This window comes from Alligator mississippiensis, chromosome 12 (assembly GCF_030867095.1).
Source record: "Alligator mississippiensis isolate rAllMis1 chromosome 12, rAllMis1, whole genome shotgun sequence".
Taxonomy (NCBI): domain Eukaryota; kingdom Metazoa; phylum Chordata; order Crocodylia; family Alligatoridae; genus Alligator; species Alligator mississippiensis.
The window spans coordinates 17,382,951-17,527,129 of NC_081835.1; the positions used below are offsets into that span (position 1 = coordinate 17,382,951).

At 47.2% G+C, this 144,179-nt stretch overlaps 2 protein-coding genes across 4 annotated transcripts; one reads left to right on the forward strand and one right to left on the reverse strand.

The window, feature by feature from the left end:
- The first annotated feature begins 5,154 nt into the window (after positions 1–5,154).
- On the forward strand, positions 5,155–41,925 carry SLC41A3 (solute carrier family 41 member 3). Of its 3 annotated transcripts, none has more exons than XM_014605692.3 (11): positions 5,155–5,298; positions 6,253–6,570; positions 19,246–19,353; positions 21,232–21,303; positions 24,070–24,214; positions 27,580–27,726; positions 30,897–31,041; positions 32,017–32,096; positions 36,019–36,153; positions 36,942–37,090; positions 38,904–41,925. In XM_014605692.3, exons 2-11 carry the CDS (start codon positions 6,280–6,282, stop codon positions 39,087–39,089), a joined length of 1,458 nt encoding a protein of 485 aa, XP_014461178.1. In that variant the 5' UTR covers positions 5,155–5,298; positions 6,253–6,279; the 3' UTR covers positions 39,090–41,925. The 3 variants fall into 3 exon arrangements, with proteins under 3 accessions (XP_014461178.1, XP_006268796.1, XP_019355322.1); XM_006268734.4 differs by lacking the exon at positions 5,155–5,298 and adding an exon at positions 5,376–5,465; XM_019499777.2 differs by lacking the exon at positions 5,155–5,298 and adding an exon at positions 10,215–11,118 and having other exon boundaries at positions 6,480–6,570.
- Positions 41,926–60,074: 18,149 nt separating this feature from the next.
- CHST13 (carbohydrate sulfotransferase 13) lies at positions 60,075–114,626 on the reverse strand. Its single transcript, XM_019499795.2, has 3 exons — positions 114,446–114,626; positions 70,725–70,807; positions 60,075–62,529 (listed from the first exon to the last, which is right to left on the reverse strand). The coding sequence occupies exons 1-3, from the start codon at positions 114,537–114,539 to the stop codon at positions 61,684–61,686; spliced, it is 1,023 nt and encodes a 340-aa protein (XP_019355340.1). The 5' UTR covers positions 114,540–114,626; the 3' UTR covers positions 60,075–61,683.
- Positions 114,627–144,179: the final 29,553 nt, after the last annotated feature.

Consider the following 144,179-nt stretch of genomic DNA (forward strand, 5'->3'; position numbering starts at 1 on the left):
GAGTCTGGCATGCTGGGCAATTACTGGTAAGTCCGCCACATTCCCATCGAACAAGACCTTCATCCAGTCCCTGTAGACCTGATGAAGGATGCATTGCCTTCAAGAGCATGTCTAACTTTATCCCAACCATGCTGTTGGTCCAGTAAAAGATATCACCTAAACCAAAAAAGAATTCTTCCCTCTTGTATGATTCCTGGATCATTATGGCTACAACATCACTCCAATGCTACCATCAAACAAAAGACATTAATTTTCCCTGGACAATAAAACAGGTGGACATGACACTAAAATCAGATGTTGTAATAGAGTGGGAATGCTGTTGTAGCCATGATGGTCCAGGGAATATGTGAGGAGCAAGGGGGTGAGGGTTGAACCAACTGTATGACGTTAGACAAGCTTTTGGAAACCTGGACATCTCTCCCAACCATACAACTGGTCTAAGTAAAGGTAATACTATAAATACCCTTGCTTCTCACTAAAATCATGTGCATTTGTGATAGATGTTTGGTTGGGTGATGGCAGATCTTTCATAGCTTATGCCACTAGTAAAAAAATCACATTTTGCAGAGAATTTCTAACTATCATGGATTGATTTTTATCACCTTGCCCAGGGCCTGTGCTACATTAAATTAATTTAAAAACCACCTTAATCAGAAATGAGACGTGTAAAGCAGTAGCAATGTATCTATGTGCTAAAAATAATCTTTAAAGTGCTTTGATCTTCATTGTTTATTTAATTTTCTGCATTTTCTTTGATAATAATTGTTAACGGGAGCAGTAGCAAAATGAGACATCTCTATTTGGGCAACTCGTCAGCTCTATTCAATCTCAAATATACAGTAAGCAGCTGTGTAAATGCTGCCTTACTCCAAGGAGAGTTTATATGAATGATCCATGATTATCCTTTCCTTGGTTTTTGACTATACTAGACACTGAGGCACAAAAACTCAGTTTACACTTTCTCCCCTCTTTCTTGGCTGTTGTTAGGGCTTCCCTATTGGATTGTCTCTGTTCCCATTTTAAGTTCCTTCTGTTCCTGACAGGAGGCCTAACCCTTTTTTTATATTTTGGGTGGAGTTCACATGATCCACCCCCTAGTCACAATTTCGTGGCACTTCCACTACAGTTTTTTGTAGAACTCAAACACCTGGTGATAGGAGGCTTCAAGAGATGTCCTCTGCATCTCTGTGCAGGATCCTAGTCTTCTACAATATATTAAACAAGTCACTGCTGGCTCTTTCTGTAATAGACTGTGATCACCTGAGCAGCACACAAAGATCCAGACTAGGTTATCCAGATAAAAGATTCCTTTTCAGCTCTTCCAACCTCTGAGGTATGGATTTCCAGACTGCAGAGGGACAGAGCTCTTCTGTTTTGATGAAAGAAAAATGTCCCATTTTTCATTCTGTTGAAATTCAGATGGAAACCTGCACATGGGCACCTGCCTGGGCTCTTAACCATTCACTCACTTATCTCACAAGGTTTCTGGGTTCCTCAACAACCCACCATTTAGGCTGATGGAGTCCTCCACCCTTACAGAAGATGGCTGGCTGACGTGCCAAGCAAGTAGTCCAAAGGGCTAACTGCTATGTAAGTGTGAAAGTTGGCTGCTCCCAGGAGGGGGAAAGCCTGGGAAACCAGCTGCCCCAGGAGTTGTGGAGTGGGCTAGAATTTAATATTTGCATTATTATAGTTTTTAAATTGTTAAACTGAATTTTCAGACATCTTCTTTCCTTCAGAATTGCAACACAATTGTATTTGAAACTTTGGAATTCCTATTCCATGAGCTATTCTGGGTTTCCACCAGTATGAAATTTTAGAGGAATCAATGAACACCAGGGAGTGGGCAAAATGATGGCTAATGAAATGCATTACTGGTCAATGTGAGAGAATGTGCACTGCAAGGAATAATGTCAGCTGCTCGCATTCTAGGGTTCTAAATTTAGTGCAAATGCTCAGGAAAAAGCTGGGAGTGTCATTGCAGAAAACTTTGTGGAAACCTGTGAACAGCATGCAGTGGTAAGGAAAAAAATGAAAGAAAAAGTTTAGATGCCTGTGGAACAAGGTGGAAATAACACAGATACTGCAGTGTATTGTATTGATCGATGTTGTGCCTTCACCTGTTTCAGTTCTGGTGCTGGTTTATGAACAAGGATAAAGCAGAAGTGGCAGGGGTTCTGGAGATGGCAGGGAGGAGGATTTAAAGTGTTGAAAGAGGGAAAAGACCAGGACTGTAGGATTTGGTCCTACATTATAAAATGTGCTTAAAGTCTTCATCCCTTGAGCTATGCTCAAGTTTCATCAGATTGAACCCAAGATGTACCTGCTCCATAATTATCAGTGCCTTCACTTTCCACTGCAGCCCAAAGGCATTATTGCTTCTTAGTAACCTATAGAGATCAGCACAATACTATTGTCTGCTCCTAGGAGAATGGACTGATTGTGGCAGTGACTTTACAAGGGGAATCAGGAAAAGGTGGACTGTTGCAAGACCAAACAGACTGATGTGCAGAGCCTTTCTGAAATGGACTATTTTTCTAGTGCTAGGCAGTGTCCACATGCTACCTCCACATAGCAAACTGCATCTGTTATCACTCAGTCCTCTTTGCTATCACCACTGCAGTCTGGTAATTTTAGGCAAGTCACATTGTCTCTGTGCCTCATTGCTTATCTGCAAAATAGGGGAAATGATTCAGCCTTCCCTTTATAAAGCGATTTGAGATCTAATGACGAAAACTCTGGCTGCATCTGCATGTGCAATTAATTTGAAGTAATAAACTCTGAAGCAGTTTGAGCTGGAGTAAACTACTCCCAGGTGCAGTGTCTACATGTGTGCCCAGAACAGCAGTAGTTTGAGCTGGGGCAGAGCAGTATGTGCCAGGGCCATTCCTGCCCTTCTTGGCCTGGGCTGGCAGGGGACACCAGAGGTCAACACTGGACTCTGGGTGGTGGCATCGGGCAGTAGAGGGGCTGGCTGGGGCATGAGGGTGCTGGAAGTGTGGAGTTGTGTGGCTAGGCAGCAGGCAGGAGTCTGGTCCCCTGCTGCCTGGGCTGACAGTGCAATTTACACCCGCAGTCAACATCTACATGTGTGTTTAATTGCAGTTAATTACCTCACTGTAAGAAAGCACTGTCCCTGGCAGTACTAACTTATGTCAACGTTAATTAATTTACCAAAGCCTAATAGCATCACACATGTAGATGGTGCCACTTTATTCTGCAGCTAATTAGTCTTCTCCACAGTTAAGCCCACATGCAGACACAGCCTCTGTGTAGGAGTTACATACTACTATAAGTAAAAGTAATACTATAATAGTACTAAGCCTTGCAGGGCATTGATGTTTCCTGAGGATAATGGGAAAATCTATTTGCTTTGGGATCTATTACTTGCCTTTTATACTCTTAGCCGCTCTGTTGCTGATCTGTGCGTGGAAGACCTTGTGGGGTAAGTATTGCAGCTCTATATTAGCTCTGCCCATTCTTCTCAGATTCAGAGATTTATGATTGGCAACCACTTGCACTACTCCAACCCCCCTCCACGTACAGTCCCACAGGGGTCAGTCTGGCTCTCTCCCCTTTTCAAAACACATATACATATGAAACTCCTTGGAGAGGAATGAAGACACCCTAGGCTTCAGCAGTAGACTGGTACCCTCACACCCCATCTTACCCAGGCATCTTCAAATTTCAAAGCCCCATATCAAATGGTATATGCTTTATTCTTGGGCCCAGAATCCAGAGCCCGCACACTATTCCCTTCGGTCACAGAATAATATAGTGTCCTACAGCAGTGATCTAAAACATCGTTGTAGCATTTCTGGATGCTGTAGCAGCTTGCATAATTATTGTAGAATATGACTGTATTTATTTAATCTAGACATTTAAGTCGCTGCTGTTGTTCTACATCAGCAAAACTTCTCAAGAGCCTTCCTGCTTCGTCTGTAGATTCTTGAAACTCAGCTGTAAATTGATAGCATAACAAAAGTTGCAAGTCTAAAAATGTCTTGGTGATCCCACTATTTTTAACAGGCACCTCATCCCCCCCTGCCTTGTGGACCCAGTGACTTCCCCAGAGGAAAATTTTCTTCTTAGTGCTCTGAGAACCAGCATTTGCAACGAAGCTAAGACCCACAATAACACCAGGTTTGCTGAAATTCAAGCCTGGTCACTTTAGGTATGACGTTCAGGAGCAGCGCATGGCCCCAGGACGCAGCAGCTGCAGAGTTTTATTACTGTCACTTGCAAATGCTTACAGCTCTCTAAGTCTGCCCTGTTTGAGGCACAGGACTCGCAGGCCAGGAGACATTTGCCTAAACTTGCCTTGAGGATAGTCCTCATCGGGATATATTATTTTTGCATTGAGGTAATCCTGAACTAATTCTGAAAACTTGTGCTGTGTGGGTCGGTGGGTTTGTGTGTGTGTGATGATTCAGACGTTTAATGGGATCCGTGTGCTTACGTGACGCGCCTGTTATAAACCTCCCTCTGGCGCCGTTGGCTCCCCTGGAACTGAAACAAATGGCTGGGTGTAAAACCTTGGCCTCACGGAAGTCAACAGGAGCTTTTTTCCATTGATTGTGTTGGAGTCGGGATTTCACACAGGAAGCTTAAAAGCCTCTGATGTACTAAATGCTAAAAAAGAAATAATTGGGGATGGATCATGGGTGGAAAGGGAGGGGCTGGCAGGACTGTTGCTTCAGGCTGCTGCAGCCCCTTCTCCACAACTTTTTGGCCTTTTTTAGGAATATTCCCAGGGCCAGAGGGGGCAAGAGAAGCCAGGTGTTCTGGCTCCTTGCTGCACATCTGGGAGGCAGTGCCAGGGGACAAGGGGACACAGGTGGCCTGGCTCTGCTGCACATCTGGGAGGCAGTGCCAGGGGACAAAGGGACACAGGTGGCCTGGCTCTGCTGCACATCTGGGAGGCAGTGATAGGGGGCAGGAGGACCCAGGTGCCCTGGATGCTTGCTGCACATCTGGGAGGCAGTGCCAGGGGACAAGGGGATCCAGGTGTCCTAGCTCCTTGCTGCACATCTGGGAGGCAGTGCCAGGGGACAGGGGGACCCAGGTGGCCTGGCTCCTTGCTGCACATCTGGGAGGCGCTGGCGCACCCGCGGGCGGGCGGGCAGCACCGCCCATCCCGGCCTCGCCGCTTCCTTTTCCGCTCCCCGCCGCGGAGCCGCCGCCGCTCCAGATGTGCGCCCCACGCCTCCCTCATTTGCATGCGCTCCAGATGCAGGCCACGCCCCCGCAGGGCCCCGGGGGGCGCTAGAGCCCCACGAGGAAGGACAAAGGAGCTGGGTGAGTGCCCGCAGCTGGGGGTGGGCAGTGCTTGGCTTGGGGCTAGCTGCTGTGCTTCCTCCACAGCTGTATGCCCCTCCCCCAGCTGTGCCCTTGCTCCCCAGATGTGTGCCAGGTGCAGAGGAGAGCGAATCAGCTTGTATCTGAGTGCTTCCCTGCTGCACTGGGTCAGTCCTGGTAGGGCTGGGGGAACTGGGGGCTTTGATGAGCCTGCCAGCACAGAGGGTGGGTGGTGCTGCGGGGACGTGGAGCCTGGGCTCGGGGGACCCGTCATTGGTTTCACTGCTGGCCATTCGCACTGCATCGTGATTTACCCCTAATGGAGCATCACAGGCAGGCACGGGTGGTGGGCGGGAATCATAGGGTTCCTGTTTTTGTGTGTATTAGGAAAGGTGCCCAAGAGAGAGACCATCTAAATTGTACATATTAGATAGATAGATGATCGATCAATCGAGCTGGATATATATCTATATCTACATTATATATATTATATCTATATTTTAATAGATATAATATCTGAGAATATAATATCTGATTATCAGCTGATGCTTGCCCATTGGTACTGCCCTGGTGAGTGCAGCCTGCCAGACTCCTCAGCCAGTCCCATGGGCTGATTCTGCAGCATGCCGGATGCCTCTGGGTTCCCTTCTCAAAGCCACTGGGAATAAGGTGCACCCCTTGTTTAGGCTGCCGGCAGCATGCAGCTGGGATAGATGACAGAAGTGCAGCCCCGTGTCAGGTGGGGTCATGGAGAGGGAAATCAGTGGCCTGAAACAGGAGGCTGAGTGAAAGCTGATGAACAAACATTCAGGTCCTCTAGTAATCTGTGTCTCCCCTTAGAGAAGCAGGTGGCATTTTGCCTTTAAGTTAATGGGACAGAGGGAAACCCTTGGGACTTTTTCAAATCCGTAGGTTGCTGCCTCTCATGATACCTCACATTGTTGTGTTCTCCAGAAAGTCCCTGGATTTGGGAGAGTCACGATGAAAGGGGAGGAAGCTCGGCAGAGGAGAAAGGAGGGCAGGACGAAAAATGGAGAGCGGTCCAGGCACAAAGCAAAGAACAAGGGTAAACACAGAGACAGCCGACTTGGCAGCCAGGAGGCAGAGGATGTCCCTTTGGTCTCGCAGCAAAAACAGCCAGCCGAAGAGAAAGTGGCTATGGCAAGACTACACGAAGAATCAGCTGTTGCCGTTTGTCTGCAGGTGCTCCTGCCCTACATGTTAGCAGGCCTCGGCATGGTCTTGGCCGGGATGGTTTTGGATTACGTTCAGGTAAGGGAGACAGTCTCTTTCTCAGTGGGTGTTGTGGATTATCCTCAGGGTTCAGAGCATAGGCCTTGCCAAGGGAAGGAGGATTTACCAGGGATTGGATGGATGTGGGAGAGTCTTCCCCATTTTTGGATATCACCTTCTCAGTTCTAGACCATTATCACCCAGCTGCTGCTAAAACACTCTCACAAGGCAGGACCTCTCGAATGTCTTGCCCTTCACCTCTTTTGAAGACTCAGGGTCTGGACAAAAGGGGGTGAGGGTTTGCTATATATCAGAAGCTTTAGGGTAACAGCCTGTTGACATGCTCTTGCCCTGTGGTAAGCACAGGTTAAACTAGGATAGCTTATTCTTCTTCAGTGAAGCAAGGCTAAGCTGCCCTGGATCAGCTTTACTTCCCTCAGGGTCGGAGCAGGCACCCAGTTACATGCAGAGCAGGTGATGTACAGTAAGTCCCTGCCCATTTCCAGCTCATTGTAATGTGTTCCAACTCAGGAGTTGCGTCTACACAAGCAGAAGAGTGTGCAGTTGTTACTGCGCAGTCATTTAGTACTTGTGTAACCAAGTACTTGTGTATTTGCATAACCAAGTACTAAGTGACTGGCATTACTGCAAAGTAGTGTCCTTGCATGGGTTTTTTCTGATGCTACTGTGCAGTGAGGCCAGGGTGTCACAAGCATCACAGAGGTATTTCCAAGTCCTTTGGACAAAATAAGGAGCTGGAATTGCCCAGCACTCTTGTTAGTGCTGTGTCTACCTTGATACACATCGTGTTCATCTTCATATTCCTTTTTAAGGACTTCTAATGTTGGCATTATGGGTCTCTGTCCCACAGGGGAAATACATTTTGTGTGATGGTCTTAATCAAAGCTTGCCTTTGCAGTGCAAAATTACTTAGCAGCTAAGAACTGCCTTTAGACAACATATGCTTACTGTTTATTTCCATAGGACTCTCAAATGTATTATTGTTAAGAGGTGACTCTCTTTCAGTTATGCATTGCTTTTTCCCTCCCTTGTGTATTTGATTAACAAGCTATGGGGTCATGTTGCCCCTTCGTTATCTGATATGATGACACTGAAAGCCCTGTGTCTACACTGACAGTTTTTGCTGGACTGAAACTTTTTCCCTTCATCATTAGCCCTTAATTGACCTCCTTAAGCTGTAAGAGCAGTAAAGCCTGTAAACGCAGAGGCCATGACCAATTAAGATGGTCACAGTGTCCTCAGCTCATCTTAATGTGGTATGAACTGCAGCTCACGCTATCCACTCTTACGTGAACAGGAACAAGGGCGCTGTGCTATAATACCAAGGATCAAACTTTTTTTTGTCACCTTTAGCAGCAATCTAACAGACAGAAGGTTTGGTTTCATTTTTAATTTCTGTCCATGAATAGCTAACGCTGGATATAAATGGCATGTTTATCTAGCCATCCCAAAGTGCACAATGGCTTTACAGAGCAGATAGGTAGGTTTGGGCAAAGCATGTTTAAAAATGCAGCCCTCTGCTGAGTTGTTGAGCAGTCCACAGCACCACGGCCCCAGTGGTTCAGGCAGGAATGCAGCAAACCCTGTACCTAGCTGATGTTACAAATGACTAGTTTCTTTTATGTGTAAATAGCAATCCATCATATCCTTCCTCCTTGTGCCTAGTCCCTCAGCAGTTAGGGAAGAAATCTGCCCCTTTGTGGAAAGACAAGCACATCAGCTGCTGGTGCAGTGAAACCTTGTGAGTGAACATGCCCTGATTGGGTGTACTGTTTCTCTGATAGCTTCACTGCTGTTTGGAGTCTTCCTCCCTTTTGTGTCACATGCCAACCAGGTCTCTTTCTGCTTCTGCTGAGTGAAAAGGGAAGTTCACAGCTTCCTCGGTGCCCCAGCATGGCTTCCTTCCCTATGTGCTTGTGGTCCGCGTGGCCCAAGGTAGCACTGAACCAGAAACAGTCTTAAACATGGACCCCTTCAATGGCTCAAAGAGGAAGCCACAAAATGAAGAGAACTTAGTGCCATTATCATGGTGCATTGCAAGGGCAGCCTGGCAGCATAGACATGCCTGCTCTGCAGCAAAGAGAAGTCATGTGTAAACAAAAAGGGGTTTTGAAAGCTGGTTCTTTGGCATTTTCTGTCCGTCTTTGTGTTCCTGTTAGTGCTGCCAGTCATCTTATTCCTTAGACATTTCTTTGTATCATGGTAGTGGATATAGGACCCAGTCAGAGATCAGGGCTCTGTTGTACACTGTCCACACATGCAATGAAAAGACAGTAAAGTCTGAACAATTTGGACATCACCTGGTTGAACCTCTTGTGTTTGATGAAGTAAGGCTGTGGATCTGTGACGTTGTGTCAGAGGTACCTTAAGTGTATAATAAAAACACAGTGTGCACGCACATCAGCTGATTTCATTACCTTCTTTGCGTGCTGATTTGCCAGTTGGAGGCATTTTATGGTGCTTGGTTAGTTATAGAGAGAGATAAGAGCATGATAAACTCATTCACCCCAGCCTGCCAGGGCTTTAGGAAAAGCCGTACTAGCTGCTCTTTCTTTTTATGGCAGTTGGGTCTTTCAAGTAGTCTGACACTTTCCTCCTAGCAAGGCTTTCATCTGGGAGCAAGCAAGCAGTTTGTAATATGCATTGATACTTTATGACTCTGTCGACAGATTATTGAACCCCTAAAATCCTGAAATGGCTGACAAGACAACTCGGAGTCCCTAGGGCTTTAGCTGAGAGCTTCTCCCTCTTACCTTGAAGCTTTAGGTGAGAAGAAGCCGATCGTGGCGTGGGGCGGTGGGTAGTAAGAGCTTCTCTGGTTGGACTCCACATCCTACTCATCCTTATGTCTCCTTGCTAAGACTCTCCAGGACCAGTAATTGCCAAGTATATTGGTGAGGAGTGTTTTTTAATCTTGACTTTGAATGCTAGGATCTGGACAGACTTCTCACACTAGCCACTGAACAGCTGTAGGTGTCTGTTGCTACTGACTGGCTTTGAACCAGCAGCTGCCTAGTGAAAGTACCTTATCTTCCAGTCCCTTGTGTCATCTGGGCCCTCCTTCACTGGAAATAACCTTTAGACCCAGAGGTGCTAATGTGCTGTCCAAATTATTACACAAGAGCCCCAACAGATACCAGCCCTCCTCCCCTCTGATTTTACGTAAGTTTTCATTTGGGTTTGTAGTCCAGGTGGACAAGCTTGTGCCAGCGCATCTAGCCACTTCACTTTCAAATAGGAGATGAAACCACCTCTGGCATGGAATAGAATGGCCATTCTGCCCTGTGCAGGGATGCTGCTTTACCATGGAGGACAGGAAGGGAAAGAGCATGCAGTAACCGCTGGAAATATTCCCTTTTGTTCTCCTGTGGTCTGGCGAGATTAGAGAACTACCTTAAATAAGCTCCTGCAGTAACTCTTATCTTGGCCTTTGCAAAGTAGCTGAAAGTTGAAGTGATGATAGGAGATAAGAGCGTTTGCCTGTGAAGCTCATTGGCTGGTCCTGTGGAATTTTTTTTTTTTTGAAAGTCAGTCATTCAGAGATAGAGCCAGCATAAACTGATCATTATGCCCTGAGCGTATACACACAGATGAGAAAGGAGAAGAGAAGGGGCTGGGAGCAGCAAACTTTCACACCAGGTATAACTTTGCTGCCTTTCCAGATGGGACCTGAATAATGCTGGTGGCCGTAACAAGTGTGGACACGTTCTTGGTGACCTTTCTTTACCTTGAAGGAGACTGAAGTAAAACCTGCGTGTTAACTCCCTATTGCCCGGGCCTTGGACCGGTGAGAAAAGATCAACACAGCACGTGGTGGGACTGAAAGAACTAGGACTAGTTCAGCATGGGCTTATATATTAAACCATCCTGTCAAAGGCATGCTGCTTCTGGACAAGGAGTATAAGCTGAGGAGAAAAGACACCAGCCTCGTGGAGTATGCTGAGGGATTCCTGCGTGACCTGTGGCTCATCGAATGCCATAGTCTGAACAGGTCTGTCTGGTTCTCGCTGAAGAGCTGGTAGTGGAAGGAGGTGTAGACTTATGACTGTTTATCCCCAAACATCTCTGCAATCCTTCTTTTCCCACTTTTGAACTTCCCTTGAGATAACACAGAGAAATATCTTCCTTGAAGGCTGCAGCAGCCTAAGCTCAATCAAGTTGAACTGATTATAGAAGATAACGTTGTCCCAGTGCTCTGGAAAGCCCTTCTGCAGGGTGAAGGAGGTGAAGCTAAAGGCGCTTAGCAGTGTTGGTGTGGGTTAGAGGAACTGTGTCTTTGAACTCTGGAGAAAGTAGCTGTGAGCCTGCCTGGATGAATCCTTGCTTTTCCTGCTGATCAGCCTGTTGAGAATGGGTTAACAGCATTTGACCATGGTGGTCACCCAGCTGGAGTTGGAGCTGTGCTTCCATGGGAAGAAACTGAGAGGTTTTACCTGTCAGCTGACCAGGTCAGCCAGTGGATTTCTTCCAGAGACCTCCTTCTCCATCGCCTCACAGATTTTCATACCATTCCTCTTGGCTGGTTTGGGCATGGTGGCTGCTGGCCTGTTGATGGACATTGTTCAAGTATGTATGTGTGACCAAGCAGCTTTGTAGCAGGGGTAGAGAGCTGGTTTGCTTTGGTGACCTTGAAAACCCATTTGATGACCTTGCGTGGTGGGCCATGCAGTCCAATAAGCATCATAGTCCTTGAGGCCTGAAGAGTATCCTCTTTGTGGCGGTACATAGGAAGGGCTGTCCTAAACACAATACGTAGCTTCATATTCAGGAATGGGCTGCTGGACAGACTGTATCCTAGGTACATATTGCATCCAGGCAGAATAAGGGGAGCAGCGTGAGTAAAACTGCGCTAGTCCCTAGCACTGGAATCAAGTGGATGCTACAGCGCATTCGTTTCTTGTAAGATAGTTGTCACCAATATGCAGTTCCAAGTCGTGGTGGTGGCAGATTGTACTTCACATTTTGAAGCAAGTTAGTTCTCTGAGAGCAACCTCTTGTATCCATGGCAGTTGTTAAAGTAAGGAGGAACGTGGATTATCCTGACGATACCCGCAGAGCAGTAACTTAAAAGACTAGGATGCACCAGACTCTAATTCTAAGGGATGCCAGGGCAGGTTCTGACCTCGTGGCATGGATGTAAATTTAGAGTCCCCCGTGTTGACCTCAATGGAGTCAGGCTGGACTTACACCATAGTGTCTGAGGTCAAAATCCGGTGAGCAGCACAAATAGAAACTCACAATTTGATCTTGTTTGGGTGTCTAATGTGGGTAGATCTGCAGATCAGATTGCTGGTGTGGCCTCACAAGCATAGTTGTAGCGCTTGAAGCAAGTGGGAGCACATTGGCTTTTCTGGCATTTGCACCCCAGCAGGACTCATGCAAGGGCACCTACGTGTTTGGGAAAGCAGCATCTTGCTGTTTCACTTGAACAAGGGAAAGCAAAGAGTGGAAAGAACAAACTGGATCAAAGGGAATGTGAGGAGTGGCAAAGAAAGGAGGTTAACTTGATAATATGCTCTTCAGTTAGCGTGTACTGTATAGGATACACCGTGCACTCCTTATCTGCGTTCACCAACACGTGCTCTGAGCCTCAGCACAAACCTGCCTTGTAGCATTACAAGAGTTCCCTGGCTTTTCCATCCTCCCTCCTTCCCCCCATGCAATATAATAACACGTAGCAGTTACCTGCAGCCTTAGAGGTCAGAGCTGGAAAGAGGCACTGCACTAATCCTGCCCTGACCTGGTAATATAGACTTGTGTCCATTGCACTTGTCAGAAATCAGGCCCTGCTCTAGCATGCTGCTGTAGCTTTGTATCGGTCTGGATGGAAAACATATATTGCGGGTTGGATGCATGTACATCGCATGGGTTGTATAAATACTAGAGTCCAGGCTATTCTTGTCTACTTTATCTATTACACTCTTGAGAATTTGACTAGGATAGGACTATGCTTGCAGCAAAACAATAGGATAAGATTTTTATAACGCTGTTTCCAAGTTCTTAGGAAGAGGAAAAATTGGGCAATGAAACTGAAGGCAAAGTGAAGACACTGCTAATCAGTATGAGAGAAAGCTTTGAGGAGGGATTACTTGGGCAGACTCCAGCATTTCCAGTGCCAGACAGTCAGCCATCATGAGTCAGATCCCAAAATATCATCAGAAGCAAGACAGGCAATGACATCATGAGGAGTTGTCATGGGACAATGACATCATGAGGCAATGACATCTCTACACTGAGCCTCACTGAGTTCAGAGGCATTTACTAGCCCTTGTCACCTGTGTGTGCTGCTCCATTGCAGGAGACAGTCTGATACTTTTGCAGAAGATGCTCTGACATTTAGGAGTCTTGTAATGGATTTTCAATTGCTATAACAAAGTGTCCTCTAAAATCCCCTCCTATTCCTTTATTAGGGAGATGTGAACATGATCCAACAAGCAGTGCCTTCATAGTTGAATTGAGAGTACATGAGTACATGCCTATCCATGTACATGTAAAAGCCTATCCATTTTTTCCCCTCACCTGTTCAGCACTTTCTATGTTGTGACTCTGCATTGTAAAGACTGACCCTGTAATTTTGGGGGCCTGAGTGATGAAAACTGGGTGGGAAAGGTGTTTCCTGGCCTGCAGAACTCTTCAGGATTTAAAAAGGTTTCATATTCTGCATTGGGATGAAGCTGAGATCAGGTTTGTGGTGGATGGATCTCCCTTGGCTGTCCTTCACCCTAGAAAAGCAAACAGCCTGACTCAGACTTGGGGCTTGAATCTAGCTTTCCTATGTTCCAGGCAAGTGCCCAGGTGAGTACCAACCTAGGTATACCTAAAACCCATATGTTTCAGTTTTGACCCATATGTTGACCCATATGTTTCAGTTTTGACACTTTTCAGTGAAAACCCGCTTCGCTGAAGGATTCTTAAGCAGATCTGCTAGAGAAGGTGCCTCTTCCTCTTGTCCAGTTGCTGGATGACTGGGAAAAATGCTAGTCTGAATCCCCCCCACCCTTGACCTCTCACCAGATCGTCAGGCGTTTTAGGCCTCTGAATTTGCACAGAGTCCAGGCATTGCCCTGTCTTGGGGCCTGTATACATACTCGGGATGTTCAGGCCCTCAATCTAGCCCCCCTGCAGTGAGCTGGAACCCATAACTTGATACCTCTTGCAGATTCCCCTCCCATAACAGCACACTCTTTTCCAGAATCCCACTGGATGTTTAGAGCGTAACCCTTCAGGAGCCTTCTGTAGGCACAAGCAGGCAGACGCAGATAGGCTTTCCATAGTGTTCCTGAAGACAACATTGCTTTTAATATAAAAGATAAAGCACAAGAAAATTAGGAAACAGCAAACTTCCTAGAAACCTGCCTTTTCATTTAGCTTCTCCTTTCCTTTGGACCTGTAGTAGGCTTGAAGTGTTGCCTTTGGAGTCTGACTGTCTTCAGGCCAGCAGGCTATTCATAATGGGCATGTTGACATGAGATGCTTTACTGCACAGTAAAGCGTCACCGTCTACACGTGCATGGCAATTAGGGTACAGTAGACTAATTTACTGTGCTGTTGGATAGTCCCATTAGATACAAGCAGTATCCAACAGCACAGTACATTACTGCACTTAAATGCATGTGTAAACGGTAACGTCGGGATTAGTATTTGAGCTGGAGTACATTCAGTCACATTAATTGCATATGTGGATGCGCCCAATGTTTTTTCCTTAACCTAAATTATTCCCACAGTAATACCAAGGACACCCTTGCTGTAAAAGCCTATCCATTTTTTCCCCTCACCTGCTCAGCACTTTCTATACATCTCTTACAGTCTTTCCCTTATGAGTCCTATTTAAAGTGCTCCATTATCACCCCTATCTCTTTCTCTTGCTCCTAGTAATTTTCCACTCTCTATACTTCCTACTGAGAAATGGGAAGATACTGGCTTTTCCACTCTCAGCCACATCCTTAGCATACCATTGTTCGTTGAAACACAGTTGTTAAAGTTAAGTGTTCTCTCTCCCTACCCATATGGATCAAAGTTGGAGGCTTGTCAGCAAAGTGCATAGGCCAGGGGTCAGCAATGTTTTTGGGCAGAGTGCCAAAAGTACCCACAACCTTGACAGGTAAGGTGCTGGTGTGCCGGGGCAGACAGTGGAGGAGCCACGAGGGGCCCAATCCTTATTATAGCAGGGCCCTTCCCTGCCGTCTGCCCCAAGGCATGTGTGCCAAGCAAAATGTGGGTGCCACACTGGCACCCATGCCGGGGGTTGCCTACCCCTGGTGTAGATATTGGTAGAAGCATTCACGATAGCAGTTTGAACAGAAATAATAACTTAATAATAGCAGCGTGAATTCTTGCGTTGAACAAACGCCCCAGATCCTCATGTGATGCGAGTCATCTCCTACTCCACTTAGATAAATGGAGTCAGCCAATGGGTTACATATCCACATGGGGCTCTCAAAAGCCCATAACCCCCAGCAGTGAGGAGCTTAATATTATTTCTACTACAAGATCGTTTCAGGCTGGACATAAGGAAGAATTTCTTTACTGTCCGAGCCCTCAGGGTCTGGAACAGCCTGCCACAGGAGGTTGTTCAAGCGCCTACATTGAATACCTTCAAGATGAAACTGGATGCTTATCTTGCTGGGATCCTATGACCCCAGCTGACTTCCTGCCCTTTGGGCGGGGGGCTGGACTCGATCTTCCGAGGTCCCTTCCAGCCCTAATGTCTATGAAATCTATGAAATTTCTGCTGGAGGCCAGGAAGTTTTAGCCCTGTTGAAGTCAACAGGAGTTTTGTCACTGATTTCAAAGGAGTCAAGACTGTCCATGAGTTATTTTAGCAACTATGAGCCAAACGGGGTGGGGAGGAGTAGGAGGCAGGAGAGGAGAAAGATGGGAAGGTATGTGCCTCTGCCCCTGGAGGCTTCTAGTTTGGGATACTATTAATAACAACTTTGCTTCCACCTGTGAGTGTAGTCATTTGGAGACGCTATGCAGTTTCCCGTAATCATCAGCTGAGTGGTGATGATAAGAGTTTGGGGAGAGAAAGCTTTCACATGCATTCCAGGGCCCTTTTAAAACTAAGCAGCAACAGAAGCATTTAGAGGAGCAGCGTCCAAATTGGGGCTTATTCCAGTTCCAGATGGATGTGGTAGAAGCAACTGCATCTGTAGCTGCATCCTATATGCTCTGCCAGTTACATGCTAAATAGCAGCAATGGGTTAGAGCAAGGCTGCCCAACTTCTACACCCCTAAAGGTCATACCATGGGGCTTGCACCAGGTGAGGCACAGGCCACCAAGCTGCATGCCTCACAGATGCTCTGTCCACCTCCTGCTTTGCTGGGTGCCCATGTGGGCTGCACTGGGCGTCTGCCCCACTGTTGAACTGCGTATCCCTTTCACTTCACCATGAGTTTGATTTTTCCCCCTCCCTATGCAGCTTGCTGCACTGCCCCACTCCCTGGGCTCCTTGTGGGCTGCCATTTGGACAGCCCTAAGCAAGAGAGATTCAAATGTGGAGGAAATGAAGAAATGAAATGTGTCTTGTGTCAACCATGAGACCAGGTGGCAAATCAGTAGGTCTCATTACTGCACTGTAAATGTCCTTGCATTTTTTCCTTTGCCTATTTCAAGGCTGAATTTGGCACAGCGAGCAGCTTTGCATTTTAGATTATTGTAAAGACAGAGGGCTGTATGCAGATTAATCTGTTAATATTGAATGCCATTATTACATATCTAAATTAGAGGGATGAGTCTTCAGCTTGAGAGGTGGGGGTGGGAATAAAGGTATAAATCACCTTTCTGTATTGGGATTGAACAGAGAAGAGTTCAGACCTGGGACAATTTAAGAGCAGCCTCAAGGCTGCTCTAAGTTGCATTGACTGGTAGCAGCTCCTCAGGGTCTGTTGTATCCTCTGAAGAGCACTGGAGTGCTTCAGCATCCTGGCCACGCCACTTTTACCTGTTTGTGCCTGAGGCACCGGGGTGTTGAGCGTATCTCGATGCCACTTCTGACGCGATAGGAATTTCCAGTCTGCTGGTTGTGTTGACCTCCAAGCTGCCTGACGGGTGCCAGAGAGACACAGACCTTGCAGGACCTTGTGGCTCTGCCCATTATGTTACGGTAACATTTAAGTCAGGGGGATTGTATTTCAAGTGACTGCATGCAGGAATAAAGCTTCTCTTTCATCCCCAGTGGGACACTGTCCAGGGTAAAGGCACATACCTAAATTACCTCTACCCTTGATTGCCCAAAGCTCAAGGGATGAGTGGAGGTGGAAGAGAGGTTTAGCTGCTTTTCTCTATTTATTCTGGACTTTTGCTGCTGACTGACAGTCCTTCCTTCTTGCGTTTTTGTTGCGACAAGGTACTTAGCAGAATTTGCAGATTCATTGGAGCACTTCTGCTGTGGCCTCAAATTTATGACCTTGAGGCTGTCAGCTGTGCCCCTTAGTACCTGCACCACCCCAGCCCTCACTGATTGACAGTGAAACAAGGGAATCAGGTCTCCTTTCTGATCCCCTGAGTTTTGGGCTCTGAGTTTGTTGCTCACGGTGGGTTTGCAGTGTTGAAGGGGGTGTTTCCTTTTCTCCACAGTTGGTTTTCCCTTCAATCTGAGGAGGAGGATTATGAAGATGTTACTATTCCAAGCCTGGCTCTGTTGTCTTTATGCAGGTGCCCCTTGTGTCTCTGTGCACACAGCACTGCCTAGCACATGGCTGCTTGGACTGGACCTCAACACCATAGAAAAGGGGGCCTGGCCTGCTTTGGTTCTGTTATGCTTCCATAACATCACAAAACTGAGCTGGAGGATTGTCCCTGAGGTACTGCAGATTGTCTCTGTATAATCATGTCAGCTTTGTTCCTTTTGCCAGGCAATTTGGATTGTAAGGTCTTTGGAGCAGGGACCTTCTCTTTGTCCTGCATTTGTATAGCACCCAGCACAGTGTGGTCCTATGCCATGGCTGGGGTTCTGGGTGTTAGGTACAGTAAAATAAACCTTTTGACCCCTGGCAAGTTACCAATGAGATTTTCTAGTGAAAATAACAATTTACCTGTTCATAAAACCCACCAGATTCATACAGGACCATTAAAAATGCAAGGTCATGCTGATCTAACAGAGCTGTGTTCTGCATAGGAGATTTAAAGACATGGGAGTTGTATCACTTGTTTAGCTTCTTTTTATCTGTAAAATGTGCAAGACTGTATGTGTGTGTGATTTTTCTTTTAAGGCTCATTTTTCACAAGGTTTTCAAGGTTTATCTTTTTCCAGTTTTTTCTGTAAGATAGAACAGGCATCATAGCCCTTAATTAAGGAGATGGGACACTTGCATCTTTAACTGAGTGTTTTTTGGGTGGTAAAGTGTTTCTGAAGTGTTTCCTATGCCTGAAGAAGGGTGATTGCTCCTGAAAAGCTTGCTAAGAACTTTCTTCCAGCTATCACATTTACTCAAAGAACCTTATCTGAAAGACCTCCACTTTTGTTTGATCTCTGTCAGCCTGACTTGTGCTCCTCTCCTTTCTCTTTTTATTTTATTTTTTTACTGTCAATAGCTCTTAACATCCTTTAACACATCTTTTCCAGGTCATCACTGCAGGATGATGAGTCCTCCTGTGGCAGCAGAATTCATACTTTGCCCATCAGCCATGTCACTGATAAGGGGTGTTTTGCAATTTTTTTTTATTATGTTTGTTTGGTGCTCTGTGGGCTAATTTTTCAGATGGTGAGGGACACCTGCAACTCCTTATGGCATCAGCAGGGTTAGCAGCTGTTCAGCCCTTTGGAGATGTCAGACCACTTACCTCTGCAAAACATTGTCAGGGTTAATTGCATCTGCTTCATTCAGCTTTGATGTGTTCCTAAGTGGCTGTGTGTGGTAAGAGTGTCCTCTGAGTACAAGTGACATGAGGAGGGACTTTGACAGCTCTACTCACAGTTTATCAGATCATCAGATCTCCCCACACCCCATCAGTGACAAGTGTTTCTGGCTGCAGTGCTTGGAGCAAGGTCACAACGACTTGGCAGACCTCAGAACCTTATGATAAGCTGGTCTGCTCTGCCATTCGATCCTGATGTCCTCCTCGGCTACAGTGTGATTTGGTTAACCTCCTACCATAGTTCAGCACAGGGAAATAAATGATCTGCCGAAGTACTGAGTGATATATTGCAGTAAGGTGCACAATGCGCCTATGTGAGTCAGAGAAGTTGCTTGAGATTTCACATCATGCTTGAGATTTCACATCATTTTCACGTCGCTTCTCGGCCTCTTGAAGGCTCAGATCAAGTGCAGTTCTGATTGAAATGACAGCTAGATGCAAGTGTTCCCCCAGGTAATGATGGGAATATAGGGGTTGTCCTACTGGATCCAACTCATGAGTCACCCTGTTTCCAACTGTGCTCAATGCCAGACTCAGAGGGGGTGCAGAAAAACTTCACAGCAAGAAAAGGTGAGATGATCTCTGCATGATGATAGTTTCAGTTATAGTCATCAATATAATGGTGTTATATTGTCTTTCTGCCCAAGAGAGCAGAAAGCTTTTACCCACCGCAAAATGCAGCTGGCTCTGGGGTGGACCATGCCACCCTTTCGCAGTGCATTTCTTGCCTGAAGAATAGGAAGTGAAGGGGGAATCATACACATTTGAAACACAAGATACAGAGAGAATGCCATTAAAGGAGACTGATGTTCTTCCTGTTTTCTTCCTTCCAGCATTGGGATGTGTTTCGGACAATTACAGAAGTTTTCATCCTGGTTCCTGCCTTGGTTGGCCTGAAGGGTAACCTTGAAATGACGCTGGCATCCAGACTGTCTACTGCTGTGAGTGTAAAATTTGGCAGAGAGGACGCGGAGGAGGGTTCCTTTGGTCCGCTGGAGTCTTAAGTTTGATAATGTCATGCATGCTTGTGTGTACGGGTATGTATGTGACTCCTCTGCTAAACAGAAATAAGTTATTTCTGGGGATGTGTGTGTGTCAATAAGGTTCATACCCTGTTTTCAGATGGCCCATGGGCTGGATCCAGCCCACCAACTGATTGGATCTGGCCTATGGACAGGCACCCACCAATTGATTGGATCCAGCCCACAGCTGCCCCCGCAGCACCCCACATAGGGCTGGCACTGCGCTCCCTCCCACATCTGCTGGCCCCAGCCCCAGCCCCGGTCCCAACCCCGACCAGCACACACAGCTTTCTGGCATGGGAATGTACAGATGTAGCTGCCCAGGTACTGCTTGGCTCCCTGCACCTCCAGTACCTCCTCCTTCTCCTCCTCCTGCACTGTTCCAGGCTGGGGGAAGCTGTAGCCAGAGGGCTTCTGCCCCAGCATGCAGGGCTCCAGCTCCAGCCACATTCCCTCCTCTTGGCCGTCTGCAGCTGGCTGCTTATTGCGCTGGGTGGGCAGCACGGATGGAAGGCAAATGGGAGCTAGAGCTGGAGCCCCGTGCACTGGGGTAGGAGCTGTCCAGCTGCAGCTCCCCCTCCCTGGAGTGGTGCAGTAGGAAGAGGAGCCGTTGGAGGCAGGGGAAGCCATGCAATACCTGGACAGCTGCTGCCACACCAGGAGCAGGCATGCTGGGCAGCTGTGCATGCTGGCTGGGGCTGGGGCTGGGGCCCTCCCTCCCCCCTCACAATATATAAGAGTAAGACTTTATCTTGAGCTATTATGCAATTGACTTTATATATATAACTCAAGAGAGCAAATCAGGACAAAAATATTTTTTGAAATAAAATGTAAATGTTATAGTAGGTGTTTGATTTCTGGCATATGATACCTTTAGTAAGATTTTATCTATGTGGCCCTTGACAGCTCACCAAAACTTGTTAAGTGGCTCTCTCGCCAAAATAATTGCCCACCCCTGCCCCAGGGATTAACTGCCCTTTAGAAGTTCCTGTAGCAGTTTTGTTGCTTTGGGATGCTCCTATTGCAAATCTGTTGTTGAGGCATGCTAGGGCTGGGAAAACCCCCAACAACTTATAAGGAATAATTAGGTGGAAATGGCTTTATTGGCCTTCATGTGAGATGACAGGGTATCTATGAGCCTGAGATGATTGAGATGGAATCTCATCAGCCTGATACGTTTGGCCCCTTGATGCTGTTCCTTCTACAAATCTTACTCTGAAAGAGTTTCTCTTTCTCTCTTGGGGTCAAGAGGGGGTTATTTTATCATGTCCTCTCTTAGTGAGCACAGCATCATCAGCTCAGTAGTTTCTATCATGAGTCTGAGAGGGAATGGTCTCAAGCTGCTGGAGGTTCGGTCCAAAGCCACTCATGACCTGTGGTGAAGTGGAGAGGCCTTGTCTTCCCATGCTACCCCCAAGATCCTGGCACCACACATCAGGTTTTCAAAGGCAGGTGCTGTGCCAGAGCAGCAAGGATGAAGTTTTTGGGACCCTGTAGACCCTGCCTTAGGGAGGTAGTAATATTTGGACTTGCCCTGCAGGCTAGGTGTACACAAATACAGCCCAGAATGTCTTCTGATGTCCTCCCCACCTCCTAGTGACAGGACCTGAACTCTGGTTCAGAGGTGAGGGCAGGTTTGGGGAATTCTCAGTAATGAGAAAAGAGGGAGAAGCGGGAAGACTGAAGATGCTGGCTGCCTTTTTGGCTTTAGCTTGCCCTTTCCCACGGGGTACAAGTGAAGCCTTGCTTAATTTGGTGACTTTCAGTGCCTTATGCTTACTCTCTGTTCGCTTTCAGGCTAACACTGGTCAGATGGATGATACCCAGGAACAGTGGAAGATGGCCACCTGCAATTTAGCGCTGATTCAGGTGAGCTGGAACTGTGAAGAATACCCTCTCCTTTCTTTGAACAGTGTTTTCTAGGGCAGCGCTCTCTTGGGGATTTGCGCTGAGGTGGATTGTGGAGCCAATGCTTCCTGCCATCTCTGTTAGATTTAGGGCTTGTCTACACAGGGCAGTTTATTCTAGAAGAATAGATTCATAGATTCATAGATGTTAGGGTCGGAAGGGACCTCAATAGATCATCGAGTCCGACCCCCTGCATAGGCAGGAAAGAGTGCTGGGTCTAGATGACCTCAGCTAGATGCCTATCTAACCTCCTCTTGAAGACCCCCAGGGTAGGGGAGAGCACCACCTCCCTTGGGAGCCCGTTCCAGACCTTGGCCACTCGAACTGTGAAGAAGTTCTTCCTAATGTCCAATCTAAATCTGCTCTCTGCTAGCTTGTGGCCATTGTTTCTTGTAACCCCCGGGGGCGCATTGGTGAATAAATACTCACCAATTCCCTTCTGTGCCCCTGTGATGAACTTATAGGCAGCCACAAGGTCGCCTCTCAACCTTCTCTTGCGGAGGCTGAAAAGGTCCAGTTTCTCTAGTCTCTCCTCGTAGGGCTTGGTCTGCAGGCCCTTGACCATACGAGTGGCCCTTCTCTGGACCCTCTCCAGGTTATCCGCATCCATCTTGAAGTGCAGCGCCCAGAATTGCACGCAGTACTCCAACTGCGGTCTGATCAGCGCCCGATAGAGGGGAAGTATCACCTCCTTGGACCTATTCGTCATGCATCTGCTGATGCACGATAAAGTGCCATTGGCTTTTTTGATGGCTTCATCACACTGCCTACTCACGTTCATCTTGGAGTCATGATTCCCTACCTAGGCTGTAGGGAATGACCTGCTAGGTGGCACAGAGGTGGAAAGGGATCTTGGAGTCCTAGTGGACTCCAAGATGAACATGAGTCGGCAGCGTGACGAAGCCATCAAAAAAGCCAATGGCACTTTATCGTGCATCAGCAGATGCATGACGAATAGGTCCAAGAAGTTTGGTGTGACTAAAGCACAAGCAGTGCTCTGCAGTAACTCCACTTTGGATACACCTTGTGGGTTCAGCTAAGCTCCAGAAAGGCATTCTTGTCTTTGTATGCAATAAAAGTGTCCACGTGGGGAGTTTATTACCAAAAACCTATTTCACAATAGCAATTCCAGTCTGTTTTCCCGTGTGAACAAGCTTTGATTTATTACAGGTGGCAGGGTGTCTGCCCTTATGAGAAACCAGTTGACTCTAGGAACTCTCTGTACTGTAACATGCACCCAGCAACCCAGGTGTTGCACATTGTTGGACTGTGGGATGTTCACAGTGTGCCTCTGCATCCTTCCTTATCTCCACTCACAAAGATCAGCTTTCTAAGATGCTTTGGTGGACAGGACTTCCATTTTGTGTGGCGTGAGGGATGTCCCACCACTGAAGTGTGAACACTCTCTGGGATACAGTTATCTGTACTTTTCAGACCTCTAGGACTTTTGCCTGCTTGCTTGGGATTTTTGGCATGAAGCCTTTACGTGAAGGTCTCTCGATTTTTGTACCAAATCTGTGACCACCTTCACACCTGTTCACAGACTCACAGCCACTTAACACCCTTGGGGATAGAATGTCGTTCTCCCATTTTTAAAGCATAGGCTGATTTTACTTAGTCAAATGGGAAATCTTCATCAAGTGTTAGCTGTAGAGAGCAAATGGTCCACAGACCCATTGTGATCCTATTCAGTAGAAAGCAGCAGTGCACATACATTGTCATCAGCTTACTACAGTCAGTAGTGAGTAGGGCTGTGCAAAATGTCTCTGGCTGTTTCGATTCAACACTGTTTTGACTCATTTTGATCTCGAAACAGTGAAATCAAATCGAAACAAAGGGCTTCGAAACAGCCTTGAAACAGAAAGAGGCTCTTTGAAAGGTTTTAAAAGTTTCAAATCATTTTGAGTTTGAAGCAGCCAGCAGCGAGGTGGTGGGAGACGGGAGAACCAGGGCTGTGCTCCCAGCAGCAGCCGGCATCCCTGGCTCTCCCCGTCTCCCACCGCCCGGCTGTGGGCAGCTGATCACAGCGCAGGCAAAGGGACCTGAGCCTGGGCTCAGTTCCCCTCCAAGCACTGCAATTGGGCTGAGGAAAGGAACTGAGCCCAATTGCTCAGTTCCCCTCCTCAGCCCTACGATCGAGCTGGGGATGGGAAGTCAGTCCAGTGGGGCTGAGTTCCCATCCTCAGCACTGGGAAGAAGAACTGAGCAATTGGGCTCAGTTCCCTTCCCCAGTCCCAGGCAGCAGCACTAGCTTCCCTCCCTCATCTGGCAGGCAGATCGGGGCCCACAGCCTCAATCTGCCTGCCAGATGAGAGAGGCTGTTTCGAGCTTCCCTATTATAGCTAATGGATGAAACATCAAACAGTGTCGAAACAGCCTCACTGTTTCAACGAAGCAAAATGGAGCAGCTGTTTCGAATCGAACTGAAATTTGAAACGAAATGCTGTTCTGTCGAAAGCTCAAAACTCAAGTCAAAACGGAACGGCACCGTTTCGCACAGCCCCAGTACTGAGTGCTTGAATGGATTTTCCTCTAAAGGTGCATGGCTAGTTTGACCGCTGGGGTCAGTTTCTAGAGCTTGAGGAGGAATTACCCCACATCTTATTTCTGTTAGCATGGTGCTGGTGATGGGAGTTAGGTGTCAGGGAGTTCAGTCTCTTGTGTATCCTTTCATAGCCCCTGATGTGTCATGGAAGATGGCCTACCAGTGCTTTTTATGCCCAACAGGTACAGGCTACTGTGGTGGGGCTTCTGGCTGCTGTAGCTGCTGTCATCCTGGGAGCAATCTCCAAGGGGTATGTGGAGCTGAATCAGGCAGCGGTTCTGTGTGCCAGCAGCGTGACTACAGCGTTCATAGCCGCGCTTTCACTCGGTGAGTTTCATTAACCACCTTCTGCAGCTCACCCAGCAAGATCCTCATTGCCACTTGTTGCAGATTTGCTTATCTGTCCTCCACAAACCTCTGTTCCTTCCCTGTCTGCAGAGTGCTTGGTAATGGATATGAAGCGATTTGGGGAGTCTCAGTTGTGTTCTCAACCACCAGAAACCCATGTTATCGAAATGTGACTGATATTGTTTGAATTGCTACCTCTTGCTGGTCCCTTTTCAGTCTGTCCCTTTGGAGTGGCCAGGTTTGGAACATGGAGACCAAGCCCCCTTCTCCCCACTAGGCTAGGGGTTGAAGCACACAGGTGCATGAGGGAACTTGACTCTGATGCTATCGAGGTCATACTTGTTCAGCCTCCAGAGGAAGTCCTGAAACTTCCTCCTCGTGCACCTCTCAGTATTGGCAAAGATGGCTCCAGGAGGAAGAAGCTGCCTGGGGCAGGTGTTCCTGCCTCTTGTCCACTCACCCAGCAGTGCATAGATGCCCTGGGCAGCATCCAGAGACTGTATAGGACAGCAAGTGTTGTCCAGGGTTCCCATCTGAATCCTTGTTTGGACCCTAGGATCTGCATCCCCATCCCTTTTGCCTCCATGCTCTGTTGATTTCTGGGCTCTCTGATCCCCAAGGTTGGGCCTCTCTTGGCTTTAGTGGGCTGTGCCTCCCAGTCTCTGTGATCAGTCAAGAATACATTTTTATTCAGCTCTGAACTTTGTCAAATGCTTGTGTGTGAAAGAAAGAACAGAACTGCGGCTGTCCTCGGTGCTCTGAAAGTTTGGAAACTCAGCATCCGGTCTGGTAGGGTTGAGATTTACCATGAGAGAAGAACTGCTGTCACAAAGAGGTGTCATCCTTCAGATGATTTCCTTCCTCTGTCTTCTTGGAGGTCAGCTGAACTGTCCCAGGGCAGATCTCTGAGCGGCTCTGAACCCAGCGTACCATCTAACACACATAACAATGTCCATCCAAACGTGTGTCTCGGTGTTCTCTCCCATGGTAGAGCAGGATATGACATTCAGCGTTGAGCGGGAGCTACATCTAAGTGTAGAGATGATCTTGCAATGACTGCACTGTGAGTGTGTGGGGCAGCTTAGTACTGTCCTATCCACAATGCCTCAGGTTGTCTGAAATATAACAGGTACTAAATGCACACAGGCACACACATTTCCATCTCTCTTATAACATGTAGATCTAAGAAAACACGGTAGGTGTTTGGGGGAGGTGGGCCATGACTGCCCCAGCTGTCCCTCTTTGGATAGAAAGTTAGTGAGGCTGCATTGTATAAAGCAGCACCTGTGACTTCCCTCCCTGCGTCTCACTCACTGTTTGATCTTGGATAAGCTACTTGGATTCTCCAAGCATCTCTATTTATAAAATCCAGTAATAAGGACATTTCCATGGGCTGCTTTACAGTAGTGCCATTTTGGGGCATCTGTTGGTCAAAGATAAGAGTAGAGGTTCACAGATGTGCCACAAGAGGGCACCAGGAGATTCCCTAACAGTGAGGAGTTAGGGACATGTTATGGACTGGAAACACTACATATAAGCACTGAGAGAGTGTGGATGCAGGGAGGCCAGGGAGCGAGGGCTCTGCCTATGCTGAGCAGCACAAGACATTTTAGACATCTTAAAAACTTTGCAGGCTTTATTAACCCTCACTTCCCTCTGCCGTCCAAGTACCTTTTTGGGTATAAAAATGAAGGATTTGACTGATGTGTGTCTTAGTCCTTCAGCTCACGTTAGGGTTGTTGTAGAAATGGTCACAAATTGCTAGCATATCGATGTGCATCTGTGCGTGCACCGAGGGCAGTGAATTCAATCGGTGTGTCTAGAAGGGAACAAGACAATATGCGTTATGTTGTGGTGCATGTACATTTTGGAAGAAGACAGTGGGGGCATGTTATTGTCTCTGATGGGAGCTTTTATCTACGGGGCTTCATTTGTGGTGTGTGGGAAGAGAGAGCGTACTCCAAAAGGCACTGGCGGGCTTTCTTGAGCAGCTGTGTGGCTTCTGAGCCAGAGTCGTTCTCCTTTTCCAGCCTGTGTTTTCAGCTCCATCCCCACAGTGGTTAGCAAGGTGCCTGAGGGCATCAGAGTATGACACAGTGCCATGAGGAAATTTCATCTGGGCTTGCGCTGGGGTCTTGGAGACTGCCCAAGTTAGTCATGAAACAATGGGGTCAGACTGGGACGTGTGATCTTCAGATCCTTTTTCCAGAACCGGACAAGAGTTCTGTATGCCAAGAGATTCTCACCTGCTGAGCCTGGGGCTCTCTAGCTTATGTTAACAAACTAGACTTCCAAGAGCACCAGAGCCTAAGGTCCTGACCTGTGGGCCAGTTTTCCTTGGCATAGCTCAGGCTGGGGCACATCTGGATCCCAGAACTGTTACAGAATAATAGGGTTGAAAGAGGACTTCAGGGGTCATCTAGTCCAACCCCTTACATGGATACAAGATATGCTATTCCTACTGCATCCTCAGTGTATATTAGAACAGCCACAAGGGCTGTGTGCTCCAGTGGGTCATTCATATTGCATAGGGATGCATCAGCCTGTTAAGCCTGAAGCCACAGAGCTGGCTAAGGATCTGCTTATGGCAGCGCAGAGCTACCTGACTAGTTGAAAACTGAGTACAAAATCAATACAATGTAATTGAATAATACTCTGGAAAATAGCTTTGTGCCATTGAATCTAGATCAGAGAAAGCCACCCGCCTTGTACAGCCTGCTGCTGCCTGCTCACTTTGGGCAAGGCATGCTCGGGGGTGGGGGTGAAGGCGTTGTAATTAGAGTGGCTCTCAGGAGCTGATCTAATTAAAATGTTGCAGCGTCTCATGTATTCAGTGTCCCATGTTTCAAAGTGGCAGAGGAGGCACTTTCACTAAAGCGGGATTAAAGGAGTCTTCTCCAACATGTTCTAATCAGAAGGCATTGGAGCATGTGTATAGGCGCCCTTTGTGTTTATCTGTGAATTCATCAAGCTAATCTTTACTGGCTTCAAGATTAGTTAATCAAGCTAATCTTGAAGCCAGTAGAGATTAGCTTGATGAATGTAGAAGTACCTATATTTGAGTTGTTCACTGATAGCTGCATTGAGCCTTGGAGTTTGTTTTGGTGGGTGTCTCCTTTGGAGCATTGGTGGAGTTAACTGTGGGGGAGACACATCATCTCTACTGGGCCCACGTGGTGTGACCAACCTTCACTGGGCGCAGCATCCAAGCATGTGGAGAGCTGATCTCTTCTCCCCCTCCTCCCCATCCTTGTGCCAAACCAGACCCAGTTCAGGCCATGGTACAGTGTAAAGCAGGCTGCATCCTCCCTCATGTCTGATTTCTGATCTGGTGTCTTCCCTAGGTCTGGTGATGATTGGAGTAATCATTGGTGCCAGGAAAGTGGGGATAAACCCGGACAACGTCGCCACCCCCATAGCAGCAAGCCTTGGAGACTTAATAACCCTTTCTCTTCTGGCAGGAATCAGCAGCACCCTCTTCAAATACATAGGTATGGTACAGCTCAGGTATCAAGAGAAGCCTGAATGAGTTCTGTTCAGCCATGGAAAGGATATGTCCCCCTTCCCAGGCATGTTCAAAGTTAGGTTGGGCAAAGTATTCCAGATGCTGCGGTGCCCTTAGGGCTGCAAATAACCTTAAAGGCCTCTTGTATGAGCCTGTCTTTTCCTGGATGGTGGGAACCCAAAGGAGGTTCTTGCGATCTTTGGTAGAACGGTGATAATGCTCGTCATGGTTAGAGCAGAAGCCTGGGATTCAGGACTCCTGGGTTCCCCTCCTGAACCTCTCATTAACTAAGTGTAATGCTAACTTAATCTCTTGTTGTGTCTTGACCCCTGCACCCCCACCTGTAAAATACAGGTAATAGCTTTGCAAGGAAGAGTACACTGTTTCAGGGCTTCAGTATCATTAACTTCTCTTAGATCCGCTGGGAAATGGTGCTGTGGAAACACAAAGCAGTGAGATCAGCTGGGAACAAGGGAAGGAAAATAGCATAGACTCACAGGGTGTTTTTACTCATGTTGCAGAGGGGTGGGGAGACACTTTAATTAGAGCAGTTCTGACTGCCAGCAGCATCTTCTGTGTCAGCGTCCCTGTGCTTCAAAATGGTGGGAAGGGTGCTTTAACTAAAGCTCACTGAATAAGCTTTAGTTAAAACACCCCCTGCTGCATGGGGACGCTGATACACAAGGCACAGAGGCTGCTGGAGTGCAGTAATTATCTCAATTAATCAAGTCTGCTCTAACGCGCAGGAGCTATAGTGCATCAGAACAGCCTCCCAACATATGTACAGGCCCTTACACACAGAGAGCCCACTTTTACCCAGCAGTTGTAGCCACTGGCTTAACTGGGCACCCGAACTGCTCCCCCACTATAAGCCAGAAAAATATAGTGGTGTCTGCTGGGACAAGGAGAATAAATTTTATTTTTGCTTTAATTGTCTGAAAACTTCTAGGCCAATTACCATGGGCCTGGCCTAGAAAAGGAACAGAAAAGCCTTAGGGTTGGATCGGTGGTGGGTTTTTTTTAATCAGCTGAGGATGTGTTAAAAAATAAAAGCTTGTACAGTTACAAACCAAACTGTTACTTAAAATTGAGAGCAGAAAATGGGAGAGAGGCAGCTGCTTCTGATGTACAGTAACTTATTCCACATGCTTGTATATAGGAGAACAACTGAATCCACAACCGAAGGGAAAGAACCAGGATAAGGTCTAAGGCTCATTTCACTCTAGTTCCCCTACCCCTCAGAAAGAAAGTCCCTTAACATGCAGTTTCCTGTGGTGCTCTTGCATCTGCCCATATACAACTGGCTTGTCTTTCATGACGCCAACTCAAGTAATATCCACTCAAGACAGATAATATGTCATACTGGTGAAGGAGAGCGGTATGGTAAGGATACCAATGCAACTGGAAAGGACCTACATTCTGACGCGGTTTCCTTCACAAATGCTCCATCAGGGGATTGGTTGTTTTGAATCATTCATTAGCACTGTATCGCCCGATTGGGCTTTCATATTTCCTAGATTTCCAAACAAATGGTTTCTGCTGTGGCAGGGGGGAGAATGGGATGGGGTGCGGGTTCCTGCAGTTCCTGTGTCCTGAGCTGTCAAATTCTTGACCACCGAGAATTAAGCTCCTTTCAGGATGCTGGTGAGGTCCAGACTGTAACATGCCTCTTAAGGTCTCATGCTCCCAGAAGTACAACAGCCTTCTTCTAACGTGGTGTTTTAATCTCTTAACATCAACACTGTTTCCTTGCGGTTCTACATAACAAAGGGGCTGGCTCTGCCCTCCCTTGCTAGCATGGAGAAATACTTTACTCAACAAACAGGAAGCCAGTGACAGTGCTTGCTTTGTAAGGAGCTATTTGTGAGAATGGGTGGTCAAATTTAGGGCCCAGAGACTGGGTCTTGAGACTTGATCCAAAGCCAGTTCCTTCTAATCAGAGTCTTTCTTTGGGCTTCAGTGAGCATTGGATTCTAGGTGATGGATGTACATGACTTGCTCACCTATGGTTTAAAAGTGAGCAGACTGCCCCAAACAGCAAGGCTGGGGGGAGGTTCAATGTTTAACCCTATTAGACATCCCTCCAACTTGTTTGCTTCTTTTCCTCACTGGCAAGAGGTGACACTGCATGGTTAAGTAGCTGCCATTCATACCCCTAAAGAGGCTGTGGTTTGGTGGTGTGGTAGATGAATTGCAATATGAATGTGTTTCTTAGTTAAAGAGGTGTTGACACAGGTAAGATACTGTTTCAGTAAAGTGAGTGCTGTTTTAACTCTGTAGCTTAAGGCTCTGAACATCTTTTGGGGAAAAAAAAGCACATTTCAAGCTTGCTTTGTATGTCTCATTACCTGCAAAAATAACTGCATTGCAACTGGCCCAGATTTGGATCCAGTACAGAAAACAGATGGAGAGCCTGGTAGGAAAGGCATTAGCATATCAAAAAGGCCTGGCAGGATCCCCATTGCTTGAAGGTGTTTCTAGCGCTTCCTTGTGGTTCTGAGTCATGTTTATTTTCTCGTAGTGTAGCAAATCTTTTTTTCTTCTAAGCCCTGTTCACTTCTAAAGGTCATTTCAAGGTTATGCTGCTGCTGGAATGGGAAAAAAAAGCTCAGAGAAAAGCCTGTAAGCTAGCAAGAGATAATCCTGCAACCCAGCTGGCTAACATATGGAGCATAAGGAGAGAACAATTTTCATTTTCCATCAGATCAATTGTCCATCTAGTCTACTAGCCTGTCGTCAAGAGTAGCTCTTGCCAGATGCTTCAGAGGAATGGATGGGATGCCTCCGACTGTCCATTTATGGTATACCTTGCCCTTAAGAGTAGCTGCCACTGAGCTCTGAGCATTAGTAGTTGATTTGTACCATGATGTAAATGTCCCTTGTACACTTTTATCCTGTTTCATAAAATTGTACATGTTTCCTTTAAGTATAGATTTTGCACTTGGTGCCAGGAAAATCCTGTGGCAGTGAGTTTCACAAGGTGATTATGGACGTGAGAAAACGTTTCCAGGATCATGTGATTCCTGTCTTGTACCACAAAGACTTGAGTCCTGTTCACTGCTTCCTTCCTGTCCGAGTGCGGTCAGATTGTGCGCAGCCTTTTGGAGCCAGCGACCTGCAGGTTGCATCTAACCTACAATTTCTTTTCCTCTCCAGATGTGAAATACCTGTCACCTCTCATCTGCGTAGGCTTCATTGTCATGATCCCTCTTTGGGTGGCCATTGCCAAGCAGAGCCCTTCTCTTGCCACTGTCCTGAAATCTGGATGGCAGCCGGTCATTGTTGCAATGAGCATCAGCAGGTAAAAACAGGAGAAACCATCCCCTCAAGTCTGTGTGCATGCTTATACACCCCCCACCACTACATATAGAGGCACAGGATTAGTTTTCTGTTTCAGGAAATAACAGTCTGGAACAAAGTCAACAATTCTGCTTGTTGGAGATGCTGGTGACAATGTATAGTTCCATATCTTTTAACTGCTGCAGTCTCAGGGAAAGAGATATTTTGATGGTGCATTAAAAGCCCTTTGAGGACCAATATGCTTTTTGCAATGCTGTTCCAGGACAGGGGAACAGAACAAATACAAATGTGAGCTCTGCCTTTGCAGGTCTGTAAAATCAGTGCATCTTTGCTTGCTCCAGTGTGTGGCCTTGGTCAGGATGTGGGAATAGTCCAGTAAGGGGAAATATGGCCTCCTGTAAACCAAACATATCTGTTTCATGCTGAGGTACTTCTTATTTGTGCAGCAGTATTGAGGTAGCTCCTGGGAGCCCCAGTCCTGGATTACAATTTCACTGTGCTTGGCGCTGTACAAACCCAGAACAAAAAGACTCCATTTGTACAGCCTCAAATCACTTGAACTCTTTTTCTATACCACAAAATAGGAATATGTGCTGCCAGACGTGGACAGTCAGATGTGATATGAAATGTAAGCTCTTCCTCCAGTTTCCTCTACCATGTCATTGCAGTGCAGTGGTGTGACACACAGTTTAGCTGTGTTGTTGTCACCAAAACAACACCTGATCATTCACAATCCCTGTATAGTTATCTCCTGATACCACTGTCAACAGCTCCAAGAATATCTTTTGGTAAAAAAATTAACCATAAAAGAAGCCTATTTTAAAACAGTCCTGCTCTGGGCCAAGAAGTGGCCTATTACAGTCACGGATTTTCATCTGTATTTTTTCTGAGCTCAAGGTTTTGGTGTTTATATACTCTGCCCCACATGGAAGAGGAACAAGTAGATAATACTCTTTCTTTGTGTCTTTTGTAACAGCATTGGTGGGCTGATCTTGGACAAAACTGTAAGCGACCCAAAGTTCGAGGGCATGGCAGTGTTTACACCCGTGATTAATGGTAGGTTGGGGGTATGTGTATATTTGTTAGGGGTTAGTGTGTGTGTGTGTGTGTGTGTGTGTGTGTGACAGCAACTTGGACGAGGGGGTAAAGAGCACCCTGTTCAAATTCGCAGATGACACTAAGATGTGGGGAGAAGTGGGCATGCTAGGAGGGAGGAATAGGCTGCAATTGGACCTAGACAGGTTACAGGGGTGGGCAGATGAGAACAGGATGGGTTTCAACACTGACAAGTGCAAGGTGCTGCACCTGGGGAGGAAGAACCAGCAGCATACCTACAGGCTGGGGAACTCCCTTCTCGTCAGTGCAGAGGCAGAAAAGGATCTTGGAGTCATTATTGATGCCAAAATGAACATGGGCCAGCAGTGTGGGGACGCGGTCAGGAAGGCCAACTGTACCTTGTCATGCATCCACAGATGCATCTCGAGCAGGGCCAAGGAGGTGATCCTCCCCCTCTATGCAGCACTGGTCAGGCTGCAGTTGGAGTACTGTGTCCAGTTCTGGGCGCCGCACTTCAGGAGGGATGTGGTCAGCATCGAGAGGGTCCAGAGGAGGGCCACTCGCATGATCAGGGGTCAGCAGGGCAGGTCCTACGAGGAGAGGCTAAGGGACCTGAACCTGTTCAGCCTCCACAAGAGAAGGCTGAGGGAGGATCTAGTGGCCTGTTACAAACTAGTCAGAGGGGACCAGCAGGCATTGGGGGAGTCCCTGTTCCCCGAGCACTACCAGGAGTGACTAGAAATAATGGTCACAGGCTGGCAGAGGGTAGATTCAGGCTAGACATCAGGAGGCGCTACTTCACAGTCAGGGCCGCTAGGATCTGGAACCAACTTCCAAGCGAAGTGGTGCTGGCTCCTACCCTGGGGGTCTTTAAGAGGAGGCTGGATGAACATCTTGCCAGGGTCGTTTGAACCCAGTACTCCTTCCTACCATGGCAGGGGGTCAGACTGGATGATCTGCTCAGGTCCCTTCTGACCTACCAACTATGAAACTATAAAACTATGAGAGAGAAAGAGAGAGAAAATGGAATATGGGTTTATCAGAGAGAAAGCGACTTGGACGTGGGAGTGAAATGTACTCTTCATCAGCGACTTGGACATGGGAGTGAAATGTACTCTGTCCAAGTTTGCAGATGACACAAAGCTATGGGGAGAAGTGGACATGCCGGAGGGCAGGGAACAGCTGCAGGCAGACCTGGATAGGCTGGACAAGTGGGCAGAAAACAACAGGATGCAGTTCAACAAGGAGAAATGCAAAGTGCTGCACCTAGGGAGGAAAAATGTCCAGCACACCTACAGCCTAGGGAATGACCTGCTGGGTGGCACAGAGGTGGAAAGGGATCTTGGAGTCCTAGTGGACTCCAAGTTGAACATGAGCCGGCAGTGTGACGAAGCCATCAGAAAAGCCAATGGCACTTTATCGTGCATCAGCAGATGCATGACAAATAGGTCCAGGGAGGTGATACTTCCCCTCTATAGGGCGTTGGTCAGACCGCAGTTGGAGTACTGCGTGCAATTCTGGGCGCCACACTTCAAGAAGGATGCGGATAACCTGGAGAGGGTACAGAGAAGGGCCACTCGTATGGTCAAGGGCCTGCAGACCAAGCCCTACGAGGAGAGACTAGAGAAACTGGACCTTTTCAGCCTCCGCAAGAGAAGGTTGAGAGGCGACGTTGTGGCTGACTATAAGTTCATCATGGGGGCACAGAAGGGAATTGGTGAGTATTTATTCACCAAGGCGCCCCCGGGGGTTACAAGAAACAATGGCCACAAGCTAGCAGAGAGCAGATTTAGACTGGACATTAGGAAGAACTTCTTCACAGTTCGAGTGGCCAAGGTCTGGAACGGGCTCCCAAGGGAGGTGGTGCTCTCCCCTACCCTGGGGGTCTTCAAGAGGAGGTTAGACGAGTATCTAGCTGGGGTCATCTAGACCCAGCACTCTTTCCTGCTTATGCAGGGGGTCGGACTTGATGATCTATTGAGGTCCCTTCCGACCCTAACATCTGTGAATCTATGAAAGAGATCTTTCCTTCACTCCCAGAGATCTGGGTTTGCTTTCAGAAAGGAAGGGAGTCCAGTGGTCTTCTCTGGGTCCCTGGTTCTCCATATCATGCCTTGCAGGACAGCTGTTAGTCTCAGAGAAGTAAGAGATCTGTGGTCTTGCAGGCTGAAGTAGGGTGCAGCAGATCAGGCCTGGGATGTGTTGATAAAGCTGAGGAAGGATGGCTATGTAGCCCCTGCCCATTGCAGTGGAGGCTGTGGTTGCTTCCTCCCTTTCATGAGCATTACCTCTCCTCTGAAGTATCATAATTAAAGCTTGTCTTGCCTTTCCCATCTTAATGCCCAAGCTTTGCTCTCTGCCAAGCTTTCAGCACACCTTGTCAATCAGAATTACCTACACTGTCCCAGGGGAAATGATGGCAGTGCCATGGAGAGATACCCAAATTAGCTTTAAACTGGCAGGATCAGGTGCAGGTAGCAGTGCCGCTGTGGCAACCTGGAGCTCAGCATGGGCTGGTTCATCCCGAGTACTCCGAGTGTAGGGACAGCATGTGCTTTTGGGTTGGTCTCTTCTGATAGTGCTTCATGGAGGCTGGAGAAAGCCATATTCATAAAGAAAGTACAGGCTCTGCCAGCTCTTGAGAGAGGTCTGCTGACCACGTGTGACAAGAGCTTTCTTTACCACACGCCTCTTCTAGTGCAGTTCACAGAAGAGCCATGCTGGGAAATCAAAGCAGAGCTCTTCATTAGAGCAGAATTGGACATGGGCACTCAAAAATCAGAGAGAGGAGACACATTGGGACAAAACCCATCCTTAGACTGAAGTGGGGCCCATCTTGGTGCCCAGTTTTCATGGGCAAAGGTGCTTCAAGCTGAGGGCACTGTGTCAAGAAGTCTATTTGAAAGCTTCCTCCTTCAGACCCTGTTCTTATTGGCCCAAGTCTTGGTTCCTCCGTTTGTCTTTTACTCTGGCTGATCTCATTGTCAGTGAATGCCTGAGGCTGGGAACTGAATGTGTGAGGGCTGCAGGATCTGGCTCATTATTATGTTATCCAATGCCCCCCAATCTCTCCACCCCACACCCCCGCCCCTACATGCAGGGTTGTTCTCTATAATACAGTGATCAGCGTAATGGAAAACATGGCCATCATTTCATGTTTGCTAGAAATAATCAATTTGGAAGGAATTAATTGCCTTTTAATTACCCAACATAGTTAGGGCTGATTCATTCTCATATGATTCTTTCGTACTTAATAAGTGTGTCAGGTGCCCCCAAATGAACAAGATAATTGCTCTCCATCTTTCTGTGACTGAAACAATGATGTCTCTCTCCAGCTGAGGAGAGCCAAGGAGCACCACAAAGAGCAGCAGCTGCCTTTCCCTGAGCTATTTACTTTAGGCGCTTCCTACAGAACCGCTTGTCAGGTGCATTTGCATCATCTTTGGAGACCTTATGTCATTTATAGCTAGTGTCAGGAAGCAGGAGATCCAGAGGAGAGTGTTTTCCATTAAACAGAAAGACGAAGGAGGTGGTGCTGTCCCCTACCCTGGGGGTCTTCAAGAGGAGGTTAGACGAGTATCTAGCTGGGGTCATCTAGACCCAGCACTCTTTCCTGCTTATGCAGGGGGTCGGACTTGATGATCTATTGAGGTCCCTTCTGACCCTAACATCTATGAATCTATGAATCTAACATCTATGAAGGTGGCCTGAATCTTCTTCCAGTGATTTCTTTTTTTTTATGGGCCGTTCCCAGCATGTGAAGACTTTACCAGGACACGGGACAGGGTTTAGCTTTCCTTAGCTGCTGAGTAGATGCAGGTCCGCCACCCTTCTTCTAAGTCCCTCAATCAATGCATTGTACACATTTCTTGTTGCCACTTGGATAGAGGCTGAAAGGATTGTTGCATTTTTGTGTTCGTAGGTGTTGGTGGGAATCTGGTTGCCATCCAGGCCAGCCGCATCTCCACATTTCTGCACTCCTGGAGTTCGCCTGGAGTCCTGCCCCACAAGATGAGACAGAGCTGGCCCAACCCATTCACCACCTTCTTCACATCAGGTAGTGCTCAAGCCCCACATGCCCACCTCAGAGCCCATCGTCCCAGGGAGCACCTTTGTCAGCCTGATCAGCTAAGAACAGAGCAGGTCTTGGAGACTGAACTCTCTCATGCTTAGACCAAAACCCCAGGCCAGGGTTGAGTTACCTTGGCAAGGGCCACCTTGAAGAAAGCTTTCTTTCAATGAGCAGCTCAGTACATGATTGAGAGACTTTAGCCTTCAGAGAATCTCCAACCAGTAATAAATTTGCTGAAGAAAAAATCATATAGTGTGACTGCTTCTGATCTTGCTCATGCCATTAAAAACTCTAGGAGTAGCTCGCTTCAAGGCAGGGATGTTACACTAGCATGAGGAAAATTGGAACTGGGTTTGTTATTTTTAGATCAGAGGCTCCTATTGATTTCCAGTGACAAGCCGTAGACTGGCAACAGGGCAGATTTAGAGCAAAGAAAGTGGGTCACAGTGAGGCCTAGTAGGAGCAGAGGGAGGGGATATCCAAGAGGGAGTAGTTATGGAGGAGCTCAGCAAGAGGATCTGGACAGCACTGAGTTACCAGCACCAAGTACCTACATCTGAGTACCCACATACAACATGGCTCTACTGCAAAATCAGTGCCAGGAGAAGCAGACAGAGGCCATCCCACAAATACTGTCCTGTGACAAAAAAGGCATCACTTCATATGTTTAGCATCTGCAAGTACGTGTAGAGTCACTGCATGATAAATAGCTGCATGCTTCCTTCCCCCTCAAGGTGGAGCGCTCGGGTCATTGTATTTTATGTGCTCTGCAGGGGTGAATTCCAAGTCGGCCCGTGTCCTGTTCCTGCTGGTTATCCCAGGGCACCTGGTGTTCCTTTACACCATTCACCTCTTGCAGGGAGGCCACATGTCCATAACCGTCACATTCGTGATGTTTTACCTAACGGCTGCCTTGATGCAGGTAAGAATGGAAAACCTGCTGAGCTGAGGGTGAAGCCATGAAATGCTCCTAGACTATGAAAATGTTAGTGCCCCCAGTATTTGCAGTGAAAGACCCAGGAACTGTCCACTTGTCCCAGTCACCTCCCTCCTCCAGCCTCATCCAGTCTGTCGCCTCCCAAGCTTCCAATAATTCGATGTGGCAGAAGCATCCCTGTCCCAAGTTTTGGATGCTTTATGGAGAACTGCCTGGTTCTGTTTGCCTACTTCAGGAGTCATTATTTAATGGGCGGATAGTTATCACTGGCCACGTCTACACATGCAGTGGGCTGTGCAGTACCATCGCCACACAGGTTTTTCTTGACACTACTGTGCAGTAGCAATAAGCTACTCTGCAGCTGCTCATTATTACTGTGCAGTATCGTCACTGCACAGCTAGTGCCCGGCACTGCTACTGTGCAGTAACAACGAGCTACACATAGCATGTCGTGTAGACGTGCCCACTACGTGTGTTTGGGATTTTCCCCTTCCCTTTTTATTAGTCATCACAACAAAAGGCAGGGGAGCAGGTTTTGTGCCTGAGCTGGTAAACTTGTATGAGAATTTTGCACAATTAATGTGCTGGAGGGGAAACCTGGGCACCTCTTTTAGGCTGAACTGTAGGTCAGAGCTGTGTTCTGTGATGGGGAGACCCAGCCCTGAATGACTTTTGAGACAGATCCCACCATCAGAAGAAAAGCTACATCTAAGCCTAAGACAGCCAATGCCATCTGTCTCGCTCTAGCCTTTCACTGTACCTCTTGCCATACAAGCCTCATCTTTCCACTTGGAAACAAATGTAGCTGTCACTTGAAGCTCTTGACTCGGTCCTCAATTTAAATCAATCAGTCGTGATCTTGCAGGGTAAAAGATTGAACTCTGCCTGTGAGTTCCCTGCCTACATAAACAACTGGCCTTGCTCAACCTTTCCTATCTGTTCCCTCAACCCCCATCACCGCAGCAACGGTTGTAAAAAAACTCATTTATTGCTCCCCTCAGAGTAAGTTACAGAGGAGTTACCAGAATTATAGCAACGTTGCTAACAATGAAAGATAAGCCCAGCTGAGGAAAAAATCATGAGGCATGAGCTTTTCTTATTTTTTTTTTTATTTTGTTGCATTATGGTCTGTGAAGAAGGCCAGAAAAGGGTGAGAGGATTGGCAGATCCTTTTGGTTTCATTTGCCTGAAAAAAATATTTTGTTTTGTTTTTTTCCCCCTTAATGCCCCATCCATGTTGTGTTGACATATCCCCCATCCCTCCAGAGCTGGAGTTAGGACTCTTTCTCTGTATTTGAGTGGACTGTGTCTCAGTACTTGGTAGTCTGTAATCTGTAGTAGAAGTAATTCCTCTGCCAGTTGATGGGATGTTGAGTTAAATAAAAATATAAAAGTAACAAAGATTTTTAAACTGAATGAGATAAAATACATTTATTTTTTCAGTGCACCAGAATTCACTTGCTTGGTATCCCTGATGTTATGAAAGCCTGCTAATTTTCTAGCTGTCCATAGAGACTGGCAGGAAAGTAAAGGTGGACAGTGTCCAAAGACAGAAGAGCAAAATACATCTGGCTTCAAAATTAACCTCAGGGACTACCTGATTTCTGTTCTCCTACCCTAAGGCTCAGTCAGCAGCAAACCAGATTGGGCCTAAAAAATGAAGGGGTCGTTTCTCTTTATTGGTGGCAGAGTCTCCTTTCCGCAGCATGACGACAGTCCATTTCAGCAAGAGGCGCTGCATTTCTGCCTTGCGCCAGGCCCTCGCAAACAGCTGAATCTGTTCTTTTTCTCTCTGCAGGTGGGAATCTTGCTCTATATGGCTGACCTAATTGTACGACTCATGTGGAAGAAGGCACTGGATCCAGATAACTTCTCCATCCCCTACCTCACTGCCCTGGGAGATCTCCTGGGCACTGGATTCCTGGCACTTTGCTTCCGCTTGGTTTGGCTCATCTATGGTGCAGATACGAGCCTGGGAAACTAACAGGATCTGTGTTGCAGCATTGTGCCATCGCTGCTCTGCAAAGCCAGTCGGTCAATACGGTGCTTTAATACGGTCCAACAGGGTATTTAGAAATACCAACCAAGTCACTAAGCTGGAATGAGTATTGCATCTCTTCCCACCCTCCTGTTTGCCACTTCAGTGCCTTGCAGCTGTGTAATTCAAGTCCAAAGAATCGGCACCCATGTGGGCTTCTGCGGCGTTAAAGTGACCAAGCCATCTTAACACACTGCATTCTGTGTGTGCCTGTTCCCAGCAAAGGAGGGGTTACGAGACTCTCGGGTCCTATCATGGTTTAGCAATATATTCCTATAGCAGCCTGGTAAGTCCAAGACTCATACAGAGCCTGATGAAGTCAGTGGGAGACTTTGGATCAGATCCTAGAAGAGGCTGTTTCAATCGGGCTCTGACTGTCAATTAAAAAATATTTGCTGCCCCTCTTCTTTCCTACCCCAGCAGGGGAAAAATTCAGTAAAGCCCTTAACATTTCTCTCTCCATAATTCAGACACTCAGGGTCTGACGCGGCCTGTTCCTCATTGCATTACAGCCCATAGAAGGGTTGTTAAGAGCAGGGGCCTAACTAAATCAACCTGTCACTGTCTGATGAGAGGGATTTTTTTGTGGTGGTTGTTTTCCAGTTTAAGAAATACCCGTTCAGTAGTTTTATGGTTTATAGAAACACACAAAAAAATAAAATGCAAAAAGTGCAGTGGTTTGGGGATTGTTTATTGCCATGATTTTGGCCGGTTAGAACTGGAATTTGGCAGGCCAGGCTATTTTGATTAATTTTTCATTGGGTTTTGTGGCAGGGATGAGAGTAAACTAAACCAAGACATTGTAATGGGCAGAGCACTTAGTTAGGATCCCTAACTCCTAGACATGCACAGCATGGCATCTGGCAGCCTGGGCTGTATTTCAGTTAGGTTATAGAGTCCATTGCCTCATTCACACGCAGTGTGAGCATTGCATTCCTGAGCCATGGTGATGCCTCTATAAATCCTTGTCATTTGTAGGGGTTTTGTACTCCCTTTTCCCAATGCAGGACAGGCTAAGACATCTGCTTAGAATGTGAGTGTGGGGTTCAGTTTCTTGCACCAGCACAGATGCCCTATGTGACTTTGGCTGGGCTAGTCATATAGGACCATAGGTTATAGGCACCTATTTCCCATAGAAATCATGGGTTAGTGTGCATCCCCCCAAGAGGGTGTGGGTGTCTATGCCTGTCTAGCTCCAAGTACAAATTCTAGGCCCTCAAAATCCCTGCTCAGCTACCATCTGCCCCTGGAGGCATCTACAGTTCTAGGCACTTGTAAGCCCCTCAGGGTACATAAGGATCTACTTGAGAGCGAGCACCTAAATCCTGGCAGTGCTGAACAGCTGGGCACCTGACACCATGCCTAGACCTGCGACCTTACTAGGTCTGGCATCAGTGCCCTTCACTGCTCTATGCATGCTAACTTTGCAACCAGACAGAGCTGCATCCATGCTACTGAGTGACAGTGCTGATTAGCCCTCCTCCAGCACAGTGTCGGTATGGCTGTGCCACTTTGTGGTGGGAAACTAATGTCTACAGAGCAGTGTGGCATCCTTGAGGGTGCCACTCCCATGTAGGACAAGTTTATGAGCTAGATGTGGCCTGTGGCCAGTCGGGATCCACAAACCAGTCATTTCTCGGCAGGGTATAAGCCAATGGGTATTTACATATCACACCTGCACAAAACCCAGCTAGAGAACAGGCTGGTCCCTCCTCACCCTCCTGCCTGCTTCCTCGGCAGTGGTATTTCACCAGTTGCTGCACACTGTTGTCTAATCATGGTCCTTTGTGCTATTCCTAAACATCTGCTGCCACTGCAGAGTCTGCGCAATTAATTTCCCAACTGTGACAGACCATGAGCGGACATGCGTGGTGACTGCAGCAGCAACAGCAGGATGAAAGGTCCTTGCACTAAACTGAAGCATGATTACCATGAACGATTCCAGATGGGCAGGAAAGGGAGGGGAAGTCATTATAAAAGTCTGCTTATGTGCTTGAAATCTGCATATTTTTAAAGGGAACTTGACACTGGCTTGAGAGTCTCTGATGAGCTGTGGGCCCCATGGCTGGGGCAAGTATCTCTTGTTCCTCTAGCCGCATTGCCTTTCTAAGAACATCTTCCTCTCTGGTATTTTCCGAGTTGCGTGAGGCATATATCTAAGCTAGGCATGTCCTTGCCTAGGTATAATATACCCCACAGGGCTTCTGCCACTTTAAGTGTGGTGGCATGCTGTAGCAGCCAAGCTGTTTGTTGTAGACACTGCTCTTTTGTATAGAGGCATTTCTTTCTGCCACCAAAACTGCACCTGCTCCTCACAAACAGCAGAAGCTCTGCCAGGAGAAGCCATCTTTTGCCAGCAGAGCTGTGTCCATGGGTTTTTGGGGGTTTTATTTATTTATTGGGGGGGGGGGGGGCAGTTGCTGACATAGTGATGCTGGCATAGCTTTATAATGTAAAATACATCCACACAGTGTAGCAGGGCAAAGAGACTCCTCAGATTACCTTCTAAAATGAAGGAAAAGACGTAGCTAAGTGGATGTTTTCATGGTCCCAGCTATGTATCTTCCTAGTGGAGAAAACCTAATTTTATACCAATACACCTAACTTTAAGGCCATACCTGCTGTTAGCTCTCTGGCATAAGTGAATTTCTCCCCCTAGCATTCTCCTGCCTTAAGCTTCTCAGGACCTGGGGAAACAATAAAAAGTCTCCCTTACTACTTGCATTTCAAAAACAATAATTGGCACTTCTGTTTTATTTCAATAAACCATTTAGACAACTGCCATCTTTTTCTGGTTGTAAATATTGACGGCATACTCTGGCTGGAACACGTAATCAAGCCCAGCTGTGTCCTATTTACATGATCCTCAGGCACATATTCTATCTTGTGTATTATGTCACTTCTAGCAAGGGGGTTTGGCAATTCCAGATGTGTCCCTTTGTCCAAGGCCAGTATGGCTAGGCTACAAGTGACACTGATGGAGATGATGTTTGGGAAGGTACAGGGCCAAGCACTGCTTACACTCCTGCTGTATTGGCCAAACAGGAAATGGTTCCTTTTCCATATTGTTGGGAACACATTTGGGACTTCAAATCCAGAAAGATGACACAACAAGAAGAAATGGTTTCAATAAAAGGAGATTTTAAAGTGCATATAACGGCAGGTTTATCTGCCACTAAATCTGTTTATTCTCTATTGAAGTGTATTTCACTAAAGCCTCCACAACAATTTAGCATTAAGGCAGCATCAAAGCAGGTTGTTAATGTCTGTAACCAAATTTGAACACGGACCTCAAAGAAGGTGTGGGGGGAGGTGGGTGGGAGGAAATACCTTTATGCTATCCACAGACCTGATCACAGTGCTGAACTGTTCAGTCATTCCTGGGTGCATGCATATTTGGATCACCTCAACCACAGTACATCATTCCCACTGCCTTAAAGAAAGGATCTCTGTAAATGTAAGGATCTTGCAGCTTTCACTGGCTGATTTAGTTTCCCATTGCAGCGGCCTATGCTACTCTGCTTGCTAAGAGGAGAGTAGCTTGTGTATGGCCCAGGGAATGCAAGATCTGATCAACTCAAAGGTGGAAGAAGACCTGAATGGCAATATTGCCTAGTTCACACTGGAGAAATCCCAGTAGCTGATTGCATTGAGCTCCAGTGCACCGACCAGAGTGGTAGATGAGGACCAAGGACCCAGTACTTTCTGCAGCGTGGTGTTACTGTTATGCACCCATGTCCAGTGCCCTAAAGATATTCCGTTGTAGCTGTGTTGGTCTAAGGACATAGGCAGGCAAGGCTCTTTGGGTGGATGTGATAGCTTTTATTAGACCAACTGAGTAGTTGGAAAAAAGTTCTTGGCAAGCTTTTGGGCGCAGTTACCCTTCTTCAGGCATAGGGAGTCTCTGCTGGTCTGAGACTCCAAGAAATGAGAGAAGTTAAAAGTGTGGCAGGATGTCAGTGAAAATGTAAATAGGTAGAAATTAAAAAGACAAAGGGCGAAGCAGAGAGGTAAAGCAGAATGGGGAGAGGGAAGAAGAAGAGAGCAGGGGAAAAGAAAAAAAAGGCTCAAAGGAGACATCAAAGGAGACATCAAAACATTGTTTTCTATCACTGTAATGTTTCCTTTCAGTCTTTTCTTTTCTTTTCCTCTGCTCTCTTCCCCTTTCCCCTCCCCCCTCTGCTTTACCTCTCTGCTTCACCCTTTGTCTTTCTAATTTCTACCTATTTACATTTTCACTGACATCCTGCCACACTTTTAGTTTCTCTCAATCCTTGGAGTCTCAGACTCCCTATGCCTGAAGAAGGGTGACTGCACCCGAAAGCTCGCCAAGAACTTTTTTCCAACTACTCAGTTGGTCTAATAAAAGACATCACATCTACCCAAAGATCCTTGCCTGTCAAAGGTATTTATGCACCTACTTCACAATAAAATCAATGCTTTAGGTGCTCTAGCTCTTGAAAAGCTTTGGGAAATCACAGACATGGTAAGAAAATATAGTGACTTTGAATTGCCCAGTGATCTTGCCTTCATAGTTGACATTCCCCTTCTCCATGACACCACTGCATTGACAGAACTCTGTGTAGGAAGATTTCAAGGCATGCCTGCATTTTGCTTCCCTTTTATTTCTCCTACGAGGCATCTCACCAGTGGCAGAGGGCCTGAGTCCCCACTGCTTTCTCTCGGTGTATTGACATGTGCATCTATGCAAAGTGAAGGTTGGCCCTTGTGGGATTTGTCACTTGTTTTGCACAGGTGTAAGCAGTGACACAAAGCAAGAGGCAGAGGGAAGTTAGGCCTTTTGGCATTGATGAAATGCTTCAGAGCACAATCTAGCAAACAGTCCAGCTGCAGAAATCCCAATGTCTGCTGTGGAGTCTCTGCTTGAAGTGCTGGCGCCCTAGGAACCTCCCGAATAAATAACTGCAGTAAAAGCACAGAGATCCTGTATTTAGTCCAGTCTAATCTTCAAAGAAGAACAATCCACTTTCCTCCCCATTTTTCAGCCTTTTTTTTGCTACTGGCCATATACAGTAGTCTTTCAGCTACTGATCTCATTGTATACCACAGATAACTGAGACACTCTGTGTAGAGGCAGTGGCTCTGGATTTAGTTGTATCTCATTCTACTTGTTGGAAAAAACATGGCTTGCTGGAAGGGCAAGATGAGCCATTTCTGATTAAAACAGAAAGCACTAGGCTACAGCTCCTCTAGTGCCTTTAGATACTTCCATTCATCTCCTGTCCCAATATCAGTGGATTGTAAAAAACAAAAACCTCTGCCCCCCAAACACCCCCAAAAACCAAAGCAGATCCCAACACCTAAATTGAGAGAGAACATATTCAGCCGTGCAAGTGTAACGTCTCAGGCTGGGGAATATGATGGTGCACAGAGCGGTGGTGCACACCCTTTTAGAGTGGTGGGCCTGGACCTGGGACCTTCTTACCCTCCAGTAGGGTAAGAAGGGAGGGGTGGGGGCTGGCAACCTATGTGAGGAGGAGGGGGATGGAGAGTTGACCTTCAATAAACAGCCTAAGGGAGGTAGACAGTAACTGGGGCCTGTTAGAGGGGAGAGGAGAGGGAGAGAAGCAGGGAAGCCTGAGGAGGGACAGTGCAGGCAGGGCAGGGGATGTGCTGGGTCCAGCTGCTTGTTGCTGAATCCCTTGTGCCCTGGGGCTGGATCCAGTCACTGCAGGGGCTGAACCCGACCCGTGGCTATGTGAGGTAGAGTGAGAAAGCAGAAGCAAGAGGGAAAACTGAGAGAGGGAAATGAAGAAAAAGAGAATGTGAAGAACAAGAGCACAGCATCTCCTAGGTTGTTGCAAAGGTTACAGTGCATGTGCGGCAGCATAGTGTTGCTCTTTGATTATGCCTAACGTATAACCATAAATTTTGCAGCTGCCTCAGATAGCGGTCTGAGCACTGCTTTGCAGGAGGTGGATGATATTACCACCTCTTCCTGTTTTTAAGCAATAGTGGTTGAAGCTGCTGTGTTTTGTACTGCACTCAGTGCTGCTGCCAGGAGTTCGAGGTGCTCTGAGAGCGCCTTATGGACGGGGCAGGTAACACTTACCTTCAGACCAAGGTGAAAGGGGTTTCATCATCCCAGTACATCAGGGGTGTTCATCAGGACCTGGGAGAACATCTGTTCACCAGGGCTCCCCCTGGGAAGACAAGGTCCAATGGTCACAAACAGCTGGAAGACCATTTTAGACTAGACGTAAGGAAGAACATCTTTACTGTATGATTATGCAGAGTCTGGAATAGATTCCCCCACAAGTGGGGCAAGCACCTGCTCTGGACACATTTGAGATGTGCTTGGACGATTATCTTGCTGGGGTCCTCTAACCCCAGCTGATTTCTTGCCCTTGGGCAGAGGGGTGGACCAGATGATCTCACAAGGTCCCTTCCAGCCCTAATGTCTATAAAATCTATGAAACCCTCACAGAGGGCAAAGGGGCTTGATTCTTCAGAGGAAGGGGGAAGATGCAGCATTCCCCATCAGCCGTAGTCACCTTACCAGCCACCTCTCCCAGCAGAGGTTACATCAGAAACCAGTATTTTTCCAGAGACAATATTTTGGTAGAGATGCAGCTTTTACACTGGGGACAAGAAAAGCGCCTTCAAGTAAACACAAGCAAATTTGAAAAGCCTCCTTTAAGTGCAACACCGAGGCCAAGACGCACTTAGAAACACTTACTTATATATTTTTTTCCCTTCAGTGGAACCCTATTTCTTCCTCCAGCCCGTAAACAACCCAACCTGTGTCACACGGCAAGCCCTGAAAGGAAACCTTGGTATCGCTGAATCTCAGTTTTGTTTTGTTAGCAGAAGAAACTCAATGTCTCTAAATAAACCACAGGGGCTGGGGCCATGTTTATGTAGTATGTAATACCAGGCGGTCCAGGAAATACTGCCTATGTGCTGAAGAATGAAGCGAGCAGTGTTGTTTGCACTCCTCATAGTGCGGCTCTGTCTTTCCGTAAGACACCGGGCCAAGTTGACTTCTGTAAAGCAGGGTGTTCAAGCCAGCGTTTGTGCCCTCATCTCGTTATGGTTTGTACTGTGCTTATGATGAGTTCTTTGTATTGCAAGAGCACCGAGACCCTGAATACGATCAGTACTAAGTGTTGTATAAACACAAAGGCTAGGTACAGACACTCAAAAAGCCCGAGGCAGAATCAAGCTAAGTGATGTGGTTTTCTGTAACTGGTGTAGCCGAGATCAGTAATGAACAGAACGCATGTTCACCCTTTGGCTGGTGGGTGGGTCTAGCTATGCATGCCAAATTTCTGTTCTGTTACAGGTATAGACCAGTTTCCAATCACTTGTACTGGCATGGGTGACTGGTGCCTCCTGAGTTGGGGGGGGGGGGCACTTGCCCCCCCCCCCCCCCAGCAGCCAGTCAGCGACCGGGGGGGGGTCTCCCCATGGCCAATTGCGCCGACTGGGGGGGGTCCCCACAGCTGATTGTGCTGATGTGGAAGTGCCAGTGGCATGCCGCTGGCACTTCCAGGCACACCACTGGCACTTCTGGGCAAGTGTGATAGGCTACGGGAACCCTTTCTCCAGGTGGCATGATCAGCCATGGGGGGACCACAGGGATCACTTTTCCTGGAGCCCCGACTCTCTAGCTGGTGCTCTGAGGGGAGGCACCAGCACTCTCATCTGCCCCTGCCATCCGTCTCCTAAGCGGGGAATGCTGCTGTCAGGGGGTGCGCCAGCGCTCTCAGGGGGTGCATGTGCACCTGCTATGCATCACCACTCTATACTGGTAAAAGTGTAATGTCTGCACCTAACCAAAGGAGACCTGGCCCATGCCTTACAGGAAACTGGCCATCTGTAGCTCTGCACCAGATGGGACATGCATCACCCCTGGGGAAATGGAGCGGGTAGAGGGATTAAAGCCTGAACTATCAAAAGCACCTTCTAATTTTGGTTACTCCACTTCGGAGAGATTAACAGAACAAGTGGCTTCAGCTGCAGGTGAAGTCAGTGGAGGCTGCAGAGGCACAATACCTCTGAAAAACTCAGGCCCCAAGCACTGCAAACAAAATGGCAGTGAGCAAACTTAGGGGCCACTTTTGACAACGCACACCTTTGCAGAGTGACACGGCAAGTCAGTGGCATGGAAGCCAGGTTTTCTGACTTTACTCACTGGTAACTTGTTGTGGCTGGGAGGCAGTGGTGAGCGGCAGCTCTTTTTTTAACCTGCCTTCCGCGTTTATACAGCACTTTGTATATAGGATGCTGCAGCCGTTTTAAAATAGCCACAAGGCTCAGTACTGCCAAGGTACTACTTTTTACAAACAAGGTGCAATGACCTGCCTGAGGTCACATAAAGCATCAGTTTGAGGACTGAAACAGGGGTCTCCTGTCTCCTGGTCACCGGGTCTAATTCCTAGACACAGCCCCCCCGACTTCACAAGGACTTGGTGCCCTTGAGAGAGGATCGAGCTTTATCTTTGTCTACATCCTCCAGTTCATGTGCATGACTCAAGCTCTGCGTGCGACGAAGAATACTTGCGAGTTATCAGCTCGTGTACGAGCGCACGAAAAGCAATGAGGAAGGGCTGATTTTTAAATAAATGCCTGATGAGGGCTGCTGCTGCTACTGTGGCTTTTGTTTATTTTTTGGGGTTTTTTCAAAGCAGGATTTGCAAGTTTATTCCTTGCCTCTGGCTGAGCTGCGCACAATTATTTTATCTTACTTGGATCTGCCATGTGTTTTTCCTCGCTGACACCGCCTGGCCTAGAGGTAGCGTTCCAGCCTCACCAGTGATTTTCCTTCGTGCACAGCCAAGGTATATTGCACTCAGCCGAATTAGCGCCTGCTGGCGTCACTCAGCCAAAGCAGAGCTTGCACATACAATCTGCCCTGGGGATGCTTGGATTTGCTGTCCATTAGAGGGGCACTGCAATCCAAACCCAAACTCTGCCAATGTTCTGGCTGTAATTTGCGCCTATACAAAAAAACGTAGATGAAATGTCAAAGGGGTAATTTCATTTTACTGTATTTAAGTGGTTTCTAACATTCAGGTTGCCGTAGACTGTGGACCATCTGCTTTCAGCCAATAGGCAGGAGGGTGGAGCACAAGCCTGTGTCTAAGGCAGAAGACAAATGCTCGAGCTTAAGAGTTTGCCTAGAGCCAGCACAAGATGCAAAGCAGAGCCTCAGGATACAGTTAAGGATGCCAGCCAGCAATCTCCATGTACTGTACAATGGAAGACGGCGAGAGCTGAAAAGGCTCAGAAGCACGTAGGAGTGATTTGTGTGGCTAGAAGCTAGGGCTGTGCAAAATTTCGCGCCAGTTTTGTTTCAACGCTGTTTCAACTCGTTTCGAGGTTGAAACAGCAAAATTGAAACAAAACAGATATTGCCGAAACAGCCTCGAAACAACATGAGGCAAGTTGAAACATTTTGCCCTTTCAATGCTGTTTCAACGTTTTACCCATAAGCTATGGTGGGGAAGGTTGAAACAGCCTATAACTTTGTCATTTCTGGCCTGATTTGAATGAAACTTTCAGGAATGGTAGTCCCTTCTGAGGGCATGAAGTCTGTCAAGTATCAAGGAGATAGGTGCAGGGGGTTCAGGGAAACTGCACCCAAAAATGTTGAAAGCAAAACTTGTGTCATGTGTACTTGTTAAGCCATGGTGAGGTCAAAGCTGCAGGCCTGCTAGCCCCTGCTGAGGCCACGAAGCCTGCCAGCTGTGGAGGAGATCGGTGCAGGGGGAGTCAGGCTCAATATTGGGAAAAACTTCTTCACAACTAGGGTGTCCAGACTGTGGAATAAGGTCCCTACAGAGGTGGTGCAATCACCTACCCTGGAAATCTTCAAGAGGAGACTAGACAGTCACCTCGCTGGGGGTCACCTGACCCCCACTTGTCTTTCCTGCTTGGTGCATGGGGCTGGTTTGGCTGGTTTTGCTGGAGATGCATCAATTGATGCATGCCAGCATATTGTTGGCTCTGCTGGCTACAGCATCGCACTTCCAGCTCATGTTCATACTGTGGTCAATTATTACCCCCCAGGTCTGTGGTGACAAGTGATGGGGGATCCTCAGTCCCGCTGCTTGATGAGAGGCAGCAGTTGCACAAGCACCCATGTCATGAGTTTTGCCTGTGAGCAGCTAGGGGTGCAGGGCCCCAGAGCCCCACTGCACCTATCTCCTTAACAGCTGGCAGGCTTCGTGGCCTCAGCAGGGGCTACCATCCCTGCAGCTTTCACACTGCTGCGCCTTAACACACACAGTGTCACCCATGTCACGAGTTTTGCTAGTCTGCAGCTTGAGGTACAGTTTCCCCAAAACCCTGCACTTATCTCCTTGAAACTTGGCAGGCTTTGAGGCCTCAGCAGGGGCTATCATGCCTGCAATTTTGACCTCACTATGGCTTAACACATACAGGTGACACGTTTTCCTTTCATAAATTTGCGGTAAGTGTCCCCGAACTCCCTGCACCTATCTCCTTGAAACTTGGCAGGCTTCAAGCCCTCAGAAGGGGCTACCATACCTGCAAGTTTCATCCAAATCAGGCCAGAAATGACAAAGTTATAGGCTGTTTCAATCTTCCCCATTATATCCTATGCGCAAAACATTGAAAAAGGGTCGAAGCGGTGAAACTATTTTGACGGACTGGAACAGCTGTTTCAAATAGAAACAAAATTTGATACAAAACACTGTTCTGTTGAAACATCAAAACTCTGGTTGAAACCAAATGCTGCCATTTTGCACAGCCCTACTAGAAGCCATGGCTAATAACTGACAGAAGTTGGCACACAAGTGCCTCATATCCAACCCTGTGGTACACAGGATTTCCCGATTTCATTCAGGGCCTTGGTGCTCTTGCAATATAAAGGGCTCATGATAAGAACAGCGTAAACCATGAGAAGCTGAGCACACAAATGCTGGCTCAAATCTCTGCTTTATACAAGTCAGTTTGGCCCAGAGTCTCATGGAAAGACAGAGTTTATTATGTGCAGTGCAAATGGCATTTGTGGTCACCCCTACGGCATCTGGGCACCTGCCATGGCATTCTCATAGAGGACTGTGGTTAGGAAGCACAACTGCTGTAAAACAAAAAACTGTGGTGGCCCCTCTGGAAGTTGAATCTGAGCAGCTCAGCCCAGATTCCAGTGGACAAACATCCGTTTCTTGAAATGCTCTTGGGCTATTGTGAAGCAATTGCCTACAAGGAGCCCAAAGACTGGTTGAAACCAGGTAGCGCCTCCAGGGTTGGGTGGGGACGTCTGAGAAAAATGAATGCTTGAGCAGAGGCTTTGTGTTTCCAGGGTTGTAGCTCTAGCACCTTCCCACACTGTGAAATGACCAGCAAAATGCCCGTCATGAATGACTGGGGGGGTGGGGAAGGGGATGGAGACCGATGTCTGTCCCCCTGCCACTCTGGGTCCAGCCCTGCTCCATCCCGCCTCCCCACTCCATCCCCCCTCCCTGCTGCTGTGTGTGTGGAGGGGTATGGCGCATGGGGGTGGGTGGTGTGCGGCTGCTGGGAGCGGCAATGGCATGGGGAGTGCTTACTGGCTGTGTGGTATGGGGAGAGGCCCTGGGGTGTGGTGCAGAGCATGGGGGGGATGGTGCATGCTGTGGCATGGGGAGCGACCATGGCAGAGGGAGCACCCACTAGCTGTGGCCATGTGGCGTGGGGAGCAGTCCTTGGGTGTGGTGCAGGGCAAATGGGGGTGTGTGGCACACGACCATGGGGCATGGCACAGGGAGCGGCCATGGTGTGGGGGTGTGGGGAATGCCTGCTGGCTGTGGCCACATGGTGTGGGCAGCAGCCCCGGAGTGTGGTGTGGGTTGCGCGGCCATGGCGCATGGTGTAGGGGGTGGCCAGAGGCTGCACCCGCATGGCATGAGGAGTGGCCCTGGGGTGTGGCATTGGGTGTGAGGGGGCCTGGTACATGGCGGCGCAGGGTGGGGGGTGGTGTGCAACTGCAGGGCATGGCACAGGAAGTGGCCATGGCGCGGGGGCGTGGGGAATGCCTGCTGGCCGCGGCCATGTAGGGTGGGCAGCAGCCCTGGGGTCTGGTACAGGGTGCACAGTGGCCTTTGGTGCATGGCCATGGAGAGGCCATGACACGGGTAGCACTCACAGGCTGCACCCGGGTGGCACAGGGAGCAGCCCCAGGGTGTGGTGCAGGGAGCCTAGTGCATGGGGGTGTGTGCCATGTGGGTGTGCGGAGGGTGGCGTGTGGCCGCAGGGCGTAGTCCAGGGAGAGGTTCCAGACTGTGGAATGGAGCATGCAGGGGAGCACTGTGCAAGGGGGGCATGACATGGTGTGTGGGGGGGGGCTGCGATGCGGGTATGCAGAGTGGGTGGCGTGCAGCTGCAGGGGGTGGTGCAGGGAGCAGCCACAGTGCAGGGAGCACCTGCTGGCTGCAGCCATGTGTCATGGGAAGTGGCCCTGGGGTTTGGCATGGAGCGAGTGGGGGGAGGGATGGCTGCATGCTGCTGACGGGCGTGTCATGGGGAGCGGCCATGGTGGGGGGAACACCCACTGGCTGCATAACATGGTCTGTGCGGAGGGGGCATGGCACGCAGCCGCGGGGTGCCGCACGGGGAGCAGATGTGAGGGGCATGCCCTGCCCTACAGCCGTGTTCTGGAGCTGGCTGGCAATCCCACGGCCCCTGCACTGGCTTCCGCATTACACCCTGCGGCCGCGCACCATGCCCCCCTCTCCAGCATGCCCCATGGCCATGTGCTGCAGCCAGCAGGTGCTGCCTGTGCACCCCCATGCTGGCTCCCCACATGACTGTGTGCTCCACTCCCTCCCTGCACCCTGTGTGGCCCATGGCCACAGCCAATGGGTGCTCCTCGCGTGGTGGGGTGTGGTTTGTGGGCATGCAAGTGGCAGGCTCTGCCTACGTGCTGCACACCCGCTCCCTGCGTGGCACCCTGTGGCTGTATGCCACACCCTCCTGTGCCACGTGCCGCACTCCCACGTGGCCTGCGCCATGCCCCCGCAGGGCCGCAAGTCACACCCCAGCTTCGCCTCTCTTCCCTCCGGTGTGGCAAAGCACATCCCGGCCCTCACCGCCTTTGCCTGTGTGTCTATCTGTCAGTAAGGCTCTGGGCCGTGCATGCGCAGTTGGCCTGGAGCGTTACGGGTAGACATACAGCCGGAAGTGCCACAGCTTTTATTAGATCCAAATTTTTTTAAAGGGTGATCTAATGATGACATACAATGCTCCACAAGCTCATTTCAAGTGAGCTGATTTTGCTGGCTTCCTGATACTAGAATGAGTTAAAAACTAATTGACTGATGGCACAGCTATGCCATGGGGGCAGAGGGCTGGTGCTATCTACTGCATCAGGAGTTTACTTATTATGGTAAAGTGTTGATGCAGGTTCGTTCACTGTAAAGGTGCTTGTACACGTGACTGCTGTCATGATGTACACATGACACAAATGTAATTTGTGTGGCTTAGTGGCGTCACACATTACACGTGTGCCAGTTTTGAGGGTTTTAAATGACTTTGAATCATTACAAATTAAACTACGTCTGGATATAGTTTAGTTTGCAATGTTGCAAATAGCAATGATGCAGCTGTCACCTTGCACCCCCTGGTCCTGGGAGAGGTGGGCAGGCTCTGAAAAAAAAGAAAAGGATCAGGCCCCTCAATGCTTCTGCCTTCAGCAGGCATCAGGGGAAGGCAAAAGCAGAGAGGGGCCCAATCCTTTTCTTTTTTGGTGGAGCCTGCCCGCCTCTCCTGTGACTAGGGGGCGAGCTGCTGATAGGCCAAGTGGACCCTGAGCTGCGGGGGGCCTCGGTCCTTCCCTCCACAGTTGTGCCCCCCCAAGGCCTCCTGGGCAGGCTGCTAGTGGGTCGGTGCATACCCCAGCTCAGAGGCAGCATCCAGCCCAATCCAGCTCTTCTGCAAGCCCACCTGCTGGAAGCCTGCGGGTACTGCTCCGCTTGTTGCCTCCAAGTTGGGGCAGCACCCAGATCACTAGCAGCCTGCCCAGGTGGCCCTGGGGGGCACCACTGCCGTAGAGGGAAGGACCTGGGGCTCCCAGCCCACTGGCAGCTCACCCTCTGGCTGTAGGCAAGCTCCAGCTGCAGCAGAAGAAAAAGGATCAGGCCCCTTGCTGTAATGTGACAGAAAAATTGAAACGGAGTGTTTCAATTAAAAAGCCACTGATTCAATTTATGGGGCATGAAATAAAACTTTGGGGATTAAACCCCCATCACATGTACGAGCGCCCTAAAAGCTGAGCAGGCTCCCCCCTCCCCTCACAGCAGCCTAGATGAAGTCCTACCATCCTCATTTCACAGCTGGGGACCCAGGGCACAGCTCTTTGAAGGTATTCAGGTAACGTAATCAGTGGGAGTTGGGCACCAAAACACATTTATGGCTGTAGGCCCGAGTGATCTGTCAGAGGACATATCAGATGTGTACGAGAGCCTGAGGCATGGCAGCCAGCTTCTCCGAACCCAGACTACTATTCTTAGCCCTGGATCATCCTATTGTTGTACGGGGCTGTACCTGTGTGATCAAAGGTGTGACACTCAAGTGACTGAGCAAAGCTGCAAAAAAGCTGGCACAGGTGCTTTCACTGTGGTTGAAACCACATTATTTTCATTTAGATTAAGGGCCTGTATGAATGGATGGGTTAACCCAGGGCAGGAAAAGTTGCTCCAATTAAAAAAATACAACTACAATACATGATACAAGCCTTAAAGGCAACTCAGGCCTACCCCGGCAGTGGCTAACCTATTCTGCTTTCAAATGCATGGCCTGCTTTTTTGGACATAGCACTAGGATGTGATTTGCTCTAGGCCCATGCCTCACACTTCAGCCCCTTTCAAGTGTCTTTGGCCAGTCAACTGGGAACACGTTTAAACTGAACTCAGTCTCCTATAGGCGTTGGACAAACAAGTTCAAACAGCAGAGACCTGCTGGGCATCAGCTGCTTTGCTGTTTGCTGGCTCTTATACCATGGTGCATAGAACCTAAATCAGGGCAGTGCAGCCATCAATGAAATGAAGGTAAACTACCATGCTTTAATTGTCATTTACCATGGGGTTCAGTATGGACACATGGACTGCTACCACAAAGCAACTGATGACAGGGTAAGACCTCACCCCTTCAACTGCTCCTCTGTCTGTACCCTTTGGGGTAGGTTGGCAGACCTGATGGCAGTGTGGTGGCAAGATACCTAAACCTACCCTTAACTAGCTATTGGGTTCTGGCAACAATCTGATTGTGGAAGCACTGAGCTAAGCATGGACTTATTTTGCCTGCATCTCATATAGGTTTGGTCACCTACACTGAACCCTGTGCTGCCTGGCTCAATGGCTACCTATGCCTATAACAGCCCATTTCATGCTAAGGAAGGTATCTCACCGTGTTGCTGCAAACACCGTGACATACCCTTAAAGCAAAGTAAGTGTCCACACCTGGTCTGAAACCAGTGTAAGTTTGTACAGACAAGCCTGAAGCTGCCAGCCTTTCGATGGAGAGGAGAAATCTATCCAGCTCTATGCTTTGTGCAATTAGCTCCACTTTTGAAGTTTAACAGGGGTGAGGGCTGAGGGGAGGGAAGATACTCAGCAGAAATCCTGGGCTCTGTATTTCAATGGAATGATTAAAGCTCCATTCCCGGAGCCTTGGGGAGAGCATTGTGTTCTCCAGCCCAGGACAAGAGTGAAAGGCTGGCCATTTGGCAGCAGTCTGTTGATTAGCACAGAGAAAAAGGGAATGCATTATATCTGCTTATGCAACCTGCTATAACCTAACAGAGCTTGAAACCACATGAAGTGCCCTAGATGTCACACCACAAGGAGATGAGACGATTTGCAGCAGCTGCTCCACAGAGGAGCAGGAATGACCTAGTGCTGTTTCACACACCAGGCAGGGCAGAGAACAGGATCCTCTCATCTCCAGGCACCCAGACAGGAGCATAACAATGGGCACAAGTGACCAGGTAAAAAATGGCTCCTAATTAGCCCTGAATATCAAGCCTGATGAGTCTTCAAGTCACAGCAACTGAATGTCTTTGAGAAACAGACTTTCCTGCCATTAGCCTCCATGGCTATGGGACAGCTGAGAGGATGCTCTCCTGCTTCGCACTGCAGTAACTCAGCCCTGGCCATTGCTGCTCAGAATCCGTAACAGCGGTGACTCTGTGATGGGCACAAGGAAGCAGGAAAGCTCAGCTGCATCATGTTCCTGCAAACATGGGTCTACCTTAGGAGAGGAGGCACTGGCAGAACAGAAGACAGAGGAGGGGAGAGGGTCTCTGGTTATACAGGGAGAAGACCTAGGCTCCAGTTCTGGCTCTGGCACTGTTTTCTGGTAAGTGGCTCAGCCTCTCTGTGCCTGTTTTCACGTGCAGGACAGGAATGATACGTATATCGCTATATATCTATTCCAGAGGCAGATTAAGGTGTACTGGGGCCCTGGACAAATACAAAATTGGAGGCCCCCTGCTCACACTGGAGCTGGCCCCTTCCCTTCCTGGTGCTGGGGGGGAGGGGCACATGCCTCTTCTTCCTGCTACCTGCCTTCCCCTCCCCAAATATAGCCAAGCATGCGCGTGCACGCGCACACACACACACACACACACACACACACACACATAAGCGTGCACAGAGGCACACACTCTACTCCCACTCATTCTCTGTACATGGACACACAGACACAAATACACTCCATGAACACAGACACATGCACATGCATGCACAGATGCATGCGCAGACACCCACACACACCGACGTGTACACATGCAGATGCGCGCAATGTGCAGATGCACAGAACGATGCATACAAATGTGCACACACTCACACACAGACACACAGCTGCAGATGCACACAGGTGCATGCACACACGCACAGATGCAAGCACAAATGCAGAGGCACAGAGATGCATGCACACAGATGCACATGCAGATGCACAGATGCGGACACACACACAGACATGTGTACACATATACACACACAGATGCACACACACATGGAGACACGCAGACTCAGCCACACACTTCACAGGACCTCCCCTCTCCCACACTCTTGATCACTGAGGGACCCCCCGCTCCGCCTTCCCCATTTGTTGCACTGACCTGCAGGGAGTTGCTGTCTGGCTGTGTCCGTGTGGCTGCGCACATGCCCCAGGCCGGGCCAGATCAGGGCAGGAGCCCCACACCATGCTTCTACGGGTGGGTGGCGGCACTGGGAGGGGTGGCTACAAGGGTCTAAGGTGAATTTTGGAGGGCTATAGTACCCCAAGGCTCCCAATGTTGCCGCCTGCCAGCAGAAGCACAGAACTCCTGGGTGGCCCAGCCCCAGCCTGCCCCACCCGCCCCATTGGTGGAGCAGCCCCATACCCGGATGCAGGGAAACAAATGTGAAAGCCACGATTTTAAACTTGGTACCATTTTTGTCTCCCTAAAGGGAAATAGGCCCAAGTTTAAAACCCCGCTTTCACTTCCCTGCTGATGAGGACCCCATGGCCCTGAATTGGTACTGACCCGTCCGTTAATACACCTATGATCTATTCAGCAGGAGCTCAAGGGATGAGGTTTAATTAAATGTTGCAAAGCATGTGGTTGTGCCCTGATGGGTGTGGCTGGTAGTATTCAGACACCAGGGTGACAGGCATAAATACAAACATGTATAGCATCTTATAAGAAGCCCCAGCTCATGGGAGGCATGCGGTTGCAGCTGCAGCCCACCAGGCACGTGCGTCTTAGTGCCTTGAGAGCAGTGGATGGCCGAAGGCAGAATTTGGAAGATGCTCCTCCTCACCTGCAGAAAACAGCACTAGTTTTTTCTCCCTCCATGTACGCCTAACCAGCCACCCTGCCTATGGGGAAGGGAGAGCCGTATCCTACTTTCCATCTCAGCTCAGACCCATTCCATTCTTCTCTGTCTTCTGCTGCTAAAGAGAGAAAAAGAAAGAAATTTTGCTTCTTTCTTGTTAAGATGTTTCATATTTCACAGGAGGACTGGTGATGGAAAGGTTCTTCTGGGCAAGTAAGCAAAATTCAACATCCTGCTTGCCATCAGACACCTTTGAGGTAAATTGACTGCTCCAGCTTCTATTCGAGCCTAATCGGCATAAAATGAACTGTTCCACCCAGAAGAACTTACACCAACCTCCAGCTTTCCTGTACAATATGAAGTTTCATTTCTACCAGGGAGACATTTTACAATTTTTGCATTCTCCTTTGCCTGAGGAAGGGTGCATGAGCCCAAAAGCTTGCAAATGAAGACTTTTTTTTGCAACTATGTAGTTGGTCTAATAAAAGATATCGTCTCTACCACATTGACTGCTTTTGCTTTTAGACCAACACGACTATTTGCTATGACATAGCATCTGTTATGTCTGGCACTGATGCCTACCTGCTATGCCCTAAGAGATTTCTCTGGAAACAGCAAAAGCAACAGCACCTTTCTTCATGCTCTATTTGGGGGCGTCCAGCACGCCATACTTCTGAGGCATCCTCTTAGGTTTTGTGGGCATGCTGTCCATCAATAGCTACCATTTCTGGACCAGTAACCTAAGTGAAGGAAAACATTTTGTTTGAATTACCCCAGCAATCTGTGAGAAGCAGAAGGGGCTAGTGCTGTTTAGAGGACGGAGGACAGCATTCCACCCTCAATTCCCACTCACAAAACATGAAACACAATGGCATCCATTCAGTGTAAAATGCCTGCAATTTTATCAGTGGACCTCACGGTGTCCCCATAACTCCACTTGGAATAAATATAATCTGGGTTTATACACACTGAGTTCTGACATGGGCTAATCGGAGCGGGGCTACCTTGTAGCTGTGGTAAGTGAAAGCTCAGAGATGGAGCTATATGCCCTGCTGCTCCAGCCTGACACCAGCAAGTCTGTTCCTCTGTTAATGGAATGGACAGTTCCCACTTTTGATGGGGAGCCTGGGCTCATGGGCTCCTGGCCAAAAGCTGAATTTGTTGGTTTGGTTTGGCAAGTGCAAAGCATTTATAATGCATGGAAAACTCCAGTCTGACTTGGTTGCTTATGAAATATAAAGCAGCTATTTTTGATGACATGCAGATTCTGCTTCACATGAATGGGGACTGAAGAGCAGTATTTGAACGATCGAGATTTGAATCACCAGGAGTTTGACAGATGTACTGCAGCAAAATCATTCAAAGCAAGTGAGGGTTGGATTTTTAAGAGTGCACGCTTGCATGATCTAAAAGCACAAATCCCACTCACTCTCAATGAGCAGCTCTTTGTCATTGGAGAGAAGTGTTTTAAATGTCCTCCTTCCACTGCCCCTTCCTCTTGTCTTGGCTTGGCCTTGCGCTGGCAGAACCATGTCTAAGAGACAGCGGTAGTTCAATCCCTAGACTTTTTGTTCCCAGCTGAGATTCACCATTCAGACAGTCAGCTTGGATGCTGGCTTGCGAATGGAGATAACTGTTTCCTGGGAACTGGGCTGTGATCAAGCAGTCATCAAACTATATCCATTTGGAGTGAGTTAGGAACAGCAAGCTAGAGGTGAAAACCAGTGTATGCCATTCCTTGTCCCCTGAGCCAACCAGTTTCCACAGGCCAACACAAGTGCTCAATTGCTATGGATAGCGGCATGGTGAAAGGTGTGCAAAAATGTATAATGGCTGGAAAGTGCCCATTGCTGACTATTAACTATATCACTATTAATTTTGTTATTACTGAGCATTTCAGAAGAAATATCAGTTGACTCTTGGATTGGGTAGAGTTTTGAGTTGGAGGTGGGGGTTTATGAAAAGGATCAACCCTTTACCATCCTAAGTTGGACTTCCCCTATCTACAATCCATTTAAAAAAACATACGCAAACAATAGACTTTTCACCAGGCAATAGCCAAAATAAAGCAAGAACCAGGAGCAGCCAAACCTCCATGAAGAATTTGATCCAAACATCTTTGAGAGGTTCACAAATAAAGTGGCTACATCTTGCAATGCTTTATGTTTCTCTACTACTGGATTTTAGGGGTTAACTGATTGAAATTTTGGGGGCTGATATCAATAGCTGATTTTTAAGGAGGCATATCAGCGGATACAGATCTGATTTCCAATACCAGCCCAGCAGCTTGGAGAGTTGCATGTAGCTGGTAAGTCTGGTGTGGTGGAAGGGGAAGAGGGAGGGAAGGGGTGTGGGGGGGCATATCAAGGTGGTGAGGGAGGAGTGGGGTTGGGCCTGGGGCAAGCACTGCCCAGCTGGGGCGAGGCAGGCGTGGGATGGAGCTGTGGCTCATCTGGGGGTTATGGGGAGGGTGGGGGCAGCTCCTGCTGCTGTGCGTTGCTTCTCCGGGAGCTGCTGGCCCAGCGCTCACCTGCTCGTCTGCTGGTCCCTGCCGGTCCCTGCCGCTGCTCCCACTGCTCATCCAGGAGGGCATGAGGGTGGGGGGGCATGTGCCCCGGATCTGTGTGGGCCCCAGCCCCACTCCTCCCTCACCGTGGGGGCCTTGATCTGCCCCCCATGCCCCTTCCACCACACCAGACTTACCAGCTGCAGCAGCTCTCCAAGCTGTCAGGCTGTGCTCCTCGCTGCCTACGTGCTGCACTGCAGTTGCGCACAAGTACAGGCATTTATTGGCCATATTGGCCACATCAGGCCGATTTCCAATACAACCAATTTTCTTTATATCGGTGCAGATCCGATATCGGACCGATGTATCAATGCACCTCTACTGGATTTCACTCAAATCCAGCCTGCTGGAGTCAGTCAAACAGTCCAATGCTTTTCAGTGCTCATCTACACAAAACCTCCACATTATCTGGGATCTACCCAGAGCTGTATTTCACTTAGGCCTTACAGAGTACAGTGACCAAAGAAGGAATTTCAGCTCTTTAAGAACAATTTGGAAACTAAGAGCTGAAGGCACAGAGGCAAAAATGACAAAAGGAAAAGTAGAAACAGAATAAAAATATTTGTCTTTAGAACAGGCTGAGCACATAGGGGTTTTATAAAACCTTGCCACTGTATTGCACTAGTAAGTCAAGTGTTCACAACAGAATCAGCAGACACATCATAGGGTAATCCTATTATCAGCATGTTTACTTACAAGGGTGATGGTGCTCTATATGCAGAGCCAAAGCTGAATTTAAGAGAGTAAAGACTGAAATGCTTCTTTGTTTAAGCAAATCTATCTATTTGAACTGGCTGGAATGTAAAATTTTAACAGTTTGTCATTATTGTTTCTTTTCTTCAAGTAATGAATTGTCCAAAGCCAGCTAGCTAGTTGAGAAACTTCCACTGCAACTCTTAAGGTTTTTTTTCTCTTATTTTCTTTTACACACACATATATATATGCACACACATGCTTGTACACACACACACACCAACCAGCACCAACCTTTTCATAGCTATAATAGCTTCCGATTTCTGTAGCACTTCCCACCCCAAAATGCCCCACCCAAGGAAATACAGCCACCCCTGGGTTAAGAAGCAGCCATTGAGCACTGTACAACAACACTTTATGGCAGTAGGGGAAAGAATATATTCTGTAGGCCATATTTAAGCAGCCATATTGGAATCTGGCCAGAACTTCATGGTTATTCATAGGTAATATTTATAGTGCAGCAGTGTCCTAGAGGGTAACCAGATAGGGTCTTGTAATCAGCACTATGCAGACAGACAGAACATACAAGTCCACGTCTCAAAGAGCAGTTAACACCTGCTCTTATAATAAGCGGGTCACGTGGTCTTTAATTATCATACTGGACACACACACACACACACACACAGACACACACGCACACACACAAAATCTGGGCCATATCCATTGTTGGTGCAAACTGTCGTAGCTCCACAAAAATCCATGCAGTTTCTACCACGGACGAATGTGCCTCTCTGTCATCCAACACGGTATTTTGCATCCCAACACAAAGCAAGTGGAAGGTGACTAAAAACAGGCTTTGCCACAGAGGAATACTAGTTCACACTAAGACACAGATGGCTCACATTCCCTCCCCCTTTCCCAGTCAATGAGAAAGGGGGTAGCTTGAGGGGAGGTTAAAGGGGTCAGGAGGCACTTTTAAACAAACAAATAAAAATACACATTAAATTATTGCTTTTCTCATATTACACAAATCTCTGAGAGACCCCCTCTGCAACTTGTCCTCTGCCCAGCAAAGACTCCAGCATCTCCTGAACTCAGCTGCATACAGTACAGCTAGGGGGAGAAGGATCAGAAGGGAACCAGCCCTGAAAAAGGAGCCTTCTCCAGATTTAGATCTACAGAGAATTTTCTTAGCATCTAACCACAAAGGCTGAGCCTTTAAACAGCAGTGTCCTGTTCCAGTAAACAACCTCCTGTAGGTAGGATGGGGGCTACAGCCTCAAGTTTCAGTGTGTTAATCCAGGAAGCAACCTCATGCCATGTGGCCCATCCCAGCGTAACCCTGATACAAGGACGCAGTGTTCACTGGCCTGGAGTGGAACGAAGAGGAAGGTAAAGAGATGAACCACGTAGTGAGTTTCTGTGTGTGGGGGCGGTCTACATTAGCTAAAAAGGGGTGAATGACTTGTTTCTCCAGAGCCCCCTGATCCCACCCTCATTGAATGCGGAGGTATGAGGGGATGGAGTAGTTGAAGAGCAAGTAATCCATTTTGTATAAATTAAAGAGTCTCCTTTGGTAGAAAGGGCTGATGTCCTGGAAGAACTGGGCTGTCATGTCATCTGTGGTTCTTGTGGTCTTGGAGGAAGAGGGGAACTTGATGTTGATGTCAGCCCCCACCAGCTGCAGGATGTAGCTGGCATCCTCTGCCAGTGTCTCGTACTTGCCCACCACATCGTAGTGGACGATGCAGGGGTGACAGAGTGAGTGCACCCTCTCCCAATGCTCATTGAAGGGCTCCTCGCGCTGCGTCTGGGGATCCAACAAGTAGTAGACAAACTCGTCAAAGCGCACGTCGTTGCCGCGCTCCAAGGCCTCATCGCTGGGTTCCAGCCGGTGCCGCCGGATGATCTTGGTCCCGTAGCGTTTGTGGAAGGCTGTGTTGTAGCTGCGGGTGAACTTGTTGCGGTAGGCTGAGACCAGGCGCTCAAAGGGCTCCCGCACGAAGATGAACTTGAGGTAGTTGCGCAGGCGGTGGTTGATCTCGGAAATGCTGTACTCGGAAAGGGTGCGCAGGTTGGAGGAGACATGGGCCTCATTGGCCGGGATCTCCAGAGGGTCCTGGTACTTGCCTTGCCCTGTCAAGACCATCATGACTCGTTTCCAGTTGGTGCAGGCCACTTTGGGCACGTAGCAGTAGAGCAGCCCATGGACATCATCCACCACGAGGTGGCGCAGGTCATCGGGGGTGAGGAGACGCCGCTTGCGGGTGTAGCGGTTGCAGACACTGCTCAGCAGCTCCCGCCGTTGCTGGTGAATTGCCTGCAGGGACGACTGCTGAAACTGGGGAGACACAAGAAGGGGACACTGTCACTGCCTGCCTGCTGCCTGAGCTACCCTGGAGCCAGGCTCCAGGTGCCCCACAATTGCCTGTAGGGAAGGAGGGATGCTGGAGAGGGGGTTGGTTATGGTGATACTATGCAGTCACAGAATGGCCCCTCCATCATGTGCACCATCCTAAAGTCCTCCCCCCATTGCATCTCTGACACAGGTGGTGCCAGGGGAACACTGGTCCTTGCCTTGCAGTGCCATGTGGGGCAAAGGCACATCCATCCTGAAGGGCTCTAGTAATGCAAAGGGCAGTGAAGGAGAGTGGTGGGAATAGGGCAGGGAAAATTAGAGGCAACCATAACAGACAGACATGGCGCAGACCATGCACAGACCTTGCTGATAAAGCCATTATGCTGGGACGCCTGCTGAGAGGCCCCTTAAATTGGCAACCTCTGTTGCTCCCCTCCCCCTGCATGCATGGGGGGTTCAGACTTGCCTTGGCTACTTTTCTTCCCTCCTCTCACATTATCTAGTTCCCTTATGTCAGCAGATGAAGAGAACAGATGCCCCTTGAATCTTTAACACCTCCCTCCCCTCCCTCCTTTCCCATCAAGGCCAGCTCAGCACCTGCAGGCACTTGGGGCTGTTCCACAGGCAGTACGATGAGCTTGCAGACCTGTCTGGAGATGCCTCCAGGAGCCCAAACAACCCATTCCCCCACCTCCCCCTGCACCACATTCCTTTCTGCCTGAGCTGTCTGCAGAAGGCAGGAGAGACAGAGGCCAGCATGTGGCCTGAGGCTGTGGTGCACAGAACACATCCATTTGCTGACATCCCAGACTCATCTTCAGGGTCTTCCCTCACTCCCAATGCATCGAGCAGCTTCTATGCATGGCAAAGAGGCCCCTCTCTTCCTTCTGCTCTAATGCCACATTCCCTTCTGTAGCAGGTTTAGATTTCAACCCACAAGCTCTAAGGCTCCAGCTACACTTGTTTTCCTCCTCAACCTGCATGTGTTATGCTCCTTTCCTCCTTCCCCACCAGTTCCACTGGTCCTAGGGACAAATTCCCCACAACTCTGGATAACCAAACTTCACAGTCAGCACTGGGCTGGGATAGATGTATGGAGGGGAAATGACAGCAGAAAGGGGCGTTCTGGCTCTCCAGTTAGAAAGCATGGTGAGTGGAGTTGCTCATTCTCTTGAGACTTCTGCTGGGCTTTGCTGGTTGCTACACTGGTGCAAGTTTGGGGGGAGTGGGTTGGGCCTTCATCAGAAGCACTGAGTGTTGGCTACAGGCAAGGCTGGGGTATTTGACTGGGGTGGGGTGTTGATGCTCCTGCTGGGACTAAAACCCAGAGCTTCCTGGCTAAAGTCTTGCCCCTTGGATCATGTTTAGACCAGTCACCATATTTGGGATCAGGAAGGAATTTTAGTCCACAGTTTGGTGGCAGGGGGGGAGTTGCCTTCCTCTGTAGCAGAGGAGGGCATGCTTTTTGTCCTTGGATTGCTTGAGTGTACTTAAATGACCCTTGCAACACTGCTTTGCCTGTGGCAGGTTAGCATGTTCTTGGTAGCTTGGGGCAAGCTGCCTTGCAGTGATTCAATGGGGCTGTCTGTGTAGTTTTAAACATACAAGAACTTGCATGGGATGGTTTGGATACAGATGATCCTTTCTTGAGCAGTGGGTTGGATAAGGTTGTCTCCTGGGCTAGGAACAGACATTAGACATAAACCAGTTTAAGTGGTTAGAAGCTGGTTTAAGCCTGTAACAGAACAGACATTCAGTGCACATAAACCAGTTTGAAAATGGCTGAAACTAGTTTGAGATAAGCCTGATGCTACATTCAACCAGGTTTTAACTGAATTGGGTCAAACTAGTTTATGCAATGTCTGTCCCAGATTCCATCCTGGTTTAAGTTAAACCAGAGTCCTCCAGCATCCTAGATGCTTTGCAACCCTGGGCAAGGCTCTGCTCTCTGCTGTAGCCCAGCAGGGTTGGCCCCTCCCCTCTGTTCCCTAGCTGTTGCTCCAGCAGAGACTTGCAGGAACAGCAGGGTCTGTCTGGTTTCCCCTTGCCCAATCTCCTCCTCACCACTCCCTGCTGAAGCAGGGATCCCCCCTCCCCTCTGCCTTACACAGACACCTCTCAGCATTAGCTAGCATACCACATGCTGGCTACAGTCCGTGCTGTGGGAGATAGGACAAAGGCAGAGAGGACAGTGTCAGCTTAGGGATTTTGGGAGCTAATGAACAGGTAGCTGGTAATGTCCCTCTGTTCCTTCCTTGGAAAAAGTTGTTTAAGAAGAGCTTGCAGACTGTTGTTTTGTTTGATGGATTGATAAATGCTAACAACTCCCCGTGTAACTCCCTGCTGTGTAACTCAACGCTCTGTTATCAACAGCGAGGGGGGAGGGAACCCCTCCCTAATCAGAGCACCCTGCCCTGGCTCAGCATTATGGAAAGGAAGGGAGGGCTGCTCTAGCACCCCCTGGCTTCTACCCTGAGCCACTGCAGGCATGTGCCAGCATTTCTTCAGTCCAGAAGGGATATCTGAACGATTACAAACTGGTTTAGCCTAGCCAGGTTAGATTAACCTGCAAAGATTTAATCAGTTCAAGCTCAGGCTTTTTGAATGTCTGTCCCTAGCCCTAAGGTTTCTTGCAGCCCTGCTTTTCTATGAGTCTATGATCTTGCTCTATAAAATAAACTAAACAATCACAGACCACAGAGAGTCTGGGTCCATTTCCTGTTCTAGGAAATGTCACCAGAACATGCTGGAACAGTATGATTTTGAAGAGCAACTGATGCCAGAGACCTGAAACGAGACTTCCCCCTTCCCTCTTCCTGCCCCCACTCACTCAGCATGGCTAGAAGAGGCGCTAAACACAAACTGTGGTTTGTGGGTCTCACCTGGGCTAGCCCTATCCGAGAGGCGTGAAGGCTACCCCACTGTTAGCTACCCACAGGCCACAATGACAAATAGAAATTTGGCTCTGTGCAACTGTTGATTTAAGATGATGACTTCTGGGTGTCAAGCTGAGGGAAGCTTCCATTTTGGGCTCTGCTCCTCAAGACAGGCACTCAGCTGTGCCACTTGCTCAGGAAAACTACTGTTCACTGTCCTATTGTTGCAGCCTGGGATTTCTCTCCTTTTCCTTCATCCCATGCTCCTCTCCTCCTCCCCTGCAAATTTTGTCACCAGAACTACAGGTTATGAAGGACTAAGGTGAGTATCCCACAGAGCAGGGAGTTGAACTTCCACCCTTCCATACCCAATGGCTTGATGTTTGAGTTTGTCTTTCCCCTCAATTTCTAAATCAAGTTCAAATTTCTCATCCTTGTCTGCAAAGCTCTACACAGCTCCCACAATCAGCTCTAGGCCCTTCTCTGTGCCACCCCACACGTGGACTGTGCGCCCTAACCCAAGCATCCATGAGGTTGGACTGATTCACTCCTTCGGGTTCAGCAAACCACTTTGTGAGCTACCCAGCACTGGAACGGTGGAGCCAGTGCACTGGGATGGAGGGGGGGGCTTGGGCTTCAATTACAGGAGTGATTCAGGTGACCTGGGGGAGCTATGGCCTGATCCCTGAAAAAAGCTTGCCCAACAAACACCCATGATCCTGAACTTGCCCTTTTTCTCCAACTCTAAGTGTTTTTCCAATAGCCACAGACCTTTCACGACACACAGGCTGCGAAGGCCTCTGTGGAATAACCAGCAACACTAGGGTCATTAACTTGTCAGCATGGCTCAGAGAAAAATTCTTCCTCTGAGCAAGGTGCAACCAGGCCTTTGCATTCCTCACATTCTCAGTCCTGCAGAAGCCCAGCCCCTGTCAGCTGTTGTTACCTTGCACCCAAGAAGCCTGCTTGCTTGACCTAGGCTGCCTGCATGGAGTCCCACCCATTGGTATCAGTCTGTTCCTGAGAGGTTCATTGAGGTCTTTCATAGACTGGGCAGGCTGAGATGCAGAAACAGCACTTTGCAAACCAATGCTTCATAGGGTGGAGCATGGATAAGAGTATAAAAGCTTCCACCTGGTTGAGGCTTTGTATGAAGCATGCTATACCAACAGATTCATTAGCTGTTTATTGCATTGTATTTGACAGAGCGGGAAGCTTCTCCTGGAAAGAGTTAACCAATAACCTTTGTGAACAGTGATATGGATGCCATTTAGTCAAATGAAGCCACAGGTAATGTCCTGGTTTACAACTGTATTCTTCAGGGCCCCTCCTAATTGTCAATTTGGTTAGGACTAGGATACAGAATCCTCTCCCTGCATTCCCTCATTTTCTCTGCTAACAGGGAAATAACAAGCCAGCTCTTCCAAGGGGTAAAGTAAGGTCAATAGAGCTATGGCAATTCATACTAGCTAAGAATCTGCCCTGCTGTAGTTGCCTGGCTGCTTGCAAATTATGAGACTATCATCAAGCAGTGTGGCATTTTCAGTCTAAGCCACAGATTTTTGATGCCTGTAACTTTTTGAAAACCACTGCTGAGGCCCAGCGCAGATTTTGTCCAATTCTTCCGGATTTGAAACCATTTCTGTCAGTGGAGTGTCCTGTACAACCAGGTAATTATTTAGGTGCTTTTTTTTCTTTTCCTTGAATCCACAGGGACCAGCTAGACAGACAGCAGTCAGGCGCTGCAATAAATAAATGCAGCTGCATATCAGAAATTACCCACTGGAATAAGTGAGTGTTTTGCAGTTATTTCAGTGCTAAATTGCCCCTTCACTTCCCTCTTTTTGCAAGACAATAGCATTCAATTTTATTTTCAGAAACACAAACTAAATTCTTGAAGTGTTAGGATTTGTAAAGCCAACCCATTCTGCATCCACCGTTCCTCCAGAGCAAAATGCAATTCAGTCACATTACAGCATTAACCACCATTGCCATAGACAGCAAGCTCTTCCAGGTGCACAAGAGGGGCTCGTGATGGCTGTCATGGGAACAGTTAACGTGCTTTCCAGGAGATCTGTCCGAGTTAATTCTCAAGAGCAATGCTGCACGATACGGACAGGCCAAGGGGCAATTGGATTTCAGTGGGATGACATGTGCCTTATGCACATTTCACAGCTAAGCATTGTGAGGCTGGCACAGGTGTTTCATTAGAAGTCTCCCAGGCTTCCAGGCTCCTTTAGGCAGGAAGTTAGTCATGTAAAAATCTTTGAGGACCCTGGCCTTAGGTCTCCCATGCCTACACAGTCAGTTTTCAATACCAAGTGACTAAGAATAGGTTGAGGAGCCTGGAGCTCTGAGCCCAAAACAAGGTTGTGAGACTCAAGAGCCCCACAGTATAACATCTGGTCTCTGTGGTGTGATCTGCTGTCATCATATCATAACACAGAGTCACTCTGATGCCCCGTCACCACACAACTGGGGCACTATGATGGGTTCACTCACTAGACACAACAGACAACCATAAGTCTCCAAATGGGCATGGGGGAGCAAGAGCCAGGGATGATGACATCCAGGGCAAAGGAAATTCCCCCCATGAATCTCCACAGTCCTTCCCCTCTGCAGTCTGGGGAGTGAACCCCACTCTGCAAAGCTGTCCCAGAAGGTGACTGCAGCTAACAACAGCACCTCCAGTGCCGAGCGATGCCCCATCAACCAAAGCAGGGAGGCTGTTTGTCCAGCCCTTCTCAGTTCTGAGAAAATTGGGGGAATGGTTGTGTGGCAGATCCTATCAGATCCCTAGGACCCCAGTACCTAAGAGCTCTTCACCTGCCCCTCCTGCCTGCTCCTGTCTGGTACCCTCCCTCCATTTCAGTCAGCTGCCCAGATTTAGACTACCAACCACTAAAAATGTCTCAAAGGAACTAAATTTGTGTAAGGAAACTTCTGACCCTGAGGAGGGGCCTGGTGGTCCCCCCTGCTCTGCCCCCCAGCTGCCTGGCCCTGTGCTGGCTGCAGGAGCTGTCTGCTTGCCAGAAGACTTCCTGTGTCTTCTCTCTGCCTCCGCCAGCATCCAGGAAACCCCAGGCTCTGCTGTGAAAGGACTAAGCTCCATTCATTCTCCTCTGAGAACAGTCTGTAAAGTCAGCAGCATGCAGACAGGGACCCAAAAGAGAGGCATGTGCTGAATGCTGAGCTGGACTTTGGCAGCAGCTGCTCCTAACACACTCACCAGCCACTCAGTACATAGGGGATTGGGATCACATGGCTGTGAAGCTGATGGGCAGATATGCAGCGCTGGGGGTTAAGCTGCATGGTAAGGCCTAAGGTTCAGAGTGGTCTGGCGTTATCCAGAGCTGTTGGGCAGATGGATCCTGCCTCCTGATTAGTGGGACAATCAAGGGTCTAGAAATGGTATCTAATGTCTGTGCAACCTCCTGTCATGACACATGGGCCTGACTCAAGACACATGGTTAGAGGCAGCAGCACCATGGCAGGTGATTTAGTTTCCAGTGAAACTCCCACTACCTGCAGTGAAGGTCTGGTGGGATCTTCCTTATCAAAGATGTTCTAATAGCAACATAAGCAATTTTAAGAGAGATATGGCTGAGTTAGTTCAGCCCAATCTGAAGATCTCAAAGCACTTTACAAAAATGAACAAATATTACCTCACCAGCCACTCCCACCTTCTCTCGAGGCAGGAAATATCCTTATCCTCAAACAAGGAGCCTAGGTGAACACCTTGCTGGGGTCGTTTGACCCCAGTGCTCTTTCCTGCCAGGGCAGGGGGTCGGACTTGATCTGTCAAGGTCCCTTCCGACCCTACAAACTATGAAACTATAAGTGAGCACATGTCTGAGGAGCCAGGATGAGACCCTAGGACACCTGACTTCCAACCATTTGCCTTGAGTCCATGATGGTTGATCCTTCTGGGTGCAGCGCTAGTCTAGATCAGTGATCTCTCAAGGCCATGTTCCCTCACAGGACAAACTGGAGCTACTTTGCCCAGCTTGAAGTAGTGTTGCCAAGGGAAAAGCTCCCTATAGACAGTGAGCTGGCCTGGAAGCCTAGTTCAGTTGTTGGCATAATGAACCCTTCCTACACACCCAGCGCAATCTGCTGTGCTTTATAAGGTTCACTAGGCAGTGATGCTTATCAAGGGCCACAGCCCTGTTAAATGCAGATGTAGTTGTGTGACTGACTTTTTCTTTCTTGCTAAGAAGGCTCAGAGGATAGCAGTGGGCATTTATTCATCTGCACAGTCTCTCAAGGCAGGTACCATGAGGTTCTGTTCAGTTGCTTATTTGGTGCATACCGAATCATAAAGTCATAGAAAATGAGGGTTGGAAGGGATGTCAGAAGGTCACCTAGTCCAACCCCCTGCTCAGTGCAGGGCCATCCCCAACTAGAGCATCCCAGCCAAGGCTTTGTCTAGCCGGGTCTTAGAAACCTCCGGGAATGGAGATTCCACCTCTCTGGGTAACCTGTTCCAGTGTTTTACTACCCTCCTGGTAAGGAAGCTTTTCTTAATATCTAACCTAAACTTCCCTTGCTGCAAATTGAGACCATTGCTCCTTGTTCTGTCACCTGGCACCACTGAGAGCAGTCCAGCTCAATCCTATTTGCAAGCACACTTCAGGTAGTTGAAGACTGCTATTGCATCCCTCCTCAGTCTTCTCTTCTCCAGACTAAGAGAGAGGCTGTGAGGAAGAGGCTGAGGCTGCATGGGTGGCAGTGCCTCCATACATGGATTACACTTAGTTGCTTCTGTTGTAAAGACATGCTTTGGTATTGTTAATTGTCTTTTTTATCTGGTGTGTTACTGGGACTACAGCTTGGATAGAAGTGAGTTGCAAAGAAAGATGACTGAGATATATGTAAATATATCTCTTAATATATAAACTCTTCAGGGCAAGGGCTATTTTTCTGCTCAGTGTTTGTACAGTGAGCACCTGATCATGCATTACCTTGGAAAGTGTGTATGATAATGATTCTGTGCAGAGATGATTTTTCCTATTTTTTGTGACCCAGACTCCTAGCTGAATCCCAGTTTCTCTACCTCGGGTTTGCTGTGCTAGGCTAGACATTAATGAAGCAGCAGAATTGGTGATCACTTCTTACAGTGAATGACTGCCCAAAATGTTGTGACCTTTCGCTTTAAATGTAGTGGCTTCAATAAGGGATACCTTGATACCTTGAGGTTGGGTGCTATAACTTTACAGCACACAAAAAACATTAGTAAGATAATGGGACACTGTTCACTAAAGTACTGCTATCTCAGGTTTCATTTTCCTCTTCACCTACCTGGTCACTGTCATAAAGTGCCTGGAGCGGGCTTCGACCTGACTTTCCACGCCAGGTGGTCGCCAGAATTCTGTCTTCTGCATCTGGGAAGAGAAGTGGGGAAACCAAAATTAGAGCATTTTACTTTTCCCAGCATCAATCAGGGAGTCAGCATTTGAGGCAGGAACAGACTTAGGAGTCTGAGTTACTATTCAACACCCTACAGACATGGATCTCACTGCCATATATATACTACACACACACTTTTCTGAAGTCAGCAGTTTTCAAAATATAGAATTTCCTTATTTCTGTTCTTACTGTGTCAGTTATTGAAAGCTGAGACAATTTCTCAATTTTCGCTCAACTGACACTGTGTATTTATAGATAAGGTTCTTGGGTGAATCTGATATCTTTTATTAGACCAACTGAAATAGTTGGAAAAAATTTTTTAGCAAGCTTTCGGGTTTAAAAACTCTTCGTCAGGATGAATAGTAAAGAAAAGTAATGAATGAATGAGAAGTAAGTAGTAAAAAGGAATGAAAAATAAATAGTTTACTATTCATTAAATCCAAAAAGAGCACACACCAACTACAGAGACTTCCTCAGCCTGACGAAAAGTTTTTAAACCCGAAAATTTTTCTTCCAACTATTTCAGTTGGTCTAAAAAAAGATATCAGATTCACCCAAAGAACCTTGTCTGCCTACATCCTTAGACCGACATGGCTACAACCTACACCCATGTAACTGTGCATTTGTCTATGTTTTCTTCCCTTTTTTTTCCTTTCTGTATTTTCCTTGGCAATTTAATATTGTTCCTATTTTGCATGAGCAAAATAATACATTCATTTTTGCACTAGGAAAATGATCCACTTTCCTGACTGCAGACACTTCCTGGGCCACATTTAAATCCAAAGCAAAAGGCTTCTGCAACGAAACCTAAAATAACAATATATCTTTATAATACTTCTGGTAATATCAGAAAATCTCACTTTGCAAACAAAAATGACGTTCTGGGTCCAAATGACCTATTTGCAGCCTTCTAAAGTAATAAGTTGCTAATAAAAGACAACAGTTTTCTATACTTTCAGTCGCAGTTCCCAAGTTATTCAATCCTGATACACAAGAGAAATGACGCTGCTTGCTGGGATGCCTGGACAAGGGAATTACTCAATAGGGATGGGGTGGTCTTCAATAAAGTGCAACCATTACCCGACAAGAAGGTGAAACAGCACCAGCGCTAAGCAGAGATAAGGAGGCGATCTGACTTGGGCAATGCCATGCTGAGGCACTTTCCTGGCAGGCTGAGAGCTTGGATTTCCAGGATCTGTCACAAGCCGATCAACAGGGAAATTGTTAAGATTCCTACTGGTGATAAATCTGTTTAATACTGGCTTGCTATTTCTAAAAACCCCTTGAGTGCCTTTGAAGCTGCAGTTGTCCTCCCGACAAAGTTTATTTCCCTCTCTCCTGTGTGTGAACGGGTACTGGTGGAGACCTCATATAGGTGTCAGATACCAGGCTGGATCCTGTGCATTTGGTGGGTAACTCTGGTCACCAAGAGAATTTGAAATACCAAAGATTTAAGTTGCCATCTAAAATAATGAAGTTTGGAGAGCTGTGAGACCCTCAGGAAGAAAACCTGATGAATGTGTCTGCCTACACATCTGTTGACAGCCCAAAAAGACAGATTCAAGGGAAGTGTGAACTATCATCAGCTGAAATTAGGACTGGGGACTCATGACAACAATATACCTAGCCCCATTGTTGCAGTAACATCCAGCTCATGCATTTATCCATACCCAGGGGAAGCAGTGGCACCTAGGAGCCCTTTGCACCCCACTGATTTGCATTGCTATGCATGGTGGACTCCTACACTTCTCTCCCCATCCAGCCCTTCCCAAGCTGCTGCTGGGATGTACCCACTGCTCAGGGGATGAGGATTGCAAGTGGGAGGCAAGGAAAGCCTTCTTTTGCAGCTCCACTTTCTGGCCACCAGGGGTCAGAGCAGTGGTAACTCATTGCCCACTGGGGACTTCCAGCTGGGTTCAGGGAGGAAGGTGCAGACAGTGCCTAAGAAGAGGGGTAGCAGGACAGCACTGACGGGGGTTTGGAAGAGGTTATTTGCAACCCCTTCCACGCTCCAATCTGTAAAAGGGCAAAGGAGAGAGCAAAGGTAGAGGAGAATCCCGAGTGGCTGGGGAAGGACTAGGCGATCCATCCCACCCCACATTCAAGGCTCTGTTCTCCATGGGCAGAAAAAGCAAGAGAGGCTGAAAAAGATAAAGAAGAGATGGATGTAGCTGAAGGATGAAGCTCTCTGGGGTCCCGCATTACTGTATCCAGCCACTGAGGTTGAATGCTGCAGTTCACTCTCCTGAACAGGAGCAGATCCAGGCCTGGCAGAAGCCACCATAACCCCCTTAAGGGAGTGGCTCTGCTTGTGCCTTGGGCTGACTGTAGCCCTAAGGTGTTAACAACTGCTGGAGATGGATTGAAAGCTAAACCCCAATTCCAATTGTACCCTCGGAGTTTAGCAGGGGAGAGGAAGGGAGCAGAAGGATTCCCACCATCAGAAGACAGTTATGGGAGCTTGATGAAATATAATAAGATCAAGGGCAGGATGACACAATGTGCAGGTTCGTGACAGCAGGGGACTGGACCCCATGACACAAGAGACCCCTTGCAACTTCGTCTCTCATGTTCCTATACTGCAGGAACATCTTAAAAGTACAAAGAGAATGTATTTCATGGACATCAAAGCACATATCTATTAACACTTGACCTGTAAAGGCATGTGTATACATACATACATACAGACACACACCAAGCCTAATTAAGAAACATCTGAAAAATTTCTAACCCAACCCACATTGCTGACAGCTCTTTCCAAATAACTTGGCTCAGAAATGGAGACTCTGCTTTCACAGCTCAGTCCCAGCGACGGTTAAATCCACGTCCCTTTGGGGAATGACGTGTCCCATGGTGTTGGCCAACGGAAGAGTTACTCAACAGGAGTCAACCGCCAGTGGGGGTGCGTTCCTCAATCCAGACAACTGTTATCCCACAAGTGGGCAAAGCGGCATTTCTGCAAGACAGAGATAAGGGGCAGATCTAACGCAGACAGTGCTCTGCTGAGACACGTGCCCAGGCTGTCATTTGTAAATTAAAGAGAAATTCTCCCCTTCTTTTCAACAACATCGATCTGGAGAAATCTCTCTCCCTAGATGAAGGGGTCCAAACTGGAGCTGACAATGCTTTCTGATTGGCAAAGGCATTAGATGCCCAACTGCTGTAAACTGGGTGTAAAGGTCCTTGTGCCACTACATGAAGCAGACAGCTACAGTTTAAACCAAACACGTCTAAGTCTAAACTGAAGCTAGCAATGCTTTTCTGTTTAGCCTGTTTAGGCACAACCCTGAAGCACCGTGGTCAGGGTACTCGCCCTCGGTAGAGACAGTTCCAGGCTTTGATCTCACATCTATGAATATGCTGTACCTTTAACAGTCATGGCGTAAGGTGCATAAACACATTGGTGGTGACCCCAAGAGCTCCAACCTTCTCATGCATTTCAGTCCTATTTGGGGAAACCCCTCTGGCTGGCAGGGCAGATTTGCACGCCAGCTATTCTACACTCTTGCAGTGAACCACTGAAACCAGGGGTACAATTTAGAGCAGGGGCTGGGGGTCCTGCAACCCGCCTCTTCCCTGCCCTGGAACCAGAACATACCCTGTCCCTGGGCTCCTGCCACTGCCACCAGAACCTCAGGTTGGTTTGGCAACAGGGTAGTTGTGTGCCCTTGTAAAAGAAACCCAAAACTTTCCTGCTTGAAAGCCCTGGGAGCGCAGAGATGGCTACGGGCAGCATCCCAGTCCCAGCATTTCATAGATCTTGGAAGCTTTAACTTTCAGAAGTGATTACACCAACGCTGGATGAGCTCCGTGCCAAGCTTCTTTTGTTTATGGCTAGGCCCATGTCGGGTTTTACAAGCACACGTCCCAGGAAGCATCATACCCTTGAAAACTTCTGTTCCCTTCCAACTCCAGTTCGTACAGTGCAAAGTAAAAACAGGCTTCCTGCCTGGGACACGGATGCATCCAACTCTCCAGCTGCAGCAAATGACTTGGGCACAGTTTTAAAGAGCCCCAGTGAAGGGGACTGAAGCACTGATGGGGCCACTAGTGGCTCAGCCTCCCTGTAGTCCCCATCACAGCAGCTCTCTCAGCAGGACAGGAGCTTTGGGTGTTTATACATGTGCTCCAGGAGCTCCAAGAGCCACTCTAATTAAAGCACCTGGAGTCTTGTGTATCAGCATTTCTGCGCTTAAAAATGACAGCAGGGGTAAATTTGTTAAATTAACTTTAGATAAAACGCCCCTGCAGCCATTTTTAAGCGCAGGGATGCTGATACATGAGACGCCGGAGGGTGCTGGAGCGCAGTAACTACCATGCTCCAGCTGACTTGATTAATTCAGTCTGCTTCAATGCACTGTTATTACAGTGTGTTGGATCAGCCTCACTGCTCGTGTATAGGTGCCCACGAAGGGGGTCTGATTGCTGTGCAGCGAGGAAGCTGAGAGGGGTGACAAAGGGGACAGACTGAGACAGGATTGCGGGGACACAAGGACTTTGTGACTACTGCTGCTTAAAGTTGCAGTGACACAGGGCAACAAACAATGATGGACTGGATTGAAGCTATATAGGACAGTCATTCAGCCTCACTACAGAAGTCTGTTTGCTGCCAAGCCTGTTTGCTCTCTGTGGGCTGTACCATGTATCTGTTTAGGAAATAATGCAGATGCATAGCACCCCATGCTTCTCCCACCCTGGGTCTGCCCCCCAGCGTGCCTTGCTCCTGAGCTGCATGCAGCACCTCCAGCTACAGGAGCATAGGCCTGGAAGAGGCCTCCTGGGACATCAAATCTAGACCCTTGCATCCGCCAGCAAACATTTATCTGAGGAATCCCCAGCATTGCTGCTTTACACCCCACACACAGCCACAAGGCCATGCAACTCTGGGATCCAGCTCCCTACAGCATCTCTGCTAATGTGCTTCAATCCTGCCACAACACTACCTCAACCCGCCACTATTCCAGTTCAGGGTTTCCTACCCCGCAGCTCTGCTAATGCACCACAGTGCTGACCTCCAGGTCCCGGCAGTTCCTGCCCTGACCTGCCCTATACACAGACCGCAGAGACAGACATTGCAAGGGACTTCCCATTGCACACACTTGCTACACTACATAGACTGGGCCATGATCTGGAAATAAGGAGCCACTGGTATCCAGCAGAAGGGGAGAGGGCTTCTGTTCTCATTTGAAGCCTGTTTTTCCCATTATGCCTGGGATGAATGTTGGATCAAAAGAGGGAGTCAATGGGGAAAGATCATTCTGACCATTTCTTTTAACCTTTTTTCCCCACTCATTCTCAGTGAAGTAAAGCCAGACCCCACGGTGCTGTTGGGTTACTCACACTGGCCAAGTTCCCAGGCAGAAGACACTTATTGCTCTGGTGATCTAGAGAAGGCCAAGAGGTCATGGAGCAGCTAACAGGGAGAGAAGTCAGGTTAAATTAATAGACCATTCTTACTTTTGGGACCAGAGCCATAAGGACAGCAGGATCCTCCATCAGACAGGCTTTTTCAAGGTCTTAGCATCTTGGCTGTAGTTCTGGCTTTAAAGCCTGTTAGTGACTTTCCCAGATCCCATATCCAGCCTCCCCAAACACAATGGTAATCCTTGAAAGTTTGGCCCAGCCACTTTTATTTCCATAAGCAGGGCTGCTATTTAGATAATTCCTAGAGAGGAGAAACTCCATACTCCTGTGCTCCCCAATGCCCATGCACACACACACAATTTTTCTAAGAGCTTATAAATCTTTAAGAAGTCCTAGCAGCTGCGGTTTGACTGACTTAGAAAACTGGGATTCAGATCCAAGGATGTTACAGTTGTTTCAATCTTTCCTGTAACTTAGAATAATCCACAAAAACCACTCAACCAAATTCTAGTGATATTCCACTAAAAGGGGAAGCGTTTGCCCTGTACCCATTTGATGGCATGATACGACTAAGCAACTTGTCAGTGGTTTCCTTTCCCTCTCTTTTGAAAAGGGAAGGACATTTTTTTTAAGGTTAACTTATTAGTCAATTGTTTTAGGGGGCCAGATAATCTGCATCTTAAAAAAGACTGGCACTAGAAATGGCAGGTCAAGGAGCAAGGTTTTTTAATCAATTCAAAAGAGAACAGAAAATATAGCATCTATATTTAATGAGGGAGAAAGTAATCCAGGCAACTCCAAGCCTGGTAGTCTGACCTCAACGATAGGCATGGTTTTAGAGCAAATTTTGACATGAAGAATAATTAAGGATGTGGGGATAAATGGAAAATGGGACAAAATCCGTGAGGGCTTAGGCAAAGGTAGATCACAGCAGTCTAGCTTGGGACTGTTCTTTGGTACAAATGGTTTTCTAGACAAAGGACGTGAGGTTGAGCTTATTCAGATGGATGTCAGAAAAGTTCCTTATGGGAAATTACTGGAGAAGGTGTGAGGGAATGGGGAATCTCTGAGGTGTGTAAGGAACTAACTACTGGGGAGAGACCAACCAATTGTGCTGAAAGGGGAAATATTGGGCTGGAAGGAGGTTATTAGTGAAGCTCCTCAAAGAGTGGTCTTGGGGCTGATTTTATTTTAAATTTTAATGAATGATTTGGACACAAAAAAGCAAGAGTCAAGTTCCACAGGGATTCCTGGAAAGCCCACAAGTTATGAAGTCACTAAGGAAAGTTTTGAAACCACAGAGGAAAGAAGAGTGGGTGCATGGTGAAGGATGGGGAGCTGCATTGTATAAAGAGCATGAACTGTAAGCACTGTGCTGCAGTCTGGGGCTCAGCATCGAGCTGAAATACTGAAGTGGACCCAAATCTTGGAGAGTCCAGTGTCTGATCTCAGACAGGATCCCTATTGCTTAGGGCAGGCTGGGGATGCCCACAGAAACTACTGGACTACAGGCAAAAAGAGGAGCATCACTGTTCTTTCCCTGATGTCACCTGCATCACTCCTATCACTCCTCCAGACCATCAGCCTCTCCCTGCCCCGTAGGCCAGAGCAAGTCCACGTGCTCCAAGCAGAGGGATAAGGGTGGACAATTCGTCACTGCCCCAAGACAGGGTCATTTAGTGGCAGTGACAAATGACATCATATTCACCACCAGCATGGGGCTGTGTCTATGCAGTAATGCCCAGGTCTCTCTGCCAGTCAAACAAACAAACTTGAGGGCATTCGGGCTTCTAATATCCAGATGCCTCAGTTTCCCCATTGGTAAAATGAGTATGACTACCAGTCTCACACAACAGTTGTGCAGACAGATGAATGCCTCATGGTATTCAGAGCTAAGAACCAAGAGTTTCACCCCAAGAAGCTGGCAGTTGGAGGACTGCCGGACATGGCAATGTACAGAGGGATGTACATGTGCTCATACAAACAGTCTCCAGAGGGTTAATCCTTGCAGAAGCATTTTGTCTCCATGTTGTTGCCTCGCACACACTCCCCTTATCCTTTATTTCCTGTTGTGTCTGTGCAGGACCTAAAAAGAGAAAAAATAATAGCTCTGCCTGGAAGCCAGAAATGACGGCCTTGGGCGTTAATTACGGCCTATGATATTCCCGGAGGCGCAAAGTCTGAAAGGTGTCCGGAACGAAACCTTTGTATTGTAGAAAGACACCAATTTTACAGCAACTATTGAGTCATCCGTAATGGCACAGCCTCTCACTTAGAAAGAAAGACAAATAATAATAATAAAAAAAAGTGCATCCAGACTTTGCCTCTTTCCTTGGACTCTGAACTCAAATGTGGTTCGGGCCGCAAGCAAAGCGAGCTTCCTGCTCTGTGCCTGGCAGAAACAGTGACACCCGACAGTGACTGGAGGTGGCACAGGGCCAAAGCTGTGGTGTGTGGAGCCCGCGAGAGGAGCAGGAACACAACCGTTCCCGAAGAAGACCCCACATCTTGAGAAACAAAGCAGCATGTTTCATCCCTAGTCCTGCAAGTGCTTTGCAAAGGGGAATGAGTGAGCAATGGGGAAACTGAGGCACAAGGCTTAACAGCCAGGCGTGAATACAGATTGGGCGGCTTAAAGGAGGAGGGTAGGCAGAATGGAGAAACCTGAGTCTGAAGTTACAGTCCTGGAAACCCCCATTCAGCTGCTGTCTAATAGTGGAGATATCTAAGCTTTGTAAGGAGCTCTTTGTTTTGCTCAGGTTCACAGAATATCCCCTCTCTGCAGATGCCCCAAATGGCCCCAAAACCTGGAGATCTAGAGACGAGGCTTTTTTTTTCTGCCCACACTGCATGAAGGGCTTGACCTCATGGGCACTCTCAGAGCCAGTCAAACACATGCCGAGAGGGTTGGGGCCCACCACAAAATGCAGCAGCAGTCACCACTTCTTCTGAAAACACAGCAAAAGGTGGTGGAGGCACTGGCTTCTCCCGGCGTCCTGCTGGCTAGAGCCCTTATCTGGTTAAGCTGGAGACCCAGGTTCAACTCCTTCCTCTACCTCAGGGCAATTAAAACCCATTGCCCCCACCTCCCAGGATCTCCATCATACTGGCGTAAGGTGGCTTCCTGCTCGCCATACTGTCTGTTTTGGATCCCATTCTGAAGCAACCATGAATCATACAAAATTCTTTAGGTAATCTGATCTCCTTTATCAAACTAAAATTGTTGGAAAAATTCTTCTTTGCAAGCTTTCAGGTACAAACATCCTTTTTCAGGCAGGCAGAAGAAGGGTATTGGTACCCAAAAGCTTGCAATGAAGAATTTTTCCAACTATATGAGTTGGTTTAATAAAAGAGATCAGATTTACCCAATGAACCTTGACTGCCTATGTCCTTAGACCAAACGGCTACAGCCGATATCCATGAATCATACAAAACATCTTGGTTCCTCATTCACGGTTCTGGATTCCACGCCAGGAGCCTAACAATTAGTCACACGTCCCTTACAGGAACCCTAAACGACTTGCTCAAAATCATGGCGCCACTAGTTTCTTCAGATTCTTCTGCTTTTAACTCCTGCTTCCTGACAGCTCCGAAATGAAGCAATGAGTGGCTGGGTAACTTCCTGATAAAATCCACCAGTGATTGCAAGCTTGGACGGTCAGCCACATGGCTCCGCAATTTTGACACTCTCATGCCCCAGCGAGCCCCTCTGCCACCTGATGCGTGCCACCCCGAGCCCAGGGATGACCACCTAAGCCTACTGCCAGCTGAAAGCTGCTCTACCCCAGCTCAAATTGCTGCAGTCCTGGGCGCACGTGAAGACGTGGGAGCCTGGGAGCAGCTGACTCTGGCACTACTGAGCCAGAGTTTATTGAGCTGCATTAATAGCTCGTATAGGTGCACCCAGCGAGTCCAGAAGACCCCAAAGGCAAAGATGCAGTCACAGCTGGGGAGACTGGCCCACTTTCAATTACAGAGGAAGAAGAAACTGGGGTAGAAAACCTCTATGTCATCACAGATGGGTAATAGCAGGTCAGACTTCTCTCAGGATTATGCTGGAGGCTGCCTGCAGACTTGGCCATACTCCAATCCTTGGAAGCATACTGGTTGCTTGTACATGCTATGGGGGTTTACTTCAGTTTAATTCTCCCTAAATTGAATCGGGGGGGGGGTTTAAAACCCTCCTGCTTCAATTTAAACCCTCTGTGGCATGTATACAAGGGTGGGGCCCGATCCTTTGCCTCTGCGGGGTAGGGGAGCTTCCCTCTACAGTGGCGATGTGCCCCCTAAGCAGCACCTTCCCGGGTGGTCCCGGGGGGCACTGCACTGCAGCCGCAGAGGGAAGCACCAGCCCCCCGCTCCCCAGCTGCGGAGGGAAGCACCGGGCCCCTGCGCAGCTCAGCCAGGCAGGCAGGCTCCAGGGAGAGGGAAAAAAAATTATCAGGCTCGCCGCTTTTTTTTTTTTTCCTCCAGTGGAGCTTGCCTGCACAGCCCCTGAGCTGCACGGGGCCCAGCGCTTCCCTCTGCAGCTACTAAGGTAGCGAACTAAAACCCCTCAGACATGTTTTATTTTGCTACGTCCCAACATCATTTAATGGGCAATACACCGCCAACACTGTAAACAGCAGTGCCATTAATGCACAACAAGCAGCCGACAGTGTAAATAGCAATGCCACTAAAGCAGTGCAAAAGGGCGTTTAAGCCGCTTTAAAGGCCAATTTTGTGGTGTGCACAAAGGCCCCATGTCACGACAAGGGCTAGTGACCAGATTCTCTGCAGCTGTACCGAGTGAGCGATGGAGAAACCTTCAGCACATCTGGAGAAAGAAAATCACTCTGGTTTTTACTCTGAAATGAAACTTTAGGTCCTGTTACACGAGACAACAACCTTTTGAGAACCCATCCTGCTGGACAATCCCATCAGATTCTTGTTATTAACCCATTTTAGCTCCCTATTTAAAAACTCTTTAACACGTGCCAGCAATGTGAATGAAACATGTCTACTGAATAATAACTTTGAGAGATCCAGTGTGACCACAAGCTTGCTTTGATAAATATAAATATTCTCTGCAAACATTTTGCAAACTCAGACACAACCACTGTTTGCTGGTGCTGAGAAAAAGCAAGTGAAACCAAGAGGGAAGAGGAACTGAAACAAAGTGGGTTTTACTGGGCATTTCCTTTATGGTCCCCCCCCCCCCGAGGCTCACTATCCTCACCTGGAAAACACCTTCTATCCCAATAGGAAGGTGAAACGTCACCAATGGACAGGGGTTCATGTGTGACACTCAAGCTGGACGCCTCTCCTACTATACCTGTTTTCTGACCCAGATGCTCACTTTTCCAAACACTGGGATTTTCTGCTCTCCAGGTAAGGGAATGAGACACAAACAGACGTCTACAGACTCACTTTAAGCCCTCAACCCTTTGTGCACAGACCTATAGGGAGCTCTGGAGCCGAGTACAGTTTGGAAAGACCTCTTAAGTGTAGTTCATGGCCCAGGTTTCTCCCTCACAGCTGGGGCTCATCACCCAGATATACGAGTGCTGATGAAAGACTGTATGTTTTGTTTAACTTTAAACCATAACTGTTTAGCCCTTGCTGTCAGCTGGCTCAGTGTAATTATTGTAGCAGTATGACAGAGGTTCTTGAGAAGTGAGTCAAACACTGCAGCTGGATTTTATCTAGGGAGGAATCATTTTAAGACCAACCAGAACATCTGTACTTGCACAAGTTCTGGTAAAAGCAATAAATTCCCAGAACATAAGCTGACTACTACCGTCATTAAAATTGAACCTCATCCTCCACAGACAACCTTGTTACTGTAGTGGGGAGAGAGATCACTGGTACTGAGAGGACACCCAAATAGATGGCATCATGGTTCCATGGGCGGTGGCAATGTTGGTACGTGTGCAGATCCCTCACTAGATGGGCGTAGGATCAAACCATTCACCAAGGCATTCAATGCCTACTGCACTTCATGAGTATGATAGTGTAGGATAATCACTAGGCTACAAAGAGAGCTGTGAGTTGACTTTGTGCTCTTAAATGTCCTCCCCACAGCTGGGAAAAGGACCCAGTGCAGTAGCATCCTAATTTCCCCTCTCTCAGCATAAGCACAAAACTTCAGCATCCAAGTAACACTTCATGATAAAGCAAAGTCTGGACAAGACATTCCAGAACACCAGCTTTCTAGTTGGCCCCCATTCCAATCATAGACTAAGTCAGATCCAAAGCTCCCCCTCCCTGCCCCACCTCCAATTTTAGGTGAGTTCATATCAATGTGCAACGAGGCTTCATTCCACCTCTGATATTCACAACAGAGTCAGCTCTACGTTCTCCTTGAATAGCGTTGGCATTCCAGAAATGCCAGTGTTGTAATGGCTGGTGGATCTTCCCAGCCCTTCCTTGCAATACTTTCCCTCTGTTGTGTTTCCCCAAACTGAAGTTGGATCAATCCATGCCACAGGGGATAAGTACACTGGGTCACCAGAGCCCAGAGGCAAGTCTTGTGGACCTGTACCACCTCCTCCCAGTTTGGATGACATTAGTGAGATGGTGGGTGCTGTGCTGTGCCTGCATGGGAGGTGTGCTGGGAGGGGAAGTCATACTGACCTGCTGCAGCACTGAGCAGCAAGACGTGGCATATGCCAGGGAGACAACACTGGGAGAAAGGGCCTGCCAGTCTTTTGTGGTCACAGACAACTTCTCTGCAGTCAGCATCACATATTCCATCCGCCGGTGAATGAGCCGGCAGCATGTATTTTTTCCTACTTGTCCCTGAAAGGCTGCCCTTTGCTCTGCAAGCCAAGTGTTGTTAAAGGAAGGCTGGGTCTGCATGTCTGTCCCCTGAGGCATATGGAGAAGCACCGGCTGGCTTTGGAGACTTTTCCAGGTCTCCAATTCTTTGCAAGGGAAAGAGAACAACCCCCCATTAACTAACTATCCCTGACCTGCAACCCTGCAATGAATCCCGGCAGCAAAGCAGAGATGTGGAGCCAAAGTAGACCAGGTAGAAACAGAAGCGCCTCTCACTGGCCTCAATACGAATTGTTTCCATTTACTCCTGGGCACTGCCTGAACCATAGTTACCAGGTAAGCCTGCATGGAGCCTTCCAAAGGTCTGAAATACTACTCTAGGACACTGCATATTATAATAATACTTTCCCAACGGAGCAGGAGCTCACTGAGCTGAAATGCTACAGACGAGACACAGCACTGCAAAGAGCTGAACACAACCAACACTATGAAACCCAAAGATACAGGAAGCTCATCAGAACTTGGGTTTCATCCAATCTGTGGTTGCATGAGTCACCTGCACACAGAAAGGCACAGCTAAGGCTCAGATCAGTGCACACAAAGTTAAGAGGAAAGGCAACTGGATCACACAGAATATGAATCTGGATCTGAACCTGCGTTTTGTTGCAGGCCCTATATCTGTGATGGGCGATGCATATCCTTCTAGGCCAGTGGCTATCAATCAGGATGCTGCGAGATCCTCGTAAGGGTGCCACACAACATTAGCAGCCTCAGCTATGCAACCACTTACACATGCTTCACAAGATAAACTCAAGAGATTTCAAATATGAATCCAGAGGTTCAAAATCAATTCGACCTGTTGCGCTCTTTCTGAGTTCTTTGCAACAGCAGAATTGCTCTGATGTTTTTCCATTGTCAAAAAATGAATGAAAGCTAAGAGCTGGCATTTTCTGAGGGGGTCCCTTGAGTCTAAAAAGTTTAAGTATGACTGCTGCAGGCAAGCGCTTCCCAAACCACTTGTCTGACTTCAGTAATTCATTCCCCTCTCTGCCTTGCGACTGGGATACCCGAGGGTGCAAGTCTCGGTGACAGTCCACCTCCTTCGACTGTGATATTCTTTGAGAACCTGCCTCTCAAGCAAAGCAGAGGTGTGGAGCCAAGGGTGAGACTGCCTAACAATAGTGAAAACCTTTTGCCCACACACAAAATACAAGTGGTTGAAGACGCCCCTCAGTTGTGGGGTTTAAACACTTTAGAGATCGTTCACAAGATTTCCGATGCCGGAGGTTTCCCCCTACGTATCCTGTATCTCTCCGAAACGGCTTTCTAATAAACAGGGGTGCTGGTCACGACGTTTAGAGGCAAACTCCTGCAAGGGTCTGTTCAGGGTTTGGATCTGGAGGTTTGATGCAGAGCCTGCAGGAAGGGAGAAGTCATTTGCAGCATGCTATTTCTCTTTGTAAAGCCCTGTTTGGTTGGGGCCTGAGGAGCCAGCAGGTCTCCAGCTTCTGCTGCAGAAAACAGAGGAAATAGAGCAGCTCCTCAGCCAACCAGGTCCTGACCTAGATCACCCTTGAATAACATCTTTCTTCTTCATCTCTCCTCTGCCTTTCCTCCAGATGCATTTCTCTCCCTCCACCACTGGCTGTTTTCTTTTCTGAGCTAACGAACGAGACGGACCTGCGTGTTTGTGGTCTGACAAAGTACGGAACAGGCGGGGGACTGTTCGGGGCACCAGCCTTGGCACAGCCCCTCTGCCAGGCACACACCCCAGACACAACACCTAGCTTCAGCCATCCTCTGGGGAGCCTGGCAGCTGGCACGGCTGTCCCAGGAGGCCCTGCCAGAAGCACGGACACGAGGAAAAACAATGACCCAATTAGTCCGTCCTTCTCCGGCATGGTGGGGAGCGGAGGGGGGAGAAGTGCGAGTCCTTAAGGCAGGGCACGGCAGGAGTGACTACATCAGCCTGCAGGAAGGAAGGAGCCTATTGGTGTGGCTTTGTCAGATGTTTTGACATGAGCTTGGCTTTCAAATTTCTCTCTGAGCAAACAGAAGTACTGCCCAGGCAGACACAGCACAGGCTTCCCATACACCCCTTTAGCAAGACACCAGCCCTGGCCCTGCCGTCCTAACCCACCTTCTTCTTTATTCTAGTCCTGTGTTCCCCTCCTTACTTCACCGCAGCTCTGACCTGTCGCACCCGTGCTGTCCCCAACCGTGTTCCCCTTTTCCCTCCCAGGCAGTGCAGCCCAGAAATGCCTGTCACAAGTAGCAGGAAGATTGGGAAGGAGAGAGGACATGGTCCTGGGAGTGCAGTGGAGAGAGTGGGGGGTCAGGATAGAGTGAAAGGGGAGGAGAAATGTTCTCTGCAAAGGGAAGTCCCCTCTCCTTGCATCTTTGATGCCCTGCACGACTCAGAAATTAAAGGATATTTTAACACCTCCTGCTCATTTATTACATTTATTAAAAGGAGGCTCCCTGGGAAAGCTCGGCTGGAGTTTCTGTGAAGCAAGCAGCCTCGCAGCTAGTATCTGCAAGGTTCAGGGTGCCACTAGCCAGGGACCATGCAGCTGCCTGCACCTGGAGGAGTGTGCTTCTCTTTCACAGGTATGCAGGTTGTAGCCGTACTGGTCTAGAGGAAAAGGCAATCAGGACTCGTAGTAGAGATCATATCTTTTATTAGACCAACAGGATTTTTGCAAAGATCTTAAAAAACTTAAAGAATTTTTTTTGCAAAAATCTTGTTGCTCTAATAAAAGATATGATTTCTACTACAAGTCCTGATTGCCTTCTCTTTCCCAGAGCATTCACCACCACACAGAGCAGGGGGAGTCTGGGCATATACCACAAGAGACCTGAAGGAGATCCAAGCTGCTTGGGCATTGCTCTTGGGGCAGAGGCAGCAAAAGGCTGATGAGGAGAACAGCAAGACTTCAGCACAGGAAGCCAGGAGAAGCCAAGAGCCCCTTCAGCATATTGCACTCGGGTACCCTGGATTACCACAAGCATGAGAGAGGCACCAATCCCATTCCCCACAGTCATTCAAACAGAGCTGAAACCAGTCCCTTGATGGGTAAGCTGCACCACTTCCCATCAGCCCTCATTGAAACCGAACCATACGGGTTAATTAGGTGGCACATGCCACTGCAGCCTCCTTGCTGCAGATCGGGGCAGGGAGGGCACAGGGGACTTGTCTAATCCTCACTCTGCTGTTCATCCCAGCAGGAGAGCATGAGCGAGCGATGGAGGATCAGAATCATGCTGAGCTCTGCCCTTACACAACGGCCTTTTGAGAAACAGCAACCAAGCGCGAACTGAGGACTAGCATGAGCTCCAGACTGAGGCCCTGCCAGCCCTGGCCCTAGAACAGCACTGGCACATTTTTTGGACACAAACCCCCGTCTAAAAAGAATAAGGAGCCAGCATCCTCGTCTGTTGGAACATCCTGTTTGCGTGCTCCTCTCCCCACCCTTCCAGCACACGTCTCCCCAGCTACACCCCTCACAGCCCCATGCCCTATCCCTCTTCCCACCTACAGCAAGTCAGACTTGAAGTAACTACAGTATGAAACCAGAGGGAATCTAGCCCTCTCTTCAGCTTTTTAAGAGACACCTTTAGGGCTTGCCTGAAGACTTTCAGGGATAGTTAACAATGCTCAGCACCTGTGAAGATCGGGCTGTGGTTCATGCTCCACAGTGATCTGGAAAATGAAGACATGCTTCTCATTCATGGCTATGCTAAGTAGCATCAGGGACCTTATTCAGTGTTTGTAAGTCCAGCAGACAGAAAAAACCTGCTTCCTTCCCCCACCCCGGACCTGCAAAGTATTAACACATCGGTTCTCCTAATATTGAGTGGATAAAAAAGGGAGTTGGAATTGAAAGCTCTATAGCAGGGGTGGGCAAAATGCGGCCCGCAGGCCAGATGTGACTCTCCAAGCCATTCTATGCGGCCCGTGGGGCCCCTAAAAAATTTAGAAAATTAGTATTTACCTGCCCCTGGCTGCCTGTCGTGCAGTCCTCGATGGCTTGTCAAGACTCAGTAAGTGGCCCTCCGCCTGAAATAATTGCCCGCCCCTGCTCTATCGGCTTTATTATTGCCACCAAGACTGGGCACTACTCCTCCCATAAAGCCAGTCTGCCCAGCTGTAAAAAAAAAGGCTAGGGATGCTGATCCTTTCCCAGCAACAGAAGAATAAAACCTCCATATAAATGCAAAGCATTTTCCTCTCTCAATTCCCCTCCAAATGTTTTCAATTAAAAATGAAGCAATGCCGTGGGCTTTTGTTAATTGCTACAAACCATCTACTGAACTGCAGCCGTCACTCCAGAGCCTGGTAGTGAGGAAGGCCCCTGCCCACATGCCAAAGTTATACTGTTTTAACTGCAGGGATAGAGTTACATGAGGAGAAGCCCCCAGAGTGGGTGCAGTTATGCCATTATAAAGGTTCTTTATACTAGCAGTTATAAGGAAGGGGAGGTGTGTTGGTATAAGGTATAGTTACGCTGGAGAATCTGCCACCACAATTGGGGTTGTCCTGGTAGAACAATCTAAGTAAAAACACCACACCCCTAAATGACATACTAATACTGGTACAAAGCCCAAGTCAGACAGACCTGAATCGTCACCAGACAGAAACTTCAGTAATGCTTCAGCCAGAAGCTCATATGTTACTGATTTAAAATCTTTTGGTTTGGCTGAAATAAAATCGGGAATTAGACCAACCGAGTGACTTGGGCTGGGATGAACGGAGTCCAACAGCTTATGGAAGTTTGAGGGACTAGATCAGGAGTATTTTCCACCAGTAAGCAACCCATTCCCCAGCCTGTTTGAAACAGCCAAGTGAAATGAAAACCCCCTCTTGGTACTGAAACCCTCTGAATGGGCTAAACAGAAATGAGATTTCAGCAATGTTGCCAGTGCAAATTAAGAAAAAAAATGCTTGGGGTGTTAGATGCGGCTCAGAAAAACCATCAATGTGCAAAATGGGGCTTCCCCTAGGGTGGTTTATGCCTAGGCTAGTTGCACATCACATTGATCATCGACACAGTGGAGTTAAAATACTGCAACACAATCCTATCCCCCTTATAGACAGGGCCAAATATATATATGCACAGTACTTAAACACCTGTGATAGCAGTTATCAGCCCGTGTACTTCCTGAGGCCCATGTACTTCTCTTATGTCTACTTCTCTTCTGTCTCTGTCTTCACCTTCCTGTCGCAATAGAAAGGCAGTCCCTGACCGCACAGTGTGGTCTAAATAATTGCACTAGTTACAAACACTGGATGATTTCTTCTTTTTCTTTAGAAGACCCTCAAGAACCAAAATGAAGCTGCCACAGACGCTCAGGCTGTTTTTCAAGGCAGGTTTCTGTAAGCCGTAGGATTTCAGCAAGCTCCTTTCAACCACTTCTATCCTGGGCCACCATGGAAGCCACATCTCCAGACCTTCCTCACCATGGGTTTTTAGAAGAGGTACCAAGGGATCCAATTTCATGAGCGGCAGCAGTCCCCCAATTCAAGGATGATCTCTATCACGGCTCATTGATGGGTTTAAGGGACTAAAGAGTCCTTCCTTAAGCCACAGATCCATCTGCAGAAGTTACAGGTCTTTCCACAGGGAAGAACAGGCCGTAGGCAGGGATTTCTTTCCTCTTCTTTTTCCTTCCTCTGCTCTCTCTTCTGTTTCAAGGGCAGAACACTTTACCTTGAAGTGGGCTGCCACTTGGTTGAGGTTGTGGCACCGCTGGAGTCAGTTAGCAGCCAGTTCCTCCCAGCTCTTGACATGGGTGTCCATTTTCTTGAGATACAGGCATCCTCAGACTTACGACACAATTGATTCCTGAAAACCACATCTTAAGTTGAAACGTTGTAACTCAGAACCAATTTTCTCATAAGAAAAAATGTTATACATGAGGGATTAGTTCCTGAACCAAGGCCCGATACCCTATTTTCACCAAAAATACCCCAGAATTTTGTACTTGATCAATTATAGATAAGTAATATAGCTACATTAATGTATTTATATTGTAAATGGCAATCATACTGATTTGGAAGAACTTCTTTGAGGTGACTTTGCTGGACTTTGTAAGGCTCTTGGTTGGACTTTTTGAAGGGCTCTTGATTGGAGTCTTCTCAGGAGTCTCGGCTGCAGGTTCTTCTGGAGTCTCGTCTGCTTTCTTAAAGAAAGTGTCCATGGAAGTTTGGACAGATGTTCTCCAGGGAGATGGGTGATGCAGTGAACTTGTTCACTGGCATGGCATTGCAGCGGATCAAGTGTTGTAAAGTTGAAACTGATGTCATAAAGTTGAAACGGTGTCAGTTTATAAATGTTGTAAATGCAAAACGTTGTAACTCAAAATGTTGTAAGTCAAGGACTGCCTGTATACCTTCAATGTGTTCCTGTAGCATTTCCTCTGGCTGTTGCGAGATCTCCGGCTGCAGCTAAACTGGGAGTAAAGCACTTGTTTTGGGAGTCAAGAGTTGGGCATCCACACACAATGTCCAGTTCAGCAAAGCTAGCGCTTAAGGATCACTGACTCAGTGCTGGCGATTCAAGGGATCTGATTTACAAGGTAATACCTACTACAGCAGAGGATGCACAAAGAGAAAGAGAATGCAAAAAGTTTTACAAACGTCCACACACAATTGCTGAGATGCCCCCAGAGCAGACCCAGCCAAAGCACTCTGGGCACTCCAAGCACAAACAATTCTGAAGGGGTTGCAGCGGCATTGCCACCTTCCATTACAGACCCTGGAGAGGAAGGGTGACTTGAGAGTCATAATTTGAGGGGAAGTGGGATTTAGAAGCTGCTGAGCCCGGCTCATCAGCTAGGAATCTAACCACAGGAAAATCCTACTAAAGGTTTCTAAAAAAAGTGCCTACGATTATGGGGTGCTTGTACACGTGATGAAAATTACCTGCTTTTGCGGTTTAATTGTGCCACGCTTTACACATACGGATTTTTTTTGTGATTTAATCGAGTTTGTTATGTTGCAGACTAAGCCGCATCCCCCTGTAGTTTAGTTTGTAACGTAGTTACTTGTAATGTTGCAGCCTTTAATCTGACAGCTCACTCCCTGGCTGCAGGCAAGGCAGGCTGAAGGCAGAAGTGGCGAGGAGCCCAATCCTCCCCCCAGCCAAGTCCCACTGCAATTAAAACCCCATGGTTTCAATTTAGGGGACTAAACCCCGGTCACATGTAAAAGTGCCCATGTAGTCCTGCTCCCTGTACTATACAGGATTTTCCATTGCACTAGAAACCTAACAAGGGGACTCCACTAGTTGGTTATACCATCTGAGTCATCCACCACGGTTCCAACACACAAAAAGTTCATAACTGATTGAATCCTGCATGGACCCAAATCTGTGCAGACCTAGTACGGGGGCCCAGCATTCACAAGGCTATCTAAAGAAGAGGGAAAACAACTGTTCCCCACCACATCTGCAAGGCACATAGCAATGGGTTTCAATTGTAGCTAAGAACATTTAGAACAAATCTCAGGAAAATTCCCTGTCAGAATTGCAGGACAAGGAACCAAGGGAAGTTGGGGAATCGTCTTTATTGAAGGTTTTCAAAAAGAGGTTGGACAGGCATCTGCCTGGGACAATTTAAAGCATCCCGTGCCACAGTACGAGGTGAGACCAGATGACATGTGAAGTCCCTTCCAACCCTACAATTCTACCTGCATTTGCAGCTTCATGCTATCTTGTATCCCATAAGTAACAGCTTCTCCAAGTGGACAAACAGACAGGCATCTCCCTCCTGTAGCTGCTTCTAACATTTGCGCTGAGAATCCCTCAACTGAAAGTGGCTCCTTGCAAATTTGATAATATCTTCGTTTATAGCATGGAGGCATAAAGAGCGCTTTATGCCTCTGATAATGCATCGCTTTAAGAGCTATGGCTTTGCCAAAGCAAACATCAGATGGGTTACTGCCTCGGGCCCCTGGCAGAGAGAAACAGTTACCTGGAAACCAGCATTTTAGGGACTAGGAACAGTGAGGGGCTTGTGGGTTTTTTGCAGTAGGTTTCTGCCACTTTAAGTTATTGAGAGGGACACAATTATGTACATGCCTTGCTACAGCAGCAGGGATCATCTCCCAAATAACAGTCACCACATTGTGGCTTCTCCCGAGTTCCAGGGCTGTGTGAACAACTGGAAAGTAATCTGAGCTGCATGCGCTCCCCTGCCGATAAGTCCCTCTCTGGCCAAGAAACCCACTGTAAAGGGTCTGATGAGTCACTGTTTTACATGGGATCATCCAACAAACTGCACTGGGTTAAATGGGAAAAAGCATCAGTTCTTAAGGGGATGCACACTATTGGCTGGAAAAGCAAAGGCTGCCTTCTACAGGGAGAAAGGCTGCCAGGAGGAGGGAATAGGCACAGGAAAACATAATCTGTAACATAAGGCCCATTGAGCAGTTCTGCACAAGGCACTAAAGGAAACAGCTGCCAATGTGGGCATGTACGTGTCCCATTGCTGCTCCAGCCAGCCAGGAAGCTGGACACTCTTCCAGCAGGAGCAATGGTACCATGAACATCTGGGGATGTTAGTGCAAGGTTTTCAGAGACTGAAACAATGTCCCCACCTATACCTGCACCTTCTACCTACACCTGTACGTAGGTTCCCAGATTTTATGATGAGCCTTCTGGATGGAACGGAGAAGTCCCTGAAGACTTCACCTGGAATGGTTACTACGGAGCCCAATGTGCTGATTAAAAGACCCAGAGTCCTTCAAAGCCTTGCAGGAGGATTTGCATCCTGTCTTACTGAATTCCCCCTGCAGTGTCCTCCCTGTGCTTTTGGTCGTGCCAAAATTCAGACACAGGTGTGCAAAGCAGGCAGATGCAAAACACTGAGTCATTAGAAACACTGGGTCTGAGGCTGATAGGTACTAAGCATTTACTCCTCCTGAGCTTCACTGGGTAAAGCAAGTCACATCAGGATAGTCCCCTGATGAAGAAGCTTAAGGGGCTACGTAACTGCCCCAGAGTTTGAGAGATATATGCACCACTTGTGGCCTGGGAAATACAGCCCCTTCAGCCTGGTGCTGGCACAGAAAGCTCTCTCCGCTCCATCTAGTCTGAAATAGTGTGTCGCCCCGACTGCGAATTTTCCGCATTGGATAGCCAATGCCAGAAACAATAAAACTGCAGATGGCACATACGGGGCATTCAGCGTCCAGTGCTAACTGCCACCAGCCGTCGGGTTTCTTAGCCTGGAATCAGCTCAATACAAACAGATAGACTTTAATAAGAAAATGCTTTAACCCAGCCTCCCAGATGCTGTGGCAACCTTTGTGAGGGAGGGGAGGCTGCTTCACCAGGAAGCAGCGCAGGAAGCTGAAGGAGCAGCACAGAAGCAGAGCCACGACTGAAGCAGATTGCTGCTGTGAATAACAGGCTTTCTGCTGCTCTGCCCCCAGCCCCCAAGAGACAGTCCTCTCCCCTCTCCATCTAGTCCTGCCGGCATCATGCTGCAGCCTGAGGTCACTGGAGGCCAGTCCAGATTCCCCTCCATCACAACAGCAGCACTTCAGATAGTCCCTGCGGATGCTCTGGATTTCCAGGAGGGTTGGGTTTTCATTATCTGCCATCTGCTTCCTCGCTAGTCCACCTGACAGCCACCCTCATCCTCTAAGTCCCACTCTGAAAGCTGCTGCTATGGCCACATCCCTAGCCAAGGAGCTAGGGTTCATTGTGAACTCTCAGTTGGTGAAGCTCCCATCACAGTGAGTGGTGCATCTGAATTGTACCATCCGGGGCACCTACTTTGGATGAACAATGACAATGAACAATGACATTCATATAAACAGTAAATAGAGCCAGAATTTTACCAAAAAAGTAGAGCAATCTTAAACATTGTGAGGCTCAGACCTTGCACTAAGGAGGTTTGAGAGGAGCTTTGACTCTGTCTCTCATCCCATTCTCATTAAAAAACTAGGCAACTGTGGTGTCAATGCCTACACAGTCAGATGGATTGCAAATTGGCTGAGGGGCTGCACTCAGAGAGTGGTGGTGAATGGGTCATATTTGAGCTGGAGGGATGTGAGCAGTGGAGTCCCCCAGGGCTCGGTCCTTGGGCCCGCACTGTTCAATTTCTTTATTAGCAACTTGGACAAGGGGGTGAAAAGCACCCTGTTTAAATTTGCAGATGACACCAAGATTTGGGGTGAGGTGGGCACGCTAGAAGGGAGGGACAGGATACAGCTGGACCTGGACAGGTTACAGGGGTGGGCAAATGGTGGTCATTTGAGCCCAGTTCTCTCTCCTGCCCAGGGCAGGGGGTCAGATTAGAAGATCTGCAAGGTCCCTTCCGACCCTACATCTATGAATCTATGAACTTCTTCATTTGACAGCTTATTCCCAAACTGACTGCTTGGGATTTCTCCATGGCATCTGGTACAGGTCCTTGTCAGAGATGGGATACTAGATTAGATGGAGCACCGCTCTGATGCACTCTGGCCATTCCTTCTAATTCTCCTTGGACTTACTCACAATGAAGCTTTGTGGAAGGGAGATGCATGGGATTACACCAGGAGACAGTTGCAACACCACAGCTCTTTGGATCTGTACACCAAACAGAAACACTACATATGAATATCTCAGCCAGACCGGCCCTTGCTCCAAACACACAAGTGGAGCTGAGCACTACGTGGACTTGGCATGACAGGCCTTAACCCCTGTGCTGAAAGCTTAGCAAGTCCAAATCAGATAGCAAAGGAATGGGAGAGATTTAACATACTCTTATCTCCCTCTTCTTCCTGTTGTTTAGGGGGAGCCAAAACCACAGACTCTAATTTTGAACAGGGTATGCAAACTTTCACATCTATTTTGCAATTATACCTACAATCACATCTACCTCACAGTCACGGAAAATGTTGATGGAAATTTGTAAGTACATGTTAGACAAACATTTGTCTGGGATGCTTTAGACAGAGACGACGCCTTCAGCAGGTGGTCCGATTCGATAACTTCTTCAGGTCCCCTTCCAGGCCCAATTTTTCCATGGTTCTATCATCCTATAAACAGTATAACTGTTTGTGAAAATGATCATCCTGGGCTAGCTAAACATGTTATGTATCAGACATGCAGTTGATAATACTGGTAAATGCACGTGCAAAAGTGCATGCATCTACGTGTGCCTCTTGCGAGCCTGACTGATATAGAAATCTGGGCCACGGCATTTTGTACTTTCTTTGCTGGCTCAGCAGCAAACTGTTAACTCTGAAGCCAAAGATATTCCCAGGACTGAGATGCTATCTAGCAATGCTACTTTGGCAGCCAGTTCTTTCCTTCTCATGCCATATGCTAATCACTGATCCCTGTGCTAGCTGCTAGAGCTCTGCTCTCTGGAACATTTTAAGGGGCTCCATCAAGGTGTTCAGAAAAACTGGTTCTGCTAATGCAACTTCAGGCTCTTGGAAAGAAGCAAGTTTGGCACCTACAAAAGACCTTTTTTTTTTTAGATTTCTGCTGCTTATTTATAATCTGCATGTCACTTTGGCAAGAATTCTAGCTTTACCATAGGGTTTGGCCCTATGACTGAAAGGGGAACTGTTGCCCTGATGAACCTTTTTTAGCAGCCTTATCCGCAGGAAAGGATCCTGAATTGATTTCTGAGAGCCCCTAGCCAAACCAGTTAATTGTCAGGCTTTAAATTAGATTTCTAACAGTTAAGACAACTGAAGTAGCCACGTTACTCCAGGTAGCCCCTACTTGCAGAAGCAGCTGTGATCTGGCTGCCACAAGATATTTCAGAGGCTTGGAAACTCCATATTCATGATGGGATTTTTGGCCCTGCCATTTAGCAAGTAGAAGAAGAAATAAAAGCTGTATCAGGAATCTCCACATATCCTATGAAGCTTCTTCTCATAGCTTGTCTCAAGATTGTTCCTGCTTGTTTGCAGTTTATTTTGTGTTTATGTTCCTGCTGGTAACTCACTTCTGGTTTCCAAACAGTCCCCTGCTACTCCTGCCTTGTGCTGTTCCCAGGGGCTGGGATTTGCCATAACTAGCCCTGAGTGGCCTTCTCTTTCCCTCGGGAGCATGCAGCACTGAGTTGGTGCTTTTAAAAATATTTATTGCCATGCCAGCTCAAGTATTAGCCAAGAACACTCTAGCCAAATGGTCTACAACCAGGTGAAGCTACAGCAGTGGTTTCCAACATGGGTTCCCTGGACAATAAGTAGTCCATGTGGCCATGACGAGCGAGCTGAAGATTGCATCAGTCCTGCCATCCTCTTTTCAATTAAAAGGTTGAGGATATGGTTGTGTGGTACCTGTTGGCACTGGATTTAGGACCCAGATGCCTTCTTTCGGGGGGACCCAAAACCCCCAGACCGACCATGACCTTCCCATTCGATAACAGGCAAAATTACTGATACACAGCGATAACAGAAAATAATAATGCAAGCGATTCTATAGCTGCCAATCCCAGGGCTGTCATCAGAGTCACATCTGGACAGGACACAAACTTCATTCTGAGGGTCTCTCTTGGGTGTCCGATGGCAGCAGCCTGGAGGTTGGAGGCCGAGACCACGCCATCCGTAGGGTGGATGAGATGGGCTGGTGGTATGACGTCTATCAATGTGCCACAGGTTCCTCTCTTGGGGAAGCACTAAGCAAAAGGACTAGCCCACAATGAATCACATTACAGATCCAGCCGCTTGAACAAAAAACTAGTTTGCCAAACATCAAAAGAGCCATCACCAGAGCTTAAGTCAGGATCCAAGGATTGCAGACACTGGTCTGAGAAGAGGTGAATGTGGGACGGCTCCTTCTAACCACCCAACACTTACCCAGGAACATGATCCAGACCTGGATCCAGTTGTTTGTAAAGGAAGCTCAGTTGCCCTCATGCCATGTTGATGAGGATGGAAGAGAGATTTAGCATTGAAGGTGGGTCTTGGTGGTGGGGGGAGGGGGTCGTGAGGCCCACATCCCTCTCCAATGCTGTCAGAAGGGGCACATTATGGATTTTATTTAACAGAAAACAGAAGATTAAATCAAGACAATGCCAAGCTTGCCAGGAAGATACATACCTAACCGTCTCTGTCTCTGCAGGTCGAGTCTCTCCTGCACACCAAGCACAATGCTTTCAAAAAGCGATTTTCTCTTACATTTTCACCCTGCCCTTCTCTTGGATCTGGACAGTGCAACAGCATATAGATGTAGCCTCTGATGCCGATCTGAACTACAACATTTCCATTCACTGTCAATAAACTCCCTTTACAGTTCACTGCTTTGCAGGGATGGTCCCAGTAGTGCCGGTGCTGCCAGCTGTGCAGGAAAAGATAGAGGTCTGCCTCAGAGGACACTGTCTGGACACCATGGGGCAGATTTCCTGCTGGAGGGGCTGGAGACCCACATGCACTAGCCTGTGATATGCACAATGTTTATATAATTAGACTGGCACACAAGGCTCACCCTCATGCACTAAATCCATAGGCTCAGGCTTCTCAGGCAACTATGAAGACCTCTCAGACTAAGAGGTCTGCAGTGCCCTATAACTGAGACCCCAAGGTGGCTGAGAGCTGGTACTGCGCTATGCTGGAAACTACACCATGCCTGCTGGCTTTGGCTCAGACCAACGCTGCCTGCCCTATATTTCCATGCAGGCTACATTAACTTAGCAAAAATGCAAGGGAAAAAAAAAGAAACCTCCCAGATGATGCATTGCTTACAGGCCTGGGTTCCCTCACAGCGGCATGAATGCCTGTCTGGTATGCTTCTAGCAGACTTGCTAGCTCCACATCTGGGACTGATGAAATCCCAACCCCAGATAAAACAACCAGATTGTGGAAAAAAGCAGATTTAGCAAATCTTTTCTGATAGCACCAGTTTATAAGGAGACAGTCCCTTTTGGCCTGTGTTGGTCTCTGGGTTCTCCATGTTTCACTCGCTGGTTGGGCGATTATTTTTTAAACAAAACAGATCATTTACCTGTGGAACTCATAGCCACAAGCTATGAAGTCAAAGAGCTTAGATTTTTTTTCTTTAAAGAAATAGGTATAATTGTGTTAGCTAGGGTGAAAAGTCAAGAACTTGAGGAGGTAAACCAATCATGGACTGCCTGGGATCAGAAAGAAAATCTCTCCCATTATTCTGTTATCACATAACTGTCCATTATGGAGCTTCAAAGCCTTTGGGACTGGATACAGTTTGTACTAGGATGCCATGGTGGTTGGACCTACGATGACCAAGTTCCTATGAAAATTTCTTAACCAGCATTCCCTCTATGGACCTACAAAAGAGTCTAGGTAGAAGTCTTTCATTCCATCCAGGAAGAGCACACACCAACTGCTGAAGCGTCCTTAGCCTGACGAAGAGTTTTTGAACCCGAAAGCTTGCTTAATAACTATTCTCCAACCATTTGGGTTGGTCTAATAAAAGATATCAAATTCACCCAAGGAACCTTGTCTGCCTAGGTAGAAGTCAAGTATTTTCCATATGCCTGTCGCTGAGGCAATGAATGTGTGGCAAGAAGTAGCAATTCCTCTTGGCTGTTTGAACGAAAGATGTATTTGCCCCCTTTAACTGCTGGCATAGCAGCGCTGGAGGAGGTACTACAGAAAGTCATTTTCCTTGTCTAAGAGAAGAGAGAGATCTAGTGGCTAGTTCAGGATCCACAGAGCTATTCCTAGATAATCTTCCATCTGCTTCTGTATTCATTGGAGTCACTGGCAAAATTCCCACTAATTTCAATGGAAAGAGAACCAGGCTCATTCTTGTCTTGCATAACCCTTGCATAACTGCCCTCCTTCCCCAGTGAAGTCAATAAGTGATGAGTCTGTTCAGTATCTTATAAGACTGGACCAGAAGTAAACTTGGGAAGACACAGCAGGGTCTATCTTGCATAAATGCTACTGCCCTATGTAGTGCTCATGACAATAAATAGTCCCACTGGGTTCAGCATAAAGCTACTTGGCTGGAGCCAGAATTGGGCCCTTAAACTCTTTGTGTCCTTGCTTCCCGATCTACAACAGAGGATACGATGTTGCAGGTATCACTGTTAAGCTCGGAAGGATGCTCGGTTACAGGCACTTCATCTGTTTTAGAGGGGGCTGATCAACATGGAGGAAGGGAGGAATTACTGAAAATCCTACAACATCCAATTAGTTCAAGCTAATTTCCCAAATCCCTGCCATGAGGGAGAGGCCTGCCTTAGCCAGGAGCAAGACACAGAAACACCCAGAGTGAACGGTTCCAAATAAATATCACCTTTGATCCCAGTGCCCATGTCACCCTGCTTCCCGCAGGGTCAGTCATTCATCACACAGAGCAGCTAAGCAACATCTGGTCAGAAAGCAAGGCTGGATCGTGTTTCCTGTCAGTGAGGAGGCTCCAAGCCCGCGCAGACGGCAAAGATCCTAGAGAGGCACCTCCCACCGAACTGCAATCCTTCTCGGATCCGATGTTCCCCTCACATCCCTCTCCTAGAGGAAAGCTAGGCAAGGGTCTCAAGCATCCAAAACAGTAAGGCAGACCAGTAAGATGGTGCCATTCACGGAGTGAACCAAAGGCCACCAACACTGCCAGCGACCAGAGCCTGAGCCTAGGCAATGATTGTGGTGTAGCATACACATATCCAAGCTAGCTTTTAACAGGCAGCCATCCTGCTGCAGCAGCAGAGAGCTCAATGTAGATTCATTTTCCCTCCTTCTCAGGTGGATTTTGCAGCTGTGCCTTCAGTGTAAACACCCCCCCCCCCCCCCCCCCCCCGCAGCCACTTACACTAATGCAAAGCAGATAGAAACACCGACTGAAAATAGAGTCTCCCACAGAAGAGCCTATAGATTAGACTCTTAAATCTACCAAGCTGCCTCCGCTGACCCCTTCTCTAGAGAAAAGAGCCAGGAGCATGCAAAAGCATCTTAACGTGGAGTGTGTGTGTGTGTGTGGCAATGGCGACTTCTGGGATAACCAGAAGGCACCCTGTGAAAAGCCTTTGAAAAGTTAGATCCAGCCTGCAGGGGACAGCCGAGCACCTTAGCCCGTCTGAATTCAACGCCAGAACTTCAGACGGGGTTTGTGTTGTCGAGGGCAGTCAAGCATCAGAAGTCACCGAGTGATGCCTGTGAGCACAACACCGGAATCCACAGCTGGACGCGTGGGGGGTTTTGGCAGCCTTCAGACAGCAGGTTGTGGAAACAGCAAAGCAAAGCACAACAGCGCGGGCCGAGTCATATAGCGAGTTATCACTGATGTACCTGTGCGCTAGGACGAGCAAAGCACAGCTGGGCTGCATCCGTCTCCCACGTAGCCTAAAGCGCCTTGTGTGCAAACTGAACTACGCTGCGGAAAATCTCAACAGCATGAGTGGAGAGATGAACGGGCAGAGCCCCCCAAAATATGCACTGTGTTATCATTGGAGGTTTGTAAACAGAGGCGATGAGTCAAAGAGAGAGAGCAGAGCTGGGTGAGTCACAGAGAGGGGCCATCCCACGGTGCGAGAAAAGCTGGCAAGGAGATTCTCATGTCAAGAACAAGACGGCGGGTGGGGGGCTCCCAAGCGGTTGCAAGGAAGGGGGTGGCCAGAGAGATCCACATGCACACAAGGGAGAGCCTGTCGGAAAACCTGGCTGTGGGATGTCTCAGAGAATGAGGGGTAAGAGGGTACTTTTCATCTGAGCCGTGCTATGAGTGGGTAGCCTGTGGAGCTGCTTGAGGCTTTTTGTGTGTGTGGTCATGTTGCTTGGCACGCAAAGAGAGGTGGCAGCAGCAAACTAGGCACTATCTGTGGAGGTAGCAAATGCCATGGTAAAAGCAACCAGAAAGGGCCCTTTCTTCTTGTCCCAGGAAATGTTTATCTTTCATTTTCAAGCTGAATGCCCAATGGTCTCAAACTCACAATTGCAGTATTCATACCAAAATTAACCCCCTGCCACCACATTCAGAGCCCTGGAGCACTATGGGAAATGCAACATGCTTTGGGAGCAATGGTGAGCAGGCCTCTTTCAGGCTGTCGGGGTTGCCTCCCTGTCCCAGGTGAGTTGGGTGTTTCACTACCCAAACAAAAGGCAACCAATCCTATCATGTCAAATTAGAAATCTCTACGGTTTACAATGCAGACGTTGGGGCCTTTTGTGCACAGACCACAGACAGGAGACAACAGGCCCAAAATTGGGTCTTTGCCTCCAAATTCACTGACCCTCTGAGATAAAAGAGAATTCCTGCTATTTATAATAACGTGATGTTTGATATCCTCAGTGGCACCCCATCAACTGAGATGGAGGGACAGCGTCTAAACTCAAACAGGCCTGGCATTCAGTTCAAGGGAGGCAAAGGAAGATCTGTTCAGTGCAGACAACAAAGTACAAGCTGCAGCAGATCTCGGTCTTATCTCTAGCATCTGTTGGCCTCCAAGGCTTCAAAATTCTTCAGCTGTAAATTATCACCAGGGCAGGGCACACCCAGCTGGGAAAAAACTTACCCCACCCTAAAAAGTACAGCAAGATGGTGCTGCTCTAGTGAGCACTGCAAACCAAACCTGCCACGAGAGGAGCGGTCAAGGGAAAACAAGCACGGGGTTCACAAACTAGTTAACCTGGCCAGCAAGAATAATGCTATTCCCTATTTTCAGGCTGTGGTCTTGCCTGGCTGCATTTCTCAAGAACTGTGCTGTTTCTGGATACAGACCTCCAAGAAACAGAAGTTGCTAGTGTTTCAGTAGTTTGCTTGGTGAGGCTGTGTTCCTACAAGCACAGTCAGAGGTTCTGATCATCTGTGGTTGTGACAGGGCTGGAGATGTAGACCTCAGTGTTTTAAGAAGGAAATCATACACCGTGAGCCAAACCTCCCACAGTACATACAACTGCATAAGTATCCATCTTCACTTCCTCTCTCAGAGCACGCTGGAGGAAAACAGGCACTATATAGCGGCAGTGCACCCAGCCCAAGGGTGGCTGCATTGCAACAGTTGGGGATATGACTTGAGCTGCTTTGAATAAAGTCTGTAAATCCCCCACTGCTTGCCACAGACCCCATGAATGACTTCTATTATGACCATACGAGCACTCACTCAATGGTCTCCAATGATCTGAAGAGTCATCTTGTGTCATTTATGACCCGATGTCCTCCACATTTTGATTCAGAAGGTGCTGCACAGAGTCACTAAGCTCATTAGCTGTCATTGAACTGTCACTTTTGGATGCCTCCTCTTTCTCTCCCCCTGTACAGGATGCTCTCAGCTTTGCATTCGTTGGACTTTCCAAAGGATGAGCTTGGCAAAGTAAAGGTCACCCAGGCTTTCAGTCACCTCCAGGTGGAACAGGCTCTCAACACTCACATACTCACCTAACCTCCATTTCTGACCCCAGACTGAGGTTCTGGCTTCATGATGAGGATTTCTCTGGCCACGTTGATGGAGGTAGCAAAACTACTCCCAGGACAGTGACACCAGATGGAAGACTATGGAATCAGGGCAGGTCACAAATGAGACACCCGTTGAATTTGAGAGTCCCCCCATTGTCTATTCTGGAGAACAGAGCTGATAGGAACTCATTTTCTTCAGGCAGCACACAGAAACACCAGACAGAGAAGTAGCAAAAAACAAAACTCTTCCGTTTTCCACTCCACGCCATACCCAGGAGAGCCTTCCCAAATGGAAGGATTTAACAGGAGGTGAATAAACAAGGAGCCAGGGCTCTCTCCAGTCGTCAATGTGCTATGAGCATTCAACACGCAAAGCCAACTGGGCAGGCAAAACCATCCAGCATAGACTAGAATAAACAGCTTCACGTCCTAGAGCTTTCCAAGTTGCTGCCTCTCAAGAGGAAGGAAGGCTATTTCTGGTCAAAGGGATGGTGACAGTTAAACAAGAGAACTTAGAAAAAGGAGAGCATGGTAAAATGGAGAGAAAAATATATCAGAACCCAGTTATCCTAATTAAAATGTGGGTCTGAGCTACCATATCAATTCTGGCAGGCCGCAGGCAGTATCACTTCAGAGATAACAGTAGCAGTAGCCTAATTAGCCTCCTTTTCCGGGATGGAAGTACGGCCACTAATTGAACAGGGTTCTGAGCGCAAAGAGCAACTTTTCCACCTGACTCCATGTCTGCCCCTGTACCTATGAAAGCCAGTGGAAATGGCTGTAACAGATGGTGAATTGGCCTCGATTCTGAGGGGCTGAATGCCCGAAACTCCTATGGAAGTCAATGAAGACTAATTTGGACAACTGCCAAAAGGGGACCATACTTCCCTAACTGCAGCAACGTTGTGAAGCTGACTTAATCCTTGCAAGGTGGTTTCAAGCTCTTTATTAAAAGTCTTTTGTAAAATGAGTTATCAATTATGAATCAGTAGTATTATGGGGCATTTCTGGTTTTGCCCTATGACACTGAAAACCAGAGGGGTCTCTGTTGGTTGAACTGCTACGGACGCTCAGGCTATGGGACCTTCGTGATACTGTATAAATTGTATCACTAAGCTCTGGGATATCAAACAACAGATGGTGGAGTCTCCTCTTCCATGCACCAAAGTGAGTTTCCTGGGCTCTTTCAAACCCATCCCTTTTTTCCAACCCTTGCTGATAAGCCTTCTGCACCTGCCCTCATGCCTCTTGTGTTCAATAAGTATATTGTGCCCATCCAGATTTGACTGTTCAGTCCCTAGGACAGGGTCTATGCCTTCTGGTATTTGCAAAACATCACCTACACCCTGTGGTGCTGTAGAAGCAACAAAATGAGACTGGCATTGGTCAGCACAATAAATTGTTCCTTTACCTCTACAGATTTGTATGCGCCTATGGTAACTCACAGCACTTGTGCCAGGAGGGGTTGCAGATCTCAATTTACATGTGCATTCTGGCTTGCATACATACAAAGTAATATCCATCCATTTGCCACAACCACATTCAGAGGTGTTTGCATGCCACCTTTTGATCCGGACCTACCTTTGAACTAGGATTGACCAAGGCCAAACCTAGGGTGTGACACATTTGTTTATTTTGATTCAATGATGTCCCAGCCACAGGAACGATGTTGCTATAAAAAGGTCTGTGACATCCACTCAATAAGACTCCCTTTTCTCCCCCACCCACCCCATATAAAAAGCCTTCCCTCACTGCCCATCCCATCTCCTCAGTCCTGCCCTGTGGTTAGAATAGACTGAAGCAGGAAGGGGAGCTCCCACCATGCTGGTGAAAGAGGAGGGAAGAGTTTCCTTTCTGCTTTTAGCCAAAAGAAGGTGGACTGCTGTTCAGCCCACACACCATTACTTTAATCCTTACCCTAACGAGAAAAGCTCTGGGAGAAGGCTTAACCCGAGAAGTATGACCTGGGTCAGTGCATATTGGTTCTGGCCAATTAACCCTACAGATCAGTTTTACAGTCATGTAGTATTGCACGCTGATATATCATGCTGCCTCAAAGACAGACCCTTTGATTTGTATTTATTTGTTTTAACACCTATTTAACTCAAATGTTGTGAAAACAATCGGGGGGAAAAAGTTCCCTTTGGTAATTAAAGGGTCAAAGACAGGGCCCAATCTATTTCTCTGCATCTGTGGAGAGGACCTCCAGCTCGGTGAACAACTGTTCACCAGGGCACCCTTGTGGAAAACCAGGAGTAATGGCCACAAACTCCTGGAAGACCGTTTCAGTCTCAACATTAGGAAAAACTTCTTCACAGCTGGGGTGTCCAGACTGTGGAATAAGCTCCCTCCAGAGGTGGTGTGATCACCTACCCTGGAGATCTTCAAGAGGAGACTGGACGGTCACCTTGCTGGGGGCACCTGACCCCCAGTTATCTTTCCTGCCAGGGGTAGGGGGGTTGGACCAGATGATCTTCTGAGTTCCCTTCCAGTCTCACAATCTATGAATCTAGGGAAGGCCCTGCATAACTCTCCTGGCGTTGCTGAGATGAGCAAGACATCATTGCTGCCTGAGCCCTTATACCTGTTCTTTCCCCTTGGCAGCTCACCTCGAAAGCCTTCCCATTAAAGCTGGCACCTTAATTACTGAAGCTGGAGATTAACCAGAAGCTCCTGCACAATATGAAGCCTGGATGTAATGGGCTTCCAGAGGGAAAAACCAAGGTTTGGAGACATAGCTCCAACCAAGGTCTTTGCATGCACTGCAGGCTGGGACAGCAAAGTCTCGGATCAGCATGGCTGAAGATCAGAACCGCCTGTCCCTTCCCTGCAGATGCAGAGTTAACCTCCAGACAAGCTAAGCCCAGTTCTTCCCCTCTCTCAAACCTCTTGCACATATCAGAGATTCTCAGGAAACTGAACTGAGCCAAGAACTAGAAAGCATTCCACATGAAAGGCCTGACCGCCGGCGACATATGGAGCTCATTACCGATCCATGTTTCAGTGCTGGACGGGCACGTTTGGTTGCAACAGCAGGTCACAGATTCAGCACCCGATGCCTTCACTTTAACACAGGCAAATCTGAGGATGTGGGAAATGGCAGTCCAGCCTGGGTTGTCCAAACCTGTGCTAACATAGTGGCTTATTGTTTCAGCAGTGCACTTATGTATTCTCTCTCAGAGCTCCAATTTCATATGGGAGCCTGAACTAAGAAAGCTTACCCTGCAGCTAAAAGGAATAGGAGAACAGCCCTGGAGGGCCCCTTCCATTTTCACACTCGTGCCTGTCTTGCAGCGCCAGCCAGAGCAAAGGCAGCTCAGCTCTGCTGTCTGCAAAGATGAAGAAATGTGTCGGCCGGCTGCAAACAGGACCCGCTCCCACAAGCCCTGTGCCTGCAGAGCCTCGGGTGGTTCCAGCAGGCGTTCCATGCATGGAGAGTTTCAGATCAGGCACAATGCCTGTAGCCAAAAAGCAAGGAAAGACAGAGTATGCATCTTCCATGCCACCTAGCGATTTGCTCCCTTTCATTTGCTAGCACACAGCTCCCAGGGCAGACAAGCTCAGCATTCCAATTTTTTCATCGTGACGGTGAAGCAAACCTCAGGCGAGCAACCGTAGCACCATAGTTGAGGTGTCACTTAAGTGACTTAACCTGACTGCCTTGGTTCCCCAGTTGCAAGATGGATGTCATGCTATTTACTTACCTCACTGGGAAGATGGGAAATATAATATAGGTAGATAATAATTGTGGGGCACTTTAAGCTCCTCAGATGAAAAGCACTTGGAAAGAGGTGAGCACGTTTTGTTGTTAATAAAGATTTTAAAAAATGAGAGTATTACCTTATTTTTCCACTGCCCCAGCAGTAATATCCACATCTGGAGCTTGGAATTTCCCCTTGTGCTACTGCTAGTTCAGCTGCTCTAGAGAAAAATCAGGGACAACACCAAAGTCGACTGTGATGTTTGTGCCAAGATTTTCTAAAGTGCCGACTGATTTTTGGATGCATAACCTGAGACAGCATAAAGTGGCCTGATTTTCAGATGGCCGAGGTGCACCAGACTCTAGAAACCAGGGCTCTTTGAGGTATCTTACACTGGCGACGCAAACCCAAGTTAATCATTGCTTCAGACAATCTTGGTTTGTGACCTAGTGCCTGTAATTTAGAACCATTTTGCTCCAAATACCAAAGGAGGACATGAGTTTATTAACTGTATATAGGATAGGGGTGCAATGGGACAAGAGCCTACAAGCTTCCAGGAATTTTGGGGTGCTCTAGATCCAAATGTAGTGGCATTACAAGATCCAACTTAGGTGGTTTGAGCTCCCATCTAACACAATCCAACACTGCTCAAAAGTTAATTAAATCATCATTCATACTAATTCCCAGGCACATAGCTACTTGTGAGAAGAAAATCAAAACAAGAGTCACTTACATTCCTCCTAGCACAGGGCTGGGCAAAATATGGCCCACGGGATGGATCTAGTCCGCCAACAGATTTGATCCAGGCTACAGGAGGACAGCTGCCAACATATTGGATCTGGCCTGAAGGTGACCAGTGGCTCCAGCCACCACGTGGTGTCAGGCAGACAGGCCTGCTTCTGCCCTGCAGCATCAGGCATCAGCTGTGGACCTGGGAAGGGCTTCCACTCCAGCAGGCAGGCAGCAGTGTCAGCTGTGGGCAGGCTCACCTGTCAGAAGTGTCTACATCTGATCCACCACCTTCCTGGCATGGTGGAAGCTCCTGTCTGGAGCCCTAACCCAGAATCTGCCAGCAGCATCAGCCGTGGACCCAGGCAGGAGCAGCTGGCGTGTCAGGTGTGTGGTAGCATCTCTTTCTCTCTCCTTCCCTTCCTCCCCTTCCCTCCAGAGCCCGGGCAAAGCTGTAGTTTGCTAGGAGCCCTGACACTCATGTGCGGACCCAGACAGGAGCTTCTGCTGTGCAGAGTGGGCATCAGCATCAGCTGTGACATGGGGCTCCTGCTGAAATACAGCTTCAGCCGGGTTCTGGAGGGAGAGACAAGATGACATGAAACAGAGTGAGAGAGCGAGATGCAGGTGGATGTGGCCCTTGACAGGTTCCCAAAATTAATTAAGTGGCCCTCCAGCAAAAATAATTGCCCACCCCTGCCCTAGCATGAATGGATGAGCCATGAAAACAGGCACATCTAGTACTAATGGTCTAAAGATTGGTACTATTCATATAACAGGATGTTCAGGATGGGGAGATAACTTTCCACCAGAATCCACCATCTCCTCCCCCTCCTAACCTCCCATCCAGCCAGGACCCCTCTTCCATTTAGGGACACAGAAAGGACAGAAAGGCTATAACTCCCCAATGCCTGCTCATGACCCTCAAATTGAAATCCCCTCTCCTTTAAAAACCTGCCAGCATTGGCATTCTTCCCCAAATTCCTCTCCTGCTCATTAATGCAGATTTTGCTGGACAACTTCTATCCTTACTTCCAGATGCCTTCAATTCAACACCAAGGGCAGAATTTGGTCCTGCAGTGAAACACAGTCAAGGAATATATTGTGTGATGCACGAGCTAGACTAGAACCCAGCTCACACTCTCTCAGAGCTGAGCAGGTCCAAAGTGGATCAAGAATGGCCAAAGCTTTCTCCTGCTCTGACCCTGGTAGCTGGGATGTTGTACATACAGGCAGTGAGGGAGTGCCCTTCTGAGCAGCCACTTTTCAGGCACACTTTAAAACAAACTCAGCTCCCTTGCAAGTTATTTCTTCCTGCTTGTGTTAGGCATTATTTTAAAGCTGGCTACAAACTTTCATGGTCTATGAAGTGCTACTATGTGTGCAACCCCAGGGCATTTATTTCTGTTCTTTTCATTAATATTCAGTTAATTATAGGATAAAATTGTGAGTGCAGTCAGGGTGCTTTGGGAGGGAGACTCAATACCTGGGACACCAGCCACAGGATTTATTTCTTGTTTAAGGGAAAGGAAATACCTTCTCCTGAGCTTGCTGACTGGGAAAAGACTTAGGAACTATATATGGCTATGGACAGGGAGAGGGACTCACTTGGAAGTTTGTGTGGATCAAAGGCAATGTCTGGCCGACTCGGGAATGCATTTTGGGGGTTGAGCAACTCATAGGAACAGCAGGACTTAAGAGACCCCTAGTGAATCCAGCATCAAGCAAATTATTAAGTGCTAAAGACATAACAAGCACCAGAAGCTGGAGGCTGAAACCAGATAAACCCAAATGGGAAATCCATCACCAATTTTTTAGCAGGGGGGAGTGATTAGGCACTGGAGCCATGGGTGGATTCCCCATCTCTTGCTGACTTCAGAGCAAGGCTGGGTGCCCTTCTGGGAGATATGTTTTAATGACACGCAGAGTATGCTTTATCATCAAACACAGCCCATCAGGCTAAACACAAGGGTAAACCGGGTGAAAATTAAATGCCTGTGACATACGGGAGGTCAGACTGGATGATCTAACGAGCAATTCTGGCCCTGAACTCCATGAATACTTAGAATTTTTAAGGCAACAGCGATTACAGGAACAGCCCTAAATCTTCTGAATCTCAAGGCCACATCCCGCTATCTCAGAAGACTCCCTGAACTGGGACCTGTGTCTCAATTATGACTAACTGTGAACTACCGTATTGTCTCACAAACAACATGCCCCAGAATAAAATACACACCTCATTTTCGAAAGGCAGAATGAAGGAAAAAAAAAGATCTTTCCTTGTACTACTTGAGTAGGAGCAAACAGGGAGCCGAGCCTGCTCTCTGTTTTGCTCCCTGGGAGTTACTCCAGAGTTTGCTTTTGCTTTTGGCCAGTAATGGGCAGAGACTGCTCTTACTCTAATTCTCACATGCAGTGCCCACTCCAATTTCCAGCAGCTGGTTTTGGGAGCAAAATGTGCATTGTGTGTGAGAAAATATGATACTTCCCATTCTGGAGGTCCACAGGGTAGTTGGAATAACACTCTGATTTTATACCCTGAAAAGTGGCCCCCTTTTTTTTTTTTTTTTTTTTTTTTTTTAACTATTTCATTAGCTGAAGCAAGACCCAGTTTTCAAAGGCCCTGAGCACCCTTCCTTTCTCCGGTAAATAAGGGTCAAAGTTATTGTGAATCCATAGGAAAACCTTGAATATTTTGCAACCGAAGGAGACTGAGAATAGCTGGGAAGAGCCTCTATGTACCAACAGGCACCAAAGGATTCCCATTTCAGTCCTGTATAGGAAGAGGCTGGGTCTCCATTTGTCTACACCAGGGCTGCCCCACTGGGGTCAGTGGAGTGTCATGCCCATCAAAGAGGAAGGTTGCTTCAAATGCTCCCTGCTAAAAGGATCTTTTCTAACAAGGAAAGATTCGGATCAGTTGCAGGATGGAGTGACTACTTGTTTAACTGTTTTGGAGGCTGCAGATGCCGCACGCCCCCAGCTTGGCAGCCCAGAGCATGCTGGCATTCCAAAAGCTAATGCAAACTACAACCCCCCAGGTTTCCCCCGCAAGTCTCTTGGACGAGTTGGCCTTGTGCCTCGTTTAGCTGAAATTTCAGCTGTCACAGGCACTAAGGGACAGAAGCTACCACAATGCTCCATTCACTCCCCTTTTCCAGCAGACCCTTCTCTCAGGACTATACTCAATGGTCCCATGTACATTAGTAGTCCCCACCTGCCCTCCAAACTCCCCTTGCTGCAAAATGTGGTGTGGCTCCACTGATGGTAGCACTGACCGAAGCTTTAGTGTAGACAAGGTGCCAGCAGCTTCTGGCATTTTAACGCTGTCAAGTAGGCTTGATATGAGGTAGAACAATGGTAAGATCCCCATCATCCACTACTCTCTTCCCTATACCACCAAACCTACTTGCTAACACAGGTAAAATTACACCAATGCAATGATGGAAACAGTGGACAGAAAGGAACTAATCATAAACAATCCCAGAGAGAGGAAAGCAACTTCACAGGGTCAGATTCTGACCAAGCCAACCCCAGGCTTTACTGGAATTACTCTGCATTGAAACCAACATAACCCAGAGAAGGATCTAGTTCAGAGATTGGGTCTGGAGCCTAACATTTATTCAACAAGATTTTACAAGGGATTATTACATTTGTGTTGGCTAAAATCAAACATTTGAGTCTGCCCTCAGTCACACCAGTGTGAATCTGGAGCTGGCACTACTGAAATCAGTGGAGTGACTCAAAATCAGTGGAGCAACTCTAATAATCTACATGAGAGACAAGGATTTCTTAAGGCGATGTCTTTTATTGCATAGCTGGTTCATATTTTCTTCATAATTTCTGGACCAACCTAGATACGTTACCCTGATAAACTGCACAGGTGTGATTGAGGCCACAGCTAGTTCAGACTAATCAACCAAAGGTCTAAAGTCAGTGTACATCAATTAAAGCTCATTAACCTTTCTGCATGGATGCTCTCATTCAAAAGTAATTTGTTAAACTTTCCTAAGCGGTCTCCGCCTAGTCAAACTGTGAGAGCAGAATTTAAAAGAACGGGCCTGATTCTGTTTCCATTGAGGACAATGGGGATTTTGCCACTGACTCCAATGGAAACAAGCGTGGTTCCCTTGTCCTGCAGTGGCCGGGGGATGGATTCTGATCCGAGACCTTGTCTGTACAGAAAGGAAACTACGATAACCAGATCGGTAGCAATTTAGTTACATCAGTGCGGTTTGGCCTGGCAGCACTCTGACTGTAAAATCACTGTGCCCCATTTCTATAAAACCTGCGGTTTCAGTACAAGCTGTTCCACCCTCAGACTTGCACTAACATAACTGAAGGTAGGAATTCCAGCTGATCTCATTATTTCCGTTCCAGTTTCTAATAGGTGAAGCCTTAATAGGTCTGCGTCCAATGAGCATTTGTAGTCTTCCTTCCTCCCATACTTCAAACCTTGATTCCTGCTCAAATAAAAGCAGAATACTTCAGAAACTTCAGTTCACAAAAGCTTGTGCTTTCTACGTAGCTCATTTAGTCAGTCTATAAAGGTGTAAATCCACTCTGCCTTCTGCAAATGTTTAGACACACATTTAGCATGAATCATCAGCAGGTGGATGTGACTGTACTTCAGTTATCCCAGGAAACACACCCAGAAGACCCCTAGAAATAGGAAAACACTGTCTGGCCCAGCGGGGACTTTGAGGCTTCTTCTGGAACTCTACTTCCCAACATTCACAGAACAAATCACTTAAAACTTCAGACTCCTGTCTCACACTCTTTGTGTATTATGGCTTAAACAGGCAAGCCAGAGTCAAGGTGGCTAATGTTAATGTGACCTCATCTAAAACAGCAAAAAAGGTTTCACAGCGCCGTGTCCAGTTTTAGGCCTCCCACTACAGAAAGGATGTGGACAAGTTGGAGAAAGTTCATCGGGGGCAATGAAAATGGTTCGGGGGCTTGGGGACATGACCGATGAGAGAGGCTGAGGGAATTGGGCTTATTTAGTCTGCAGAAGAGAAGGCTGAGAGGGGATTTGATAGCAGCCTTCAACTACGTGAAGGGCGGTTCCAAAGAGGATGGAGCTGGACTGTTCTCAGTGGTGACAGATGACAGAACAAAGAGCAACAGTCTCAAGTTGCAGCAAGGGAGGTTTAGGTTGGATATTAGGAAAAACTTTCTCACTATGAGAGTGGTGAAGCACTGGGTTACCTAGAGAGGTTGTGGACTCTCCATCCTTGGAGGTTTTTAAGGCCCAGCTCGACAAAGCCCTGGCTGGGGTGATCTGGTTGGGGATGGTCCTGCTTTGAGCAGGGGGTTGGACTAGACGTGACCTCCTGAGGTCCCTTCCAACCCTCATTTTCTATTATTCTATGATGCTATAAAAAACACTGTTTTTCCAGTTGTTTCTTGCTGCATTTGGCCACAACCTTTCATAAGTCCTTTTTCTCTGTTTGTGCAAGTCCTTCACAAAGCAAAAGAGCAGGAGAAGGAGTCAATAAAAGCAGGGAAACCATAAGAAAGGTAACAAGGCTCAGCTGCAGGACTAGCAATTCATTTTACCTCAAATGCTGAAAACGACTTTCAGATGACACGTATCCCCTTAAGTCAGGGGTGGCCCAGCCACAGCACGTGTACCACAACTCACACAGGCATCCTCTGTGTGTGGTGTGTGGCAGATCAGAGAGGAAGCAGAGAATACAGCAGCAGATAGGACTGGAAGCAGAAAGCAAAGCAGCAGATCAGGCCGGGGAAAGGGATCAGTGGCATTTGCGGAAGGCGCAGGGCTTACTCCGTGGCACTCCTGCCAAAAAAGATTGGCTCCCATTGCTTTAAGACATTCATACTCACTTCTAATGTGAGCATTGAGGGGCAGATCACTCACTTGCAGGCATGAGATCTCAAAAACCTGGCCTAAATGAGGAAATGGTCCAGAAGCAATGAGAATTTATGTCCCATGAGGCTCTGTGCCTGAAACTTTACCTACAAAGATACCTTATTCAACACGAAATAAGATCATTTGCAAGACCTCTTTAAAAGATACTTTTCCTGTATCAGGGACATGGTCTTGCAAAGTACCAGAGGGCACTCAGCTTCCAGCAAACTCAACACGGGACTGTGGGGCTGGCTTCCTATCACTCCTCCCTCCACCCACGTCTCTGGGCAGAGTTTCACTGGGCGGCGTGCACTGCTCCTTGCACGTGTTTGAGGGGCAGTGTGCCCAGCTCACTGTCCCCCCTTGGAAACCTTTTTATTAATCTTTAACCCACACTCCCATCACTGTTTTCTCTTTTGCCATCTCCGGCAATCTCTTGTTATGTATTCCATGGCCTCTTTACATGAGACACTTAAAGTTTTCTTGATGGGCTTAGGCCCACTGCTCCCTTACGTAACAAATAACCCAGCAAACTCAACAGGCAAAGCTCAGCATCTCACAACCTACCAAATACTCTCTGTGCAGCCATTGTCGCTCTGTTTATCTGTAACACTCTGCCCCTGAACCACAACCATTTGTGCTCACACTTAATGTTCATCTTGTGCGATCAACCTCTTGACAGCACACTGAGAGCACTCAAAGGATTTCAGTCAAGTGCCCAAATACATGTCTTCAAGATCATAAGCCATGAATATGCCTTCCTATTTTAAAATCATGATGTTCCTCCCAATTGCTCCAGTGTAATTTCCGCATAAAATCTGGCCTTCTCGCTGTCAGACACACAGATCCTTGTGCTGATCTGTTGCTGCACTTTTAAGAAAACGTGCAAATACCAAAATACTTGCAGATCCAACATTTAACACAGACATTGCTAACCAGAAAGCTGCAGTCTACAGCTGCATGGCTGGGTTATTAAACTTCAGATGCAGCAGTAAACATAACACGCACACCCGCATCGCATGCCTTTTCCAAATTACAGATTATTCAGCCAAACGTTCAACCTTTTCTTTTTTTTTCCAAAAAAAAAAGATTAAAGTGATGGACTATCCACTATAAAGTGAAAATTGCCTCTCACTTAGACCATGCTGGAAAAAGAAAATCAGCTAACAATCCAGTCAACATGATCTTTGGAATTTGAGTAAATAACTTTAAAAGCACCACAGCAGAACCTCTGCTGTAATCAGAAAGTATAAGTGCACTGTTAAACTACAAGAATTACTCAATAATGCCGCTCTGGAAATAGGAACCAATTTCTTTTCGAACAAAAGAGCAGAAAGCAGACAGCAAAATGAGTAACCCTTTAAATCCTTGCCTATTTATATTCTGGCCCTGCAAATGCACACCCTTCTCCCGAGGCAGAAACAATGTAATCCCCCTCTGAATGGGGCAACAATTTCTGGATTTTGGAGGTATTGTAATACATTTCGGAGCAACATATGGCGGCACCTGGTTCCAGAACCAGGCGTTTCTTCACTTTTGTTAGTCCTGTCCCAGCCTTAAAAGCATTTTAATTGAAAGGCATGAGTACAACATTGAAATCAGTTTACTCTTTGGCCTCATCCTGTCCACAGGCTCCAGAGGCTAAATATGGAACGGGGCAAGCCAATACCTGGGGATAAGTCAGAAAATAATAATACAAGAGGCAAGGATTTCTTGAGTGCGAGACATCTTGAAGAGTGAGATTGGACCAATGGTTTGGTTGGGCTAGAGTTGGACAGAGTTGGACAAACTTTCGAATAAGACATTCTACATCTGGTCAAATGCTTTGCCTTTGAAACTCTATCCTAACTATACTGTTTGTCCATTAAAAGACCTCCCACTAAGAAATCCCTGCCTCTTGCATAATTTCTGCACTACATCACTCTTACCCCTACCAGCAACAGGAATAACAAAAAAGAGGGTGATAACAAATCACAACAGCAACAACAGTAGTAATATTAATAATGATGATCGTGATGATGATAGTAGCAATGATGATAGATGAGAATGATGGTGACTAATAACAGTAGTAATAATGACGATGATGATGGTAGCAGCAATAGTAATTGTACTGATGATGGCAATAATGATAGCAGCAATAATAGTAATACTGATGAGTATGATCATGAAGAGGATAATGATGAGGGATGCGATTATATTTCTCTGTATTTGGCACTGGTGAGGCCACATCTGGAGGACTGTGTCCAATTTTGGGCCCCCCAGTACAGATAGGATGTGGACATATTGCAGAGAGGACATATTGGATGTCTAGTCCGACACCCAGGGCAGGGTCCCTACATCTATGAATCTATGAGAGTTCAAAAAAAGAGACAAAAATGGTTCGGGGGTTGGGGGAGCCTGAGGGAACGGGGATTATTTAGTCTGCAGAAGAGAAGACTGTGGGGGGGATTTAATAGCAAACTTCAACTCCCTGAAGCGGGGTGGGAAAGAGGATGGAGCTGGACTGTTCTCAGCGGTGACAGACGGCAGAGCAAGGCGCACCGGTCTCGAGTTGCAGAAGGGAAGTTTAAGTCAGATGTTAGGAAAAACTTTCCCACTAAGTAAAAGAGTGGGAGAGGAGGTGCTGGCTTCTCCATCCCTGCACGTTTTAGGACAAAGCCTTGTCTGGGATGATGCAGCCGCTCTGAGCAGGGACTGGCACTAGATGTGACCTCCCTTCCTGCCCCGCTGCCTGCGGCTCTAGGAAGACAGCGGCGATTAGGAGGAGGACAACGCAGGTAACACGAGTCCTGCCGGGGAGGGCGGGATGCGGACAGCCCAGAAGCAAGGGCAAGAAGCGAGCCCCGGGGCCGCACTCACCCGGGCGGCGGCCGCTGTGCAGGTAGACGAGGAGCAGGAGGCAGGAGCCGAGGCCGGCGGCCAGGGCCAGGCGGTGGCCGCAGCCCCTCCGCATGCTGCTAGCGCGGGGCCCCGCGGCGCCCGGCGGCCTCCGGGCGGCGCCTGCTCATGGCCCGGGACGCGCGGCGGCCGCCCCGGCTCTGCGGCGGCGGCGGCGGGACCGCCCGGCACGGGACAGGCGGCAGGAAGTCCCCGCCCCCGCTCCGCCCCGCCCCGCCCCGCCCCGGGACAGCGCGGGGTGCCGCGTGGCGCCGGCCCGGGGTGCGCCGCACCGCACCGCTATACAACAGCGCAACACAGCACTGCACGACACAACAACACAGCAATACAACAGCTGCACAGGAGGGCACAGCACAGCAGGGCGGTACACAATAGCACGGCACAACAACAGCAACACGACACAGGACTGCACAACGCAACAAAACAACGCCGGATAGCACAGCACAACAGTAGTGCGCACAAAACACAGGACAGCACAACACAGGGTGTAACACAACAGCACAGTACAACACAACACAACCGCACGGCATAACGCGACACAGGACAGCACAGCAAAACAATGCAAGACAGCACCGCCGCACAGGACAGCACAACGCTACATAGCACAGCGGAAGACAACGCAGAACAGTGCAGCACAAGAGGGTGTAACACAACAGCATGGCACAGCACCATGATACAGCACCACCACACGGATGAGCACAACACAACAACAGCACGGCCCAACAAGGCAATGCAGGACAGCACAACAACGTAACACAGGATGGCACAACAACACAGCACAATGGCACGGCACAACACAACAGTGCAACACAACAGCACAGCGCACAACAGGGCAGCACGACTCACAGCACACCAGGACAGCATAGCACCAGGCAACAAGACGGGACAATGCCAGAGCAGAACAACCCGGCACAACACAACTTGAAACACTGCAGGTCACGTTCACGGTGTCTGCCCACCGTGTCTCCTGCCCCCACGCAGAGCTGCAACAGGCCACCAGCCCCTGGGGAACTTTCCATGCAGTCCAGTTACCCCCACCCCAGATACTTTCATTAGACTCCCAAAAATAGTTTCCGAAATGTGCCCCATTTCTAATCCGCTGCCTACAAAATACCTACAATGGGATGGAGCTGAGAGAAAAAAAAGAGCTCGGGGACACTAAAGCTGTGGTTCTCAGCCTTGTTTCACTCGAGGCCCCACTAGGAAAATGCCAGTTTTTATTTTGCACTTATTTTTGGTGACTACAGAAAATACTAGTTCACTTCTGCTGCTGCAAAGAGCTCAGAAAGACCGTGGCAGGGCAGAATGACTTTAATATGCTGGACTCCTGTTTGAAATCTCTGGGTTTATCTTGTGACTCGCGTTTGCACACCTTGCAGTGCTGATGTTGCGTGGCACCCCGTGGCACCCTTGAAATGATTCTCCAGGCACCGGCCGGCACCTGGTTGAGAATCACCTCGCTAAATCTTCTCCATTCACGAAACACTCCACAGGCGTTTCAGACCTCCTGACTTTCTATTTTATAGGTTAAAGTTTGCTCTCACAGAAATATTCTTTAGCTTAAGAGAGAGCGATAACCTTGTTGTGGAATTGTTACGTGAAGCTATAAAGTTCTGCTGTCAAAATACAATTATCCGCTAAATTCTGTGCCTGCAGTAGTCTCTCCCACCCCGTGCCCCAAGACAGACACAGTCCCACAAGTCATGAGTTTGCCTGTCAGCAGCCAGAGGTGCAGGGCCGCAGAACCCCTGCACCGATCTCCTCGACAGCTGCCAGGCTTCGTGGCTGCAGCAGGGGCCACCATCCCTGCAGCTGTCACCCTGCTGCACCTTAACACATGCAGTGTCACCCATGGCATGAGTTTTGCTTGTCCGCAGCTTGAATTGCAGTTTACCCCAGACCGCTGCACCGATCTCCTTGAAACTTGGACGGCTTCATGGCCTCAGCAGGGGCTAGCATGCCTACAGTTTTGATCCCGTGTTGTAACACATACATGTGACATGAGTTTTGCTTTCAAGAGTTTGGGGTGCAGTTTCCCCCAAACCCCTGTACCTACCTCCTTGAAAGCTGGCAGGCTTCATGGCCTCAGCAGGGGCCACCATCCCTGCAGCTTTCACACTGCTGCGTCTTAATACACACAGTGTCACCCATGTCACGAGTTTGGCTTGTCTGCAGCTTGAGGTAGTTTCCTCAAACCCCTGCACTGATCTCCTTGAAACCTGGCAGACTTTGTGGCCTCAGAAAGAGCTACCATCCCTGCAGTTCTCATCCCCCTGTGGCTTAACACACACACGTGACATGAGTTTTGCTTTCAGGAATTTGATGTGCAGTTTACCAGAAATCCCTGCACCTATCATCTTGAAACTTGGCACGCGTCATGCTCTCAACAGAGGCTACCATTTCTGCAAGGTTCATCCAAATCAGGCAAAAGACAACAAAGTTATAGATATTTCATTGCCCATTATACTCTATGGCCAAATCTCCAAATTGGATCCGAATCTTCCGAAGTGATTCGGCTTAATCAAATCGGAAAAATGAATCAGAAAAATGATAAAATCTCTGGCATCCAAATTGGTTGAATCCAAATCTGAATCAAATAGTTCCCTATTCACACAGGCCTACCTGGGATAGCCTGCCCCGCATCAGAGGGTGCGTGGCACAGGCGTTCCCGGAGACGACTAGCAGCAGCACTACACCTAGGAATCCTGCATCATAAATAATGACTCCCAGACATAGCTGTAATGTCAGTAGTAAGTAATAATGCACCATAGGCAGATAGGACAGGAAGCAGAAAGCAGAATAGCACATCAGGCATGAAACACAGAGCCTGGGAAGAAAGCAGAGCAGCAGATCGGGAAGGGAAAGAGGATGGAGTGGCACTCAAGGAGGGTACAGAGCGAATTTGTTGCATGCCACAAGGTTTGCCTTTGTTGCTTTAGACCACTCTGTAGTTCAGTAAACAAGTAGGAGATTAAGACCTCCAGTGTGGATGTACGTACTGTGAATGTGCACGGGATATTCTCGAAGTATGTTCCAAGGTCCTACATTGCAGTGACCGCACCTCAGGGATATGGGAATCTGTTAGCTTGCCTGCCATAGTAGATCAAGAATGAGTGTGCATACCTTGAAGCATGTACCTTGGAGTCCTTTTGACCCACTGTATCATACTAAAATCAAGATTTTCACTTTATCCTGAAAGCTACAGTCTTATGGCATATGCAGTCCACTATGATAGATCACTATGATAGGTCACTGAACCTCTGTCTTTCATTAAAAAGGAAACATGTTTTCACAGACAGTCTGCAGCCTTTTACCCCAATGAGACTCTAAAGGACTTTGCCTATTCCAGAGAGGTCACGTGAGCCATATGCAGCTTTCAGTGGAAACAGACTGAAGTCTGGATCAAGAAAGTCAGTATCACCAAGGGTGTACAGAAACCAAGGTGTGACAGTCTGACCAGCTTTCTCACTTTCCATATTAACTGGATTGAGAGTGCTGTAATTCATAGACACTAGAGACTGAAAACACCTGTTCAATCACCCAGTTTACCTTTGGGTCAATACAGGATGGTTCCTCACAGAACAATCCAGAGAAGGCAGCATGCTTTAGTCCCTGCACTGAGATGGGCAGAGAGTATTTTAAAGCCACTGGACAGTGATCTCTACATTTGATCAAAGATCAGTCCTGCAGTGTGAAATGGGAAACCTGTCCGATCCAAAGGCAATGCAGGGTCAGTGAGGTCAGGGGTCTCAGTAAGAGAGAAAACTACCCAACAACAGGTTGAAATGTATTATATGAAAGATACTTACCTATGAAAGACTGAAATTCCCCGTTCTAACAGAATGCCTCCCTGAAGCACCATGAAGAAACCAGACCAGATCTTCTGGACCCGTCTCATTTGCAGGAACATGGTTTCCCATCATCTATGTTCTAGACTCCAAAGTCATCATCAGTGTAATGGCATGTGTGCACCTTTCCAAAAAACTGCTAGTTTACTCTGGAGTATTTCATTGAAAACCATCCTTGCAGTTTCCCTAGCTGGGTAGATAGACTGAAGGTCAATGTTAGAGACTAAAAATATTTGTGTCACATGTTGTGAAATACCTATTTTGAGAAACAAGAGGATGGCTCCAGGTGTAAGACCCAGCCCCAAGCAAGCAAGCCCATTCATTGCAACTCCTATCACCTGGCTTCTTGCATAGGTTTCCAGGGACACGGCTAAAACCATCCCCGTGGAGTTTCAATGAGGGAAGAATATCTGTAGGGGTTAGTGAGGGGCACCCTACTAAGGCTATTGGAATAGGTTGGGTCGCATGCTGCAGTGGTTTTTTGGTTGATGGTAATGCATTCTGATTTCTGCTTATCCCTGGAGGACACCCCTGAGGCTGATTGCATCTGGGTCTGTCCTGTTTCCCGTTCCCCCCCCCCCCCCCCCCCCCCCCCCGGCCACTCTTTGCACCATACTAAGGTGCCATAGGTGAGGGAAAGGCTAAGAGTCCTTGTTAGTTGTTCGAAGTTGTTGAGTGTCAACCATCGCAAAATGAATGGTTGAAGCCAACAACTCGTATCACTTGACAGCCTCACACTTCTTGGAGGCAAAGGAGGGCAGGTTGAAAACTAAATCCACATCCAAACTCTGCAGCCTGAGTCCTAGTTTTAAGTACAAAGGACCAGATTTTCAAAGGTAATTGAGCCTCTAAAAATGCAAATTGGTGCCTCCTGGGATTTTCCAAAGCACATTAAGTGCTTTTGAAGATCCCAGCAACTATCTAGCTGGGACTTTAGTGCCAAAATACCTTTGAAAATCTGGCCCAAAGCTTAGGGAAGCTAAACAAACAATCAAGCCTTTATCCCAGCACCCATGCTTCCAGCAGCAATAATAAATATAGCGTTAAATATAAACAAATTCCAGGCAACTGCAATTGTTCTGCAGTTGGAGTATTAAGGATTAAAATGCCTAGAAGGCAAAACTAAGCAAGGATCTGCCGAACCCTGTCGAGTCTTGTTTATACATCATGTCAAAAGGGCAGGGCCTGGGCATATCTGCGGTCATATCTGCATATGTTGGATTGCATTCATAGCCCAAGGCCTGTTAAGCTCCCAAGGGTTAGATGAGGTAAGGGTAAAAAAGCTGCTAAGATTCGAAGTACTACTTACTTGGACTCAATTGCAAATGTAATCTGGTCCAATTGTGAACTCGAGTTCATTCACTCTCCCTGCCCCTTGAGCATGCTCATGGATCTCCCAAAGGATTTGATCCTCAGCACTCACAGGACTAGGGGAATTGTGGGTGCTCATTACCATTCAGACTCTGGTCTTGAAGAGGCTGAGTAGTATATTGCAAGGGAATATGTAACTAGAGTTCTCAGCCTCACAGGCTGTGAGGCATTTTTGTGGTCTATATTACTGCTATATGTGAGCCCCCCGCCAGGTTTCACAGCCCTCTAGTGAGGTAAGCAGTGCTGTTATCCCCATTTCACAGATGGAGAACTGTAGCACCATCAGACTAAAGACCAGAACTTGAAAAGACCATGGGTGTCCAAGTCCCATAAGACTCCTTTTAATAGGCGACTTACAAGGTTGTAATTGTAATATTCACAGTTCCTGATCAACTGCCACTCTGGAGGTGCCCAACCACCCTGACAAGTGCTGGCTCATGTCAAAAACCCAGCCAAAGTCCAGAGTCAAGGTGTCCCTCTACCTATGTTGCCTAAGGACCTTGCTCTGGAAGGCTTGTGGAGAACCGAACTCATCAGGTTGCACTCAAAACATGGCAGCCACAGGTCTTTTCCTGCAAAACAGATGAATAGGTGACTGAGGCAGGTCCCTGTTGAGCATATTGGCATTTGCAGATCTCACTCTGAGGCATTTGTCCCCCCATATCTGTATACAGGGTCCAGGGGCTTTACTCAGCTCCACAGATTTCATTAGAGAGGCCAGGCACCTACATTTGCATCAGCTCCCTGCTGTACTCCTTCAAAATGCCCTGTTGTTTCTCAAGGTCCCTATCCTGGTGACTATTATTGACCTTAAAAACATTATTCGCTGTGCCTGCAGAAGACTGGGCAAGACGTAATGGTCTTAACTTGCAACAATGGTTGGATATTAGGAAGAACTTTCTCATTCTGAGGGTGGTTGAGCACTGGAACAGATTACTTGGAAAGTTTGTGGCATCTCCAACCCTGGAAGTTTTAAAGGTTAGACAAATATTTGTCTGAGACAGTGTAGACAACGACGATCCTCCCCCGAGGACGGGGTTGGACTAGATGACCTCCTGAGGTCCCTTCCAGCTCTAGTTTTCTGTGACTCTGCTCCTTTACCAGGGTGGGATGAAATGGAATGGCTTCATTTGAAATTTCTTAAGCCTTTGCAGTGCTGCATTCCCCTGATGTTGTGTTCAGAACAGCATGGTGATTTCACACCAGGATGATTGATTCCTCTGTGACTAGATCAATATAAAGTGCTCCTACCGCATTTTCTCTGTACGTTGATGACAACGCCGCCACCTGCTGAACTCCCTGCACTACTGCACACCCCATACTTGTGCGCGTCTAGCTCAGCGATGATACCTTTTATTAGATCAACTTAGAAATCGCCAAAAAAATTATCTTTTTTTACAATTTCTCAGTTGGTCTAATAAAAGGTATCATCCCTGAACCAAGAGTTCTAGAGTTTTGCATTTCTTTTTGTCTCAGACCAACACAGCTACCAAATACATCTCTAGCTCAATTTTTGCTGATTTTAAAAAATTAAATCTTCTTAATTTTATGAGGAGGAAGCAACTTTGACCACCTGAAACCTGAGATACTGCTCCTGCCTTTGTTCGAGGTAATTTGCATCTTCACAGAGCCTCACAACAAAGCTCAGACACACCTGCCCAGAGGAGAATACCACCTATTTACTCCTCTTTGAAATATGAAACACCATAACCAGAAGGAAATATGACCACATCCTGCTTATCAACAAACAACTTTGAGGTAAACAGACTATTCCAACTTTTCTCTGAGCCTAATCTGCATAAAAAATGAACTTTTCCAAACTGGAGATTTTATCACCTTCACCTCTCCTGTGCAATATGAACTTTCATTTTTACCCAGGAGAACTTCTACAATCTTTTCTCCGACGCCTGATGAAGGATGTTTGCACCCAAAAACTTGCAATTAAAGAAATGTTTTGCAAAAATCCAGTTGGTTTAATAAAAGATATCACCTCTACCATGAGTCTCAATTGCTTTTTCCTCTAGACCGATACAGCTACAACCTGGAGACCTGACACAACCTGGATCTCTAGTTTAGTGATTCTCAGCCAGAGTTCAAGGGTGACTCTCTGTTATCCCTGTCAAGTGTGCGAACGTGATTCACAAAATAAACCCAGAGATTTCAAATAGAAATTCATCTTTCCTCTGAAAAGGCATCTGGATCATTATAAACCTACACAATACATTGGGAGGCCTTCCAAATCTGGGGTCAGATTCTGCCATGCTTACATTCAGTAGCATCTTTAATCAATGAGTAGTCCCATTCACCCCAGTGGGATGACCTATGGAGTCAGGTGCTTTTCTGACAATAATTGAGGTAGGTGTGTAATTTTACACATTGGGAGTAATTCCCTGGATTTGCAGGATGAATCAGGGTGCTTAAAGGAACATAAACCTTTGCAGGTTTGAGGCTGAAGGTGGTGATCACTGCAAGCAAGGTTAACAGAGCCTGGTCGTAAGAGATGAGGGGTTTCACCCATGTCTTTTTCTTGACTTATTGCCATTTTTACTTAGGGATACAAAACCTGAAGACAAAGCACAAGTCAGGCTTCCCAGAGATCCCTTACAATTACCTCTTGGAAAATACCCCTGGAGACAGTTTGTTGGAAGGAAACTGAAAATGTGGGCTCCTTCTTCCCGGCAGTGACACGCTGGACTTTACAAAAATAGATGTCAGAGAATCATTCATTTCTTTCTCTTTGCTTCTTTAATGCAGCAATTAAAAATAAAAATAAAAGCAGCAGTTGCCTTCTTTTAAAAGCAGGGGTGGTGATGAGACCAAACCAAATTATAGGCTTGGGGAACTTCTCTCTTGCCTCCAGTGCTTACATCTGCTGGAAAACACAGTTGCTATGTTGAAAATGGGAGCAAAGCATTTTATGCATCTGATGGCAGCTGGGGGTGGCATTTGCTTTTTGTACTGGGAGTTTGTGTGATTGTGATATGTGGTGTTATGGGGAGAAAGATAATTCACTGCTAATGTCCAATTTACAGATTCAAGCACACCAAGACATGACAAATAGACAATGGCAAACAAGTCACCCTGCCTCACACAGTACTCTACTAGCAGGCATGATTTTGCAGCTGTTCTGGTTCTATATGAAAAGGGCTCAGGAATTTCTACTATTGAATTGATCAAACCTGCACTGAGGAGACTAGATGAGTCTCTGCTTGGTATATATTCAGGCTCCTGGTTCCACTACAGCTTGTTCCGTTGCTACTAATATTGGCTGTGTTGTTGGTGAATTTTGGATGGGAGCTTTCCTAGTGCAGACAATGCTTAGGAGCAAAAACAGGCCTAACCTTCTTTTGAAAGCTCTCTGCAGATGGGAGTGAGTGCCCTTAGTTCCAAGGCTGAAAATCCTCTTCCCTTTTGAATTTTCTTGGGGATCTTTGTGTGTGTGTGTGGGGAAGGGTTTACATAATTAGACTGACTTGTTTAAAATGCTCCCTAGCCAGAGCTCCAGCTGAGACTGCAGGCACAGCAGGGTCTGCCTGGCTTCCCCCTGCCCCCCACTCCCCTTGCTGCTCAAACAGGGATTCCTATTTGTGCGTGTGTCTCCAATTTCACTGGGTCAGGCAGATCAAACAGTGTCCGCTTAGGGCCTTTTGGAGCTAATCAACAGGTCAGCTGGTAATCCTTTCCTTCCTTCCTTGGAAAAAGCTGTTTAAGAAGAGCTTGAACTAATGAACGAGGCTTTTGTTTTGTTGATGGGCTGTTAAGCGCTCCCTGCTGGCTCCCTCACCTGTCAGGTTTGCAGACAGCACCACAGTTTACTCATACACTAGTCCTGGAAGACCAAAATCACCATGACAACCACAACAGCTGTACCACCTCCAGTCCCACAGCTGTAACAGGCCTAACATTATCTGCAGAACATTTAGGTTCTTATGTGCTGCACATCATTGTGGTATCTGATACCATCCACCTTGGGTCAGGGCAGACCCTCCTTCGTGGGCCACCCATCTTGTATGGACAACATTTTTCGTATTGTAAGGCAATGCTATGCTCAGTTGCTTTGATGAAGAGGGAAGCAGGAAGTGGTAGGTTTTATCACAAGCCACGAGTCCATGTCTCGGATACTGTTGAATGAACTGACCGTGCTTATCTGTGACCAAGGAAATTATGGAGCTATTGTCTTGATTTCCAGAGCAAGGCTCCATTGTCCCTTCTGCTTCTTTGAAAGCCAGCAGGTTCCAGGCTGCCACCCAAGCAGATGGTCATATACCACCAACACAGCAGAAGCTAAAATTTGAGTTCCTAAAGGGAAACCCAGTGTTGAGAAATGCATCAAGCAGATGACACACAATCTAGGAGCAAGCATTTGTCAAAAAAGGGAGACCAAACAGCTCATGCATAGCAAGGAAAGCGCATTTCCTACATAATGTTACAAACTATCCCCTACAGATCAAGACAGGTTTGACCTTTTGGATCTCATCTACTCCTTTCCATCCAGCTTCTTATCCTGTGCCCATTACTGACACTCATGCTTAAGCACCTATCAGACTTCAGTTCCCATTTCCAGTGGATACCCAGCTCCTCTTACATTCCTGACTACAGCTCCCCTCCACAGGTTAAGTATTTCAAGCCTCCACAGCAGTGACATAAGAGCAGAGGCATCCTTAACTGCAATCATGTGATTTAATAAGCTCCACTAGCAAAGCAGTGTCGCCCACAACAGAAACCAGCAGAGCTTAGGACGGTTATTGGAGATGCCATGCATGCCATACAATGTTTTTACTTGGTGGTGATGTTCTAGCAAAGCTACCGTTGGATAGCAGCAGTGCAAATAAAAGCCAGCCTGGCCTCTGGGATCAACCGCTAGCTCCCAGGAAATCAGCATATGACAGATGTGTCTGTTTTAAGTATAATAGCATAATAAACATGACACCCGAGATGCTGGAGGCAGGACAAGAACTGCTAGCACGCGTGCTCCTGATATATACCATTACAAATCTCAGTTAAGACACAGTTTATTATAATCCCTATTGGGTTCCTCAGCCACACACACCACTATTTCATGTAAAATACATCAACAGCCCCATAGCATGGACTGGTTTCAGAGTGCCTTCCCTCCCAGCTAAGTTTCCTATATGCTAAGTTACACCCCCACTTGCTCTCTCTCTTTGACCTAGGAAAGCTTGAATTCTCTGCTGTGCAGGGGCACAGTTTCTCCAGCAAGGATGGTGGGTACTACTTTCCAAACCAGCTCAGTGTCTCAAGCACTCCCCTGGAAGTGGGGGAGATGTGAGTGGGAGGAATTTAGCCCAACCCCCCATTAAGTTCTAACCACTAGGCCATTATTTATACAGGAGAGAGCAGAACTGTGACTCCCAGCCCCACAGCCTCATCCTCTTCTTACCACAGTTTTGAAGAAGAGATGGCAGCCACTGCCTTTTGTGAGGAACCCGCTCGTGCCAAGCCTTTCAGTGGGTTTAGCTGGAAGACGGTCTGGTTTCCCTGAATCAGGTTTAGCAGCAGATAGGTGGTATTAGCTATCTAAGGCTTTGCAGCCTTGAAAGGGACTTCTGGGCATGGGGATTATAGGGAAGGAGGGCTGGAAGGGACCTCATAAAGGCATCTAGTCCATCCCCTGCTCAAAGCCGGATTGCTCTTGATTAAACCATCCCAGCCAAGTGCTTGGCCAACCTGCTCTTGAAAACTTCAAATGATAGAGATTCAACAACATCTCTAGGCAGCCTGTTCCAATGCTTGACCACCCTATGAGTCAGAAAGTTCCTCCTAATCTCCAACCTCAATTTCCTCTGCTGCAGCTTGAAGCCATGGCTTCTACTCCTAACCCCTACAGCCACAGAGCAAAGCCCATCTCCACCCTCTCTCTAACCTCCCTTCAGTTGCATCAAATCCTCCCTCAGTTTTTTCTTCTCCAGATTAAATAACCCTAGTTCTTTCAGCCTTTCCTCATAAAAGTTGCCATTGCAGCCCCTAGTCATTTTTGTTGTTATGTGCTAGTTCTCTTTGCAATCTATCCATCTCCTTCTTGAAGTATGGGGCCCAAAACTGGACATAGTACTCCAAGTGAGGCCTCACCAGTGCTAAATAGAGTGGAAGAATCACCCTGGTTTTGCAGGCAGGGAGGTGATACTCCTGTTGATACAACCCCATATTCTGTTGGCTTTTTTTGCAGCAAGAACACACTGTTGGCTTATATGCAGCTTATGGTCTACTCTACTGTGTGCCCCAAGTCCTTCTACCCTGGCATGTGCAGGCTTTCAGGTGCCAAGCTCAAAAACTGTGGTGTTGAGGGAGTTAGGCAGCTTCAGTGCTAGGCAGCAACTGAGCAGTGGTACCACAGCTTGGGACTTGAGTGCCTGAAGTGGAATTTAGGTGCCTAAGTCCTTTTCTGGACCTAGCTTTGCCTGGGATCACACAGAACTTATTATTGAACCCAGATCCCTTACCACTAGAATACCCTTCTTCCCTTGCTACCCCCCATGCAGTGATGATAGTAAATTAACACATTGTTCCTCTCATTTCTACAGGCTGTGGAAAGTTACTGTAGCCATCTGTAATAAGGTATGAGTACATCTAAATTCATGGACCCTGATAACCAATTTTCATCACTCACCTGATAGGCAGGGGCTGAAACCTGCAGAGTATCTATCACAGGACCCCATAAATCAACTCAAATGCCCTCTTCTATGCCTAAGAACGAATTATAATAAAGGTTTCAAACATGCCCTCACATTCTGACCTCATCTGTTGATCCTGATTTAAAAATACCAGAGCAATGGTTAGGTACAAAAGACAGACCAATGTAGATTTCCAGCAGTCTGGATGCATTTTGTCATTGCTATGGCAGGACACTATTAAATGCTTTTGAGGTCACTCAAATGATCATGTATCATGATAGCTACTTGCCTTTTACCACAGTCATTCTGTTAGCTAACAGGATAATGTAGAAAAGTGGGTCATATGATACAAAGCCAAGTACTGGGGGGCAAATTAGCAATGAACTGTACTTTTCCAGTGACCCGTTGTACAGCACAACTTCAGTTATTCAGTCCTCAGGGAGGGCACTGAGTTTAGCTAAATAACATTTTGGATAAGGGGGGGGGAATATTAATGTAAACAGTGGAGCTTATCAATTTGGATAGCAAGGAGTATCAAATAACCAAGTCAGCACTAGAGAGGGAAGGGGAATCTGGGCTTGTAACTTGTAGGAAGGGGTTTCCTTAAACCAGTTCTACAAGTGTTTGAATAGTTTATATATTATGTCTCTCAAAAAAGGAGCGGCACGTACTGTAAACTCTACACGTGTGTGCATAAGTCTTTCTGGGTGTAATATGTAGGTCTATATGTAGACGGAAAATAGTATGTGGAGATGACATGAAGAGCTGCAGAGCAATGGCCGCCTCTATTGTATTTATTTTAATAATCTGCAGTACATCCTTTATGAATGCACCCAAAGTCAGTGGCACCACCCCAATGTTGCCAAGAGTAGAATACAGCCCACTGCTGGTGTATGCTCATCTACATGGCCAGAGACCTTTATCGCACTAGCACCCACAGGAGAGGTCCTTTCATGAGCTGCAGTCACTCCAGTGCTATATTCACATGATATCTAGACTTTAAAAGCATCTGGCTCGCTGCAAGATCATATTCGAAGCTGAACTATGTAAGGGAAGCATAGAAAGGGTGTTCCCCTGAAACATTTATAGCACTGCTGTGCTGTCCAGTGGTGGCAGGTGACAGTCATGCAACTGTTTTGCCAGTGCTAACCCAGCTAACAGGCTTCCAGCATGTTAGAATAAGGTAATTCTCTCTTTCAAGCCCTGCAGGCTGGTTTCAGAATCCATAAATGGAAAAAGAGGCCTCTGAGATGAAATCAGGAGATGTAAATTACATGCTATTAAAGGACCATGTTTTTAAATTATTTGACTTAACCTGGTTATAACTAAAAGGAAGGAAGCCTTTGCCCACACTAGTGTGGTTTCTAGGCTTATGCATCAGAAAGCCCAGAGCTGTTGGTCTGGAACCTACAATGTTAAAGGCCAGATGCTCAGCTGGTATACTGCTTGATGGCTACACCCATTTACGATCTCTGAGACACTGGCCCAAGGAAACAGTGCATGTACTTTTGATAGAAAGGATGTTGTTTAAAATAGTATGTCTGAAGGGAATTTATTCCGAGCTGGCTTGTATTTCATTGGAATTTTACAGACCTCTAATAGAGAAGAGCCCAGCTGTACAGCAGGAGGTGATAGCTCTGCTTAATATTGCCCCTAACTCTATATGAATAACCCTTGCTTTCCATGGTTTACAAGTTTGCCAAACTTTGCCTGTTCAGGCTGAAATTTTCCATGCAGGGCATCTGCCCCAGGATGCTCTTGAAGAACATTTCTGGAACGTTTCAGGTAAAAACCATTCTGAGAGCAAAATGAGCCAGGGGAAACCTGTCTTGCCAATGTAAACAAGTTCTTACAAGCATTTCAGTGAGAAGTTCACTTCCATGTTTTGAAGCATGGACTTGAAAATTGGTGGGATGGTGTCTTCTGAATCAAGGATTCACATTTTGCCTTTTTCATGAAGGAAAGTCCAAATTGGGGGAAGGGGTGGGGGGGAGAGGAGGAAATAAAGACTCCATCATAATGCACATGCACAACCTTTTCTCCTGGGTAGCCCTAACTGTGATATGTCCTAACATTCTTTAACATAGCTTTTTGCATCTAAGAAGTGCATGCACACACATGCACACACATGTACAATGTAATATTCAGGAGCAATAAGGAAAGCGACAGAAAAAAAATCCAGGCCTTGCATGTCACTGATGTTTTCTTGGTTCCTATCATCACCCTTAGAGTATTTCTAGGCGTGAAAGCTAAATCTCACTTCAGGGATTTGTCTAGTATAGACGTGGGCCCACAGAAAGTGCTAACCACAAGCTCCTCTGCACGGCTGGCAAACATACGGGGTATGTGGCTGATCTGGATGGTCACACAGTGATCTATAGTCCTAGCATGGCCTGGCACAATGGAAAACTAGGCACTGACCTACTCAGCACCAACTGCTATCATCTAGTAACATCACGAAGTTAAATGATGGCTCCCAGGATTGTAGCTGGATCCTCAACTACAGCTCTTTGTGGCCTTGGATGTTAGAAAATGTCTTATCCAGAGAAGGAGCACAGGTCAGAATGCTGAGGCTGTCCCTAGCTATCATCCCTAATTGTCACTGTGACCATTTATTTCCATTTGGACAGCAAACAGGAGACAAGGAGAAAGGCTTGAGTTTGAACAACTTGGCCAGAGGACACCAAGTCTAAGGACAACGTTGTTTAGAACTGCAGTAGCTTTGAAGTCCTGGCTCTTAGCTCCTGGTGGGAAATAAATCCAGCAACTTTCTAGCTTTAAGCAAGGGAAAAATACCATCTGAAAGGCAGGATGCAAGTGTGTGCGTTTGATACCGCAGTCTGAACTGCTTAGGGTCAACCAAATCAGTTATTAAGCCTGGCAGGGTATTGTGTGCCGGAGAGTGAGCTCTGTTCCCTGCAGCCTTCTCATTGCTGTCACGTGTGTGTTCATCCTAAGTGGGTCTGAATACAAAGGGGAGAAACAAAAACAACAGATGAAAGCCAAAGTCAAACAATCTGACCTTGCCAATGGTTGCATTAATCACCATGGCTAATCAGCTGAGCAGAAGGGTGCTTTGGAAATCCCGCTAGCAACAACAATAGAACAAGAGCAGAAAGTGGTGCTAAGTCAGTATCCCCGGGGCCTTTTTTTCCGTCACAAACATAGATCTGAAGTTTTCTTTGCTCTTCTAGCACAGCCTCTGCATCTATACTCAGGAACAATTTGGGGAAGAGCTGAGACCTTTACCAGCAACCAAATAAGCAGATCCCAGAGCACCCACCTTGCATGCTGCCAGTTGATGCCCTATTTAATAAGCAACTGTTTGTACTCTACACCAGAGTCAGCCTCTGAAAGTTTTTACTCTACAGGCCCAAACCTGGCACTTAGCTGAAGTGTACTCCTACATTTAAAGAAGGCTGGATAACAGTGACAATGCCCATCCATCCAAAAGGACAGATAATCATCTTGCCCAGCCAAGATAGCAAAAAGCTGACTGAGTTATCACTGTTACAGAGCAATATTAATTCAGCCATTTGTCTTAAAAACACAACCAAATCTGAACTAAATGGAGGGATCCTTTCCAATAACTCCACTACCTGTTTTTAATTAGTTGATACATTTGGGGCTGGCTGAGGTAGGTTTCCACACCCAATCCCAACAAACCTGTGTAAGCTAAAATAACCAACAGGAACTGAGATGAACCTTATTTTGTTTTTCTTTTTAAAGTTTGCTCTCAGAGAAGAAGCTGAATCTTGCCCATAAATGGTCTCAGAAATGCTGCGGTTTCAGCAAATCTGGAGAGAATTCAGGTGCCCCTCTCGTCTGATGGAATAAAGCAAAGACGTGAATCCTCCTCGGCACTTCTTACTGTCTTACAATGCAGCCAGTGTCATTTACAGAGAAATTTAAAAAAATAATGAAACACGTCAGCCTCTTGCTGTGATTTCTGTGGTTAAAGCTACAGCTGAAATAGCAGCGGTGCATCATGTCAAGGACTGAATGTGCTACTGTTATAGGAATCCACACGAGGTTTTAAAGCATCCAACTATGTTGTTCTTTACAGGAAAGAGGTTTGCAAAATAAGAAATAAAGATAAGCCACTTCAATTTAGGCATGTTCATTTCTTGCAAAATACCAGCTGGGGGGCAGGAGGAAAGACAATGCAGGTACAGATTAAAATAGGTTTAACCTGAAGCAATGGAAACTAAACTATTGCTCTGTTTTATGTCTGTTTGGTACCCAGGAGCAAATGGAGTGAAGGAATGAAAACAATGTTGTGCCTGTAAGTGACTCTCACCCCAAATGCCCTCACACTGACAGTCTCTGAATAAGATACAGTTTTATTCCTATATATCGTTCTCCCACCAGCTCATAGCATACAGCAAGGCACATGTCCCCCAAACACAGCTGTGCCAAAGGAAGTCTGATAAAACTAATTGAATTAAAGATTCAAATCCCAAGCAACAAAGTGCCTGGATGGCTGAGAACTGCAAATTATGGACACAGCATGAGCCATAGTAGCCTACAGAGTCATCAAATTCATATTCAGTTTGGCAGTATAGCTCCTGGACAATGGATTCCACTGGCCAATACTTTCTCTTTGATCTGTGTCACAGGTCAGATCAGGGAGGACGAGCAAGCTGTAGGCAGCAGCCAACATTGCCCCTGGATGGTTACCCCCAGTTGAAGACTAGATCAAAATCCTCGGACACAGCCAAACTCCTAATGCTGTCCAAAGGTTATGTACAAAGCTGCTTGTTGTTCAGCAAAACCGTCTGTAAATAAATAATATATGAATTAATATGGAGTGGTGCTCACATATCTGCACGCAGTACTTAGCACCTACGGCTAGCTATGACTATAAGCCCCTACAGCTCTCCCCTTCCCGACACACACAAACACAAAAAGAGATTAGAGAAGTGTGGAAAATGTACTAAAGCCTGCATTAGTCTGCCAGTTGCTGCTTAGCCTTGCTACAGAGTAGGATATATGGCTTTCCTTGTCCCCTTTCACTCAGTTCCCTTAGCTTAATTTCCTCCACTACTTGGTCTGTAACCAACCACGCAGTCCCTGTGGAGTCCAACAGAGGCGCATGGCAATGAACCAGCCACTATTCAATCAGGGCTAAGATTGGCTTTCCAGGTCCCTTGCCCAAAATTTTCCAGAGCTCAACTAACTTGCTGTGTAGCAATGGGCTCAGCTCCATTGATCTCATGAGCCACCGTTTGACTAGGTAGGAATTATAAGTGAGACAGTTGCTTCAGCCTTACTTAAAGAAGTCATATATTTTACCAGTTCAAATTTTCCATTTGGGACTTAATAGGACTCTGCTGGAGCCAAGGCTGAGGAAAACCATTCTAGCTGAAGTCTCAATAAAGTATCCAGCAATCAATCAGGACTATTGCACTGCACATACAGGATTATTTTTACGCTCATAGGAACCAAATCCTAAATTCCATTTTTTATGACAACGGAAGAAGAAAATCTCCTTTTTCCAGTGCAGTATGTATCAGTCCATGACCACTTAACTAAATTTCATGAAAGCTACAACAAAACTGACAAAAGTGACTATAGGGAGAATATTAAGGATAGGTTATAAACTCACAAAAGCAGGAAGCTATCTTTAACAGAGTCATGCCAAATAGGATGTCAAATAAAGGAGAAATTTGAACACCTGGGAGCAATTGCAGGCTGCAAAGAATGCATGGCATGGCACGTTTCAATATTGCTGCAAAGCAAAATGGGTATATTTCCACACAGGCTTAGCCAGCAAATTTTCCCATCTATTCCAGGTTTAGAAACAATTAATACACTGGCAGCCTGAGAGGGGAATCAGGCTGGAGAAATGACATGCATTAAACAATCCATCTCTTGAAGATCAATAACAGATAATAGACCAGGACTTGCTTTGACTCCTTTAATAGATTTGAATGACCGAGTTCACAAAGACAAGGCCCTACTCACCCACTCTAAATTTCATTAACCAAAAATAGTTGAAAAATTGGTTCTTCCTTTACTTACCCATGAGAAACAGACCACTGGGCTTCCTATCAACAAGTGAAGCCCTTGCACAGACCTGCCTGTAGTAATGCTCAATAACTTGTCACCTGAAAAAAAAATCACAAAGAAGGACGACTGCCTAAGACAACAGCTTAAAAACCAAGGAGCATAGGGGGTCTTTCCCAGACACAAGAGATGCTATTCAAATGCTGCAGTGATTGCTGCCATATATTACTATTAGTAGTAGTAGTATTATAATAGTGTTCAGGAATCCACAAAATATTATGGATGAGGAAATACTAGAGTGATATTCCTAGTTACATGAACTATTGGTAGCAAGGGGAGTGAAAGCCCAGCATTCTCCCATGTTCTCAGATATAGTGCACAGTGCCACAGCCACCTAGATCAACTGGACGCAGCAACTGCCGGAAAGAAATGCACCCTTGGTCTAAATCCTGGAGGAGCAGAGCTTCTAATAATGTCCTACATCCAATTCTTCAAAACAGACAGAATAATATTTTCCCCTAATCTTATTTTCTGATATGACTGAATCATGTTTATTGTAGCTTCCCCAAGCTACTCACTATGCAGCAGGCATTCAGAACAGATGATTTCAGCGCACATTGGTAAATGTTTGGCAAAACACCTGAAAATAGGGTCTTGTCACAGGCTGAATTGGGCACTTTTAACAATAGGTGGTGCTACCTGCATTGCTTATGATACACAGTGTCTAAGCACTTTGATGGGTATGCTGAAAATGCAGGCAGGCAGATGTTCTCGACACCTAAAGTGGTGTAAAGAATTGAGAGAATGCAGATTATTGTGTGACTTTAGGTGTCAATGATCTCATCCTCTCTTGCAGAGTGAACGCAGACCTCTGGATCTAGGTCGTAGCAAATCAAAAAGTCTTCAGAGGACTATTAATCTGTAATGTATACGCATGCTTTCTGTGACCTCTTAGACAAACATGGCATTTTAAAACAGATGCATAATACCCAATAAAGTGGAATGGTTATTGATGTGAGCATAAGAGCTGGGACTGGAATAGCAGGGTGTCCCATGGGTCAGAAGAGAGGTGTTTTGGCAGAACTTGGTATGGTGGAGTAAGGAGGATGCTATGACTGAGAGCTGGAACAGAAGATACCAAAGTGGATGTGGACTGAGATACACAACAGACATGATGGGAAGTGACTGTGATACAACGGCAGACTGCAGGTTAGGGACACAGTTTACTGGCAGAGCTGTGTGGTAGTTGGGAAATGCTGGAATGGAGTAAGTCAAGAATACAATACAGCAGGAGAGGAGCGTAGCGCACACCCTGCCCACCTCAGAAACTGGCTTTAGCCACAGGCCATAGTCCTTCAGTTCTTTGAGCAATAAATACAGGGACAACATAGTCTAAAATAACTTAAAACAAGAGGTACCTCTGAATGCTCTCTGGGAATCAATGCTTTGATTTCCCTGAGCCTGAACTCAACCTGCCCCCCAACCCCACCACACTGCCCCAAGGGAAGAAATGTTTTAGCAAAGCAACAAGGACTCCAAATGCATCAGGCTCAAGGTCTGATTTCCACCTTGGCTGCATTATCAGAGCAATTAAAGGAAAATAAGGCAGGAAAATGGAGCTTGGATCTTGCGTTCAGCCAAACTTCCAGGAGCCAGCTCTGTACAGGAGGAAAAAGATGAGGAAAGCTAGTGGCAGCATTTGTCATTTATGCTTAGTTCAGGGCGTTCTTGATGCAGCACAGCTAAGAACCAAGAGGGTTTTAATGATACAGGTATAATACAAGAGGACTCCAAAGAGGCCCTGTTGCCAGGCAACATAATACTGTAGACAAGGAGAAGTTTAAGGGGTTTTTTATGGCAAAATTGTGCAGCCAAGTGTAGACTGAAGCTTGAAAGCTTTGTTTAACTCAATAAATGCTTCAGTGTGTCTGAGGGAGATGAGATCCTGCCCCTCTGTGTTACTCTTCCTTAGAGTAAGACCTTACCTTTAAAATATTCCTCATCACAAAGTTACAAGCATTTATCCTGTCCGGGCTCCTAATGCCATTACTCAATCCACATTCTGCTCACCAACATTCAAGGATTATGGCCATGTTTGCAATACTCTGTGCCAGCACCTGTGTACACACACAAACATTTCTAGTAATGCTGCAGATAGATTTTCTTCTAAAAAGCATGTTATAACCCCCTAGAAAAGGCCATACTACTTCCTACAGACCACAGTCCTTTTTACCATGTAGCTATTCTTTTTCTTTTGTTTCCTTACAGTAAACCCCTGAAGCAGGAAGGTGCATTGGTTTGTAGAGCATAGTGTCAAACATTGTTCTAAGCACGATTTTGAATTGCTTCACAACCCTGCTGAAGTCCAGAATTACGGCATGGCTTAGGCATATACCTGAGACAGTTCTGTCATGACTGTGTTGCAAGATCAAACAATATTTTAGCTGTGCTAAGGGATTGCTGTATGGTAACTGGGGCCCACAGCGAGCGTACACAGGAACTGATGGAAACAGTTGGACTCTGATCCTCTCTCATAGGCGCTTCGATTCATAGGAGCTCTTGGACAGCAGCAGGTAAAACATTATAAGCCTACCCAAGTGTTAAGAAAAAATTCTTGCTAGTCTGTTCACCATTGTGTGTAGTTAGCTGGTATGAGAAGCCTGACATTATTAAGAAACAGGAGCTGGGGACACAACTTACAGAGAAAACCACAATGAAACATTTGACATTTTCTATTCCCCTCTTTTATTAATTTACAGAATTTATAGGAGTCTTGCTGACCTCTGGCTGAGGGAATTTCTGGCAATCGATAGTAGTTGAACTGAGGGCTTGCACTGTTGGGCAGAATGATATGAAATGTGTTAGTTTTCAGGGGGAAAAGACTCATGGCTGGGTTTCATCTGATTTGTTTTGTAGCCTGCAGTGTTGGATTCAGCCTGGAACTCACCACTTCGGTTTTCTTGCAGGTATCTTCAAGGAGGGGGCAAATCCCAGTGGGGTTTACCTCTCTCTGCATGTGATATCCGGCCCACTCTTTCTGACTCAGGATTATGAGAGCCATGTCCAGTAGTGCAGGGCCAACTGACTTGACTCAGGTCTCAAATGGAGTTTCTTTGCAGACATCATTGCTACCAGCCTAGTTCAGGATATCTAGATAAGCATTGGTCAGGGATGATCTAGGAGTAGCTATGCCTATGCTACTCTATGTACATCTACATATGTGCTTTACTGTGGAGTTGACTAATTAGCTCTGCAGTAAATTGTCACTGTCTACACGTGTGCTGGTATTATGGTGTGGTAAATTAATTAACTCCACCACAGGATAGTACCATCTGTCTTATTGCAGAGTAATTACATGCATTGAAATGCACGTGTAGGCAGTGACAGGGGCTGGCTGGGCAAAAGGGTGCTAAAGAGCAGGGTCTACCTGCTGCTTAATCCCATACTTTAGCACCGTTGTGCCACCTGGAGCCTGGGGCTAACCCCCCAGCCCCTGTGCCAGCTCAAGGGTACTCTGCCTCAGCTCAAACTGCTGTGGGCCTGGGTGCATATGCAGATAATGCACCCAGGAGCTGCTGACTGGGTCAAACTGAGGCAGAGTTTATCATGCTGCCTTAATGGCACATGTAGATGCACCCTAGGTATTTTCCATGTTCCTGCTTTGCTGGTTGCTTCATAGGGCCAGAAAGGGATTTTTTTCCCCTCCTTCCTCAGTAGTATTAGGTATTAACTGCAGTCAAGGCTGGGGGTTTTGAGCGGGGTGTGCCAATTGTAGGTTCATGGCTAGAGAGTCTTGCTTCTTCTCTCAGGGTCAGACAGATTGCCACTTTTGGGGTCAGGAAGGAATTTTATCATGGTCAGATTGGTATGGGCTGTGGGGATTTTTGTCTTCCTCTGTAATGGGGTATGTGGCCTTCTTCATTGGATCTCCTGAGCGTATTTTAACAACCCTTGCAGCAGTGGGGACAGTGACCATTGCTGTCCTCCTGCTATACCTGTGGCAGGTTAGGGCCATATGCCTTGTGATTGTGTGACAGGGGTGCCCATGTGGCTTTTGTAATAGGTTAGACAAGTATTTGCTTTGAATGGTTTGAGTAGGGATGATCCTGTCTCAGGCAGGAGGTTGGACTAGATAATCTCTAGAGGTCCTTTCCAGCCCTACAGTGATTCCTGTTGATTCTAGCAGGAAGTGTAATACCAGCTAGCTCCTATTCACAGACTTTTGAGGTGGGGGCAGTAGAGGCCCACTCCCCCTCCAGTAAGATGAGTACAGAGAAGGGAGAGTGAGGCAGAGTTGCCTAAAAGGGAGAGGAATCCCAGCCAAGTTCTTCTGAAGGTTTGCGTGAACTTGGTCTGCAGGTCAGAGCTCACTGCGAAGAGCTTTGGTTTGACAAGGAAATCAGGTATCAGGAAAGCTTCCTATGGATTGCATAAAAGTTTTCAAAGCCCAAATACCTGACCCATAGTCTAGTAGATATTTAACAGCTTAGAAATACCGTCCTTTCTTACCATCTTTTCAGTATTTATTTTGGTAATAACAAGTATCAACTGTAGTTTATTAATACACAATAAAGAAGAAAAAGCAGCTAATAACATAGCATGAAAATAAACTCATGTTATGAAATGTGATCTGCAGGTCTAGAAAAGTGGCCTTGATCTCTTGTTACCCACTGTGAAGAAATCTCCCTCTCTCTGCCCCTCACTTGGGCCAAACCAGGTGACCCCTCTATCTCCTGGTTTTCTTCTTGGTTCTGGCAGGTGAATCAGGTGACCTGGCCAGATAAATTCCTAGAGGGAGAGGGATGCACTCTCTTCCTCCAGCAGGCGTTTTGAACACAGCAAGCAAATAACCCAGGCTCCTGTCTGGAGATTCACTGCAAGTAAAAAAAAACCCAAACCTGGGAACTAGCCAGGAGTTAGGAATTGTGTGTAGGCCAGTCACATTTTAAAAGCATCACTCTCCAAGTCCAAGATTGTATAAGATTTACGTGCTTATGTTTGCTCAAAGTGTATTCTGACTTCCTCGTTCCAACCCTCCTGCCCTGGAACAATAAAGGTATTGAGTTACAGGGTGCCTTGTTGAGCTACTGTGGGTACACAGAGAGAAAGACTTTCACTCCCAACTTGGCCAGCAAAGTTTGTCTTTTAATTTTCCCTCAGTTACCTGATGCTATTCTAGGCATGCTTTGGGCTGACAGAAGCACCAAGAAATAGTACTGTGGGCAAAGCACCCCCCAAGGCTTGCAGAGTCTATATGCCCTGGGCTGCACAGAGCCCTACCAGAGACCAGTGCCCAGGTGGTGGCAGTGCTACCCCAGGCTTGTGGGTGTTCTCCAGGAAGTGGGACAGCCAGCTGTAGGCTCTCCAGGGGAGCGTACATATTGTGGGGTAGAGTTTGAAGGATCCTTGCTTTCTGTTTGGGGAATCATACACTCAGTAACCTGCCCTCTAATGGGCTGCTAATAGGAAGGGCAGAGGAGGCCAGAAGGCTGAGGTCTGCTAAGGTGCATCTTCTGGAAAGGAAAACAGGAGACAGGGTCACCTCAAGGTGATGAATATTAAGGTATGTCATGATATGGACAAACAAGCAAGCTTCAGGGAGTTAAAAAAGGTTGGGGACTCACCCACAAGATTAGTATTTAGGGTTTGGACAAATGAACAAATTATAGTGGCTTAAAATGGGGCACAACAACTGCTTCACCGTAACCGTAGTCAGTGTGCCTGCTCTTCCCCCACTATGAGGGCAAGCTAAACCATGGTAATTTAGCCCTCAGTGACAAAGAGGTAAACTATCCCTGTATAGTGTTCACTTACCATGAATTGGAAGCAGAGAATTATCATGTATGAGACTGTATTCCCCCTTTGAACTTGCTGTAATTTGTTTGTTTGTTTATATCCTAAAAGCTAATCCTGTAGGTAGTCTGTTTGCCCATGAAGGGATCTTGGGTAACACAGGCAGTCTTAGCTAAACCAGACTAATAGCTGAACATGGCTATTAAACAATAGCTTCTTCCGACAAAAACGTGTAAGCTTCTCAAATACCTCTACAAGTTCAAGCCAAAAAATGCAGACGCTTTGTTTTATCCAGGTTGTCATACTACTATTTTTTTTTACTCATTCAAGGCAAAGATTTGGATAAGACAGCACACAAACATGACCTACCACTACATACCTTGGCAATGTTTTGGAAGGCATCTTCTTCATTCTGGACTTCTTAACCACCTTTGGTCTATTGTTCTCTGCAACACCCCTACCCAACACACCTCTTTCCCTCAGCCCTCCCTGCATTTCCAACCAATCAGGCTGACTCATAGTTACCCTAAAAGTCTGTTCTCTCTGAAGAAGCAGGCTGTTCAAGTGGGCAGTGGTTCCTTACTTGGGCTCTGAACATCACAGCTTCCTATGCGTAGCGATAGGTGAAATGACCACTTCTTCCATGAGTAAAGTGGTACTACCCTTCCTTGCCTTCTGCATTACTTTTGTCTTCATGAACATCCCCATGAAACAACTGGTAAATTGGTAAATAACTGCTCTGTATAGCATGTAAACATTTGTCATCCTTGCTGGCAGTTGCAGCTTTCTGTGCTGGCATTTTTCATAAACCTGCAAAATACCCTTTTTTCCTTCCCTGGACTTTTACATGCAGGGATAATGCTTTATAAAGATTTACCAAGAGAATAAGGGGATTAGACTAAGGCCAGCAGCAGAGAAGGTGTGATGGTACTAGGAAGAAGATGGGACTAGGAGGGACAAGAGTGATTATTCAGCATGGGGTAGCAAAGACAGAAAACTTCAACTTACCCATTGCTAAGTATCAGTCTTACTGGTTACACATTTGTCTCTTGGAGTCGGCTGCTCACTTTGTCTTCTTTAAGAAGGCTGGCATCACCCTTGGTAAAAGTGGCTTTATACCCAGGTCTGAATCAGTCACAAGGCCCCAAGCTAGTCTGTAACATCATGTGGCAAATCAATCTCAAATAAAGGGGGTGGGGGGGGGGATTATAAACCAAGGAGAAAATGAGAGTCAAGATGATGCACTTGACTCAAGAAGCCAAAAAACAGTGTTGAGGTGGAAATCTCCATTCAGGGGAAGCCATCACGCCTATAAGAAACTGAACCCTAATTGAAAAGTATTGGTTGAGGGATTTCAGTTTCCACCAAAAAGCAGAGCTTGACAGCATGGAGTTGATACTATTGTGGTCTGGAAGTGCTATCAGCAGAGATGACAATGAGAGTTCGAACGGCGCGTTCAGAACCATTGCGATGGCATGTCGAGAACCATACCCCAGTGAGATCTGAGACCTCCCATCCCTACTCCTTACTGCATATCCCTTGTCACTTCTCTGGACTGAAGAGAAACCCACTTATTCAGTTTTCCTGTTTGAAAATTGGTGGGGGGAGGGGGAGATAGCCTGAGGGTTTTGTTTTGTTTCGTTTTGTTTTTTTTAAAGGGGTGTTGAACGCCTGGTGTGGTCCCAGACAAGTAAACAGGTAGCCCAGCTGGGTTGACTTCCCATCCCCAGTGCTATGGTTGAAACATTTCAACTAGCCTCGTTTTGTTTTGAGGCTGTTTTGAAGCCTTTTGTTTCATTTCAGTTTTGCTGTTTTGACCTCAAAATGAGTCGAACACTGAGGCTCCCCCCAAACCCCTGCACCGATCTTCTTGAAACTTGGCAGGCTTCGTGGCCTCACCAGGGGCCACCACCCCTGCAATTTTGACCCCTCTGTGTTGTAACACATAGACATGACATGCATTTTGCTTTCAGGAATTTGGGATGCTGTTTCCCCCAAACCCCTGCACTGATCTCCTTGAAGCTTGGCAGGCTTCATGTTCTCAGCAGAGGCTACAAGCCCGGAAAATTTTATCTAAATCAGACAAAAAGCAACGAAGTTACAGAGATTTCATTGATTCTCCATTATACCCTATGGCTGGATCTCTGAAGTGGCTCCGAACTGCTTCGAAAAGCCTACTGAAGCCAGTGCTTTAATCCAGATGTCCTGCTTTGGATACCAAAGTGTCCGAAGCTTTTCCGGATCTGAAGCAAGGTCCGAAGCTTCGCACAGCCCTACTTCTTATACCTTCTTGTGACTCCTTGATATTTATGTTGAATCAGTTTAGACTCTTTTCAGCCTATCCTTGCTTTGCCTATTCTCATTAAGGAAGCACACTGATTGATTAATCTTCCTTTAAATGAAGTTTATAATGGTTGAAAATGGAAATCAGTCTGCCCTTTTCTTTAAAGAGCAAATAAAAAATACCTGGACTTATGGAAACTGTAGTATTTAGTTTTCTGTGCACTGCACCTTCAAATGAAAGAAGTCTGCTTTCTTGCCCTGAAAGAGCAGGGCTGTGTAGGGTCATTAGGGGAAGGATCTTACAGAATGAGACTCATATGAACTTTCTATCGTGAAGATTTGCCTGCACTACAGCTGTTCTTGGTAAACCCAAAAAACAGCATGCTACAATGGATGCCAACACCGATGGGAAAACTAGGTTCAGCTGGGCTCAGGTGTTTTTATTCTTGAGTCAACCCCACCTGGCTCAAAGCACTACCCACTGCAGGTAGTGATTAAAGACATTCCTGGTATAGGTTGCAGCCAATATCAGACATAGATATATGACACTTATGTATATTAAGGAAAGCTACATTAATCAACACTGAATATATATGTATATATGCTATCCTCTTGGAGCCTGTGAAAAACCAGGAAGAGGCCAAGTAGTTACATATGAACATAAGAAGCAAAACCAACAGGAGAATCACCATCATGAGTTACAAACCAAGCCTAAAAGGAATCCCCAAATTCAAACTCCCAGCATTTCATTAAAGCTTTTATTTCTCATGTCAAAGAACTGCCATATCACCCAGCATTAATGGTTTAGCCAAAAAATCTTTGTCTATTGACAACCCATAGTTATAATTATAATCCATCTAAATGGCCTGCTAATACAGATCAGCCAATCAGTCCATAGCCTGAGAAATGGTGTCAAAAGATATATAATTAAATCAGTCAGAACAAAATCTTAAGTGCAGATATATTTTTCCACTGATAACATTAAGCTGCTGATTGGTTGGCTTGCATTCAACAAGCCTTATCACAGAGACATTTGCATTGGCTAGAAAGGACCACTCTCGGTTGGCTTTTGGCCCAAAAAGGGATATGCAGGACTTCAATATTAGTAGTAGTTATTTCATGATTAATTCGTCAGCGACTTTCATTCTTCAAAGTGATTATGCCCTTCCCTTAGCTCCCCTCAGATAGAGCTAAATGAATGATTCCTCAGGAATAATTTATTTGGCACATTTAACCTCTCTTAGAGTTTGAGGATAATTCACAAGCAGATCACGATTCTCCCAAATGTTATTTCTTACTCAAACTTACCCCGTGCATTTTGTGGTGAAGTGGGTGTTTTTATTTCTGTATGAACTGATGGCAAACAATGCATTGCAAATCTGGGGTGCTCGATGTTCCACTGGACTGTGGCTAGTCACAGAAGTCCCACTGCAATGTTTCTGCTCTTTGGTTATAAAACTTTTACACAGGAGGAAGATTCAGGAAGCCTTTGCAGCAGATAAACAGGACTTGAGAGGCGGGGAAGTGTGTGTGTGGGGGGGGGGGGGTGCTGTAAACATTACACTCTCTGGAGCAGAAAGATCTTGCCTAAGGCAATCTTCCTACAAAAAAAATGAGGCTACTGTAAGATTTATTGGATGGATTTGGACTTTAAATGATTTTTTTCTCATTACATCTAGACCGAGTAGTTGCATGTGTGATCGTATCTGTGACGGATGGAGTCAGCTTGTGGCATGGCTCATAAAATTGCCTCGGTGCCAGGAAGCTGGGTAGGAGTTTGCAGAGCTCTTAACTGCTGTGTCAAACAGTGACCCAGCTGAAAGGAAAAGTACTACACACATTGTGTTCAATGATTTGATATCGCCCCCAGGGTTGTTTCCACAAACATTTGCAGACATTTGCATTGTCCTACTTGTGAAGAGCTCAGTCAGATCTTTATCTAGTTGAATTGTCCCTGCATCAAGGTTCTTATGGGAGATTTTGCCAGTTGTCTGCAGTGTCCAAAGTTTAAATGCACTTGTCTTGAGTATTCATGAGTAACACTACATCATGTGTATGCTGATGGAAAACAACGGCAAAAGGTACGGAGTGGAAATGAAACTGAATAGAATTCTTTACAAAGGTTGAGCACAAAAAGCACTGTGCTGTTTTGCATAAGAGCCAGAAAATGAAACTGAACTATTTATACTAGAAACGGAGTGCAATGAAAATGTTAAGAAAAGCATGAATGGTGTACAGCAAAGCTCTTTTTAAATTGCTGTCAGTTATAACCCTCCAGGTGTATATCGGAGTAAAAAGGTAAGAAACTCCAATAAATGGAGATTGATGTTGGCTCCCTCTCTTTAATTATTACATTTTGGCACTGCAAAAAAAGGGTGTCTTTAGGCCAAAATATCAGCAATGATGAAAGTCTGACTGCTTTTACCTTTGAGGAATGAAAGAGTTTTTTGTTGTTATTGTTAATATATAAGCTTATTTGGGATTTATTTATTTGTATTTGGAAATGCAGCAGATTAGCAATTCAATTATTAAGGGAGAGTTGGGCCATGTTCTGCATCACTGAAAGTCTGGGCCCATGAAGCCTCACTTAGGTGTGTAGTAAGGGTATGCGAAGTGGGCCCTATTCAATTTGGATTTGGATTCGGATTCAGCCTGAATCAGAGACAGTGATTTGATTCGTTGATTTTGGATCACTGTCCCTGATTCGATTTGGCCAAATCCGAATCTGAAGATTCAACGCTGATTCAGAGAATCAGCAGTTCAGACGTAGACATAGCTTTAAATGTTTTTTCTACATACTTTGAAGTACCAGCCAAGCTTGTGATCACTGCGATGCTGGGGCACATAGACCGACCCACAGGAGTGCGGTGGGGCACAGGGGGGAGGAGGCCCTCCATGTGCTCGCCGGCAAACCCAGAAATGGATTGGAAGTACTTCCGGCAGATCCAGAAGTGGGCTGGAAGTGCTTCTGGTCCACTTCTAGGTCTGCTGCTAAGTGCACTGGAGAACTTCCCATGCTTCTGTGGGACGCTCCATGGGCCCCAGCATCGCAGTGGTCATGAGCCACCTGCTACTTAGAGGTTTGTAGAAAAACATTTAAAGCTGTGTTTTAGACCTATGTGAAGTGGCTAGTATTCACTTTGCATTCAGATTTGGCCAATTTGGGGGACAGCGATTTGATTCGCTGATTTGAATCACTGTCCCAAATCCATTCAGCCAAAACTGATTTGGAGATTTGGCTGCTGCTGATTCTCTGAATCACACAGGCCCATCCCCTGCATGCTCTCCCAGCCCCAGCGATGGCTGCTGTGCCGGCCCCAGCTCCTGGCACTTGGAAAAAAAAAAAGCCCCACTCACAGGGTGCTGCTGGGCAAGGGGGGGGGGGGAGCAATCCCCACTGCCCTCCATTGCCCAAAGCTGCATGGGGGGCTCTTCCATGAGCCCCCTGAAGCCCTGAGGCTGCTGCAGGAGCTGGTGAGTTTGGGTTTTTTTTCTTAAAGGGCTGGAGCTAGGCGGGCAGGGCAGCCATGGGTGGGGCATAGGCAGTGAGGGGGGTGTCTGTGGACTTGTGCAGAGCCCCCATGCAGTGTGGGGTAGTGGGGGGCAGCAGAGACCGTCCCCCCCCCAGCAGCACCTGGTGAGTCAGGGCTTTTTTTTAAACAACCAGAAGCTGGGGTGGGCAAGGGCAGCCATGGGGGGCGGGGTGTGGTGGGGCTGGGGGGGCAGGCAAGGGACGGGGCCTGGCAGGGGTCCCCTGTG

What these genes read in the sequence shown, in the direction of transcription:
- SLC41A3 (XM_006268734.4), top strand. Translation starts at nt 5,403, where the DNA reads ATGTGTGCCAGGTGCAGAGGAGAGCGAATCAGCTTGTATCTGAGTGCT. An exon ending in GTGCTTCCCTGCTGCACTGG is followed by an intron (nt 5,466 to 6,252) that starts GTCAGTCCTGGT and finishes TGTGTTCTCCAG; the next exon opens with AAAGTCCCTGGATTTGGGAG. An exon ending in TAACGGCTGCCTTGATGCAG is followed by an intron (nt 37,091 to 38,903) that starts GTAAGAATGGAA and finishes TTCTCTCTGCAG; the next exon opens with GTGGGAATCTTGCTCTATAT.
- CHST13 (XM_019499795.2), bottom strand. Translation starts at nt 114,539, where the DNA reads ATGCGGAGGGGCTGCGGCCACCGCCTGGCCCTGGCCGCCGGCCTCGGC. An exon ending in GCACAGCGGCCGCCGCCCGG is followed by an intron (nt 70,808 to 114,445) that starts GTGAGTGCGGCC and finishes TTCTCTTCCCAG; the next exon opens with ATGCAGAAGACAGAATTCTG. An exon ending in CACTTTATGACAGTGACCAG is followed by an intron (nt 62,530 to 70,724) that starts GTAGGTGAAGAG and finishes GTGTCTCCCCAG; the next exon opens with TTTCAGCAGTCGTCCCTGCA.